General features: G+C 43.0%; 1 protein-coding gene across 1 annotated transcript; it reads right to left on the bottom strand.

The window, feature by feature from the left end:
* Nucleotides 1–59143: 59143 nt before the first annotated feature.
* Nucleotides 59144–125920, bottom strand: PLA2G4A (phospholipase A2 group IVA). Its single transcript, XM_056497955.1, has 19 exons — nt 125843–125920; nt 109701–109803; nt 109403–109541; nt 103446–103527; nt 92460–92608; nt 90250–90363; nt 87809–87846; nt 85523–85661; nt 80299–80435; nt 76612–76834; nt 75685–75799; nt 73107–73244; nt 72681–72773; nt 71196–71267; nt 69245–69523; nt 63827–64011; nt 61704–61899; nt 61401–61558; nt 59144–60596 (listed from the first exon to the last, which is right to left on the bottom strand). Exons 3-19 carry the CDS (start codon nt 109433–109435, stop codon nt 60465–60467), a joined length of 2283 nt encoding a protein of 760 aa, XP_056353930.1. The 5' UTR covers nt 109436–109541; nt 109701–109803; nt 125843–125920; the 3' UTR covers nt 59144–60464.
* Between the last annotated feature and the right edge of the window lie 18259 nt (nt 125921–144179).

The following is a 144179-nucleotide window of genomic DNA, read 5'->3' as shown; positions in this document are numbered from 1 at the left end:
CGTGATGTTGTACAATAGAAGTGGGTTTGCACAAACTAGCACAGTCTTGAAAAATCTGTCTTTTGCAATAGTATATATTGTCAGATTTTTAATGTCTTCTGTTTGAGGAGATGATAAACTGATCTGACAGCTAGAAGGTCTCAGGTTTTTTGAGATAATTTCTGTGGCTTTTGGGGGAAATGGAGCATCATAAATCCCAAGGACTCAATGAAAAGATCATACCCATACCCCAGGATACTGGCACAGGAGGTTCCCACTGATGGAGAGGATGGGGGTTGAGGGCAGAAATCTGCCTGGAATTGTTCAGAGTCACCTCCAGGGCAGCCCTTGTGGAATGGATGAAACAGGTGAGTGTTTCTGTCAGCTCCCACTGAGGATCCCTTCCTTTGTAACTCTGTCAGGAATATCCCAGTGGAATTCCTGTAGAATGATGGGTGGTGTCACTGCAGTTTGGTGCTTTTGCTGGATCCTTTGACTTCCAGACTTTTCCCTTCTGTCTTGCTTTGGCACCAGCCAAACACCAGGCACCCATGACAACCATTCACTTACCAGTTGGGCAGAAGAGAAGGAAACAAAAAATTGATGAAGAGCCATGAGTTAAGGTATTTTAGTAGAACTCTGCTTTTCCTCCTGGCCCATTTGCCAAAAAGAACCAGGCAAAGCAATGTCAGTAGTTCTGCTGGAGCAAAGCAATAGCCCCACTCCTGCAGTTGCAGAGTAGACTCCTAATTATGGCATGAAGACATTTTATAAAAAAGACATAAAAAGTACCATTTTTATTAGGTGTTCACACGCCAGCTGTAATTAATTCTACGCAGGGAAGTTTGCTTTCAGTTCATTTGGACACATCTACTCTTAACCTGGATCACCAAGTAATTTTTTATAAACCAAATCATGGATTAATGTTGAAAAGATGTAGGTGACCTTTTTTTTTCTTCTCTTTTTTTTTTTCTTTTTTTTTTTAACCCTGCAGCCACCTTGTGAATATATTAACTGGGAAGCCATTTCATCAGTGCTGCAAGATTTAAGTACTTACAAGTTGATCCCAGCTGTGTAAAATGCTGAGAACTGCTGTTGAAATGTGAAATATTTATTAATACAATAATATGCTTTATCTTGGATTCAAGCTATGATTTAAACTGTGTATCACAGGGGCTGTAGGGGAATCTCAGCTCCAGGGCCTGGCCCTGGGTGTCTCACATACCTTGAAATTCAAACAATAATTTCATATTATGCCATGAATTATGTGGTTGGGTATTTTCACCTGTACTGTTTACAGGTAGGATTAAAAATTGGACTGCAGCTGAAATTCAAGATATTTTATATGAGCTAGATTTTAGTTATTGAATTTGGAGCTCATGTAAAACAATGTATGTCATTCCATATTTCAGGCCCCAGGGAGGCAAATCCAAGCCAGTACAATTCAGAATTCCTTGATGGAGTATGTTATGGCCACTGCACGAGCCAGAAATGTGCAGTTCTCCTCCTGCAGTGTCATTTTTTTGTCAGTAATTTGGCATTAGCTTTTTCCATCATCACTTGTGAAATGCCCTCAGGAATGACAAATAGTTTTCACTTTCCACTCTTTAAGACTGAGATGGTAATTCTTCACCCAGATGTGGATGTGGCCTCATGGAAAGGATAGAGGAGACCACCTTCTGTCCAGCTTGTTTCCTTTGAGTTTGCTCCATCCCATGTTTTCTGACACTGAGGGGCTGATGGGAGAAGGAAGAGGAGCAGAGTCCTTTTCCAGACATTTCACCTCAAATTTACCCTCCAAACCTGATTTGAACTTCAAGAATTCATGGTCTGTGTGAGCCTCAGATGGATTTCAGCTTGAGTGAAAGGAGCAGCAGCAGCAGCAATGTAGTGATGCTACATGGATTTGTTTTGTTTGTTTGGATTTTTTTTTTTTTTGATAATTTGTTTTTGCACTTTAGTATTTCCCTTTTTAAATGCCCTGCTATTAATTATGCAAGGAGATTGTTGTGTATTGTGGCATGAGTAGGACATTTACAAAATAACAGCTGAATTAAAGTGCTGATTTGGACTGAAATCAGAATTTGATTTTATGTGTCTCCTTTTTTAAAAATAAAAAAAAAACCCAACCCAGGCATGTCTTAACCTTCAGAAATTGTAAGAGCAGCACAGGCTTGGATCAAAACAGAGACTTGAGCTGTTCTTAAATAACAGGCAAGTTCAGCCCTTGTTTACATGCATGAGACTTTTCCTAATGATGAGCTTTAAAGCTTTAGGTGCTACTGGCACAGAATACATAATGAACTGTGGAAAATAACTCAGAGGTACCAGCTTTTAAAAACACAGGCTTGAGACTCGTGCTGGGCTTAAGGAGGGGATTTAAAAACTCCCATGGAAAAGGGCTCTGAAGGGGTGTCTGCTTGGGATATGGCAACCTGGCAGAAAGCTGTTGTTTCATGTCACATGTGAGACATCTCTTTGATATAATTTATAATTTATCACATGGTATATTCTGCATATTCTCCTGGAGCATCTCAGGAGCACACTTTGTCAGTTCCAGCAATGCTGGGATTAAGCAGGAGGAAGTCCTGAGACCTGCCCTTACCCAGGGATCCATCAGCTGGATACTGTGCATCCTGTCCTCCTCCTTGTAACCTGTGAAATGTGCTTTCTTCTCATTTCCAGGAACAGGTTGAAGCCAACTTACTAAAGTCTCAGTGGACTAGAATTGTTGGTTAACGTGGTAAATAGTTTCCTGTAATGGGCGGTTATTAGGAAATGGGATGTTAAGGTCAGCAAATCTCCTAAATTTGCATTTTTTAACATCCTGCACATTTCATTCTTATTAACATTTTATTCTAGAAGCTTCACACACTCTTTGCTGTAGCTGTCCTTTCAAGGCAGCAGTCAGTGTTAAAGACAATGGCCTAGAGATAACCTGCTGGAAATCAGGGTATGTCTTTGTATCTAGGCAGGATGTTCTAACATCCTGCTGTGTCACCTGCACTGCAGTTGAGGTGTCCTCTGTGTTCCACAGAGCACTGCTAAAAACCACCAAGCAAATAATCACAGCAAACAAGATTTCATATGCATGGTGGCATTCAGAATTGGAACAATGCTAACAACCTCTGAGAACCTCCCTGAGTTTTGTTACTTTTCTTTTCCTCTGAGAATTGTGTTTCCTTTTGTTCTGGGTTTATTGTTGGCCAGATTGCCAGTGCACCCACTAGAATGATTTACTCATTTTCTGCTGTGAGATAGGGTTAGGGGGAAGGCAAAACAGGCTCAAACTTTAAAGGGTACAAAGAAAAAAATTATTACTAGAAACTACAAGAAAAACTAATTGTTCTGGACATCTCTTATATAGAGGGTTTGAATTTCCCAGGTTTCCCAATGATGCATAGGCAATTAGGGATCAATGGATTGGCTGGGATCCTTTGTATATATTCAAATCTATCCTGTCATCACTCACTCAGGGATTTGTTTATTTCTAGGCTGGTTGAGTTCAGGGCTGCAGCTTCAGGCTAGCTGCAATGTGACAATGTGTAATAGTGATTCATCCTGAGTTTCCTTTCTCTACAAAGAAAAATTCCTTTCTTAATTGTAACTCTTTGCTGACTGATTCAAACAGTTTCTTATCTATTCTTGTACTCCTGGATTAGATTTCAACTTTACACTCCATCAATGTAGGCTCCCACAATATCATTTTATATTTTGACGTTTGCAAGGTATTAGAGAAGATATGGAATATATTCAAATGAATTCCATCTAATTGCTTTCTGATATGTGCTCGGATATTCATCTCATTCACATCCTTAAGGTGTCTGTGAAGGATATTTGAACTGGGCTATCAATTGTGAATTACCAGACTTGGGAAGATTTTTTTTTCATGGCAGATGGTGGATATTGAAGAGGGGAGAAGTCTCCCAGCACTGTGATTAAACAGAATCCCAGAAAGGTTTGGATTGGAAGGGGCATCAAAGCCCATCCAGTCCCACTCCTGCCTTGGGCAGGGACACCTTCCACTGTCCCAGGTCCCTCCCAGCCCCATCCAGCCTGGCCTGGGACACTGCCAGGGATCCAGGGGCAGCCACAATGAGGTATCCCTGGAGTTTTATCTTCTCCCAGCTGAACAACCTGAATTCCACTACAGATCTTTAATTACAGAAGAAAATAAGCCAAATGTCTCTGGGTTCTGCACTGGGAAGGTTTGTTGATCCTAGATGCTTTATTGAGGAAATTAAATGACCTTTTAAGAAGAACTAAAGAATAAATACAATCCACTTGGCACTAGTGCAATATAAGCACTTTACTACCTACAATTTTAGGCAGCTGAGTTCACTGTCTTGTAGAAATCATAGGACTTAAACCTGTGAAAAAAGTATTTCCACACTTTTATGTGACTTTTAGGACAAATATAGGAAAGAAGGTGAATGTTAGCAGTCATAGCATTAACATGAACTATGGATAAAGAAACCCCTTTCCCATTTGTGCTTTCAGATAGCCCAGAGCTGTGTTCTCCTTTATCTCACTGCCCAAATGAAGATGCCATCAGTCCTAAGCTATGCCTGCAAATCTATTTTAGGGACAAAACTTTATCAGCACTTTTTGAGTGCAAATGTGAAAGTTGACCTGAGGGTTACATAAAGGCTAGATCCAAGCAAGCCCTTTACTTGCCAAGCTGAATGCCAATCAGAATGCATTAAAAAAAATCCAGATTATACAGTAGGTAAACTGAAATTAAAATCTGAAAATGCAAATCTTCTAACAAAACCCATTTCACTTGTTTTAACCTTAATGGTTCAAATTCCAAATTGGTGCAAGCTTTCTTCACCTTCTGCTCTCTCTGTAGCCAGGTAAGTAAATTACCTCTGAGTCTGTCCCACAGAAGTTTGCAAATGGGTATTTTAACAGGTAAACACTGTTTTTAACCTTGAGTTTGTGGAGAAAAAAGGCAATTCCCTTAATCAGCAAAAGAATGGAGCCATCCCTCCCCTCTGCATTTAGTGATGCTTGTCCCCAGGTGTGTGACAAGAGCTGCTCAAGACTTTGTGCTATAAATTGCCCACTTTGGGGGTGAGCTGCAAATATCTCTGATGGTTTTGGATGGGACATTGAGCTCATTAGCTCCTACAGCAGTTATGGGCTGCTATCCTCTCTGTGGGCATCACTCTGGAGCTAGCAAGCAGTTAGGAAAAAGGATGTTTATAATCCTTTGATTCTCCTCCCCCCATGCCCCCCCTTTTAAGGAGATCCTGCTTTTAAATGGTTGATTTGAGAGCTGTTTCCTCCCAAAATCTCATGAGCTGAATTATGGAGCAATTTATATCCTCTCTTAATCCTGGTCAACTCTGGTGTATTCCTACTCCCTGTTTTAACCCCAGAGAATTACACCTTCAGTTTCCAAATCTGGAAATAATTCCAGGCAGTGTAAAATTCCCCCAGTCCAGCTGTTTCTCCAGAGTTGGATTGGATGCTTGGGAGTGCATCACCACTATGTGTCATGCTAAGTCCACATCCTCCTGGACTGGTTTAAACCAGGGCAGAGTGAGGGCTCAGGGTAAGGCAGCACATTGATCCACCCTCACTGGACTTACACCTCTGAGGAAAAGAATATTTGGGGAGCTTTGGGCACTGTGCTGCATAGAGATTTTGGATCACTCCCTTCCTCCACCACAGTTCACTCCTTGCAAGCTCCAGACCCTCATCCTTAAAGTCCTGACTTACAGGGGTAGTAACACCATGCTGGAGAGGTCTCCAAATCCTCTGCTGGCAAGAAATTTTGTTTGTTTGCTTATCTTTAATGAATATTTAATTGGGTGTGCAGACAAGGGGTTGTATCATCGTGGCTTACTCTGTCAAAGCTAATGGTGCTGTATTGATTTATGCAACATAAGAGGCTGGCTTGGAGTTAAAGGAAAGGGCAGAAATCTTCTTCCTAGGAAGGAAATTAGAAAAGGAGGAGTCATGCTGTGATCTGTAGTATGGTAATCACAGTGTGCTGCCTGCAAGGGAAAGGTGACTCCTGTAAAAATGACTGGGAGCTTTTTTTTCCCCTTTCTTTTCTCCTTTTCTTTTTTTTTTTTTTTTTTTAAACAATCTTACTATCATTGTGGAAAGTTTATTGCCAATTAACTTTATGGGAAGGGATGGTAGTGGTGGTAACCAATTAAAGAATATAGTCTCTATTTAAGCAGAGGTGAGCAGAAGTAATAGAACTTAACTTGCTTTTTAAGCTGGGCCATAGCCTTGTCCCTGGATATAAGACTAACTGCTTTTTTTTTTGTTAAAAATCAGAACATATTTTCTTTTATTTATTAGTGCTAGTCATAAAACTCCTATTGAAAATAGCACACAAATGAGCTCCTTATCCATAAAATCACTGAAACATAACATTACATTTATTACCTGTGGTACATAATTAGACTCCCATTCACTTGTATAACCTTTTCTTCCAGCCATTGGTGATTTTGAGACAAGCTCACTTTCTATTAAAAAGTGAAAGCTTAAAATGTCTCTCATTCTCTCTGTGCCCCCCTCCTCAGCAGGTGTAATTTCAGACAAAGTAGGCAAATCTGCAAAAACAACCCCTAATTCTGTTTATGAACTGCATCACAATTATTTAACTTCTCCTCAGTTATTTTCTCTTTCTGTGGTGAAATTATTTATGTAGTGTTTCACTATCACTCTCTAATAGTGATTTTAATTATAAATAAAGTAATTAATCTGCAATTAATGTACAATATTCAAGATGATCAAGATCCGGCACATAAAAGTTATTCTTCACCCTTTCCATTTATAAAATAAAGTCCAGTTTCAAAGTGAGGTTGCAGACTTGCTTTCAAGTTCAGTTATTGAATATAAATATTAATAATTTATTTAAATCATTTTTTATATATAAAGTGTGAATATCTCTAAGATTAGTTTGGTGTTGAGATTTAATCTAATCTCCAATTAATGATTTGTTTTCTTTATCAAATGCTTGCTGCCATCACCTTAAATCCCACTGGGCTCCATGAGGATACCACATGAGGATGTTGTAACTGTCCTGAAGCAGGCTGAGGAAAATCTGATCGTTGCATCAATCCAATGATTTTTTTCCTCTGACTAAAGTGGTCAGGCAGTTCTTACCTAGTGCAACTTCAATTTCAGAAGCCTGAAGATTGGAGGAGCATCTGGATCCAGTCCATCCTCAGAGGGAAGAAGGTGGAATTCTTCATTGGCTTTCAATAGAAGAGAACTGAGGTTTGGTGTCTTCAGGGTGGGTGAATTCATTGCATGAGCAAAATTTTAGCTGACTGTAAATTACAGAGCCATATGAAGGTGCTTTCAGCATTTATTAAGCTGCAAAAACAGCTCTAAAGACAGTTTTAGGAGCATGAGACAAGCTGCTGGAGGCTCAAGGCACAGGTCTGATGAGGAGCAGCTGGAAAGGGGCTCAGCCTGGAGAAAAGGAGGCTCAGGGCTCATTCTGGCTCTGCACAGCTCCCTGACAGCAGGGACAGATGGGGGGTCAGGCTCTGGGAACAGGGAACAGGGACAGGGTGAGAGGAAACAACCTCAAGCTGTGCCAGGGGAGACGTGGATGGAATATTGAGGAAAATCCCCACCCTGGGATTTGAAAACCATGGGTTAGTGGTGGCCTTAGCAGTGCTGGTTGGACTGGATGTTCTTAGAGGTCTTTTCCAATTGAAACAATTCCATGGAAATTTTTAAAATAAATCAAAATTAAGGTGCCCTTCAATTTATCAACAAGGTCTCTTTCTCCGTGTTGATAATGAAGAATTTGGTCTAAGTCATGTTTTACTGACAAAACTTGTTACCCTCTGTGGTAGAAGGATCAAACTCTGCCCTAATTCAGAAAAAAAATAGCTTTTAGTCTTTCAGTTTCATCTGGGTCATGTACATCTCAATAAAACCTTGCCTAGGATGAATTTTGGTGCTCCTGTGTAATTTAATGCCCTGCCACAACTCCCTCCTTCTTGCACCTTTCCTCCCACTTGCTTCAGAAACCATTTGACTTTGGAGTGGATCCAGTCATTGGTGAATTATTCCTGAGCTCTTTCAGGTTTGAGAATTTCAGATGGAGTGGAGGGAAGGTTGTAGGCTGAAACAATTATAACAGGGTTGTTAATTGGACCGAATAAACCACTGTGCTCAACACAACGACCAGGGAAAATCTTAATAATCACCTTCCTTCTTACACGTGCAGGAATTTGATAGCATTTGTAAAATTTTCATGCCAAAAGGGATTTCAGATTAAACAACAATCCCTGTGTGCTTGTTATAGCATTTATGCATTTTATTGTCTGTAAATACCTTTTAAACTGCTTTATGAGCCTTCTCACAGCAGGTGCCTGGTTCAGGAAGCCTGAGCAAATGAGGAGCTGGAATTGCATTTCCAAACATGACAGAAGAGAATATTCCACAAGTGCTTCCATGAATAACAATGCAAATTTAGAAAATCTTAACAGGTTCTTGCCCTCAAATCTCTCCATATCTTTACTAGGGCAAATGCCACTAAAAATGTGGCCTTTCACTTTTTGTCTTCTGAAGTGACTCTCTTCTGCAAATAAAATTTATTTTTGGATGGTCTTCCTTCAAAACTACTTAATGGTTTGAAATATTTTATCTGAGATGTATATTCCAAACTGTTTATTTGTATCTGTCATTAACCATGAAGGACAGCTCCTTAATGTAATCAAGAATAAATGACAGCCCCAAATAGGAAATTAAAGTTAATTTTGCACAAAGCAGAAATGCAGAGGAGACAGTCTGAGTAGGTTATAACTAACATACAAATATTCAATATATTGCTGACCTGTGAAAGGATTTTTATTTTCAATTTTCCCCTGAGTTTTCCACTCACATTCCCAAATTTTTTTATTTTTTTTATTTTTTTTTGGTTTTTTTTTAGGGATTGAGTTTATTTGGAAGGATTGTAGTACCTGTTGATATTGCTGGATGATATGCATGTGCTTAACATGGATTTTCTCCATGCCTGGAGCCAGATGTGCACATACCACTCACCATCCCTACACTGTCCATCCCCTCTTCCATCTGAACTCTTGTGGGAATGGCTACTTAGAAATAACCCAAATCTGCAATTTTCATGTTCTTTTTTTGGTTACACGGCAAAGTCTGAGCTGGCCATCCAACCTCCCTCACTATAAAATCATGAAGAAAACAGTTCAGAAGGTTTTAGTAACTATTAACTTGAGTTTGTAGTCAGAACATTTCAATTCAAGCGTTGCAGAAACCTCTGAAGTGGTTCACTTGTGATATTGACTGTTCTGTGTCTTGTAGGCAAATAATTCAATATACACAGGGATGCAGGAGACCTGGGAGCTGTTCACACGACTCTAAAACTCACTGAAGACTCCAGCAAGCTTGGTAATGCTTCCTTAATTACTGAAACTGGAAATATTTAGGAGCAACCCCATTCTGTGTGATTTGTGGTACCAATTTTGTGGGCTTGCTGCTCTTTGCCTTTCAGTGGGTGAGCTCTGTTCAGTGGAATTGCTGGAGGTTTGGATGAGGTGCTTCATTCAGGCTAAATATGCACCAGAGAGATTTGTGGGGAACTTGTGATTGCAGTAAATGGACCAGATCTTTTAGTGCTACCAGGTAATATAGGAAAGGCAGTAAAGGATGGACACAGACAAAATATAATCACTGGTGGTGCCATGGTAATTTAATTCCTGGTGTGAGATCCTTGTGGAGTCCTTAGGAACTGCAAGGCTTTTCCAGTGCACCAATCCTCTCTAAAATGAAAAAAAGAAAATCTGTTTTGAATGGGCTGTGATTTTTATATGTTTGTTTTAGGTGGCAAAACAGAAATATCACACAGTTGTGTGGTACTTCGTGTCTGCACTGCAGCAGTGTTTTTCACTGACTGCTGCCTTGTTTACAGCCCCTTCCTGTAGTAAATCTCCACTATTGTTTTGTCTTTATTGGCTGTGCCAGAAGGCTATGGAGCTAAAGCACATCACAGCTCTCCTCCAATACTTATGAACCCTTTCCCATTGCTCATCCATCATTTTAACTGGCAGTTATCTTGATGTAAAATATCTGGAAGTCTCCAATCACCTAGAATGCTCAGGATCTGGAAACAGTAGGGGTTTTAGAAGCAACTGTTCATTAATAGAAATTATATAAAATTAGCATAGGAAAAAAGAAAAAGGATTAACTGTCTTGCTTAACTTATTTCAGAACACATTTCCAGTCCAAAATCAAGTAATCTTTCCAAATTCTTAACTCTGGCTGTCTGGTTTTATGAAGCCTGCATCCTTTGTAATGGGAGCTCCTGAAAGGACACATATTTAAACATGCCTTGTTTTCAGGTTATGTCCCACTGAGATAGTTCTATAGGGCTACAGGTTTCTCCCCTTGTCTATCTGTTTATTTAGGGCATATAAACCACATTTCCTGCCATGGGCAAGACACATCTGTGAACTTATATCAAATCTGAGCAGGTGTAATCTTAATACCTCTTCCTCCCACCCCTCCTTTCTCCCTGGGCTCAACTTTACTTCTGAATTCTCTCCCTTGTTCCCCCACAATGGTGTTTGTTTTCCCAAGTGTCTCTCCCTGTATTATTACAGGAATTCTTCACTATTGTAACAGCCAGACTGTTCTAGCTGTCAATACTGTTTGAAGAATTGGCTGCTTGTTCCTAATTAACAAGCTCTGTTCCATTTGGGAACTCCATGATGCCTTTGGTTGTCTTTAGCTGTTCCTAGCAGAGTGCAGTCTTAGAAGTCAAATATCCCAGAGTATTGTCCATCATTAATGGACAATAGGATGGAAAATGGGAACCCCAGCTTTGCCACTGCTTTACACTTCTCAAACTTTAGCTAATGCACTGCAGCAATTTATTTGATTTTAATGACAGAAAGGAGGAAACGTCATTTTTCAGTCATTTCACACATGCCATTAGCAACATAATTTGAAAAGATAATGATTTACAAACCACCTGCTGTCTGGCAGATGCTTAAATATTGGCACGTGCTTGGAATGTGACATGGAAGATATCTGAGGGGTTTAATTGCCCACTAATGCAATAACTTCTGATCTGTGCAGGTTAATGAGGGAGAGTTGCTTTGCTTTTGAAGCACATCTGCCAAGGATCCTGTTTATTTGACAACCACCAAGGATGATCTTCACAGCTCTAGTCACTTGTTTGCCACTGTTTGTATATTAGTTACTTTGAAATGGCAAGAAATGGGGAATAACATCAGGTTTGTAATAAGATGAGACCTTTGGAAAGCATTTTGAGAAGGAAGTTCATGTCATGACCTAGTATGTCAGATGCAGTGATTGATATGTTATCTAAAATGTACTGAGGATGTCTGATCTGCTCAGGAGTGAGTAGATAAAGTCATGCACATAAGAAGCTACTTTTTGGCATCCCAAATCCTGTGCTAAGCTCAAGGTTCCTCCTGGGTGACATTTCCAGCAGCTCAGGCTCACATCTTGCAGTGACTGTTGTTTATTTATGGGTGCACACACTCCTTTAGTGCACTTAACAGCAAGGAGCTAAAGCAAATTAACACCATTTTCCACTCAAATTCAAACCTGTATCAAAATAAAAAGAACCTTTTCCCCACTTGGGTGGGAAAGAAAACCTTTATTGTGAATACCCCCAGGGAAATTTGTATCTTGGTCCAAATTCAGTCCTCAAACAGCATTTGCTTACTCCTATTCCCTTTCAGTGGAAAGTAAGAAAATCCTCATCTCCAAACCCAGAAAATCTCACACATCAATAAGACAAAAATCACAGTCACTGGGACAGCACTGGAATTGCTTAGGGGCTCTTGGATAAGCACCTGATGCAGAAGCAGCCCCCAAATTATTGATTCCACATGTGGACCCTACTCAGGTGGAGATTGGGAACCAATAATGTCACTTTTTTATGGATATTGGGTGACTATAAAATATTGTAACAGCCTTGCAGACAACAGGGTAACAAAGTCACTCCCAATGTATTTGTCAGGTTTGTGCTGAAAATATCAGAGAGTGGGAATTTGTTTTAGCCACTCCAAGGGATGTGATCTCAGGCACCAATCCGAGCCAAACAGAAAAAGCTGGAGCTAGTCAAATGAGAAAATTAAAATCTCCTGGACCAGTATGGACAGAGAGGAGGAAGGAGCAGAACTGGTGCTTAAAGCAACTTGGGGATTTCTGCACAGACAAATCTGGCCAGGCTAGAGATGCCCAAGCTGACTGGAGTCACAGCTTTGGCACAGAATTATCTTTTCCTGTCTCTCAATGCCCTGTACCAGATGAATCAGAAAACTATTCTTTTAATTCCAATGTTTTATTCCAACTTGGATCCAGTGAGACACTGGAAGGAATGACCACCCCTCCAGGTTTTTTCAAGGTCGCTGAAAATTCAGCATCATTTGAAAAACTGGATTTTAAACATTCTTGTATTTACCCAGCTTACATAAGGATTAGAAGCTCTTCTAAATCCATCTAGGTAAAAAATTCAAACAATGGCTTGGAGAAACATCTATAAAAATGGAAGAACTAACAGTCCCCAAATGTTTCCCTTGATGCATGAGTGTTTTACTGAATTGTGGAGCTGCTTCCTTCTCCTGTGACTCTCAACTCTCTTAGCCACAATTCTGAGTGATTAATGATTGAAATGTTTATTAAATCACTGAGCCTTCCTCTATCAGAATTCAAAACTAACTCACTAATGGGGAGAAAACTGAAAAATCTCTTCATTGTTTCTCTCTTCTTTTGAGAAGTGCTAAAATCTTTGCAATTTCTGTTCTCTACTACAAGGACAACATAAAGGGATGTCTCAGAAGGAGTGATAATGTAAACATTTGCCCCTGACAGATAAAGCAGTGAGGAATAAACTGGCTCTGACAGCATTAACAAATTTACAGTGCTGGGTTTGAAGGCATTAGCTGTGCAAAGGTTTGATAGTGTTGTGGCTTTCAAATGATGGTCTCAGCAAAGTGCTTAACAGATTTGTCTACTGTTTCCCATCTGTAAATGACTACATAATTTACACTTTTAATGGGTGTTAGATTACCTGTCTGCCATTAGCCTCTCAGGCTGCAGTGAATGAAAAACAGAAAACACCACTTTCCCAGGACATAAATGATTAGTTACCATCACTGGCACCCATGTATCAACCTCCGTTGTCACAGCACCGTGGCTTTGGAAAATCCAGATAAAATGGATGGTTATACCCAGCCATTAATTATATTTAAGAATTTCTGTCTATTATCCACAGAAAGATGGCTGGGGAAAGGTTGTTTTATAGTCGTGGCAGGTTAGGATGATGTTTAATCAAAACAGTGATGTTGAACATTGATAACCCAGGGAGATAATCTCTGCCATAATAAAGGTGACCTTTAAAAAAAGGTTACTTCATTGAAGCCTCTTTTTTTTTTCCCTCCTGCCTGGCAAAAAAGGAAGTAACAGAAGATTGTGGATCATTTATTATGCCATTAAGCAGCACTTAAAATCCTAAAATAAATATTGGAGTAGGTTGAGTACTTACAGATAAAACATTTGAAAATATTTCAAGGTTTTGCAGACAGGTAGGGGTAAACAGGACTTAGTGACCTAACTTGTTGTTATCTTTTTTTAAAAGATCACTTGAAAAAATCCTAAAAAATGAATGGTTGCACGGGTAATAAACTCTGTAAAAGATAAGCCATTTTCTATGACTTTGATTTTGCCCCCAGATCCCAATTTCAGTCTCAAATTTGGGTGTTTTGGTTCTCCCATGGGCAGGGGGTGGCCTTGGGCCACCAACACCAGGAATGAAGGGTTTCAAAGGAGAGGAGCTGTTTTAAAGGACAGTTTTGGTAGCCAAAACTGGCCTTGGTTTTTGATGGAAAACATTTGCTTTTGTACTGATGGAGTCAGTGTTTCTATCACAGAATTTGCTGGTTCATTTGCTTAAACAAGGCTGGTAAAGATGGGATATTTCCTTAAGTACACCCTGCCAGCTGAATTTTTGTGTCCTTTGTCCATTTTCCCAATATAGAACGGGACCATTTCCCTGATTCCAAGCCGCTGTCTGGGTCTCTATTATCCAAAGGCTTTTTAGCTCAAATGAGATTTTCAGTTTCTAATCTAATTTTGAATGATGATTTACTCCCACATCAAAGGCCTGTAGTTTGTGTCTAATTTACACCAGTATTTGAGGGTCTGATATAATGCTTATTACATCTATTGCCAGTGTGATATGAACAGACCCTGCTGTAAATAAGAATTAAACCATGTAACAAAGCCTACTAAAATAATCTTATTTAATGAGGTTTCATTTCTGTCAGGCATCCTATTTCCCATTGTGTATAATTAAACTCAAAAATAACTGCCCAGCAACTAAAATGTGTAAGAACAAAAAGAAGCTACAGTCTTGAATTTATTAACAATCCATTATTTATTTGCAATGGTAATCTGCTATTTATATGTGAACAATAAAATTAAATTTAATTGTTCATCAAGGTGTATTTTGTTATAGTGACTCCAGCTAGACCTTTTAGGACATTATGACATAAATCCAAATATCACTAAGTAGTTACATCCAAGATATGATCTGTAAAATTAATAAGAATGTGGAAAAATAATTAATATTAAGAAATTGATTGGCAGTCTCAGTGAAAATGCCATCTTGTTTTCATTGCAAGGTTTGTATCCATTGCTAGTTCTCCTTTTTTCCTTTCAATTATATTTTTCTGTAATAATTCTAGATAATCTTTCAATCCAGGTTTTTATGGGTGTCATTATTTCACAGAGGGAGGAAAGAAATACAACAGGGTTCTGGAAATTTAACACTGCATAAAAGTGCCTGTGTGCCACACTGCCAGCCAGGAGGGATGGACTCCCAAACTTCCCTTTATTCCCTTAGAGCCATCACAAGGCTGGGAGAGGCACCAACTCCTCCCAAAGAGAGGCAGAGCCTGTTTTGGGCTGAAATCCTCACTTTTAGGGTGTGAACCAAAACATCTTTGACTTAGGGCACAGCCTGCACTTGGCATTGGAGAGAGGGGCTCGATTCAGGCCACAATTCCAGTATGAACTCCAGAATTTCCAGATGAATCAGAGGCATTTGTAGTCTCTTTGTAAACTTTTTTCTTTGAAACAAGCACTAGATTGGAGCTGGTGTAACTCAGAATTCCTGGCAGTCTCTGTTTCTCAGCCACTTTAAGGATGACATTGCTGACACAGTCAGTAATTATCCTGCTTTACCTCCAAGTGAGTGAACCCTGGTGCACAAGGACTGATATCCATCTCCTTCAGAGTATTTATTGATCTAACTGAGCAAACTTTTGAGCATCACTGGCTTTGCTCTCTGTCGAAGAAGCAGCAGCCCATAAGTGCTGAGGTGCATTAACTCTCAGAAATTACATTGCTCAGGGAGAGTAAATCCTCCCTTTTCTGCTGTTACAGACTATTGTTCTGAAAAACAGGTCAGGTTGCTGCTTGTTCATACAAAAAATAAAAAGTGAACCAGTCCTGCTCCAGCCATTGCACAGGTATCTGCTCTGCTGCCTCTTTGCTGCTGTTGCCCTCTCCTCCTCTGGCTTGAGGTACATATGTCAACTTTGACAGAGTCACATCTCTGTGAAACTCTGTGATATGACCAATTGATTTGGTTTGTTAAAATAACTCCTCATGTAAACATTCCTTTCTTGCTGTCCTTTACTCCCCCTCCTGTATTGACTGTTAACACAGTGTTAAAATCGATTGTGGATGCTCAGGTTTGTCCCCAGATGTGGAAGGCTTGTGGATCTTGCCAGTCACACAGAGCTGGTGACAAGAACTGATGACTCTTTACATGTCTCTTGATGGAACACAGGGAAAATGCAGGGAATTGCTGAGTTTCAAGAGCTGTAGTCACCAGGAGAGATCTCACCAGACAGAGCTGCTCCTTGGCCAAATAATGGTGCATTTTGCTCTCAGCAGCTCCCTGTAATTGTGTGTGTGCTTGTCATTCCCACTCTCCAGCTTCTGCCCTTTACAAAATTGTTTCACTTCCCACACCAGTGTGTGGATTACTCACCTTCCCTCCTGCTGGTGTTCCCTGTTGGTGCTGCTCAGCCCTGCCACCCCCTTCCTGCAGGACTGCCATTCCACACCATTCACTCAATCTGACAAATCATTCCTGGGCACGCCCCAGTTGTGGATAACTTGCCATGGAAATGAAATCTCTACAGCATTTTTTCTGAGGTACCAACTCTTCCCTACACCAGTGCTGGCAAAGCATCCCTGAACATCTGGCTCCCTTTGGAATCCAACAGCTGCTTTTCCTTTAAACCTCACACTTGTCCTTACTCAGGGAGAAAAGGCAAACTCCAAAATAGCCCATGTTTTGAGTTGTTTGTGATGCATTTTCTAAAGGTTATGAGTGAATTAAAAAATCTATTGAACCAAGGCAAAAATAACCTTGCCCGACTGAAGGAAAAAGGCCAGCAGAAATTTCAGGGACATTTAAGAACTTTCATACAACAAACTCCTTCCCAAATGTTCTCAAACACCTTGTCCTCTCCAGGCAGGGCTGGAGAGCAGGCTCACTGCCTGCTGGAATGCTGTGAAGAATGGGAAGGGAGTGACCTGTGCTGATGTCAGGCAGAGCAAAAGGCCCTTGCTGGAGGATTTGAACTGCCTGGGAAGGAAATGTAGAGATGAAGTGTCTGGGCTCAGAGTATTCAGGGTCTTGTACCATGTCTGAGCATCCCAGGAATGCAGGGAAGCAGCTAAGGCAGCATCAGGTGCTCAAGGGATCCTGTCCCACACAACAAGGCAAACACACTGCTCATCCCTGAATAGCACCTTTACAAACAAGGGTAAAAACCCTGAGCAGAAAGCAGCAGCCACCTCCTGCAGCTGTGGGGATGGCTCTGCTCTCCTGGGAATGCTGCTGGCTGGTAAATCCCATGGCAGTGCCAGTGCTGTCCATGGAGCCAGAGTGATGGGAGGGACTTGGATGAGCAGTGGAGCAGGACAGCACCTCCAGGAGTGTGGAAACCCAAATAACACCAAGAAATTATGATTATTACTGGCAAGGAATCTTCTCTGTGAGGGTGGTGAGGCCCTGGCACAGGGTGCCCAGAGAAGCTGTGGCTGCCCTGGATCCCTAAAGTGACCAAGGCCAGGCTGGATGGAGCTTGGAGCAACCTGGGATAAGGGAAGGTGTCCCTGGCAGAGGGTGGGATGGAATAATTTTCAAGGTCCCTTCCACCGAAACAATTCTGTGGTTCTGTGACTGCTTAAAAACATGAGAGTTGGTACTTGAAAGTGGCAGATTTTTTTTATACTAAATGTTCCTTGTAACCTCCTTGTCTGCAAAAATCAGATATTTGGTATGCACTTATCAGCACCAAGGTGCTGATGAAACTTCTGTGTGATTTAAAAAGAAATAAAGTAATTCTGCATTCTGAATTGCTGCTGATAGCAGTCAAATGGCAGATTTTCAAGGGCAGGAGCAGGGATAATCATCTTGGTCAAATTACAGTTTTAATTTAAGGAAAACTTCTTTCCTTACCGAGAATATTACCATGCATATTTTCCTTTTATTAGTTTATGTACATAACCACCAAGTTATTTGCATGATATAGGATTTTATTTTGTACTTAGCAAATGAATGACATCCAAGCAATTTTAGATTTAATTTGATCAATATTTAATGAATTATAATTATCATTACAACTCAGAGTTTTGCACTGCTGTATATTGCTGCATAATGTTTAATCAAGGGGAGAGACTAAAATATAACTGGAAAACAGCTATAAAGTCTATGTTAAAGAAATGTAGTGGGATTATTAACTAAATTATAGTCTAATTTAATAATTTTCCTAGTTACAGCTTTAAGATTGAATTTCAAGAGCATTTCTCTAATTTATATTTTTTAATTGACTGCATTATATATATTTTTAAAATACATACACAAAGACCAAAATTGCTCTGTGGTATCAGAGTTTGAAATCTCTGCATGACTGGAAAAATTCCCAGGTGCTGTACCTGGGGAAATGGGAATACCTGATAAAAAGGATATCAGCTTATATGGACAGAGCAGTCAAAATATTTGGTTTATACATTGGTAAGGGCTATATATATAAATATGGCAGGAATCAGCAAAACCACTTAATGTATCTGAAAACACTGAAATAGGTCAGGAAAATCCATAAAAAAAATGATTTAAAAAAATTTAAAATTTAAACCTCTTTTTCCACAAGTCAAAAATTTCTTTTCCTCAGAAATGCAGGTCAATGTTTAAATTTAGTCATACCAATGTGATTCCTCATAAAGCTTGAGGACTCTGAAGCACTTTCTCTGATGCTGCCAGTGAGATAGAAACGTGTGAAGGCAAAACTCATTAGGAAGTCTGGAAAAAGTCTAAAATTTTCTGGTTTATAGAATCCCAGAATCCAAGAATGGTTTGCATTGGAAAGAAACTTACAGCCCATTCAGTTCCACCCCCTGCCATGGTAAGGACACTGACTCTATCCCAGGCTGACACATTTTCAGGCTTTCAAAATGGAAATGTTTTATTTTTCACAGCTGTGAGTTTTGGGGTTTTTTATTTACATTTATTAAAAAATTATTTAAATTTATTTATTATTTTTTTATTTTTTTACAGTTTTGGTAAGCCCATCTGAAGCAGTTGGACCTGACCAACCTGTAGATTTTCACTTGGATCCAATTCCAAACTCCATACTCAGGGCAGGTCCCAAACTGAAGCTGAGTTTCACCCATTATAAAATTAAAGAGAATGTGCAAAAAAAACCCAAATATCATAATGAGCCATGTGAAAGCTGCATTATTCCATGAGCTTTGATCAAAATTTGGTGAGTCTCAGGGGTGAGATCTCTATAGAAACAACTGAGAGATCTATAGAGTTCTATTTAGGATTTCTCTATGAAATGAAATCAAAGGAAATAAAGAACAATAAATATGCCTGACATATCTATGTACTGTATGTGAGTATTATCCTGTTCCTGGAGTGGTTGGTTTTGGTTCAGTAATTCAGGTTTATTCCTCAGCAGCATGTCCTCAGAAGAAAATCTGTGGTTTGTGTCTGTGCCTGTGCAATTTGCAGAGGATTGTTGTTGTTACACACTTTAATTTTTAGGATTTTTTTTCCTTTATTGTTCCCCTTATTATTCTCACTCTATTCTCAGACCCACAAGCTAAAGAAACATAAACAAACAACACAATTAGGGACAGAAATAGTCTTTAACATCTGTTTTTGCCCAAACAGGAGAATTTATCTAAGACAAAGGTAAAATAAATTATGTTTCTATTTTCTCTTGAGAAAAGGTTTCTTCACTCCCAGTTTCTGCACTTGTTTGGAACTCTCCATATTTGCAAAGTAATCCCTTGCTCTGCATCTCCTTGGAAGTGATTTTTCTCACTCTTTGAAACACTTCCCCTTATATTCTGTTATTTTTTTTAACTCTTATGTTAAAGGCTGTCATGAAATAACATTTTTCAACTTCATCTAATTAATAATTTCATTTAAAATACTGGTTGTTACTGAGCTACAACATAACTTTTACATTGATTTACCTTTCAATACTACTCAAAATTAAATCCCTGGAATTGGAGACAAATGTTATTATCAAAGTTCTCAAGCAGAATAATAACGTGCTACCAATAACCATCTTGTCTACAAAGTGGAAAGAATTTTGTTTTGTAGGAATTTCACATGCACATAAAACCACTTTGGATTAAATGTTGACTGCTTTACAAGTAAAATGAGTTCACTGGGATTGTGGAAAACAAGGCACACACATTAAGCACACACACAGAGCAAAGCACACAAAAAATCAGCTATAGAATTGCTATAGGAGTCCCCAGTCAGTGGAAAGCTGTCCAGACTGGAAAAAACACATAGTCACTTACTCTGTGCTTACACATCTTGGAATCCCAGAAGGATCCTTAAATTCTTCAAGATTTTAGCCCTCCCTGTCTAAAGCAGATTATTTTCAGTAAATGGATCATATTAAAACTGGTGCCTTAGAAATTAGGGTGTTTATGGTGCTTTATGGGCTGTTCTTCATTATCCCCCAACTCCAGCTGTGCTTCCCATAAAACTGACTGGAAATAGCACTGGAGCCTCCCTGAGACATCTCCCAGAAATGATCTGGAGTCACTGCAGAAGAGTTTGATCTCCCCTCAGCCCCTCACATCATCACCAAAATGGCAAATACAGCACCAGGAACTAAGTGAGGAGAGGTTTTACTGCCAGCATTGATGTGGCTCTAAGCACAGCAGGTTTTCCACTGCTTCTCCAGGAGGGAAGTGGCACACAGCCCTGGAGCAATGATGTACAAGATGTCAGCACTGGGGTGGTTGTGGGGCCTGGGTTCATCCTCACTCTGTGACTGCTGAAAATTCTGGGGGGATCAAAATCCCTCCCCACCAAAAAAAAACCACCAACTTTTATTGATTTAAAAAGTACAAAAATGTGTTTCTTGTTCCAGCTTTCCATAGAAAATTCTTTCAAAGTCCAGAACAAAACAGATGGATGGCTTAAGATTGGAAATCATAGAACAACAGAGTGGTTTGGGCTGGAAGGGACCTTACAGCCCATCCAGTGCCATTCCTGCCATGGGCAGGGACACTTCCCACTGTCCCAGGCTGCTCCAAGCCCCATCCAGCCTGGCTTTGGACAATTCCAGGGATCCAGGGGCAGCCACAGCTTCTCTGGGCCTCCCTCCCATCACAGGGAACAATTCCTTCCTAATATCTAATCTAAATTTCCCCTCTTTCAATTTGAAGCCATTATTCCTTGCCCTGTCACTAGAGTTCCTGATGACATTTTGTGGTCAACTGAAAGCTCACTTCAGATTTTTATTGAGCTACCAAAACTCCCTGTTTAGGAACCCCAGGAACCATTTTGCATTCTTTTCCCAGTGAGGAGTAGGTGGTTATTTGGTAGTTATTTGGGTGTTCACTGGAATCATGGAATCATTAAGGTGGGAAAAGACCTTTAAGATCCCCAAATCCAAATCTTTATTCTAGAACCACCCCCATGCTCACCATTAAACCAATTCCCCAAATTCCAAGGCCATTGAACCTGTCCCTATCCCCTGCAGAACGAGTTCAGTTTAATTTTGGAGCTGTATAAGGAATCAAATCAAGTCATGATCATCCCATACAGGTTTCCCCTTTGCCACCACCTTTCCACTTGGAGTATTTCCACACCTAAGGACCACAAAAGAAATTAATGTCTCAATGGCTCCACTGTATAAAACAGCAAGAATTCAACTTTTCACCATCCTTTTATTTAAAAAGAAATCCAGCCCAGGATGCAAAGCAGCACAAAGGACACACTGTCTCACTTCCCCATGAATTTATATGGAATATTAACCAATGGAGAATTTTGATAATTTATGTTCTTGACAAAGGTTGTAACAAGAAAAAGAAATGGGGGGAACTAATTCTTCGTATGGGAAACAGTAAAATGATAATTCACTGTAATCGCTGCCTTAGATTTTAATTTTCTGGTTCCCTTGGGCTCCACAGTGGGAGAAACTGAAGGACCTCGCAGAAGAATTAAAAAGGGATTTATATCAGTGAAAAAATTGACTCATAAATAGTTATAGATTATATTGCAAGTTCTCATCAGACCAGTTAAAACCAAAGCAGTGAGCCTAATTTAGCTTGTCAGGGGTTTTTAATAATGAACCTTTCAATTAAAAATCCAATAAATACATAATGGAAAACTTATATTGTTTTCACTAAACAAAACTGTGGTGAGAGCCAAATCTCTTCTTCCCTCCCATCTGTTTTCTCTCCAGTTTTGCTCAGATTTGAGCTAAAAGGCCCCAATAAAAAAAAAAAAATTAAAAAATCCCACAACTCTTACCCAAAAGCTGCCAGGGCTGTTCAAATCCCTGCAGTTTCCCAGTGGAATGAAGCACCTCAAGCAGCTCTCCTGTCACTTGTTGCCTCTTGAAGAGCATCCAAGGAAATTCAAATTAGACACATCTCACCATGGGGCATTTTCACCCATGGTGGAAACAAACCTACTCAGGAGCCCTGGAGAAAACACAGAAAATTCACAAAGAGAATGAGGATTTTTGGTGGGAAGGCAGATTTTGGATAAAAACATGTATTGCTCTCTCATGCTTGAGCTACTGGGAAAAGAGAAAAAAAAAAAAAAAAATTTAGTTCTGTCTTTTCTAAATTTTCTTTTGTTTTTGCCTGAGGTTCCTGATGGTGCCTCTGCTTTTCCCATGTCTTTTTAATAAACCAGCAGAGTTTGCAAGGTATTTTTGTGTGGATAAAGCCACACTTTTTGAGGTTTCACACAGCTGAACCCATATTTCTGTACCTTATTACACAGCACCTTTCATGTATAAAAAGCATCTTTTCCCCAGTTTTTTCCCAGGAATACCAGGGTAACCCAGAGGGGGTTTGGGCACAGCAGTTCCCTGCAGTTTTCTCTTCTCTCCAAGAAAACACAGAACTCATCTTCCTCTTCCTACCAAAATCTGCAGCAAATCTTAATTTTCAGCCCAACAGCCCAGCTGAAAAAATGTACTTTCTGCAGCACTGTTGTGCTTAAATGATACCAAGAATCAATTGTGATTAAGATAGAAAAAAGAGAAAGCCAGCAATCCAAAGCTGAAAAAGAAAATCTATACATTTTTCCAGAAAACTGAGGTGTGTTTACCTCAATCTAAGCACTGTCCCCAAATGGTCAGTTCTTCACTCAAAAAGTTGTCTACCCCAGTGCACAGTCACTGTAGGCAGTAATATTTAATATTTTAATTTTTATTCAAGACATGATGGTTTGCCTTCAGCTGTGGACTGCTACACCCTTCATCCTAAAGGTTAAATACCAGCACCAAAAAAAAAAAAGAATTAAACTGATACACAAAACTTATAAGAAAGAGCCTGATTAGGCCGTTATTTCTTCAGCATCTGTGTAGACTGGAATTATTTTCTGTAATTCTTAAAAACCCACATCTTTTTTCGTGTTTCAATTTGCACTGATATAAAAATATATTCTTTTTTTTAAGAAAGAAAACCCACCTTATAAGTATTTTCCTATTTCAAACAAATCCTTTTATCTAAGGGTGAGCCCAGGTTGTTACTTGAGATTGTTTGCATAAAATCTCATTAGCCTATTGATTCTCCTTCTAACACCTCAGGTAGTACTTCATTACCATGCAAATAGAGACAGGCTTTTTACATGTACCTTAATGCAGCACTGATTATTCTCCTTTCACAGCCCCAACAACAAAGCACCATAATGAAAGTCATCAATAATTGTTCAACAGGTGAAAGAGATTAGAATCAAAGAGATACTTTCTTATCAGCAAGAGCTTCCTTTTCCCCTCCACAGCACAAATTTGGCTGACTGCCATTCTCAGGGATCTGCAAAGCTCCCAGTTCCATCTTTTCCTCCCACAGACAGGCACAATGCACTGCAGGATGAAATATTTTGGGATTCAGAGTGAAATCCCAGACCCAAAGGAAGCAGTGGTGCTTCCAGTGCTGCCTTCTTCCCCCAAATCCCAGCCCTGTCCTTCCAGCCAGTTCCAGTGATGGCTCTGAACACACCTCAGCTTTTCATGCAAACACTTTGGATGTGGAAGGTCCCTGCTTTAATGTGGCACTTGGCTTGTGGGAAAGAACAACAGGATCAGAAAGTCCTGGAATGGTTTGTGTTGGAAAGGACCTTGAAGATCACCCAGTGCCACCCCCTGCCATGGGCAGGAGCACTTTCCACTGTCCCAGGTTGCTCCAAGCCCCATCCAGCCTGGCCTGGGACACTGCCAGGGATCCAGGGGCAGCCACAGCTAATCTGAGCTGGATGATCTTTGAGGTCTCATCCAGCCCAAAGCATTCTGTGATTCTGGAAAGTCACTTTGGCAACACAGTGGCTACAAATCTACCTGAATTTTAATAAGTGCCCTCCAGGGTGTCAGCAGAGCATCCCTGGGACTGCCCTTGGGACAGGGTCCCTTCCAGGTCTGGAGATCCTGTGATTCCATGAACCAGGAGCAGAGGTCTGCACAGAAGAAATACAGGGATGCAATAAAAATGCTGGAAGCAGCCTGCAGCTCTTTTTCCTTAGCAAGCACAAATGCAGGCACAGAGCAGCAGCAGCACTGGAAATGTGGCTGTGAGAGGCAGTAAAAGACACACCTTTTGGAGCAGAGTGCTAAGAGGGAGGGAAAAAAAAGTAAAATAAAAAACACCTGAGATTTTAAGTGAAGGGAGCACTTCCTACCTGTTTCTCCCAAAGTTAAGGGCAGTGGGGTCTCCCATGTAGGCAGACAGGACTTGGCTGTTAAATTCTCCTGCAAAAAAGAACCTGTGAGAAAGAAATCATCAAGTAACCAGACAAATAAAAGGAAAAAATATTCACTTATATATGCCTATAGTTTATAATGAATTGGGCCCCATTTCTGTAGCAATTGTGAGCTGAAGGCCAGAGCTTTGCTATAATTCAGTTTGATTACTATTGTTGACTTCCTTTTCAATAGTTTTCCCAAGAACCAATAGAAAAAAACAACAATCTATTATCAAGAAGTCCAGCAAGGAGGGGAGAAGGAAGAGGGAATGCATGAAATAACAAAAATTTAGATGTTTTGAGTAGAACCTTCTATTGGAAGGAAAGGGTTTACTCCACATACAAATTTTACTCCATTGCCAAGAAATAAAAAGCAAAGGCAGAAAAAAGAATTATATCAGAAATTCTGTTCTGTTTTGTCAAAAGCAAAATAATTGTAAAATGCAAAAGCAAATCAAAATAATTGTACATGTATACATGTAATACTAAATGATATTATAAAGTTCAAGCAAAACCAGCTAAAGAATCCCACTGCCTCAAAGAGCCTGCTTCAGTTTTCAGCATTCCAGTCACAGCTGCCACAGATTCCACTTGTGCTGTCAGAACACAGAAGGGGCTTAAAAGAAAAGGCAAAAAAACCCTAGAAATGCTTGTATAATATTTACTAATCACAACTAATTCAGCAAGATTTAGGAATTTGTATGCCTTCAGCTGCCAAATACCATCTGAAATGTTTTAATACTCTTCAAGACCCTTATTGCCCTTTCACTTGCAAATTTTAGACAGGATTACATTTTCTTGCTTGGTTTCTTTGCACAGAAACTGTGCTCTATGCAAAGAATCAGCATTATGCAATTAACAGAGACAAGAAACAGCACAAATAAACAGATTAAAATGGGCTGGAGTGATGGGAATGGCTTCTCACAGGGGGTGGCACTGGAGGGGTTTAATGTCCATCCCAAACCATCCCATGGTTCTGTGATTCAATGGATGGTGTTGGTAGCACCCAAACCAATGTAAGATAGGAAAAAAAAAAAGCCATATTCCTGCCACTATTAAGGAAACAATTCAAATACAGTGATACTTATCATCCAAAACCTATCAGTCAGAAAATATCTTTAATGGAAAAGATAACAATGTCTTCATCATGAGCAGGTCTTGACACGGTATCATCCAAATTTGCTATGCCACTAATTCAGAGAGCTGCTGCTAATTGATCCCAGACAGCCTTCTCCATGTTCTTTTCTTTGATGCACCTCAGGAAACAGGAAAAATTGAGTAAGTTGATGAAAAATACAAACTCAGGGCTTACTCCAAAAATCTGTGGGTGTTTGGTTTGCTTGGGGTTTTTTGTTTGGGTTTTTTTTTTTTTTTTTTTTTTTTTTTTGTTGTTGTTGTTGTTGTTGTTGTTGTTGTTGTTGTTGTTGTTGTTGTTTTGTTTTGTTTTGTTTTGTTTTGGTTTTGGTTTTTTTGGGTTTTTTTCCTGTTTTTTAAGAACTGCAGCCCAGATATCCAAGGCTGTGTTTGATTAGCCAGCCCAGCCCAGTGTTCTGTGAACACCCCTTGCAGCAGTGTGTGGTGCTGGTCAGTGCTGCTATTTTCCATCACACAAACACAGGAACAGGCTCACTGCTGGTGGTGAATGAAAGGTGGGAAGGGTCTCTTTGTGGAGTTCCTGTGGGATTTATTGCAGCCACACTTTGAAAAGGTCCAGGGAAAAATGACCAGGAGGGAGGAAGGGTCCAGGGTTAAATATGGGGAAGGAAGGATGGAGAATGGGATCAGATTCCAATGGGAACAGGGGAAAGTGGTGCAGAGGTGGGGTAAGGACCAGGGAAACCAATGGGCAACAGGGGTGGAACACTGCAGGAAAACTGGGGCCAGTGGGGAGCAGGGGAAGGGAGAACATTCCAGGGAAAACCAAATAAGGGTGGGAAGGGCAGTCTGGGCCAATGGGGAACACAGAACTGGGGCACATTAACATGAGATTGCAAGTCCTTGATGCCTCTTCAACTACTCAGGTTCTCTTCTTCCATCCAGCAAGGTTTGTCTCCTGGGAAGAGAGAGCCCAGCAGTTCTGCAAGGCTCTTTACAGGACAGGGTCAGTGTTAATGAACAGAAATGCTGCCTGGTGGACACTGATACCAAGGAGATTCACAAAAATATGCAGAGCTGAGTCTATGGCTAAGTGAGTTGTTTCTATTAGAGTTCACTTTGAAAGCTATTAGATGAAATTGAACCATGGAAAATTGTAAGACAATTTGCATTCCTGCTTAAAAATCTATAGGCTGAGTAAATTGCCCTCAAAGCTTCATCTCTGTTAAACTAAAGTATAAGACTCGGTATTAAAGAGCAAAATTTACCTGTTGACAGCAGTGATGGACTGTCTTTGTTCAAAAGACATTGCTTAATTAAAAACAAATGGGGTTAATGTGAATTAAAGCTGCGAGCTCAAGTGCAATCAACAGTCAAGTCAATCTGAGAGCAGGATGACCTTTAAAGGAGAGTGTTTTCACTCATTAAATACATTGCTGACTTTTGGGAAAGAAAGATAAAGTTTAAAAAGGAAAAAAAGGGGTTGTTAATAGGCTGTGAGAAAAGGATCTGAGGAGAAACAATCTTACATCTTGCTCTTCCGTGGCAAGTGAGACAAGGACCTGTATTTTTAATGAATATTTTCTGTGCACTTTCATTTATCTTCTCCATATTGTTCCCCTTAGTGTCTACAGTTAAATCAAAAGAGACACTCACTAGGGAAAAATAACCAAATGGAGCCTAACAACAACAAAAGTGCTGTTATCCACAGGAATACCACAGCTTCTAAGGAAAAGAGAAAATCAGGGAGCCATTAATTAGAGAATTAGTTCCAACCAAGCTGGCAAGGTTTATTTTCATATGGAAAATGGGAATGTTGCTGTTTATGTCTCTCAGAGGCCTTTAGAGATACCAACTGTGAAGAAAGTTGGAAATGCTCAAAAATAAAGGGATTTTTTTCAACACTTCAAGGCACAATGATAGAAGAACCAACTAATTATATCCCATCTTCTCCACCAGCACATGAACAAGGGGATGGGTTGAAGAGTGGGGTGTGAGACAGCAGCCAGCCAGGGCCACCCCAACCCACTTTTTATCCATAAAGATTCTTGAAAGCTTAGGAGAAGCTTTTTATGAAATTTCAGAGAAATAAGAGTCTTTAGAGGATGCTCTTCTGCCAACAAAGCCCCAGTCCTGCCCACTGGGGAATTTCCACTAGGACAGAAACAGAGACCCATGAGGAAGTTCCCAGGGAATGAATGAGATTATCATTTTATAGCACAGTTACCTCCACAAAACTTATTTAATCTTCACAACTCGCCTGATTGCCTTTCTCATTATTATTGGAAAGTCATTCCAGAACCTCATTTCCTCTATCTGTGAGCAAACTTCTGAAGTCCAGCCGGAATTTATGAGCAGACTATTTGAAACCACTCATTCTTGTGCTAACATTTCCCTAGAACTTTCTCCATTGATTACTTTTCTCTCTGAAGTGCCTCTCCAGACAAAGCCTATCGCCTGTCAACTTTAATTTCACAAGGTATCATCATATAAAATAGGTCTCTATTTCTTTAGTCAGTCTAATCATTTTAGAAAAATATGGGACATTTTGCAAGATGAATGTTGGAGAGCTAGGATTTAACATGAATAATAGGAGTTGGAGTAAGGGAGTGCCTGGATGCAGGAGGGCTTTCTGCCCTCCATCCCTCCTGCTCCTTTCTCAGAAGTGACACCTCCAAAGGGCACTTCAATGAGCCTGAACTGGGCAATAAAACTTCACAAACACACATCACCTACACACAAAACAAACCAGGAGCTGTCCTCTGTAATAAGCAATTTCCAAGGATTGAAGCACTCAATCCTTCCTTTTCTTTCCAAAACAAGGGTATATTCACATCTTTTTCTCACTTAAAATACAATTTAAGACTCTCTGGCAGGGAATAGAAAAGGTTACACAGACTAATTGTGTCACAATTCATTTTCTCAGGAAAGTTCCCAAAATCCCAGGCTGAGGATTGAAAGATCTAGCTCAGGTTGGTCATGCACAGTTCCCAAAGCCAGGAGGAGAACTAGCAGAAGGAATACTTTGTCTGCACACTGCAGGAAGATAGTGAGTCTTCACTTTTTTTTTTCAGGAAAACAATATGCAGAAAGAAGATTCTGCAGAAAGGATTCTGGGAACACCTGCATGTTCATGAACACCAGTTGGTTTTGGGCAAGTCACAGATTTTTTAATGTTCTCCTTCTGTGTCTTTTCTACGTGTGGTTTCCATGGTTTTTTTAGAAAAAGAAAATAAATCAGTTTTCCAGGTGTTTGTGATCTCCTGCCTGTGCTGACTCTACACATGGGATGACACTCAGAGTGAGTGAGGATGGTAAGAAGGGCAATGCCACCCAATCTGATCTGCTCTGGAAAACCACAAACACTTCAGTTAGAGCTGAACCAGCAAAAAACCACATTTAGTGAGTGTTTTGGGGCTGCTGTAAAAGAGAGGAAGACAAAAGATGGGCTCATTTAATGTTTCATGAAAGGTCTCGTGCCCACTGTGACAAAATCCATTTCTTCCCCACCACCAACACGAGGCCATGCTCTCCTTCTCCAGACCAAGGTTATTTGTCTACCTGTGCCCTAATTTGCTGATAGACATCACACACTTCCATTCCTTTTCATTCAAAATTAGATAAAAGTTAGGAAATGCAGCAGCACACCGTGTCCCTGCAGAGAGACACTTGGATATTCAATGTCATCTAAAGTCTCCCTGATGTGAGGAGCCCAGACTAATTTACTGCCTCTCCTAGTCTAGACAAAGCATAAACAACATCATTTACTGTGACCTGCGGTGTGCTGCTTTCTCTTCTGTTTTTCAGACATGTTTAATAAGTTTCAGAAAAGCACAAATGCAGAAGTCAGAGACCAAGTGACAGGAATAATTTAGTGAAACCTGGAGATTCACATCCCTCTTGATTTTAACACAAGTGGCAGCTTTCACTGCCTTTAAAAAGGAGACTGAGGAGCTCGGCACTCTGCACTAGCCAGGTTTAAAAACTCTCTCCAGGCACTTTTATGTCCTCTGAAGCAGCAATGTGAGAAGAAAACTGGAGTCAGGATCTCCACAGTCAGCACCAGGACAGAAGGATTTAACACCAACAGCCAAAAAGGATAAATGAGCCTCCTCCAAAAACCCCTGTCTGGAGACAAAAGAAGGAATTTAACAGAAGCACTTGCTGCCAACAGGAGCCACAAACCTGGCAGGGCAGCTGCTCTGTGCCTGGAGCTCAGGGATATTCAGGGAGCCAGGAAAACCCCAGCCTTTAAAAAAGCCAAGGTGTCCATCTGAGCCACAGTACTCCCCATGGTATTCTGTTATAGTTTAGAAAATTGCATGTTTGGGGAACAAGTTATGGGATATCTTAGAAAGCTTAGAAGCTAGAGGTTAAGAATGTAACCCTTAAGGACATATATCCTAGTGGAAGGATTAGAAGTTGACAAAGTCTGGTTGTACAATATGCAGAACCAGCAGAATACACATATGGAAACATTATATGAAACTGATATACATTAGAAAATATTTAGAGCCAGCCAAGAGAAACCTATCTGTCACAAATTTGGACACTGAAATTAATAAAGACCAGAATGAAGGGATTAACAGGTCAGGTATTCATAGAAAGGCAAAGAGTTTAGAGTGAGGTAGACAATCCTTACTTCATCCCTGGAAGCCTTTTGACTCAATTAGGAGCCCACCAACCCAAAACCAAGGGGATACTACACAGCCCCAATGAGTGTGCAGCTAATTTTAATACTGAGAGGGGAAAGGGCAGTGACAGGTAATACATTTTTTCCAAGGGATGTGATGGAGTCACAGGGCTCCTGCTCCCATCTCCCAGCACATTGCTCCTGCACACCCACAGTGGATATTGAAAAGCCTCAGACTGGAAGAGCAGCCCAGGTTAATTTTGGATAGAGTTGGATAATTAGAGTTATCAGACAGTAGAAACCTTCCTCAGGCATCTTTGACACTCCCTCAAAGGAAAAACAATGTGATATTGTGAATGTATTATCTCTTTGCAAAGATAAAAGCTGGAGTCATGCTGTGGTCGTCATAAAACCCCTCTCTCTTTTGGTTTCTGATGTTTTCCTGCACTTTCTGTAGATCTGGTCTGCTGTTTCTTCCATCTGTATCTGCTTTAGACAAAACAGTCTGAAAATCTGTAGTAGTCTGGCACCAGCTTACTACAGCAAGCTAGATCTGAAAACACTCACATTCCACAAATCCATCCATTAAATGGATGTCAATTTGCATAAAACAACATATAAATTTTAAAACCTGCAGAAAATGCTGAGATATTTGAAGGCCATCACATCTTGCACTAAAACTCTGACATTCTATCAGCTTTGGAATAAATTTGTTTTGGCTGCAATGTCCCAGTGTCCAATTCTCCCTGCATTGCCTGGTGGGAAACATCCTTCCAGGGAAAACTCAAATTAACTCCTGTGTAGAAAGTTGTGCCTATAATCACCTTTTTCTAAGGAGCTGGAAGTTTTGGGAGCATTTTGTGGCCAACAATGAACCCACTTGACAAGGTCAGGTGGTTTGTGAAGAGAAAATTGCTGCCTGTGTAAAAGTAATTAGGTTGCACTGAAGAGAAGCTGCCAAAGTCCCAGCAGCTTCCATTGGGGTAAAGCAGAATAATTAAAGCAGTTTTAATGCCCACTTATACCAGCAAAGTCTGGCTCTAACACTGGTTGACAAAAAAAAAAAGAAAAAAAAAAAGAAAAAAAAAGGAAAAAAAAAAAAAAGCTGAGGTGATGAAATTGCACCATTTCATAGAAAGCTACTACTAAATAGTGAGGTGCTGGAGCTGAAATACCCAGTTATCCACTGGAATATGAACCTCTTTGCCCACAGGTGTCCAGGTGGGAAGCAGAAGTGGGGAATTTGGTGCAGTCAGACATTCTCTGAGCTTTTACCAACACCTAAAGCCTTCAGCTGCTGCCAGCAGAGGAGTCCATTATTTAATCTCAGCTCGTGTTCTGCTCTGCAAAACCCCCCAAAAGGGTCAGCCAAAGCTTTCTGCAGCAAAAATAGCATTGACTGAAAGCCTTTGGAGCAAGGGAGAAGCAGGAAGAGCTTTGAGAGCTTGAGCACCAGTTGGATAATCCAAAACTCAGTTTTCCAGGTGCTGGGATGAGGGTGCCTGACCTCAGCTCAGCTCTCCAATACCCAGACTACAACAGCCTTGGATTTAAACACCATTCCTCCTCCCATATTTCCTGGGGAAGAATTTGCTGTTAAGGTCTAAATTCCATCCACAGGAACCAAAGATAACCTTAACTGGGGAAGAGATAAGACTTAATAATTCCTTAACCATTACTGATGTTTCTATAGCTCCCATATGTTTTTGAGATTTGAGGGGCAGGTGCTGATTTGCTTTTTTGTTTTGTTTTTAATTAAGCAAAGCAGACAGTTTGTACTAACTCTGTAATTTTCACCTCACCCACAGAAGAGCTTTGAACAACAACTTCTTCCAGTTCTTTCCATTTTACCTGCAAGCTCAAAGCCAAGTTTCCTCTGCTGCTGACAAAGTGAACCTGAGCAGTGGGAAGCCAGTAAATCTCAAGCAGCAGTGATGCTTTATGTACCTTAAGTACTGCAAGATTAAAAATGTGGTTTTATCACAGTGTGATGCTGACGTTAATAACTCGTCTGGAGCAGGAATTCAAAGCTTTCACTATTCTATAATTGAAAGTAGCCCAGGTGCACACGGACTCAGGTAGCAACAGAGGAGCTCAGATCATCTTAGCCAGTGTTTCACTCCAACAGGAGCCTGGGCAGGGCAGGGAAGCATCACTCAGTCAGGCATTGCCAGCACTGGGGTTTGCATTAGCAAATGAAGCTACATGCAAGTCACAGTCCCACGCCAGTAGGCTACAAAGCAGGTCAGGCATGCAGAAAAATCCATTCGTGGCACTTGCTGAAAGCAGGGAGAACATTTAAATTTCAGATTTTCAGCCCATCAGCTATAGCCTTACCTGCTGCTACATTTTTCAGTTGTCCCAGCAACAAGCAATTCTTTTTTTTTTTTTTTAATCCAGCCTTTTTATTATCACTTCTCCTTCTCAGGAGGCTTTTTCGAGACAATTATTTCATAAATCTTAGTTACTGTTTCGTTTTGTTTTGACTCGATATAACAAGTGTCACAGAAAGCAGCTGGCCACTCACACAGCAAAATGAGGGAGAAGAGCAGGAGAGACTGGAGGGATTTCAGGGCAGGACAAAGGGTGTCACAGCCTGGGAAGAGTGGGGTGAGGCAAAGGCACCAGAGAGGCCAGTCAGGGCACTCTGGTGGAGCAAGGAAAGCACAGAAACCCTCCCCAAATAATTTGGAGAAGGCTTTACCCTGCCTGGGAGCTCCTGAACATCCCTCCTTGCAGAGAGCTCTCCTAGTAGGGTGGGGAAGATAAACCTTCTCAGCTTGCTAAGCAGAAGGAATATTCAAATTCCAATAACTCCTTTTAAATCTCTTCACCACACAGAGTTCTCTTCAGCAGGAGAAGCCAAACAACCACCAGCAAGAGGAATCTGAAACATTCATCTGGATGGCACTGCTATTTCCCATCTCCTCTTTAGCCATTGCTGGCATCAACCTTAGCACAACCCCCAGAATCTGAAATGGTTTCCAATAAAAGCAGCACTTCCATAGCTGCCCTTAAACTGAGGCCACTTTCAGTGGTGGAGCTGCAGGTTGATTTTATTTCCCTTAATGGATTGCAGCTAGCCATGCTGCTCACCACTCTGTGCCTAAACCCCTTCCTCACCCCAACCCAGGAGAGGGGAGATCCATCCCCCAGGCTTTGCACATGTGGTGCAGTCTGAGACAGGAACACTGCCCTTGTGGAAGCTGTGGGCTCAGGCCATGTCTGGGGTGTTTGGGACACAGAGCAGCTTGTTGCCTCTCAGGACTCACCAGAGCTCAGAGCAGTGGGCTGGGAATAGGATGGGGTTACAGACAAGGTGCTAATGCTTAGGGAATGCTGAATCACAGAATATCCTGAGCTGACAGGCACCACCAGGAGCCATCCACTCCAACCCTGTCCCTGCACTGACACCCCAGCAATCCCACCCTGGGCATCCCTGGGAGCTTTGTCCAAACTCTCCTGGAGCTCTGGCAGCCTTGACCACTGCCCTGATCTGCTTGTGTCTAATAAAAGTGTCAGAATGTCATTTGAACTGATTTTGGTTACAATTTCACCCCCTTCTCTCCTAGGGCACACGTTGCACCTGACTTAAAATCATAAAAATGTCAAGGATGCAAAAATCCTCTGTGTGTGCCCACAGCTTTGGACAGAGCTAAATCAGCTCTGCACTTACATCTCTAAAACCAACAAAACTCTCTGGGCACAAACTGTCACCATTTCATTTCCCAAATCAGCTTAAACAGAACCTAAAACACAGGGCTCAGTGCTGCCTGTAAGCCTGCAAATGGCTCTCAGTGCATATACACTGCTCATTTCCCACCTGGATTTCCTGCTAGTCCATCTCATTTGTGCAAAGCTCCTGTTTCTGTTCCAGACCAGGCTGCAGAGGAGCAGGAGGCAGCAAGGGGAGCTTCAGCACACAGGGAAAGAAAAACCAATTCACCCCTCCCTCATAAATCATATAGAAACTAGGTAGGTAGAGCACAAACTCAGGGAAATTCCTGCATTTGTGATGAAAGAAACCTAAAGGTAGCAATCAGAAACTTGCCAGTAATTAAAAAAAAAAAAATCAACTTATGCAGACATTTATACATTTTTCAAAAGAAAGAATATTTAAATGAAGTGGGTGAATGTCCTAAGGTGGAATTGAAGGAGTTTTAGTCAGCCATAATTTAATTTGAAAAGCCTAATATCACCCCTGGATTTAAATTCATCATTTTGCTTTTGTTTTGCAGTTGTTGAAAATGCCATCACAAGAAAACAATGTGCACCATTTCCAGTAGTGCATATTTATAGTTTTTGGCTTCTTAATCCCAAAAAATTGCCACATACATAAGGAAAATCAATCTTTTTAATTTCTAAACTGTTTTAGAATTTATGTTCATTTTCTATTATAAGCATTTGACCTGGTCTATGAGAAGTCAGATGGAAAAGTTTATACCCTTTGCAGTCAGGAAAAATATGTTCATGAGTATTTTTGACTCTGCAATGTTCAAGTCTTAAAACCTGAGATATCCCTTCATATTTCCTGATGCTCAATATCTTTTCTGTTGCCCATTTGTGATAACAATTCCTTTGGGACATAATAAGGGAAAGCCAAAGTTTGTTCCACTGATAGGGACAGAGATGCTGAGGCAGTTTATGTGCACTGGAAAAAAAAAAAAACAACCCACAAAAAACTAAGATGAAGCTGTAGAAGCATTTTTTGTTATATTTATTATCAGATGTTCTTCCCTGTCAAAAATGCAACTATTAATTAAAACCCAGAGTGGAAGCAATAACCAAATTTTTGGAAAATGGCTCATCATTTTTTATTCCATGTAGCTGGTGACCAGTCTGGGGATTACATTCCTGCTGAAAGGAAGGCACCAGAAGATCTTGAAAGTGTTGGGTTTTCCCTCTTTTCAAATAAAAATAAGTGGAACAACCATGTCTGAGGAGATGCTGACACTGCTTGGAAACCAAAATGATGGGGAAAAAAACAAGGTTGGGAAGTCACCTCATGTGGTTTAAACCAAACTTGGTTTAAACTTAAACTTTTCCAAAGTAATCCAGGGTGAAACTCAACAATGCAAGGCACAACTTTTGAATGGTCTGCTGGGGACTGCCCACACAGGCAGGAAGGATTCCCCCCAAAATCCCAAAATGGATAAAAGGATATGGAGGAACTGTTTTCCATAAAAGATTTCCCTGTTTTTCCTATCAGCACTGAAGCTCTGCACCAGTTCCTGGTCATCATAAGAACAAGGCAGAAAAATCTGGAACCTCAGTGCAGGGTATGAGAGGTGAGGAGCATTTCCCCAGGATTCTATTTTGCTTAGATTTTCGTGTGCTCTGGTGAAATCAAGAAGTAAAACGTGAGTGTGGAGTGGCATTGTGAGAGAATGAAGCACCTCTGTGTGATGGGAATAGCTCAGGGAGGGGACAGGGAGAAGTGGCACAGCCAGCACCTGGTGCCAGCACTTCCTCCTCTGGGATTTGGCAGCAGAATTCTTGGAGGACACAGGAAAAATTCAAATCCACAGTGAATTTGAGAGGCTGCACTCTCTAACAGGGGACAGTGTTCTCCAGTATTATGGGGGAATTTTGCCTTTTGGAAATGTGGACCTTAGCAGGATTCCCAAAACTGTGTCACATCTCAGGGATGAAGTGAGCCAAATCTAAGCTAATATAAATCAAGGTAAACATGCAAATCTGGTTGGGCAGAAAGAGTTTGTCTCTATCTTACTTACACATTTCTGGTACTTGCTGTGCAGTTTCAATCACTTGTATTTTTTAAATGAAAAGAGAGGCCAGTCTCAGGAATTGCAATGTAATTGTGGAACTTAAAGGTTACCATCCAAGAGTATTTTCATTTATCCTCTTTAGCTCTGAAATATCCCACCAAGCTGCTAATATCTAATAATCCATTTAAAGAAGCTGAATGTTATCTGTAAAAATTAAATTGTTTACATTCACCGTGGCTTACCATAAATAAAAATGCTCATTCATTATTTAAAATGCAGCACAGCATGGTGAATTTTATGTTTTCCTTGCTCAGTTTTGGCTCTAACCAACTCCATAAATACATTAGCACCATCTTTTGGCTAAATTGGGTCCTGACCTATATTTGTATTTTTTTCTGACAAGTGGGGTGTTTGCATTCCCCTGGAATTTCCAACCTTTTGAACATGAGGAAGAGCCAAACAGGGAAGTGAAGCTCAGGCTATGGCTGACAATCCAACCAAAACAACATTTTCAAATCTACACTGAGATGCCTTTATGTTGTTGCAGCCCTAAAACTGATTTTTATAAGTATTCTCCTTCTCTTAGGATTGTGTAAAGATGATTTTTTTTTTTTTTTGGTACAAATGCAAATCACCTCCACTAATTATTAATCAGATGCTTGTTTGCATCATATCTTTTTAATAAAGCATGGAATGTGGGCCTAGTCTGGGAATTTGCTGCTACTTGTACTTTATGTTACCCAATACAAAAGGCTCTAAAATCAGACTTAAAGTGGTTTGTAAAAAGTATTTTCCCCTCTTTATTTGACTTTACTTTTTTAATGTGCTCATTGAAATTAGTTGAAAAGTGGGATGAAAATGCAGCTTCTACTTAGGCAAAATTCTCCCCTCCCTTGTGTATTCCCATTATCCTTCTGACATCCCATCAGGAAATCCCTCTTACATCCTTGCTCTGCTAATGGTGCCTCAACAGGATCACATCAGAGCAAGGATGGAGGGAATGAATGGCAAATATGTCGAATTCAGGACTTCTGGACATTGTACAAATTGGACTGCTGGATTTCAAAAGTAACAGGTTGGGGTTTTGGTGGGTTGGGTTTTTTTTGTTTGTTTGGTAGGTTGGTTGGTTTTTTGTTTGTTTGGGGAGTTGTTTGTTTTGGTTTTTGTCGTTGTTTTGGTTTTTATTTGGCTTTTTTTTTTTTTTTTTTTTCCTTGGGATTCTGGATAGAGATTTCAAATATGAGCACCTGTGGAGCAGAAAGGACCTTGGAGAAAGTGGAATTGTCTGGCTGTTACAGACACAGAGGATCCTCCCAGTCCAGTTTCAGCCTCACCCCAGTGGTGTCCCAGTCTGCTTCCATTTCCATGGAGCTCTCTGGAGTCTGGCCAGACTCCTGTGGGATTTCCTGGAGCTGCAAGGAAAGGGTGATGAGGATCCTCAGCTGCTTAGTCTGACCTGGAGAGAGCAAACACAACTCAAGGTCACCCAGGGGATTTCCATGCCATGAAATCACACAGTGGGATGCAGAAGAAGAGGCATTTCAGGGCAGGACAACAGCCAACTGCAAAGATGGGTGATTTCAGACAGAAAGGACAGAGTTTGGCACAGCCTTCTGTCGAGTTTGCATCATCCACAGACCTGTTAATCCCATCAGAATCCCCTCCACCTCATTTGCATAAATTTCCCAAGGCAAACCAGCATGAAGTATTGTGTATTTTCAGTGATATTGCCTATATTGCAGCCTGGGAATGGGATCATTTGCACACTGGGCTCTGAAAAGCTCTCACCATTCATCACACCCTGATCCAGGAGTGCAGGTACATCAGGATTTGCCCCTGGCACTGAGTGCTGCAGCTTTGGTAGTCTAGAGCAGAAAAATAATTTACTGCATGAGAGCAGCAGACCCCAGAGCAGAACCTCACATGAGAGGGAAGCAATGAGAAATATGTGCCATGTATATTTATATATTTAATATGGGCATTTAGAAATACATCCTTGCCAGTAACAGCTGCTGGAGTAGGGTCAGTGAAAGAAAGTCAAAGAAACTTCCCTAAAATTGGTTGTAGCTGTCCAAACAGAAGGCACTTATCCTTTCTTCCTGTTCTTCCTTTGGATTTGTTTACCTGCAATGAGAAAAAATGGTCATAATTGGCTGCATTATTACCTATGGGTAAAGCCATGCAGTTCAAAAATCTCCTGTGTAATATAATATCTATCTATATAATTTTTACCTATATAACCCACATATCCACATTAAAACATATTATTTTATCCCTACTGATGTCATTTCAGTCCTCAGGACCAAGAAGTCTGGCAACATTGCTGGGACTGGATGGTCTGAGAAGTTCCTCACCTCAAGGATTTTATTATTCTGTGATTCTAACAGAACATGTGTGTGAACAGGGGTGTTTTAAGGCCACGTGGAACAACAGCTGGAAATAGGAGGCAGATAAAAATGGCTTTAAAGGATATTGACATATATCTGAAGAAAATGATGCTAAGATGGGAAGAAAAGCAAGGATGTACTTGTCTCATTCTAGCTGGCAACAATCACATCAACCAGGAGATTTACAGGATGAAAAAACCCATAACTTGAAATTTTGGGAAGGTAGGGGAGGGATTTTTCTATTATTTACCAAATGAGGGAGAAAAGATATTCCAGGGCTACATTGCCTATATGATTATCCCCCACATATCTTTTCAGGCAGGGAAAATTTTCAGGGAGCTGGTGGGATTCTGTTCCCATCTGAAGAGGCAGATTATCATAACTTTGCATCACTGACTGAAAGCAGAGTTCAGGAAATTATTCTTGAGGGACCCAGCCTGGCTCCATCTCCTTCCAGCTCCTCCCAACCACATCCAGTGGAAAAGCTGCCCTGATAACACACACCAGTGACAAAATCTATGCCAGCAAAATTTCATACAGGAAAAGAGAAGGGCAAAGAAGAGAAAGGAAGGAAAACTTTTATCATTATATTTGCAATGCAGAGGCAAAAACTGAAATCACCTGAAGCAAGGTAAAACTGCTTGAACTGAAAAATTAGAAATACAAGTTTCTCTTTTAATTTTGAAAGGCTAAAAAAGTCTCATCACGTACTTATTTGCATAAGGAAGTTCAAGGAGATGTTTTGGATAAATAAAAAAAGAGTAAAACCTGTTTCTTTAAAGGTACTACCCCAGCTTGTTGCAATTAGTTTAAATCAATTCAGAAATTGTTTGAAACACACCAAAAATACTTTCTAAATAGAAATATGCTGAATATGGGGGAGGGAAGGGTTTGAACTTGCAGGAAGGGTTTTTCTCCTTGCGCTGGATTTGCTGGTCATTTCTTAAAGCATCTCAAAGGCTTTAGATCTATAGTTCACCCATGTTAATTTTCACACTTTTGTTAATTAAAAGCGTGAAAGCTTTGAAATTTCAACCAACAAAACATACCATTGTTATTTTTTTCACCCTCCCAGTTCCTATTTGATAGTGGGCTATGAAACCACTTATTTGGAGAGAGCCCAGCCAGTCCCAAGGCTTTGGGGACCTGCATTAAAAGCAGTTCTCTTCTGCTCTTTACAAATGGCACTTTCCCCAAGCCAACTCCATTATTTGGAGTCCTCTGGCACAGTGTGTGCTGTACCATTGTCATGGGAAGTGTTTTGTTTATTGAAAACCCTCTAAGCCAAGTAGAATTCTGTATTTAACAGCACTCTGCACCTTGGGCCCTGAGAAAGGAGTGCTGCAGTCATGTATTCAAACACTTTATTGCCAACAGCAGAAAATCAGCTCTGCCAGACACCTAAATATTCTCTTTTTAAATCACCTGGGAACATCTTATGGAGATTTGGTGTCACTGTTGGAGGCACCCATGGCTCTGCACACAGGAGGGGGCAGATGGGGGGTTTGGGCTCTGCTCTCCAGGAGGAGAGGGAACAGAAAAAGAGCCTGTCCTGGGGTGTCCAGCTTCCAAAGGATCCAGAGCTGGTCTGGCTGAGATGGACACAGACCCTGGATCCTTCTGAGACCCACCAGGTTTTTCTTGTGGATTGAGGGAGAGCTGGGAAAAGAGGACAGCTGGTTTTATCTCTCTACTATATTGTCTATATTGCCCTCCCTAAAAATAAAAAATAATAGCTAAAGAAAAAAACCAATCAGGAACCACACTGTAGTACCTTATAAAAAATCCCAAACAGCAATCCACACATCATCTTGGATGATCCATTTTCTTCCACAAAGATAAACTTGAGCACTGCTTCTCTTTTGGCAGGAAAGGATCCTTTTAGACAGCCCTGACAGACACCTGTCACTGCTCAACAGTTGGATTTTCCTACCATATAAAACCATCCTACCAAATACCAAGCAGGCCAAGTGTTCCCTGGTTCTTAAAAATCAGCCTCAACATGAAAAAATATCAAACTTCTCACCAGCACTAAATCAGCACTCCACAGCCTAAACCATAAATGTATTCAACCAAGTCAGCCTCAGAAACTTTTTGTTTAGTTCTATTAAGATAACACTAGATCAGCATTTTCATTAAAAAGAAATGTCATGGCTCATTCCTTTCTGTGATTGAAGAGGAAGCAGCAGCATCTTCCAAAACTCAGGAGAGAAACATATGCTGCAATAAAAAATAAATAAAACTGTGATTGTAGTTCCATTAAATATTTCAGCCTATGATTGTAATTACATCCTGATTGGGAAGAATTCTCATGTTAAAAGCCCCATGCAATGACAGCTCAAGTAGATTAAAAAAAAACAATGGCAGAACTCATAGGATGAGCCAGGTACAAGATGCAGGGACAGAAACTTTACTGGTCTTCATTTGTTCTGGTTTTATTCTAATTGTGCAGCTGAAGAATATTTCACCCCCACCACCTCTCTCTTACCTGTCCAACATCTTTAATTCAGAACAGAATACCTAAAGCTACAGCAGATTTTGGTTGTGGCTCCTACGACACAGACCAAGGAGTAAACACAGGGCAGAGCAAATGGGAGGGGTTTGGCAAAACATCTCCCTTCCCTGCAGATCATTTGAGGTCAGAACTTTTCACTGGAGGAGGGGTGAGTTTCAAGGAAGGATTTGTACAGAAGTCTGTCTTCAGGATGGGATAACTGGAAGGGCTGATGGAGAAAATGAGGGAGCAGGAAGGAGAGAGCCTCAAGAAACAGGAGCTGAACTTCCCAACATTATGGCTGGCATATTTGTTCAACCATAACCCAAAACTGTATGAAATCTGTGATCTGAAAAGCAGGAGGTGCAGCAAAGGTGCCCACAGGCAGCACACAGCCATCCCCAGGGCCATGGCAGGGGACATCAGTGGGATGGAGCCAAGCCCAGGCACACTGAGCATCCCCTCAGGAGTGCAACACCTTGGTGCATTTCCATTGCTCCCCTCCCTGCAAACCCCTCTGCTAAAGCCTGGTGTTGCCCAGGATGGGAGCTGTACTTGAATCCCAGAAAGGTTTGGGTTGGAAGGGGCTGTACAGATCATCCCATTCCACCCCCTTCCCCTGTCCCAGGTTGCTCCAAGCCCCGTCCAACCAGTCCTCAGATGGGTCAGCCACAGCTGCTCTGGGCACCCTGTGAGCTGCTGGGTATCCAGGTGGGAGCAAATCCTCCAAATTCCTCTGTTTGAGTCAGTAAAATAGACTCTGATAACTGGAGAGGAAGTGATGAGGAAGTTTCTAATGTTCAGACATTTTTCCTTTTTGCTGAAGGTTTCATGTTGAACCAGTGTGTAAATCCACCAGAAAACAGCACTAATCTTTCTGCAAGAATCCAAGCCCAAATTTGCAAAGCAATGTGAAGACCTGAAAGAGTCTTTTTGTTGTTTACACAGCACTGTCCTCCAGCTCTTTAGTACCACAATGTAGAACACTAGTAATTCAACATAAATACATAACTGTACATAAGGAGCATTCACAGAGTCACTCACAAACAGCATCCCCAAAACCCACAGACAAGGAGCTGGGAACCTTTGCTGTTGATCATCACTACTTTCTTTGTGTTAACTTTAAAATAGTAATGATTTTCTTTTATCTTAAATACACGAACAATGAAGTAAAACAATGTCAAGTCAGATGAGAGAACCCTAAGTCACTTCAAACCATCAAGATCTGACGCTTACTGTAAGTAGAGTTCTGCTTTCAACAGATTAAAGTACTCTCAGATCTATTTTTTGTTCTAGTCAAAGGCAGACACGTTGCATAAAACATCAGGGGACTTTCTTTGATCAGATGCATAACTTTACATTTCTTGTTAAACAGTTATAAAAATAAAAAGACCTTATAAGAGGTAAACTGGGAGGATATTTATACTTTCCCAATGACAGCTCAATCGGGGTCTTAAGTTTAGCACCACTTTCAAGATGTAAAAATAATTATTTGCAGAGTAAGTTTTCAAGTTACTCTCTAGAGGAGATAGAGGAATGATCCACAGCTCTGTGCAAAACAAGTCCCACTTGGAGAGGGTTGTTACCTTCATTGAAATAAACCTCTGCTTAATATCACTGGATTAGAATAGAGAGACTTTCTGAGCATTAATGGGGCCTTTTTGTGCCACTCTGCAAGTTCACAGGAATGATAAAACTGTCTTAATTAAGTCTAAAGATTTTCTCAGCATAAGAGATTATCCCTGGGAGAGGCTGCCAGAGCAGTTCTTTGTCTTCAGCAATTAGATCAGATCTGAGGCACAAATGGCAAAGCCCAGAACAGGAGCCTCTAAAAATAAAGCATGGCAAGGACAGGCTGGTGCTCAGCCCCAACCTATAGCCTTGTTCACTGAGGGGTTTAAGGCTTTTCCAAAAATAAAAATGGATTTGAGCTATCAAGTTTTTATATTGATTTTTTGCTCATAAAAAAAAAAAAAAAAAAAAAAAAAAAAAAAAAAAAAAAAAAAAGGAAGGTTAATCAACTGCTGAGGAATTGGAAGGAGATTAACCATAGGAAAGAACTTGTAATACAAAGGAAAATGGGGTTGTTAAGACCCTCATACTTAGGGTGAGATAAAAACCATGCTGGACTGAAGGTTGATTTCTCCAAGTTTTTTTATCTTGCAGCTCTGCAGATTTTAACACCCAGCAAAATAAATCCAACCACACAGCCAACAGCTGCTTTTCCAAGGAGCACTTTTTTTTTTGTTGGATCCCCAAGTGAGCACCAGGGATGCACAGAACAGTTTGGGTTTCTGTGTTTCCCAGGCAACTTAGTTTTAGCAGTCAGAGAGAGGAGAGAAGGAATTCTTCTGAACACATCAAAAAATCAAATAACTTGCTGGCAGATTAGAGTTATATCCTTGTTTATCTAAACTCCTTGTCAGCATCCTTAAAGTGACAGGGATGTAGGTCACTCTGCTGTCCTTTCTTGAGTCACATCTGAAACCACAACAGAGTTCAACCACTTGGAGCAGCACCAGCTCTGTGTGTGCTGCCAGTCCCACCCCTCCCCTCTGCAATGTTAACTTTCATCCTCTGTGTTTTAAAAGTGGATTTTTTTTCCTTGCCACAGTGATATGGCATCATTTCTAAAGTCTTGGTCTCTCCACAAAAAATTCTTACTGGTTGTGTAAATAAAGGCCAGCTCAATGCTTTGGGCTGAGTTAACTGACACAGAGTTAGGAATTCATACACACAACTTTTCCTGACTGTAGGAAGCAATTTCACTCTGATTTGCAAGACAGCAGCTCAGGATCATCAAAACTGGAAAAGACCTCCAAGATCACATAACTGCATCCTTTAGTGGCCTGTTTCACAGTATGTGCAGAGTTGTGATGGAAAAACACTTAAATTCCAGCTCCACACTCATTAAAATTACATACAGGTACCTGTGTTGTGTATCTGCCCATGCATTATTTATTCTCTGTCTCAAAACTGGGGTAGATTGTGCAGTTTTCCTGGAGGAGGTGCACAGGAAGCCAGGAGCACAGCCCAGAGAGCTGACCCACAGCTCCCAGGGGATATTCCATACCATGGAATGCCATGCCCAGTGCAGAAACTGGGGGAGCTGGGAGGGAGCAATCACTGCTGGGGCACTTGGATGTTGGGCATCACTCATTGTTCTCCTCTGCATCTCTCCCTTTCACTTCAATTATTATCATCTTTTATTTTGCTTCAGTTATGACACTGCTACTTTCTTCCCAATCCTCCTCCCACCTTGGGAGGAGAGGTTGAACCTCAGCAGACAGAAGGATATTTTTGTCTGCAGCTTTGTTATTCTCAGACAAGTCTTTTGGCCAGTCCATGCCATCCCTGGGAGAATTTTTTTCACATCAACCAGGAGAGGAACCAAGAAATCCACTAAGGCTTTCAATCCCTCTTTCAGCTGGATATCAAGCATTTAAGGATAAATATCCACCTGATGAACAAGGAGCTTTGGTAACACAGCTTGGGAAAAAGAGCTCTATTGCAAATTTCAATATCAGACACTGTCTCCTGTCCACCTTTGTGCAAAATCATTTGCAGAGAGCAGATACCACGAGATGGGGCATGTGACAAGGAAAATTCCTTCCTTCCTTCCTTCCTTCCTTCCTTCCTTCCTTCCTTCCTTCCTTCCTTCCTTCCTGTTCTTTACCAGCTGGATCTGTGCTAAAATACTAATGAATCCATTTGCATAATCCCTTCTGAGTAATAAATAACAAGAATAATAAAAAACAAGCAAGAATCACAGAGTGAATTCTGTGTCTACACCAGCTGGTGTCAGCTCACACTCTCCTTTGCTGCTTTCAGGGCATTTTTGTTTCACTTTCCTGTGAGACTAAAAGCAATATTCTGCTTTTATTTCAAAGTTTACATTCCTATGATTGATCTTTCTTTGTACTGAGCTCCTCTGTGGGTGTTGCTCCACTCAGAGCTCAGAAAACATCTCTCCACTCCCCATGATTTGGTTTTTATGGTGGTTTAGACAGTTCCAGGCAGGCTGGATGGGGCTTGGGACAGTGGAATGTTCCAGCCCAAACCAGTCAGTGATTCTGTGATTTTTTTTTTTTAAACCCTTTTCTTAAAGCTACAAGTTAAACTAAATGGTAAGACTATTTCTTCATACACTTTTTATTTTTAAATGAAACATGTTATGCTATGTCTCAGGTTAGGAAGAATTGTTGGCATAAAGTGACTTCTAAAAAACCCACAAGGTTCAGAAACTTTCCATTATTGACCCATTATGGTCAACTTTGAGTAAATATTTTCTGCCATGGGGTGAACCTTGCTTTAAGAAATTCCAATCTTCCATACCAAAATGTGGCATAGCTAAAATCTGATGTTTGGAAATGCACAATCAGTACCATGTAAAATAAACTCCAGCAAGGCACAAGATTGATGTTTCCTTTGCTTCAGAAATTTTACCATTCTACAACATTAGAAAAACACAAGACTAATAATTATCCTCAAACTTAATTCTTGAGGAGGAAACACCAAACTGACCAAGACCATCAAAATACTCTGTTTCTAAATACCAGAGCCAAGGGCTGCTGAAGTTTCCAGTCAAAACTTTTAAATCAGGATTATCCTAGGCAAAAGAACCAGGAAAGATCAGCAGGCTCATTTCAGGTGCAAATTGAGCTGTTCCCAAAGGATGGGCAAAAAAAGAGTTAACAAAGCCTTGGCTGGCACTCAGCTTGAACCCTGGTTGCATCACATGTGCAGACATTGTGTTCCAGGGAAAATAAAAGGTACTGCTGACATCAATGCATCAGAGCCAAAGCTGCACAAGTCCCAGAGCTGAAGGGCTGCTTGATATCACCCAAATGGGGAAGCAGGAATTACAAATGGCCAACACCTGCTGCATTACTGATCTGGATTCTCTTCTTCTGAGCCTGTGGGCATCATTTGAAATTTCTGTTCCATTTGCACTAGACCAAAGATTTCTGTCAAGGCACCATCTGTAGCAATGAAATCCCCATCCAATTCCAGTTCCTGACACAAACCAAACCCAACCAAATGGAAATTAAACCTGCAAAGCACCTACATGAAAGCACACCCCTCCAAACTATCAAAGTCCTCACCCATCAGGCTGTATTTACACCCTGTGTAAAATCACTTCTGGGATCACTTGGAGCAGCCATAGCCAGGAAAAGCCTCAGTAAAAGCAAAAGCACAACAATCTGAAAAATGCTGACAGCCCCAAGGCACTCTCCAAAATGGTTCATTTTATTCTTCTGGGAATAACTGGGGTGTTTGGGACAGTCCAGCAGCTGCAGGTGCTGGTCCCAGAGTGTGCAGGGACCATGTGCACACTGCAATCAGCAGAAAAGAGAATTGTTTCTGATATAAAAACCACCCCTGAACTGCTCTGGTTTCTTTCTTTCATGATCTGCTGAAGGAAGTAAATGATTGGGGATGGGATGAGATCCAGTACTTTTGCATAGTTGGTTTTGTTTTGGTTTTTTTCCCCAGGAGCACTTGGATTCTCAGCCAGGCAGCAAAAATAGAAATTAGCATCTTACAAGGAGAGAAGAATGAAGGGTTTTCAACACTTTGCACATTTTAAGCTGGAAAGGGGCACACAACCAAGTGTTGTGCAAACACAACATGTAAGAAGAGAAATTTGTCCACATTTCTGTTTTGCTGAGCTGTGAGAGAGGAGGGGAAGGTCTTGGAGCACACTACTGCAGGGAGGAGCTCTGTGCAGGTGGGTCATGCTCTGCACCTCCCTCACCTCAGCAAACTTTAATTCTCTGGGGCTGGAGACCCAGCAGAAGGGTTTGGCATGGGAATTCCTCTGTGCTTTTGAAAGGAATTTAAGAGGTGGGATGCCTTTGACACCTCAGGGGTGGGGACCACCAGCTCATACTCATACTGAGGTCACCCCAGACACTTAAAATTTATGAAGGGCTTCATATAAACTAGATTATATATAAACATTTTAAAATGCTTCAAGCAGAAGTAACTGGAATAACTCAGGGCTGAAGCCACGAGGATCTGTTTTGAAAAAGTTGCATTTTTCCTCTGAAAGCTTTTACATGTGGCCAGAGGTTTTACACCACAGTGGTCAGGCAAAAACACAGCAGAAGAGACACAAAGACACACAAATTCTCTGTAAAAATACATTTTCCTAAGTCCTAATGTAACAGACCAACAACAGGTGAAAACATGAGAGCCCAAAATTAAAATGAATGGCAAACTTCACAACACATCCCTTTAATCCCTGAACTAATAACAGAGAGTGCAAAGCTCATTAGAAATTCCTCTCAGGAACTGGGGAAGAGTTTAAATGGGCAGCCTTTACTATTTGCAGTTTTCCTCTCCAAAGTGTTGCCTTGCACTGGGTGCATTTAATGTGCTGAGAAAAAGGGCGAGAGGGGTCCCTGCAACCAGAAGATTTCCAGGGAAATTGTCACTTTCTCCTCTTAAGTGACAATTTTGTAAATTCTCGATGTGACAGGAACAATCGAGAAAGAGAATTAGGGGAGGGGAGGGAGGCTGCTGGTGCTGGGTTTGGCACAGAAAACTCCACATCGGGGCTTTGCTCGGGAATTTCGGCTCCTGCAGAGCACGAGGAGCATCTAGAGGATGTGGGGAGAACTTCAGAGCAGGGAAAGCTCAGGCAAAGGGAACAGATTAAGGGAGAAAATAAGGCTGTGCCCTTGCCCCCTCCCCATTAGAGCTGCTTGAACAGCCCCAGTCAAATCCCACTTTGCCAGTTTTAAACGGGATGTTATGACTTTCTGCTGATAAAATAGGTAAATTAATAACACACACAATACCCCACAAATCCCACAGCAGGTGGGGAAAGATGACAGACTGCAGATGTAGTCAGTGGAAGGTGTCCCCACAGTGGCAGGGGTGGAACAAAGTGAGTTTTAAGGCACCTCCCAACCCAAACCAGTCTGGAATTCTGTGATTAGCAGGTGAATTCTATTTCTTCTTTCTGTTGGAATGAACAGCCAGCAATGGCAGAGGGCTGGTCAGCTGGCTCAGCCACCTGAAGCCTCATCTCTGATGAGAAGGGATGCAAAAACATCAGCTCTTTTAACAAAACATCTGACAACTGCAATCCAAACCAGGAGACTAAATTGAGAGCTAGATATTAGGAGATATTTTTCAAAAAAGCCTCTTTCCTTTTCCTTTCAGAAGTGTGTTTTACAGCACCATCAGTTTTCACTAAAACTCACCAATGGGCTTGGCTGTACAATCCAACCTGTGCTTTTCTGAGCAGGAAGGATCATTTCCTTCTGCCTCAAAGCTAAAACAGCCTTAGCTGGGTTTGCATCCTTGTCTGAATGTGCCTGTGCTAGAACACAAGCTTTGGAAGGGCATCTTCTCCTCCTTTCCTATTTCATTGCATATTTACTAAAATCAGAGCTCGTTCTCCCCCTGACTGTAAAAAAGGTTACCTGGAGAGAAAGGCCCCGGGAAGAGGCTGCACATGCTCCTGATTCCCACAGGAAAATACAAATTGCATGCTACAGTGTGCTAAGCAAGCAAATTGGAAGTAAATCTATTCCTGCAGAGCTCCTCCACCAGCCCATCCCCTGGGAAAGCAGGGAAGTTTTATAGCATCACCTCGGGTAGTTCGTGCAGATCGGGATAATGCAGCCTCAAAAGCAAATTCCCCAGCACTTCATTTCAGGGCCCTCTGACTTCATTTCCAGGCTCTCCAGATGAAGTGCTTGCAGCCCTGAGGGACAGCAGTGTCACATTCTGCTCCTCTACCTTTAGAGACAGATATGATCTCGAGAAGAGGAGAAATTCTCTACAGCTCCAAGACCAATTTAGCGCCATAAATGAGCAGTGAGAATTTATCCCACAGCATTCAGGGAAGGCTTGCTGGACCCACAGTGACACATCAGCACAGTTTCCAGCTCTATTTCTCTGATTCCCTCCCCTCAAAGAAACTGGAAAATGAACAAGGTGTTAAAAAGCAACACTAACCACAAAAAAAAAACAGATTTAAGACTAATTTGGTCTTGGACTATTTAGTCTCTCTCAATGCTAATCTATCTTCTCTCATTTACTGCTTGCATTAAACAATAACCCAGGGCCAAAGCTGAGGGTGAGATTACAAAGGGGAATTCATTGCATTTTCAGAGTGTTTCCCATGTACAAACACACATTCACCTCTCAGGGTATTCCCTTCCAAATCCAGCTCTGTAAGGTCGGATCAAAGCTGAAAAAGCACCAATCACTCCAATTGTCCTTGGAGCCATTTGCAGATTTCCTGGCCCCTCATAGGAATAAAAGAGTAGAAGATGATTTCGGTCTCTTTTTAGCCCTGAACATGCACCCACACTTCCCAAAATCCCACATTACCAAAATGATTTCCTCACTCTGTGCCTTGACTCCCATTTGCTTGACATACAGAATCCCAGAATGGTTTGGGTTGGAAGGAACCTCAGAGTCCATCCAGTGCCACCCCTGCCATGGGCAGGGACACTTCCCCCTATCCCAGGTTGCTCCAAGCCCCATCCAACCTGGCCTTGGACACTTCCATGTCCCATATTTGCCAAATTGATCTGAAATTTCTATTTCAAATGAAGTAGTTTTAATTATTCATTAATAATCCAGATTAAACTGTTAGAATTAGAGATTTTACTCCAGCTTGTTTCCAGGCTCCTACCAAATGAGAAAAAATAGGAACCACTTCTTTTATTTTTTCCTTTTCTTTCCCTTGCCTTTTGCTCCAGACATGGCAAAACCTGGTCATATTCTAGGCAAAGAAAAAAAACCAAGGAGATTTGCTGCAATAATTCCAGTTTTACTGCTCAGCACACAGGAGCCAGAAGAGGATAAACCCAAATACTCAGAAATATAGTGCAGTGTTAGAAGCTTTGTGAGTATCTGGGTGGCCTGATCGATGTCCCTGAGCCTCCCAGCTTTGCTGGACCAGCCAGCCAAGGAGAACACCAGCCCCTGGGATGCCATATGGAAAATGGGCAATGACACACATCCTGAGGGTGGCCTGTGGGGTAAACAAGGTGAGTAATGATCCCTGAGAGCTCCTTTCTGGCGCTGGAAATAAGTCTGCAATTCCCATCTCAGTGTTCAGCTCCAAGCATTCACAACAATTTCAGATTCATGGAACCAAGCTGGGCCCTTGAATTAAGGCTAGGACAGCAGAAAGTAATAGAAGGAAATTTTATGGAGCTGATAGTCATATTATGCACTTACAGTCATAGAATCATTCAGGTTGGAAAGGACCTGTAAGAGCATTGAGTCAAAATCCTGTGTTTGAGTGGGGAGGAAATGATGGGGGGGATGACACACAGACCACACACAGACCACATTTTCATTTAAGAAAAAAATAAAATTTAAAAAAATTAAAATAAACCCTGGCACTATGATCTCCAGTGTTTTGCTCCTGCCCTGCTGGGGTTGCTGTCCTAGTTAATCCAATAATGACAGCAAACAATTGTCCACTCAGACCTGTACTCATTTCCAGTTCCTTTCTTTCCTAATGATCACTTTGACTCCAGGTGGAAAATTCTCTTCTGAAACTGGGAAAAAAGAAAGCCACAAAAAGCAAAAGCTTCTCTGAGCAACCTGCACAGGACCACACCACCCTCACAGTAAAAAACTTCTTCCTTGTGTTGAAGGGGGGAACATTTACACCAGATTTTCACTGGTGGAGCTTGATCTTGTTACTTTCTGCTTTGTCTTCACCACCTGCACTTTCTAGTCTGCTCTTTAAATACTCATGGACCTCCCTCCATTCCTTCAAAACTTTTTATTGCTTCTTGTTAAATCTTGTTATTCCTTAATAGCTGTTTAAGGTGGGCTGAAATGAAGGAATATCCTTGTGGTTTTCCAAGCCATCCCCATCTTTAGGGGGTCTGGCAGACCACCCCTAAACCCCTCCAGCAGGCACCATCCCTGGAAATCTGCCTTCCCATGAGCAACAGAGGATCCAAAAGGCATTGTCTTAATCAGTTACTGAAACTGAGTCAGCTGTGCAACAGCCTGGAGGGATGGATGGAAATGCAGAGGAGAAATGCACCTGTGCTTCTGTGAGTTAATCAACAAAACACTGAACCCCATCCTGTGGTGTTTCCACTTCACTGCTCCCAATGGGATATAGTGGGTTTCTCTGGAAGATCTGGAGTGGGACACTCATGGGGACTAAAAACCCCCACAAAAACAATTATAAGAAGTAAAACAGCAACAAAACCCAACCAGACAAACCTGATCTGAGCCAAAACATTAAAATCCTTTTCAGCTCACAACTGTGTCCTTCACAAGGGCAGGTTTGGAACTGGTTTCAGAGATGCAGGTATTTCTCATTTCCTTAGCTGGTGGTACTAAACTTCCAGCTGCTGCTTTAGGGATGTGTCAGATGAGCTGCTGCCCCTCACACCCATGGTTTTCCTTGCTAAAGAATAGAAATCCGGGCACAGCCCATCCCTTAGCCCCACCTTCAGCTCCAAACTGAGGAGCTGTCCCAGCACCAAGAGGTGGCGCCCAGAAACCAGGAGACATGACCTACACTCAATAAACATCTGTGTGTAGAAATCTTCTTCCTCCTTCTTTCTTCCTTCTTCTTCTTCTTCTTCTTCTTCTTCTTCTTCTTCTTCTTCTTCTTCTTCTTCTTCTTCTTCTTCTTCTTCTTTCTTCTTCATCTTTCTTCTTTCTTCTTCATCTTTCTTCTTTCTTCTTTCTTCTTTCTTCTTTCTTCTTTCTTCTTTCTTCTTTCTTCTTTCTTCTTTCTTCTTTCGTTCTTCTTTCTTCTTCTTGTTTCTTCTTGTTTCTTCTTTCTCTTCTTTTTTCTTCTTCTTTCTTCTTCTTCTTCCCACTTCTCCCGAGCGGAGTCTTTTCCTACAGGACCCACGGTCCAGCTGTCAATTCCTCACATGGTGGGCACTATTTGATGATGAGGGAAATGAAGAGAGAAAATCTTCATTATTTGCATGAATTAAGCCATTTATTAACACACAAAGCAGAGTTTATATACCTCTTGAGCTACAGCAAAAAAAAAAAAACCACACCAATAATATTCATACAACAAGGTAATATTGCCCCCCGTGCTCTGTATTTATTTACACCATTTCTTCTAAATGCCACACAGAGAAACCACAAATTTCTTTGAAGTACTCTTCAAAAAATGACATTTGAATTTAAACACTTCACCTGCTTAAACAAAAATCTGTTCAGTGCCTGGAATGACATATTTCCCCCCGTGCTGCTGGATCTGCCTATAACCATGGTCATTCTGGTTTAGAGAAAATGTGCAGGGGACAGCTGAACACTTTTGGAGGGTCACCTGAACAGAGCTTCGAGTAAACATTTTGTTTGGGAGACAAGGAACAAAATAGGAACATTCCTGCAAACACAGGATCTAACTGGACTTAGGGGAAAATAGGGAAAAAATTTTGGACATCTGGGCCACTCCATCACTGAAACCACCCCATTTCCACAGTGCCACTAACCAGAGTTTGCTTACTGCTGGAAGAAACTGTCATGGAAAATTTACATTCATGTCCATTTCAGAGTAGCAACAAAACATTCTCCAGGGTCTTTTTTGTCTTCTCACATCAAAGAAACATATCCTGGATTAATTCTAAACCAAGGAAGTGTTATATTAATTGTTAGCATTTCTCACTGTTACAAATTCATGACTTTCAAAGATATTTCTTGTAGTTTTTATGCAATTCTGAAAGTTTCCATGATTTTCAAAGAGATATCTAGTAGTTTTACACAATTCTGAAAAGTTCTTTGAGTTCCTAAAAACAATTCTCATTGTGGAGTTATTTGATTAATTCCAAAGCAAATTTAGCCACTAATTGAAGATAAGTTGTTCTGGATAAAAATAGAGATCCTGCACAACTGTCCTTGATCAGAATCCCAATGGATCTGAGCCACAGTTTGATGCAGTATTTGAGCATCTTCCAGCCTCAGGATTCTGTGATTCATTGTCAGCAAGACAAAATAAAAGCAGGTAACGATTGCTAACTAACCCTTGAAATAATCCAGCCTCATTTGTGCAGGTAAATATTAACTGAGAATGAATGAAAAGTTTGTTTAGTTCAGGGTTGGAGGCTTAAAACAATGCTGTGCACACCAGGGAAAAACCTGATGGCTCATTAGTGCTCCTGTTTGGAAGGGTTGGGGAGCTTGGCAGCGCTGCCAGCCAGAGGCTGCAGAAAAATGACTTCCTCTGGTGTTCTGATGGATGTCAGGCTGTCAGGGATGTCCAGTGTGGGGGAGAGATGATGAAATTTCTTCTCTTCCCTTGGTGCCTCCATTCCTCCTGCTCTTCATAGAATCCCAGACTGGTTTGGGTTGGAAGGGATCCTAGAGCTCATCCCATTCCAGCCTTCCACTGTCCCAGGTTGCTCCAAGCCCCTCCAGCCTGGCCTGGGACACTTCCAGGGATCCAGAGACAGCCACAGTTTCTGTGTGAGTCCTCTCACTAAGGAATTCTGGCACAGAAAATATTTAATCTGAGATTTTCCCTTGCTGTTTACAAAATGCAGGAAGTGCCAGAGGCCATTCTGTGGTGGGATGTGTGACCCTCAGGACCTTCACAGGACCTGAAGAAGGGGAAATAAAGATAGGAAAGAAGAGTAAACAAGTTTAGGAAATAGTGGCAGGTATTTTTGGTCCAAGAAAAAAAAAAAAAAAAGGTTGAGACCAAATATCCCATCATAATACTATCAGCACAGGTAAATGATCTACACTGCATGTGTGTCCTCTTCTTAAAACAGTAAACTAACAGATTTTTTCCACTGGAAGGTGTCCCTGCCCATGGCAGAGAGTTGGAACAAGATGAGCCTAAATGTCCCTCCCACCCAAACCATTCTGGGATTTTTATGGATAGTGGTATGGAATGTCAACCACAGCAGATGAAGTACTGCAGTAGAGCACACCCAGAAAACATTACACAACTAAACCCTACAAAAAAACAGGGATTCTTCCAAAATTTGCTATCAAATCTGACACATCTTGAATGTTATGTTGGCTCTGTTGTTTCTAAAAAACACCTGCTATAAATAAATGCATGTGTTTATCTGCATCTAAAAGTCTTATCAATTAAAATTAAGCCCAAGTAAAGAGTTCCATTTTCTTTCTTGCCTTCTCAGGGTGATACACAATAATTTATGAACCACTTATGTGTTAGGTCTTTACAGCTGAAAATACATAAAGGCAAGAAAGCCAATAAAGCACAGAGCAAAATATGAGAGGCGGGTGAGGATCTCACACTGCAATTCCCAGCCTCAGTGCCAAGGTCTCTCCTGGGCACTGACTGACTTCTGCAATTCCTGCTGCATAAGAGAAAGGGCCAGCAGCTCTCCCCTGGTTTGTCAGCACCCCAAAATCATGGGAAATCTCGATTTTCCTACTTTCAGATGCAGATGTTTCTTTTCTTATTATTTTTACACGCGTTGTCCTTGTTCCTAACGTGAGCTGTGGGCTGGCAAGGTTTTAGCAGCCACAGCCCCTACAAAGTGGGTGGATTGATATGTAAATCACTTGGCAATTATCCCTGAGTTAACTAACTAAACTTAGAGCCCTGAACAGCACTCACAGTGGAGGGGGCTGGGTTAAACTCGGGAGCTCAGTGCGCAGAGGCACTGAGTGCCTTTTCCAAGTTTTCCTTACACTTACCTAGAGAATACAAAAAACATAAAGCTGCTCATCTATTCAGTCATAAATATCTTGTATCAAAAAAAGCTGGATCTTCACGTTATTTTTTTTTTTTTTTTTTTTTTTTTTTTTTTTTTTTTGTCCCTAAACACCCTGTGTTTATTTAGATGGCAAAATACCATTGCTTGGCTATTACCTCAGGATTCATAACACCAAGTTCTCTGTTCTGCAAGAGCTTTTCTCCATGTCCCATCACACAGGGAACTGGGAAAATACGAGCAAGGGCTGTTTTCCACTGCAAGGATTTGCCATCAGAGAACTGTGATTCAGTGGCATCCCTTAAGCCAACAAATATTTGTTAAGTGCATCTTACAACACCACAGGCAATTATAAAAAACCATTTCAATGGAGTTGAATTTGTCAACCTGACATTTATTACATTACACAACAGGGCAGAAGAATTGGCTTTGGTCACACTGCAGAACATGAATTTTGGAATTTTACATTGGAGTGAAATGCTCAAAGTTCACCAGACTGCTCAGAGGTGTAGCTGCAGGCTCGTTCTGGTTTGAAAGGAACCCAAATTTCAAGCAGCAAATTCCCTTCAGATCCATATGCCAGGCTCAAGGGAACAGCTTTCCTGTGCACAGCTCCCAGGGCACATTTGTCCATCTTGGCCCCTGCTGTATTTTTGCAGGAGGAGCTCTGTGGCTCTTTCCAGCCACACACATAGAAGGGGCTGCTGGGTTTGGACCTTGCCCTTTTGGGCATCCCTTCCTTTCTGCTAACTTCTGTTTAGGGAATCAAGCAGGGTCTGTTTGGTTTATTTCATTTCAATCAGCTCTACCAACACTAGAATAGATATTGGGAAGGAATTGTTCCCTGTGAGGGTGGGGATGCCCTGGCACAGATGCCTAGAGGTGCTGTGGCTGTCCCTGGATCCCTGAAGTGTCCAAGGCCAGGCTGGATGGAGTTTGGAGCAACCTGGGCTAGTGGAAGGTGTCCCTGTCTATGGAACTGGATGAAATTTAAGGTCCCTTCCAAACCAAAACCATCTGTGATTCTATAACATTTGCTGACCTGTTTTCTGCTTTCTACATCAGCCATGCCATTGGTCCAGTTCAGATCTCTCTTGCTAAATCCTTTTAAATCAGTGCACCAAAAGCAAGTTCTAAAACAAAACATTAAATAAAAAGGGAAAACACTGGTTAAATAAGATTAAAGACCACTTGTGTCTCAGGTTACCAGAGGTCAGAACTGCCTTGGCTGGGCAGAGGGAGAACTCACAGCAGAAGGATGGTTGGGTTTAGTGCAAAACTCCATGTTAGACTAAACTCTGTGCCTTCAAATTTCACTCAAATTGATAGGAATTTGGCTGATATTGTGGGCAGTCATCACTGCCTGGAAGGAAAACATCTACATTAAAGTGTGTGCTGTACAAAACACCTGGGGCTGCAGCCTCCAGGACAGACTGAGGCTTTCTGACTCTGGGAGCAGTAAAGCCACAGTGGGCAGCTCAGTGTGCCTCAGTATTCACCTGCTTTTCACATCCTCACCATTTTTAGAAATTTTATTAGATTTAGGTCACTCTCATCACATTTTACTGCTTGCACAACTCACCCTTCTCACCACTGGTACTAAATCATTTACAAGCACCAAAACCAACCCAAACACAGCTGCCCCTTCCTGACACAGGGACCAAACAGCAGGACAAAGATCTTTGAGATTTTGAATATTTCCTTTAGCTGGAAATGTGCACCGTGAGAAGAAAAGTGGGGTGGGTTTGGTCTGAGCAATGACAGTTCATAAGCTGAACATAAATTTTAAATACACATATTTAACTGTATAAACACCTGTGCTCTTCAACTAGAAGATTGTATTTCCTGTGTTTCAAACAATTTACACCAAAACACTGCTCACTCACACCTGCTGCTGGATCTTGCAGCTATCCCAGCTCACAGCCATGTCACACAGCACTGGTCACCATTCCTGGAGGTGTTCAAAAACCATGCTGAAGTGGCACCTGGGGACAAGCTGTAGTGCTGAACCTAGTGGTGATGCTGGACTGATGGCTGCACTTGATGATCTGTTAGGTCTTTCCCAACCTTAATGATTCTGTGATCCCAAGATTCCAAAATAAAAGAAAAGGAAGTGAGCAATAAAGACACATGGATTTCAGATGTCAAATTATTTTCTCATTTATTTTCTGGCAGCCCTTGAAAAAAGAGAGAGAAAAGACGCAGAGGCAATAACAGGAAAAGGCCTGTGGTTTGGTGGGGTATTGAAACCTACTCTGTATGCCTTGGAATACATTTATTTACCTAAAAATGGGTTTAAAATGTGGTTTTAACAAGGTGCTAAAAGAGGCACACGTTTGGATGCAAACCTCCCTCCTTTCAGCCTCTGCTCCCATCCCTCATCCCACCCCACCATCCACAGCCAACAGGGAGACCCCGCGGAGGAGCAGAGGGACCTTCAGTCTCACAAAAATGCCCTCAGGCAAATAAATCCCTGGGGTTTGGTAAAACCCGAGCAGAGGATTTGCACTGAATCCACAGCTGCAAAGCATCAGTGTCTCTGCTTCCCAAACGCGCTGGTGAAACACTTCCCTCACTCTCTTCTCAAGCCGTGGCGTTAATTCCGGTTTGTGTTTTCCAGCACACGCCCTAAACAAGCTGTGAGAAGACGTCTGGAAGGTGTTAAGCACCAGTGGGATGCAGAGGGTGTCTCTTATGTTCTCCTCATCCCAGAATTTACAAACTGCCTGGCACAACTCTAGTGTCCCATGCTGTCAGTGCTGGCCCAGCCATCCATCCCCCCAGGCCATCCAAAAAAGTTGGGTGAGGAGCAGAAATGCAGCTAAATTACGAAATGATACCAAACAAATGATAAAACTTTAAAATCATAAAATCATGGAGGAGTTTGGGTTGGAGGAAACCTTCAAGCCCATCCAGTGTCACTCCCTGCCATGGGCAGGGACACCTTCCACTATCCTGGGTTGCTCCAAGCCCCATCCAGCCTGGCCTTGGACACTGCCAGGGATGGCAGGTGTAGCTTTACCAGTGTAGTTTATTCTTCAATGGCAGATATTACAGTTTCACACCCAAATAAGCCCAGAGCTGCCTATTTTCCCCTGCTCTGCTTTGACTTGCCTAAAACAATATACCTAGGTGAGGATTTGAGAGAGGCACAAAGGCCAAAACCTCCTCAAAGTTCTCAGGTTTCTGTGGCCAGTTTGGCACAACCTTTGAGGAGGACACACTGGAAGAGCACTGTACTGATTAAAGACAAAATATTTAAGTATGAAGGTGGTTTGGTGTTAAATTCCCTGAGGTTTTTCTGGCAGGATGGCTCCAGGTGAAGGTGGAACAGCAGGGAAGCCCCAGGTGCTGCAGAGCAGCTCCCTCTGCAGACATCAGACCCAGCCCCAGTGACCCCATCCCAGCTGGGGCTCCCCTTTCAGTGCCCCGTTTGCCTGCAAGCGTTTCTCAGACCTGGCTGTGTTCCTGGCAGCCCTGAGACCCAGCTCCGTCCTACCACACGGGTCTCTCCAAGCTCACAGCATCCTGCTTTGGCAGTTCTGTTCCCAAACCTCTCCTGACAAAACCTAACGAAAACCAGGAGTCTTTAGGCTTGGCTTGGTTCTCTAAGAGGTTTGTGGGGCTTGGCACACACGGGTTACACAGCCAGGTAAGAATTCTGCTCCTGCTGGAGCCAGTGCTGTGGGTTTGGCTCGTCTGCAGGTTAAGGAGTTGCCGTGTCCTGCTCTGCCCCGGTGGCTGCTCCTCACGCACAGCAGGGCAGTGTTTGTGTTGCCATGGGGAGCTCTGGGAGCCCTGACAGCAGCTCCTGGGTGAGTCACACCCCTGCACTGGCCAGCCCAGGTGCCAGCAGCCAGCCAGGGCTGAATTTACAGCTCTAGGAAACGTCTGCTTGGCTCTGCTTCCACTGAGCACCAGAGCAAACCTGTTCTGTCAACACGAGCACTTGCACAACCTGGCGCTGGATCCCACATCCACTCCTTGCACAAGCAATTCTCACACCAGCTCTGGCTGCTCTGTCTGCAGGTGATCACCCAGGCTTCATCCCAAAAACATGCCCAGGGGAATGGGAAAGGGCAGTGGCTGCAGCCCCATTCCCTGCCAAAAGGGATTTTCTTCTCACCAGCACAAACATGCTGAGGTCACAGCTCCAGAGCTCCAATACCCCCCAGCTCAGTGGGATTTACTCTGAGCGCTCCCTTCTGCTGCTAAGGGAAAAGGCAGGCAGAGATTTCCAGTGCCCATCCAGGCACTGCAGCCTGCCCCAAGGTCCCAGAGAAGAGAAGCTCCATGCTGAGTGCCAGGAGTCCCAGGGCCCACCAGAGCTGGTTTCCAGACCATACCAGAGCTGTTTTCCAGGAACTGAGCTCACCCCAAGGCTCCACCACCTTCAGGAATACAGGCTGGCACTTCCATGTCCTTCAGGCATGAAGGATCTTCGATGTGCTGCCTGCCCCTACAGTAATGTTTGAACCTTAAATAATTAATTCTCTAACTCCACCTTTTTCTGCCTCCTAGGGACCGCATGCTGGGTTGGAAAAAAATACTGTGCACATGAAGCAGAAGAACCTGGATTAAAGGGAGGGAAAATGAGAAACAAAGGATTGCATTTCTAGGTATGGGAAAACTCTGTGTGGTTGGTGTCACATTGTGTGTCAAAAGAGGGTTTTTCCTGCATTATTATTCTCCTTCCACATTATTTTAATAATGTCTAAGGAACTTCCCTGCTTTAAAGGAATCCAAGATTAAAGGCAGCAAAGACTCATCCTGTGTACTGTCAGTCTTGTGAGCTGCCCCACACCATCGAGCTGCTCCACATCTCTTCACAAAAAACCTGAAAATAGCCTACAAATTATCAAAATAAAACTGTCTGAAAACAGCAGGTGACAAATATAGTTTTATTTTTCATCATCTGGTAACACTGTGATAATATAAACTGTATAAAGCATGATAAAACTCTTCCATGAAACAGAGGAGGTACATAAAATAAAAAATACAAATATTACATTACCAAAAGGAAAAAAAAAACATTTAAAAGAAAGTATTACAATAATATAATGGTACCAGTTCCTTTCTGTATTCCAGAATTTATGGAAAATGTTTAAATTATGCAGCACTAAGATAAGTTACTTTTATTTTCTCTCTTGATTTTAAACATGCACTAACTCAAACAGAAATAAAGCCTATTGATCAATACAGGAAATGTTATTTAACCACAGAACTTTGCACATAGACTTGGACCAACCTAGGCTAGTGGGAGGTGCCCTGCCCATGGCAGGGGGTGGTGTGAGATCAACTTTAAGGTCCTTCCACCCCCAACCTTTCCATGATTCTTTTGGTGCAGTGGCTGTTAAAAGAAATGCACTGTAGTTACTTCCCTTCCCAGGGATTTACTGGTTTTAGCAATTAAAGTTTTCAGAGGTGCAGCTGCACTTTCTGTGCACTTGCAGAGTTACAGCAATACTGGTTGAGATGGTACTAAAATAATCTCTGTCTTTGCATCGTTTTTCATTATGCAAAGTATCAAGAATATATTTTTAAAATAGCCCTTAAGGCTTCACATTCTTACCTGGGCATGTTTTACCAATTCCCAGTAAACATTGCCACTGTCCCTTTGCAGAAATGTGTTGTTTTAATCATGCTCAAATTCAAAATCACTGTCAATTTACAAAGAAACATTCAGGTTAGAAATACACAAACTGACAATAATTTAACACATGGTTTCCAGCAGCTCAAGAGTTTAAGCAATGCAATTTTAAGGATTAAATGAGAAAAAGAAAGTATCAGAGGTTTAATTTTTGGCTGAGTGGTACAGACATTCTCATATCTTAGTGAAGTGGATTTCAATTTTTTAATTCTAATTCCATCTTACCGTTCAAGCTATGCCCAATTTACATCAATTAAAAATCAATTACCCCTCCCAAAAGAAACCAGTGTTTACAATTTTGTAAGAAAACAAAAAGACACTTGAACCCAGCTATCTCCAACTAATTCCACAGTTTTAAAAATGAGGATCTCAGCCTAGTGAAATGTTTCAGTTCTTTAAAAAGCAGTACAAAATGCTACCGGGAGGTGAGCATTCACAAGAAGATGTGTTGAGGAGCGTTGCTCAGCCCTGTGAGGAGCAGGGATGCTCCACTCTAGTCCTGACTGCAGTTCCAAAGGCAGGAGCAGTTCCTGGGCAGGGCCAGGCACAGCCCCTACGTGTGGTTGTTGTTGAGGCTGCTCTTGTTGAAGAACCTCCTGGCCTCCACGCTGCTGAGCGACACCGAGCAGCGCGAGGGGTTCTGCTTCCTGTACTCGATGCTTTCCACCATGGCCTCCCTGATCACCTGCAGGGACAGCAAAGTCACATCTGAGCCACTGGGAAATGGGCAGCAGCAGCCCCTGCTCCCAGTAACAGCTGCTGCTCCCACTGTCAGCTCTGCTCCATCACCGAGCAAAGGGATCGATGAGCTTTAGTACAAACAGGATTTCCTGAGTGTATAATACACTGATCTTACTGCAGTTAGTAAAAATATGGGGGAGGCCACTAACACCAAAAAAGTCACACAAAATACACAATACTTAAAAAGCCCCAGTAAAACTCACAAGGGTAAATCCAAACAGAGAAAATCTAAATTTCAAGGATGTTGAAAGCAATTATTATGTTGAGAAAGATTAAATCTTCACTTTTATTTATTTTGTGCTAATGTAACAAGTTTTCTTCACTTTATTGATTAAAATCCCCATATCTTTATCTGGGATGATCATTACACTTGTCACTCCACAGATGTTGGGATCATGACGTCATGTTTTGCCAACTATCAGTTACAAATAATTTTTACTGAGCTAGCTAATAAAGAAATTTCCTTCAGAAAAAACTTCCAGTGTCCTTTTTGTCCAATTAGACCAAAAAAAAAAAAAAAAGTATAAAATCCTGCACATCATATTTACATCTTTAACAGTCCCCTTTGCTCAGTTATCCTGAATGGCTTGGGATGGTAAAATGACAAAAGCAAGGCAAGAACCAAATGAGAAAATCAGGCAAACACTGAAGCAAAGCCCTGTACCTTCTGTAGGGCAGATTTAGGGCTTTACTCACATCACCCACTTCCCCTTGTAACAACCCAGCCCCTTTAACCCCCCATACTTACATCCATGTTATTGAGGGTGTTGAACTCCATGAGGTCATGGAGCCTCTTGAAAGCCTCATTAGGATACTGGAAGTTGAAGGTAGAGAAAGGTGTATCTGGATCATCAAAAATATCAAAGTCTGCAAAATCCTTCTCTTCTTGTGTTTCTCTGGGAACGCCTGCACAGGACAAATACAAAAATTCCATCCAAATGTTAGGGCTGAGAATTTATTACCTTATTTTTTACCTTTGAATTAATCCCCTACATAACCACCAAGCAATTCCAGAAAAAGGAGGATTCAGTATCAGGAATTGTGAGCTCACCTGGAGCTTTGTACTTCCTAAAGTCGATGTTGGCCAGCACAAAGTGGATGATGGTGGGACAGTCCTTCTCTGAGGAGGGGTCCTTTGGTTTGAAAACATAACACTCCTTCATGCCCTCCCTGTCAAACACGTTGGGGTCTATCTTGGGGAAAGGAAGCTTGTTCATTTTGGCCCATTTTTCAGCCAGCAGGATTTCCTGGAAAGAGAAAAAAGACTCAGGTGCATAAAAGCTTCCACTGCAAAGTCAGGAGGTTTGCAGAGACAGGGATCATGTGGGGTGGTTAATGTCATCCATAAATTATTAAGTCTCCAACACAGGAAGGGTGTGGAGAGAGTCCAGAGGAGGCAACAGGATGAGCAGAGGGATGGAGCAGCTCTGCTGGGAGGAAAGGCTGGGAGAACTGGGATTGTGCACCTGGAGAGGAGGAGTTTTGGGGTGACCTCACTGTGACCTTGTAGTGCCTGAAGGAGCTGACAGGAAACACGGAGAGAAACTGTTGGCAAGGGATGGAGGGACAGGGGAAGGGGGAATGGCTTTCCACTGGCAGAGTAGGGTCAGATGGGATACTGGGAAGAAATTCTTTCCTGTGAGGGTGCTGAGGCCCTGGCACAGGGTGCCCAGAGAAGCTGTGGCTGTCCCTGGATGCCTGGAAGTGTCCAAGGCCAGGATGGATGGGGCTTGGAGCAACCTGGGACAGTGGAAGGTGTCCCTGCCCATGGCAGGGGTGGGATGAGGTTAATGTCCCTTCCAGCCCAAACCAGCCTGTGGCTCTCAGGACTAATCAAGTCCATCTCAGCACAGATGACCCAGCAGGACCAATTGAGCACCTCACCCTGCTCTGGCTCCACCACCTGCCACATGAGTCACAGGAAGGAATGTGGTCTGCCCCAGAAACCTGGGGGTGAATTTACAGAGCTGACAGCGAGGGAAAAGCCATCCATAATTTTACTTTGCAAAGCAGTACCAGTGCTGTGGCAACCACTGAGAGCTCCTAAACACTGAGCCATGCATTGTTGTACTCATGCCTCTCAAAGCACACCAAGTGAAGGGCTCTGGAAAACAGGCTTCTTTTTCCTCATGACAACCCAGTAAACAAGATAATTTGTAAATAATGACTCAAAAGCATGTAATGAGGCTGTGTGAGAGGGAGGAGAGGGAAGGTCAAACATCTTTGATCTTGGTTTTCAATGAAATAGGACCCTTCTTTGGACAACTGTTTTGGATACGCAAGAGATTTACAGATAGTGGGTGTAAAATGGTAAACTAAGGCTCGAGTCATTGAGCAAAATATTAGAGTGCTACCATAGATACAGGCCCACTTCTGAAGTGGCACTTGCTCTTTGCAATGCACCAGTGGGACAGAACTGGGTCCTGCTCCTGTCCTCTGTCTCAGGAATACACCTGTGTCTGCCTCAGCACATACCTGCTTGTGCTTCAGAAACAATGGACCCTTCTCTTCAATAGAGACTTCTGGAAAACCTGAGGCATCATCTAATATCCCCTTGGGATCACAGCTGGAGCTATGTGGACATGCAGGCTGGACAGACTGACAGCTGTGCTTTCCACACCTGCTGCAGAAAACAGCCATGGCACTTACTCCCCGTTTTCCTCTTGCTGTTTTGCTCTGATCTGGATGGATTTAAGAGTCCCACTTAAATCAGTTCTGGGATTATCCCAGTGAGAGCCCTGATTCCAAAAGGTTATTTATTTAGCAATCCTGAGATGATGCATTTCTGCAAGATGATGACATGAAACCATCCATTTACATCACAGCACACAGAGCAGAGCAGCTGGGCAGAGGGAGAGTATGGCAGGGAAAATGACTTAATTGTTTAATTCTGACAGAAAATAAAACTCTGCAATCCGTGCCAAAGCAAAATTTCCATAAAAACAACCAAGCTCCTGCTTCAAAGGAATTTCATTATCCCTCTTTGTGCCAGTTGTCTCATGGAAGGCATGTAAACAGGAACTGAGGCACAGGGCAGTATTCTGCCTTGACGTGGAAAGGAATATTCCAAAGCTGTAGATGCAACAGCACCAAGGCTTTTCTGGGATCATGTGGAATAGAACTGAGTCACCTCAAACTCCTGACCCCAGGAAAGGAAGAGCCAGTGTCACTTACTTTGAAAGGAGGGCTGGAATCACTTGGCCTGGCTGAGAAGTCAAAGGAGATGATGAGATCCACACCTCTTTGGGGCCTTAGGATGAGTGGGTAGGGCAGGTTAAAGGTCAGCCCACTGTCTACAATGTGGATCTTCTTGCTCTTCACATCCAGGGGCTCATAGATCCTCTCAAACTCGTCAGGATCTGCGTGGAACACGGGAAAACCAAACCAAGCAGGGACACCTGAGTTAAGAACTGAGCTTCTGATGAGCTTTCCAGTGTCTCCCTAAGTTCTGGAGAGAGCATGGAATTTGAACTGCACAGGGTATCCCAGGAAAACACACCATGAATTCAAGTGTAACTAAAACTCTTAAAAACTGAAGAATGGGGTGAGAAGCCAGAACTGTAAGGGCCCTCAGGAGGCCAAGTTCACCAGGCAGACCCAGAGGTGGCTCAAGATGAACCACAGGGAACAAACGCCCAGGTTTGATCCCAGCCCTCCCACCTTCATTCCATCATCCCAAACAATCCAAACACAAAGGAAAAGGTTTATGGAATATTAAGAGATATTCCATAGGGTGTCAGGGGATGGTCCCAGACTCTGTTCAGTGGTGCCAGTGACAGGACAAGCAACAATAGCCATAAACTAAAACACAAGTTCCACCTCAACACAAGGAAGAACTTCTTTCCTTGGAGGGTGCAGAGCCCTGGAACAGCTGCCTGGGGAGCACATGGAGTCTCCCTCTCTGGAGACATCCTAAAGCCCCTGGATGTGTCCCTGTGTCACCTGCTCTGGATGATCTCCAGAGGTCTTCCAACCCTAATATTCTGTGATCCCCTCAGTGTCCCACAACCCCTGCCCAAACCTATTCCCCTAGGTTCTCTCCCAACCCCATATCATTCCTAGCTCTCCCAAATTTACCCAAAAATTCTCAGTGTGGCTCTGCCCTCGTGTGGCACTTTGCTTGTATCTGCTTCTGCTCATTCAATTGGGACTGTCAGGTCTTGTTTTTCAACCTGCACCAGACCTGCTGACCTCACACTCACCACTCCACCAGGAACAAAGAGAAATAGTGACCCATACCTATATCTATATCTATATCTATATCTATATCTATATCTATATCTATATCTATATCTATATCTATATCTATATCTATATCTATATCTATATCTATATCTATATCTATATCTATATCTATATCATCTATATCTATATCTATATCTATATCTATATCTATATCTATATCTTATATCTTTATATCTATATCCATAATTTAGGCCCTGCACAGAATTCCCTGTCAGCCACTTGCTGCTGGTGCTGTCCTAGTGTGGTATCCACCACTCTTTTCTCTAAGCCCAACCTGATGATGTTTCTCTCTAACCCCAACTTTCCCTTGGGTGGAGCCCAGGGAAAACCAATCCATTTTCCCTGGTTATCTTCATACTTACTGGGTCTCTGGACACTAGAAAATGAAACTCTCTGGACACTAGTAAACTATCCCTGCTATACTTAAATTTTTTCTCCTGACAATCTTTTCTTGTTCCAGACCTTACAAATATTTCCAGAGCATGGTTTTGCCTTTTAACAAAAATTTAATGCTCATATCTGTAGAGGGCAGTGTAATGTAAGGAATGCTGGATAGAAAAATAAAATTATTTCTGCCATAATTTAATTTCCTGGCACCTACCTATTGACAATGATAGTCATCCAGGGAAAAAAAAAAGTATTTTTGAAGCAAAGAAAAACCATCAATGAAAAATTATTCTAACTCTTTTCCCTGTCATTTCAGGAGCAGCATGTTGCAAGCACCAAACCAAATTTTAAAACAGATTATTTCGTTTTCTATTTCTGTTATTTATAAGAGGACTCTTTTCCTAGTAATGAGGCACCATTTTCCCACTATTTGCCTGAATTTCTAAAGAAGAGAACATTTTAAAATCATTGCCTATTGCTAAAGGGCTAGGTGTATTTATAAACCTATTTCAGAACCACATATATTTCATAATCATCAATTTGCATAAATGAATGAAAATTTATCAGTATTTATCAAATTCATCACAATTTTAAAAAACAGTAAAAAACCCACACAGACTACAGCTCCTTTTAGCACAAGTAGACAAATTTGGTTTTCCTCTTCTTGTTTAAAGACAACATGTCAAGCACAATTTAACCATTGTTCTCACTAGAACTTCTAAAGAACTGCAAAATATTTTTGTTCAAGTTTCATCTTTTCTTATGTTAAAAAAATTGAATATGAAAGATCCTTTAATCTAGAACAGCATCAGCTATAACAGTGGTTGTGATGGAAGTGTTATCAGTGTTTGTGATGGGAGTGTTATTACTGCCACACAAACTTCCTCCCAGCATTGAAGAACAATTGCTTACAGCCCTCATGACCCTAAAATCAAATTTATCAAAATAATCTTACTATATTTTAAAGGAGAAAACATCTTAATGTCGTTGATAAATTTATAAAAGCCATAAAAATGGGTTTCAGTTTTTCATCACAGTCTTCATAGAATCCCAGAGCTTGGACATTAATTTTCAGCCTTTTAGGGAAGATGCATTCCTATTACCAGTACTTTCCAGTCCATCAAAGAGCAAACTGGGAGAAATTGGGAAGATGTGGTACTTGGGGACAGGGTTTAGTGGCAGTGCTGGGTTGATGGTTGAACTCGATGATCTTAAATGTTTTTTCCAGCCTAAACAACTCTGTGGGTCTGTGTTTACCAGCCCAGCTCCATGTTTAGCCAGCTCAGTCCTGCCAACTTCCCAGCAATGAGATACACAGACTGATATTTGTTAGGAAATTATAAAGAGGGCAGGTCCTAGAGACCAGATCTGCCACAGATGGCAGCTCCAGTGGAAGGAGGGGGATGAGAAGGGCACTTGCTACTGACGTCCATCTACTACAACTGTTTCTATAAATACTGAAATAAGGAAGCAGAGATTAGGGGTTATTTGTCCCCATTGTTATGCACTTGGCATTTTCTCAAATTGTTCTGGTGTGTTGTAACATCAAGAAAAGAAACAGAACAACTCAGAGTTCACAATGAAACAATTCCTGATGAAATAAGAAAACACTTAGCATTATGTCCACAAATAGAATCTGTGGAAAAGCAAAGCCAAGGGTTTTGCTCCCCAACCAAGCAGCTGGGATCTCTGCAGGCACTGCAGACACTAAATTCAATCCCCAGTAATGACTGTTAGATTGCCTTAGGTGAGCCACAGTTCATCCTCTGCAGAGGGTTTGGGACAACTGGAGATGGGAAGTATTATTGATATCCTTTTTGATTCACTTATTTCTCCTTTGCAGTGTCTGGCAATAAAAGAGAATAAGACTTAAAGCAATACAGCCTTCTCTCTGCACTCAAGCTGACAGGTAAACTGCCAGTGCTAGGAATAAATATGCACAGCTTAAATGTATCCAGTGCCATGGTAATATAAGGATTTAAATTTTATACCACAGTCTCCTTTCTATCTGTGCCTCTGGGCTCCTCAGCTCTTCCATATATTAGGAAAATTCACAGCATTAAAATATGGATACACTCATCACACTACTGAATTATTACATTTTATATTAACTACTGACACTTCAAGGGGTTTTTAACTATTCTTGACTGTAATATTGCAACCACTCACAGCTGTCAGATCTGAGTTGTTACTGCAGGTTTATGAATGCGGGCTTTGGCTAACAGCAAAAATCTGCAGTCATGTCAAACTTTTCCCATTTTAACCCACAGAAGTTTCAGGCACTCCAAAGTAATTGTGTCAGAGGTGTGGAGTTCTGTCAAACCAGCATTTTATTTCCATCAAAATCAAATCCCAGGAAGCTGATAGTTGATTCTGAAGACTATCCACGTGTCTTAATTATGCAAAATTCTCATCAACTGTCATTTTTTCCAACCATAAATTTCCTACCCACTTTCCTGCCTCTTTTCCAAGTACTATAAATATTAAGACTACCCAGTTTGTAAACACCTCTGAGATGATAGAAATATTTAGAAAGCGGAGTCCAGATGGAAATTACTCTTCAAGCCCTGCAAGGGATTTGTTACATTAACAAATACACATTAGAGCATGGCTGCTACTTAAGCTTTTAAATGACATCTGGTATTTACTGTTGCTTAATGAGTGGCTTGGACAATCTCCTTCCTCTGAATAGGAAATGAGGGCTGAGGAGAATGTTGCTGTCACCAAGGATGGTTGGTAGGGCTGTGCTGGGAGGAACAGCCTGGAAGGAACACCCCCTTCAGAGAGGTGCAATTGTTCTTTACTGGATGGATCACAGAATCATAGGATGGGTGGTTGGAAATGACCTTGAAGATCTCTCAGTGCCACCCCCTGCTATGGGCAGTGACACCTTCCACTAGCCCAGGTTGCTCCAAGCCCTGTCCAGCCTGGGCTGGACACTTCCAGTGCTAGAAGAACAAGAAATTAACTGCTTTTCACTGAACAGATTGCTGTGAACACTAAGGCAAAAGGTCCAAAATCCAAATTTTCTTCACAGCTACTGTCCCATACACCACATCCCTCATGGAATGGGGGAAGATTTAGAACATCTTTTGCAAATTTATATTTTTCTGAAATTCTTATCCTTTATCCACATTCTTGCTTAAGCAAACATGAAATGTGGATGCACCTGCACATCAGGGACCCTGGAATGGGAGTGGTTTGTCAAGTGGATTCACACTGGGAAGACCATGGTGTCAGCAAATGTAAGAATCTATCCACTGTATCAGGGCAGGGTCAGTCTGGAGCTCAGGGAAAAGGTTCTTCCTCCAAAGGGTGCTGGGAACTGACCAGGCTCCCCTGGGAATGGGCCCCAAGGCTGCTGGAGCTCCAGGAGCTTTTGGACAATGCTCTCAGAGAGGCACAGGATGGGATTGTTGGGGTGTCTGGGCAGGGCTGGTGTTAGACTCCATTATCCTGGTGGGTCCCTTCCAAAACGCACTGATTCTGTGATCCTACGTGTGAAGAAGTGTGCTGCCTCCAGGGGTTTTTCAAAAGATGAAGACAGCAGATGAGCTACAAAGTCCTGCAGAAGACCAAGGGAATGTTTCATTTCCTGCAGGAGACCAAGGAAATGTTTCATTTCTACCAGCAGGCTTAGCATCAGTAAGAGCCAAGGAACAACCTGGATACCCTTTAGAGAAGGCCAAGAAAAGTGGATGTCACAAAGGGCACCCTACACAATAGCAGTTTGGTCCCCTTCTGCCAAACAAAGAGCCACCATCCCTCCAGTGGCTGTTCCACTGCCAAGAGACTGGGCAGGGAGCAGACAGAAGTGACTGTGTGCCCTTTGAGCCTGCCAGTCTCTGCTCTGGACAATCCCCAGGGTGCTCTCCTGACCTCCTGGTGTGACGTTACCGCGCCGGGAACGCGCTGCCTCCGGCTGCGCTCATTTCCACACACAGCACAGCGTGAACTGACCTGCAACTGCTGCCGGCTCCTCCTCTTCCAGGGACTCCTGGGTGAGCAGCTCAGCCAGCGGGGACAGGGGGTAGCAGCTGTTGAGGTTCAGCCCCAGCATGAAGTTGTGCACCTTGCCAGCGCGGCCCTCGCGCGTGTTGAACAGGGCGCTGTCCCCCACCAGCGCCATCAGCATGCGCTGCACCCAGCTCTCCTGGCTGCTCTCCTGGCTGCTCTCCTGCCTGCTCTCCTGCCTGCTCTCCTGCAGCCTCTCCCGCCTCGCCTCAGCGCCCTCGGTGCCTGCACACAAAAATGGAAACACACAGAGCGGCATTTAAACACAGAAAGTGTAACCCCACCATTGCAGCACCTACCAAAAAAAAATCTTTCAGTGAGCCAGGGGCTGGATGATGGAGCTTTGCCACAATGACTTCAGAGGAGTGCAGAGAATCCATTCTTTCAGCTTCACAGCCCAGTGAAACCTTTCATCTGCACCACAACAGCGTGGAGGTGTCCATCAGGAAAATTAAGTCTGAGCAAGACTTAATTAATCTGAAGGCTTTCTCTGGGTTCAGGGATAGACCTGAGCTGCTAAGATCCATACCTGATGTAGACATAGATTTATCTGAACGTGCATTGACAGCCTTCTCCATCTTTCCTGCCTGTGAAAAATCCAGCTTTCCTCAAGAAAGCAGAGTTATTCTGCATAAAGGATAATGCTATAGCCTGGGAATTTTAAAATACATGAAATCATCATTACAGTAAATTGTAAACTACAATTAGTATCTGGCTTTAATTAACTGAGGAGTACAGTGAAAGATCCAGACTTAGATGTCTGCAGTTGGAGCTCACAGTACAATGACCTGGACTGGCACCACTCTGCATTCATTCACCTATCACAACCTGACCTTTTGGGATGTTTTGGTTAAGAAAATAATTCAGGCTCAAGCTTGATCCTTTAAATCCAGCTTTTAAACTTCTCTCTTTAACCAAAGCTCTAAAGGAGCTGAGTTTTATAGAAGTAGAGAGAAAACAAGTATCAGAGAAATCCAACATCCGTCCAATAAAATTCTATGGAGTAAGAAGGATTTCCAAGTGTTTACAATCCCAGATTTGTTGGTTGTTCACTATGGCTACAAACTAGGAGAGAAATGTGTTTGGTGCTGGCTGTAGTGTTTAAACAGGAAATCCACAAATAAACACAAAACCTGGTACTACCTATGGTTTTTACACATAAGGGGAGTTGAAGAAGCAATCACTGAGCTGAGCTAATGACATGATTCTCTGTGTCACCATACAGGATTTTCTTTTCTTCTGTAGATCCTGAAATCACAAACAGCTGCATTCCCATCTTTGCTCCACTTTTTAAAAATAAAACCAGATTTTTGCAGATGAAAATCACCCCAAAAATATCATCAAACACAGAAAGCTAAGACATCAGAAATCTCCAGGTGCTTTAGATACTTAGACATAATTGTCAATAGAGTAATTTCTTCCCACTGCCCAACATTCCCTTTGTGGTTGTGCCTCTTCTGGGCACCTGGATTTGGGCATTGTTACAAACACTATGCCATGTAAGAAGAATTTCCTGTATCAGATGTCATTTGTAAAGGTGCTAGAAGACACCTGTGAATGCTGGAAACACATATTAAACCACTCTCAGGTAAATATTTGATCAGGAAACCCTTGAAAACAATGGATAGTGTTGGTTTAGGGGGCTGGCAGCAATTCCAAGGTGCCTCTGAGCTCAGTAGCTTGCAGACTTCTGGAGAGCTCTGGCCCAGCAAATCACATTTTTGGGTGAATGTGAAATTCCAGACATGTGTGAGAGAATCCCCTGATGATGAGCTTGAGCAGGAGACATGAAGTGAAGCCCAGAACCTCCTGGGGTCTCTTGTTCTCTATTTTGTTGAGCCACACAAAAACTGATGGAAAAAGGAAATGATGAAATGAAGTCTGAGCATTTCCTTACCTTTTGGATGTTGTGATTCATCTTCACTGTCTGAACTGTCGTTGCTCACAAGGTGCTTTAGCCTAATATTTTCTGTTGAAAGAAATATAAATTTCTTTAAACTGGTGGGGCTTAAGTGGCAGAACAGTTAAGAATTTCAAAACAATCTGAGTCATAAAATTCTCATAGTCTTTGTAATAGAAAATACAGCTAAAGAGACTGAGTCTGCTGTGGACATTAGAATGTAAGCAACAGGTATTGGATTTTTCCTGCAATTTTTGGGCTGGAAAAGAAAACGCAACTTCAGCAGTACTTCCCACTCCCCTCTGCACTACATACCTGGCACTTTATTTACCTCCATTAAAATGTAGACATTTAGCTTCTGTCCTCTCAGTAGCTCTTACTGACCTAGGAAAATGTTTCTGTGATAACTGCAACATTTATCTAATGTTACAGTCCCAGTTATCTAATGATAACTGTCCCAGGCACTGGAGCATCTCCAGCTCTGCTCCAGACTGTGGTTCAAATCACATTAATATTTTCATATCTGATCCTACTTCAAAGAATATTTTTTAAATGATGTGTGAAATGAGTCACAGATGGCAGATAACATTCTGTGTCTTACTATCTTTCAAAAGCAGACTTTTCTGTGATCACATTTATTTACACGACTCGTCCATGAGGAGGTGTTAACATCCATGAGTTGTCTCAGGAATAGGAACCTGGAGGTCTCCTTCTCATCCACAAAGAAGAGATTATCAAGCAGCTGAATTCCATCCATTAGGAGGCAGACAGAGCTTATTATTTAAAAACTATCTCAATCTACATTTTCTCTTCATGCTCTTCAGCAAGAGCTGGCTGTCTAGGACAACTTTTTTATTGGTCAGATCTTCCCCTCTAATGCTGCCTTCTCAATAGGAAACAAAAGTGTTAAAAACCATTCATCATTAACTACATTCTCAGATAAAACTCTATAAAGTCCATCCAAACCAAGCCACAACTCTTTCTTTACAGCCATCTTGCCATTTGTGTGCCAGGAGTGATACCAAAAACCATTCAATTTGTGAGCAGATACCAACAGGTTGTGGTTAGAATGGAGCAATTTAACAACCCAGCAATGAGAAAGTTTAGGTGCATTTTGCTAATCCCTTTAACAATACAGCCCAGTGTTAAGGGGCTACACAAGTAACTATCAAATATATCAAATACTTGCCAGCTTCTGCTGCCCAAAAATCACACAGCAACATAAAAAGAGGATTCTATTAACTACCAGAAAAGAGCTGGATAGACACATGTGACTTTCAGCAGCTCTGACTGAACAGAAACTAAAGGGAAAGAAAAAACATTCCTAATGCTCTTTCCCCACCTCAGCAGCATCCAGCAGTGCCAGCAACTAAAGGTAATTAATTCCACATTCTTAAATGACCACCAGCAGTGCCATCCTTCCACAGAGGGAGAATCTTGCCAGTAATTGCTCTGCATAGTGAAATTATTTACTAATAGTACCTAATTCTTCTTCCATGGTGGGTCCTTTATTCTGAGAATTGGAGACACCAAGGACTCTGTTAAATAATATTGAAAATGCACTGCCCCAGACACCTGAAAGAGAAAAAATAAACAATGAATAGTGCTTGGCAGAAGGAAAATAAACTCCACATACCTTAAAAAGTGCTATTTAAGCAGTTGGTTGCTCTCTGAACACACCTCTGAGATTGGAGCAGGCCAAGTCATAGGCTCAGATGTCCAAATCAGAAAAAAAATCCATGGAAACAAGAAACAAATAAACAATGCCAATCCATATCTGTGAAATCTTTCAAATTAATGCCTTCCAACAGAGAGCTCCACTTCCTGTCTCACACTTTGTGTGACTCCATTTAAAAGTCCATGAACTACTGAAATTGCTTTTATTTTTGAACTTTGTCACATACTCACCCATCAGGAAATGCAAGGGATTTTCAGTGTATTTCTTCACCACTGTCCCCATAAAAAACTTGCTTCCAAACAAATCAGGAGACATGAAAGTGCCATACTTGGCCATTCCAATTTCGTAGGGACTGAACTCCACCCAGTCTGCAAAGTCAGAAATAAAACTCTGCTCAGTCAGAAATCTCAGCCTGAATAGAAACAGAGGAGGAAAACACAGAAATGAAGCAAGCAGAGAAATTTTAGTGAAATGGGAAGCCAAATAACCATTTGGAATATCAAATCAAGGTCAGTGATGTCTCAGCAGGGAAAGAATCCTCATTCTCTCTGATCACAATAAACTTGGGTGAAAAGAAAGTTGGAAAGAAGTTGGAAAACCAGAGGTATAAAAGGAGAGATCACAAATGAGGAACACACAGTGACATCTTTTCTTCATCCCTTGCTTCAGCATAATTCCCTGCCTCATGTGGGTCTCAGCTCCAAGCTGCTTTTCCTTCACTGCAATTCCACTAAAAACACGGAGAGCAATGACAGAGGTGGCAGAAAACCAGGCATGGAATATCCCAGGGATTGAGAAATATTCTAGCAGAGGCATTTGGATTCTACCCCAGCCTAAAGTTTTGCAGGAAATCCAATATCAAAAGACAAAGCTGAGAAGCAGCTGATAAACTTCACAATTCAAACATTGCCAAAGATATCTTTAAAAGTCCATTTTATTGAACAGAGAGCTCAAGAAAAAACATGGAATAAAATGTTCAAATGCATTTTCTGATCTTAGCAGAAAATACCAAAAGTGATTTGCATTCTATTGATGTAGGCCTTTGGAAATGGATCTTAGCTGACTTGGAAACACTTTTTTTTTTTTTTTTTTTTTTTTTTTTTAATATCAGTGGAGTTGCTTCCATCAGAGAATTCAGTTCAAAAAGGGAGGCAATAACAAATTTCTCTTTTTACCATTTCACCCATTCTTCTATTTGACTTTCCCTATTTTTAGCAGGGATTAATTTGACTGGGAATAAATCAGAAGTAATTCTCAAAAAGAAAGGCAAAAGAGACAGCTTTGAAATATCCCCACATGTCAAGGAATGCCATCCACCCTCAGGATATTCCTGCTGACGTGTGGAGCAGAAGGTGAACACTTGTCCTGAAAAGGAAAGATTTAATCATGATTGCTGGGAGTTACAGGGTAATGCTTATCTGAGCTAAGTCAAATACAACATCCTATTTTCCAAATAAATCACCCACAAATCTTCATATTCACTGGAGTAGAAGGAAATTCCTTTGAAGACCCAGTCCAGGAACTTCATATTTCCTTTTAGGTGTATAAACATGATTTGGCAGATATGTATTCAGAACCAGGGTGACAGCAAAGCTGAACTGAGAATTAGAATTAATTAGTGTTAGTTCACCTCCAGCTTGCATTTGCACTGAAGAAGATTTCTGAAATCACAAAGCCTGCTCAGGGAAATAAAATTTCTGCCTTAAAATCAATATAAATTAGGAAGTGCAAATATTTCTGTTCAGAATTTACTGAAGCTCTCACATCAGGAACAGCTAAAAGGAGGAACAGAGTTTAAAATAAGAACAAATCAAGATCTAGCTAGCACTCTCTATAATGACAGAGATGTCAGCTTCAAAAGGCAAACTCAAGATCCACTGGCACAGGGAATATCTTTTTTTAGAGCAAAAGTAAAGCCTACAGGTGCTTCTGATCTTGCTTAGAGAAAGACATAATAAAAAAGGATCATTTTGGTTTTAAAACAGTAATCCAAATAAAATTTACTGAAAAACAGAAGTTCATCTAAAACACAAAATACTCCTATTTCCAAACAAAAAGGTATCAGTTTCCAAAGTGGCAAAGTTAAAGATATATTTTCCCATTAAATATTTAGCCTAATTTACAATTCCTCATTTTCGTTTCCAATCAAAGCTTTGACAGCAACTTCTCCAAATGACTATTTTAGGAAATACAATGAACACAATGAATACAATAAACCTGAGGCAAATCACCTGGCACTTCCCTTTCCATTTCTTGGATATAACTATATATAGATGCATACATCCTTATCTTAGTGTAGCATCTTCCACAACTGGACCCACTCTCAACTGAAGTTACCAGAGGGGATTAACACCTATGGAATAAATACAAGCAAAAGAGGGGGGGTTTGTGTGTTACCAAGAGCATTTCACACTGGGCAAGAAGTGAAAAAGAAGCATTATACCTAATTTGTCCAATTTTAATCACAGAATCATTAAAGTTGGTAAGGACTTCTGAGATCATCAAGTCTAACTGTTGATTTCACCCTTCTCTGAAACAGAAGGTGACTGAGGACATTTTCCTTTCCCTGTTTGATAAACTACTTTAAACATCTTTTCCCTGTTGGAGTCACCAGGCTTCTCTCTGGCTTGGCACTCCTACCTGAATATGTAATCACCTATCCCTGAGTAACTTCTTATCACTGTCAGATTCCCAGAAGTCAGATGCAGGTATGTTAAAAAAAAAAAAAAAAAAAAAAAAAAGTTTTTTTTAACCAGCCACACACCTCTCTTCTTACTACAAGTGACTCAACACAGACTGGGAACACACCTGCAAACATCAGCTCTGAGACATCTGGTTTGACATGTAGACAGGTGAAGAGTGGCAGAGCACACTGGGCATTATTGACCTTCTCTTTCATATTGCTCAGAGTGGTGTCCATCCTCTGCAGGGAAAGAAAGACATCTGTGTCATATATTCATATATATATATATATATATATATATATATATATATAACATACAATATTTATAGTTATCTTTTATAATTTAAAATAAAAAATTATATTATATATATATTTATGTGACTTTATATTCATATATGATTTTTAAAAAATTAAAATAAATATCATGTTTTTATTTTATATAAAGATTTGGGACACTCCTCCTGTTGATGAAATTTGGTAAGAAAAGTTTTTCACTGATGTGTCAGGTTGTGATTTAAATTAAATGTCTATGCATTTTTTTATCATCCCTTGGTAAACAGGGACTTCTAACCAATCTCACACAATCATTAACAGCCCTTCAGCATCAGAATTCTATACATCTATCACTAAAAGATGTGTTGCTTCTTTTTCAGTGTTTGATATTGTTTAAAACCCACTATCAGTGTACACTCATGAGGGATAGAAGTGTACTAAACACATCTGCAAATCTATTGACACATTTCAATCTTGCCACAAGACCGAATCCAGCTGCTGCTTACCTGACTCATTTGAAATTCAAGTCTTTGTGCCTGATTCAGCCAATTAGGAATTTTCAATTATAGAACACAACAGTGTGAAGCTCTCCTGTTGTCTTCTTTTTAAAAAAAACCAAGAGGATCTTTCACACTGACATTAGAATGTTTTTAAGAAAATGCTGTTTCTTATAGCAAAATGTGCACACTTTATTAAATGCACTGAGGTAATTTCAAAGAAAATAGTGACAGTGGGAATGAAATGAGTTTGCCAGCTTTAAGAGCATCAGAAGCACTCACATCATGGATGAGTGTTTCCCCTATGAGCATCCCAAAGATGTCTGTGAAGGTGACAGGCTGCCCTGAGCTCTTCTTGTTCCACAGAGCCTCGATGTAGCGCTTGACCTTCTGAGGGGTGAGCAGCAGCAGCGGGTTGTGGCTCACAGAGTGCATCAGCTCCTCATTGATCTCCTTTGGGCCCTTGGCTGGGAAATCCGGGTGGGAATACAGAGTTGACATGTACCTGCAATGGCAAATACCTCATAAATGAGTTGGTAGGGTTACTGATTAAATCAGGTTAATTAACTCTCCATTTATACAGGAAATTGTCAATTCCTTTTTCTCAAAGCACAGAAAGCTGAGCAACTTGTTCTAAATACAAGCATAGGATCAGACACTCAACATGCATTTTCCATAATGTGTAAGAAGTAAATGATTAAAGAGTCCTCATTTTTCTATTTAAGGGATAACAGACAGAATGTCCAAAGCTGAAAATAGCTCCTCCAGTTAGCACAGCCAGAGGTCCTAGAAGGACACATGGAGCTCTCTCCCTGCAAAAAGCATCTCTCTGCCCTCCAGCTCATTATCACTACTGAAAAATTCCTAAAATATCTCAGCATATCACAGAATCCCAGAATGGTTTGGGCCAGAAAGGACCTTAAAGCCCCTCTAGAGTCACACCTTCCACTATCCCAGGGTGCTCCAAGCCCTGTCCAACCTGACCTTTGGACACTTAGAGGGATGGGGCAAACACAGCTTCTCTGGGCATCCTGTGCCAGGGCCTTATCAATCTCACAGGAAGGATTTTTTCTCAATATCCCATCTAAACCTACTCTCTGTCAGTGGGAAGCCATTCCCCCTTGTCTTGTCCCTCCATCCCTTGTAAGCTTTGTCATCTCCTTCAGGCACTGCAAGGCCACAGTGAGGTCACCCCCAAGCTCCTCCAGGTGCACAATCCCAGTTCTCCCAGCCTTTCCTCCCAGCAGAGCTGCTCCATCCCTCTGCTCATCCTGGTGCCCCTCTGGGCTCTCTGCAGCAGCTCCAGCTCCTTGCTGTGCTGGGGCAGGGCTGGAGCAGCTCTGCAGGTGCTCAGGGTCTCACCTGAGCAGGGCAGAGGGACACAATCCCAATCCCTGTCCTGCTGCCCATGCTGGGGCTCTGGCCTGGATATGGCCCCACTTTCCAGGATATGATGCTTCCATAATAAACTGAAGTACAGTAACTACAACCTATTGAGAGAGTTAGTTGACTCTGAGGACGTGGAAGAGGCAAATCATGAGTTTGTTCCTGAGAAACAAGTTTAGTTTTACTGCAAACAAAGCCCAGACACGTGTGCAGGCAGCCCTGGCTTCCACTTGCTTGGGTTAGGCCACTCCAAGACTCAAGACAGGCCCTTCTAATCTATGAGAGGCTCATTTACTATTATTTACCCAGTGATCTGGCTCAGGCACACATCCCTTACTCCAGGCACAGCTGACACAGGGGGTCAGGCTGGCCCTGAGGTCATGCCCAGCCATTTCTGTTACAGCACAACCAACCCTGTCCCACGTGGGCTGCCAGGACTGGATCCACAGGCTCCATGTCAGCTCCTTGGTGCAGGGAAAGGGGAATGCAGCTGGAGAAGTCACAAGCTGAAGCACAAAGTTGAAGCAAGATGGCAGAAAAGCATTGCTCCAAGGTTAGGCATGCAGCTGAGGGGACAAGCAAAAACTTGCCTCTCCCGCCAGGAAAGGAATTTTCCACCCTTCAGGAAAAAAAGAAAAGAGAATTATTCCCAAGTGACAGACTGCATGGAAAAGAAAGGGAGTGCCAAAGTGTCAGTTTATTTATTCGTCAAGCAAGGAAAGACTGAAGGGTGACATCAGAGAGCAAAAGCAAATTTATTCAAACACAATTGTGTCCAATCTGGAACAGTTCAGATAATCTCGCTATTTTAACTCAGGTTTTATAGGTTTGCATTAGATCAACTACATATTCACCTCTGGGTTTTCCCCAAAACAGACCTCATAGCCAACAGAGTGACCTCTGTCCTGAGCAGGGATTGCAAACCCTTCCCTAGAATCACAGGGAATGTTTTAACACCACGTGGCACTATTCCACTGCTCTTCATCCACCTTCTGCTTTTCACAGCTGTGACAGAAGTCCATCCATCTCTCTCAATGGACAGTGATAAACCTGCCCCCAACACCAGTGATAGAAAACACGGGTTCCAATCTTTTATAATCCAACCTAAATGAGAAATTTACTCTAGTTCACAGACACTTCTGGCATTTCAAACCCTCCCGGCATTCTGAAAGCTTCCCTCTAGTCTGGGAAGCAAGTTTCACATAATGAAAAATAATTGATGAAAAAAACCATACAAGGAGTAGAACTGATCATTATCTCCTTCAAGAGTCAGCTTTGGAGTTAGAGTGTGGAATTAAAATTCATGTGCTTCCTTAGAGCTAAACCAGGTGATAAAATTCATCCCAGGCAGATTCCCTGCTCGTTTATATTACAAATCTTTTTCTCTCTAAGAATTGAGACATTTGTATAATCTCATCCCTGAGTCTGAAAGGACCCTCGAGGTCTCTGCTCCAGTCTCCTGCTCAATGCAGAGCCAGATGAGGCTGCTCAGGGCTGTGCTCAGTCAAGTTCAGCTTTCACATGAGCACTTCCTGAGTCAGACTGAGAGGATGACATTATCCCCAGCCTACTCAGGTAAGAATGGCTCAACACATTCCCGTGCTTGGCCACTCTCACTGCAACACAGTTTCTCTGAGAGTTAATCCAATTACTCCTTGTCCTTTCTCTGGGCATCTCCAAAAAGAATCCCTTTTCTTCACAGCTACTTATCAGGAACTGAAGATAACAGGGAGATCTCCCCCATCAATACCTGTGCCTGCTCCTCAAGGCCAAATGAACTATTTAAAACCTGATGTATTGTCTAAATTAAAGAGTGCCAGTGGGACTGAGACAGTGGGTAATCCACAGTGGGATGCCCTGCAGGGTGGCAGCCAGACCCTAGACATTCCCAGTAAATCCACCAGCATTTTACACCGGGTGTAAAATGGAGCAAGAGATCTTTCACAAGAATCACAAGGTTGGAAGAGACCTCCAAGAACATCAAGTCCAACCAAGCCCAATACTTCAACTAGACCATGGCACTGAGTGTCACATCCAGTCTTTTTTTAAGCGCATCCAGGAATGGTGACTTCACCACTTCCCTGGGCAAACCATTCCAATATTTTATCACCCTTTCTGTAAAAACTTTTTCCTAATATCCAACCTATATTTCCCTAGATGCAGCTTAAGACTGTGTCCTCTGGTTCTGCCAGTTGTTGCCTGGCAATCTTTCTGTGATTTTGAGGAGCTCTGAAAGCCTTCTCAAAGCATACAACACATTTTGGGTTGATTGAGTTATCAGCTTCAAACCACAAGGGATTTTTTTGGTTTTTCACATTTCATCAGGAAAATAAAACAACACGCATTAGGTGTTGATAAAGAAATATGGATTCATATGTGTGGCACCTCTTTCCACCCATTCCTCCTCTCAAAGCTCCTGTAAGAGCACCTGGAGCCTGAGATGTTCTTGCCCTTCAGAGCATCCAAAACACCTCCACCAGCAGACTTGGATGTGTAAAATGTGAATTGTAGCCACAGAAATAAGTCAGCTCTCGTGACAATTCCATCAGAACATGCTGCAGGGAAGCAAGGGAAAGGCCTTACCAGGTGGATCCAGAGAGGCCAGCAATGTAAGTGGCACAGTCCAGGACTCCTGACTCATAGAGTGCTTTCATGACTCCAGCAAAGCCCACCATGGCCCGGAACCCCCCTCCCGAGCCCAGCACGGCGATCACCGGCACCTGCAGGGATGAGAGCAACACAACCCACATCAGTGACAAGGGACACACCTGCGAGCACCCTGTCCAGCCCCTGGACACCCCAAGAAGGATTAGAATTTATTTGAAGAAGTCATCACTTGCAGCAAGATTTCTAAACAAAAATATTCTCAGAATTTCTTTAGAATGTCTGTCCTTCTTAACCACAATCCGAAATAGAGGAGATATTAAATTCAGTTATTAAATGAACTATTGAGTTACAAGACCACAGAGATTTTTAAAGCAACCCAAACACCAGCTTTAATCCAATTCATATCATTGTGACAGAGCCAAAGGCAGTAAAATGTACTAATGAGAAACAGAACAGAGACAAATAATATTTTGACTGGGAGTTTAAAAACAAGTTTTATAACAAAAACATTCAGTATTACTACATAGCATGAAGACAATCTCAACATGAAGACAACCACTTTGCAAAAACTGCCAGAGAGGTAATGGGAATTCATGGGGATCTGGACAACTACTCAGCCACCAAGAGAGGAGTGAGCAGAACCAGACATGTTTATTGTGGCAGTAGGTTAAAACTGTGTCCACAGGGGTTTATTTTACACTTTTCTCCTTCTTACTGCCCAGCCCGAACATGCAGGTCATTCCCCTCAACTGCAGAGCTTCCCCAGGTATCTAAAAAGAAGACAAAATGAAATAAAAATTCATTTGCTCCCACCACCATATGTTTTGGCCTAAGCAAAGGGCTCATCTGGTTCCCAGTTTCCAAAACCCAGGAGAATTTTCCATTGTTCAGTAGGGACAAAGGATCCACCTCTTGGTTGCTACTGAGTATAAAAAGAATCACACAGCTGTGCAGAAAGCCCCTATCTGATCAAACTGCTAACCTGACAAAAATCTCCCTGAAAGGCAATTTCAGCTGCCAATAGATGGGATTAGTGACTAGAAAAGGATCCATATGATGACAGAGTCCTGCTCTTTCTGCAGACTCCATGCTCCAAGCCATGAAACTACCCTGAGGACAGACTGTCACAAGGAGATGCCCATGAACAATGACCAAGGCACTCAAGATGTTTCTTTGAGGCTTCCACTCCCCAAAACTGCTTGTTCTTGATGCAGTGGGATTATTTTGTTACCTCCTTCGTAAGTGTTCAGCTTTAGTAATAGAAACCACAAGTATTCCCCAGCCCCACATTCATGCTGCAGCTCCAGAGATAAGGATCTATCCCAAAAATGACACAGCCCAGGAAGGGTTTGGGATATGTTTTGTTAAGCCAACACCCCAATAACGGAGCAGCTGCTTTGAAGGAAGAGCCATGTCAGTAATCACTCCTGTAATAACATGGGGAGGCTTTGAAAGCACTGCCCACTCAGCCTGAGCAGACACATCCCAGCAGGATGGAGGTGTCACCTGCAGGTGCAAGCCTGGGGAAGGCATGTGAGAACACTTCCAGAGCACCACTGCTCCACTCATCAGTGCACTGGCACCAGGGAACATGGGAGTGTCCCTCAGGAGGCAGAGGAATCCTCTACGGAGACAGGCTGGCAGTGTCCAGGAGAGTCACCAACATCCTGACTGCAAATGCTTCCTGGATCCACAGGCACTCTGGGCATCCCAGATTCCTGCACTGTGAAGGGTGGATACAGCAAGGGGAAGGTGGATGATGGAATCACAAAATCGTTCAGGTTGGAAAAGACCTCCAAGATCATCAAGTCCAACCATCAGCCCAGCACCACCACTGTCTCCACCACTAAACCTTGTCCCAGGTGCCACAAGCACACATTTTTTAAACATCTCCAGGGATGATGATTCCACCACTGCCCTGGGCAGCCCCTTCCAATGCTTTACCCTTCCCATGAAGACACTTTCCCTAATATCCAACCTGACCCTTTCCTGGCACAGCTCAAGGCTGTTCCCTCTCATCCTGTCCATGTTCCCTGGAGAAGAGCCTGCCCCCTCCTCAGAGAGTTACAGAGAACCAGAGGGTCCCCCACTTGAGCCTCCTTTTCTCCAGGATGAACTTCCCCAGCACCCATGGACATTGCACAGTAAATAAAGAAAACTTTAATATGATGATAAAAAATAACTGAAGAGAAGCACCTACTGCACATTTCCACTCATTTATTTCAATAGAAGTTGAGCTGCAGCATAAATCAAATGAGGCAGATTCAGAGTCCTCTCCTGCTCTGCAGAGGAAGCAGGCAGGTTTGTTAAAGCAGCTTTTTACCTCCAATTCAGTCTCTGATGTGTTTAAGGGCACAAAACACTAAAAATTGAAATGAAATGCACCCATCCTGCAAGTTGCCCTAGGGGATAAATACAGCAGAGGCAGGGAGGGGGGAAGGAGCAGCACCCAGAGCACCCAGAGCCAAGAACCAAGAAACCATGTCCTGATGAAGAACAGAGGAAAGAGGATACCAAGGGCTGCACACTCCTGAACCCCAAATCCTTTGTACAGAACAACCAGCACATGAGTTCACTCAAACCAAAACCATATCTTCCAGTAATCAGGCAAGAAAAAGCTAAACCATATTAAATCTTGTTTTGGGAATGAGTAGTGCAGATGTCTTTATCCAAATGCCCTGGAAACACAGTGCACAAAATCTGAATACCTGTGGTGGAAAAAGAATGCCATAGGGCACACAAATGATTATTAAAAAATTGTTCTGCAAATCCAGTCACAGAGAACTATATGCTTTCTTTAGAAGATTATGGTATTTTTAGAAAATTGCTTGAAGCAGCAAAAATTTAAAAAAATAAACTGAGCAATAACAGAAGTACGAGAAATCTCTACCTCTGTGTTTCCAGAACGTGCCTCAGGATTAAGTTAGGAAATTTGAAACTACTCACTTCCCCATCCAGACACGTACAATGAATTCAGAGGTATTAAAATCTCTCAGCATCCCTGCAAAGCACAAGCTACTCATAGATGAAGCAGCTTGGGTGAACTTTGAGCATGTGACCTGTCCAAGATTAAACAAAGCCCACGGACAGCTAAAACTACTCAATGTCTCCTAACTTCATGTTAAGACTGCAAACATCCCATAAATCTTCCTGCTATCTTCCATCTGCAGCAATAAAAGTAAAACTAGAGTTTAATTTGAACAAAAAGGTTTTCTTCATTGCTAAGAAACAGATAAAAATTCTGAGAAGTCCGCTTAGAGATACACATTTGGCATATGAAAAATGGGAGGATACCTACAGTTACTGTCTGGGAAGATGCAGTTCAACTGATAAAATTTCAGCATTGGAGACAGTGAGGGATACCAAGGGAAGATGATGACACAAAGAATAAGAGATCTTAGCTAATAATTGTAATAATTCATGCACAGATACCACCTGCATGGAACTGAGACCTGAGGCACTGAGCTTCAACTGGAGCTTGGCAGAATATCCAGATCCTTTCTGAGGAAGATCCTATTCTGCTCTAGGTCACACAATGCCACTCTGACAGATTCCTACTCTGATAAGAACTGCATGTGTCAAAATTAAAATAACTGAACTGAAAATTAGGAAACCTTGAAAATGTTCCTTCACAATACACACAATTTATCTCAGTCCAATTAAAATATGTACAATACTTGTTAAATTCTTTCATGTTCCTCAGAAAGTTCACAGAAGGACATTCACAAAACAAGACAGAGCTTAAAAGTACACAATAAAGTATTTACCACCTGCTCAAAACTTCATGGAAATGTAAAAGATATTCTTTAGTGCTGGTTGCAAAACAGTCACATTCTCCTTATACTAAAAATGCACAAAATGAATCAATGCCAATGAAGGAATCAACCCAGATTAATTCAAGGACTCTGTTCATTGCTTAACACCCCCACAGGCACAAAGTGTTCCTGTCACAATTCTGGAAGCAGCACAGGAGAGGGAATGGGAAGGAAAGGAAGAGGATGGAAAAGCTACAACAAAGTAAGGAGATCTGTCCCAAGTGGATTCTTAATTAACCCTAAATAATGCAGTGTTTTGTGAAATCACTGAAGAGCTCAGTAGGATCTGGGCCCCTTCTTCACTATGGTATGAGGTCCTGGCACAGGGTGCCCAGAGAAGCTGTGGCTGCCCCTGGATCCCTGGCAGTGTCCAAGGCCAGGCTGGACAGGGCTGGGAGCAACCTGGGATAGTGGAAGGTGTCCCTGCCCATGGCAGGGGGTGGCACTGGATGATCCTTACAGGCCCTTGCCACCCAAACCATTCCCTGATTCTGTGATTTAACCCAAGCCACCATCAGCCCACTGAGATCTACTGGTTTCCCTTCTTGGCTTGGTTCAAAGCAAGTCAAGGAAAGCTGCAGTTCCTCATGTTTCAAGGAAATAAAACTTCATAACCCTAATCCAAGGAAATCCAAGGCTCAAGGAAAAGAAGGAAGGAAAGAAATAAACTAATTTCCAAGCTGACTCTAAATTTAAACCAGCTCATTTCCTGCCTAGTCTTTCAGAGATGAGGCTCACAAAGCATGGGATGGGTACTGGGCATGCAGGGGCACATTCTGTGCTGGGTGAGTGCCCAGAGCCACTGCAGGATTCAGCAGGTATTTCATACACCCTGAGGCACTTTTCAGATGGCAATCTCCCCTCAGAGCCAACACCTTAACAAAGCCTGGGATTCAAACAGGAAAAATTGGAGCAGTTTGTTTAAGGGGCCAATGAATCACAGACTCCCAGAATTATTTGGTTGGAAGGGACATTAAAGCTCATCCATTGCCATCCTAGGGACACCTTCCAGTATCCCAGGCTGCTCCAAGCCCCATCCAACCTGGCCTTGGATACATCCAGGGATCCAGGGGCAGCCACAGCTTCTCTGGGCACCCTGTGCCAGGACCTCACCACCCTCACAGGGAAGAATTTCTTCCTAATACCTAATCTAAATCTCTCCTTTTATAGCTTCCTCTAGCCATAAACTTTAATTTATAAATTTAGAGCCAAGAAAAATTACTCTCCAGGCTAAATACTGTATGTTCATAGAGGAAAAGAATTTTTATGAACAACACTCTTTCTCCATTGAACCCTTCCACCTCTCACACCTCGTTCTCTCCTCTCCCAGGCAAAGGAAGGATTCCGAAGGGGATGCTAGTGCTGGGGGAGCTGTCCCAACTTACATCACGGGCAGAGGTGAGGCTGTGGCTGCTGTCCCCCAGGAATGCCTTGATGCTGTGCGCGATGCGGTCCCTGCGCTGCTGCCGGAACCTCTTCTCCTCATCGCACAGGGCCATGCTGAACCGCAGGTCTGTCGAGGAGCTGTGGGCAAGGGGACAGGCTGTCACAGCTTGGCAGCTCCAGCACCCCCATGGCAATGGAGCACACACACAGTGTGCCTCACACGCTCAGACAAAATGAAATTAAATAGTGTTTCCCATGTGACACCATCCACCAGCGCTGAAGTCATGGAGGCAAATACAACGTGCCTTTAAGACATGAATTTTATATAGAACTCATTGAAAGTGAGAGGAATGAAGGATTTGTCTTGACAAATAAGCTGTGGGTCTGCTTAGCACTGAGAGATAAAAGAAACAATGGGATGGATTCCACTGACTGATGGATGGAAAAAGATACTTGCCTTTACAAACAAACTGTAGGTTTGCAGATAAATGAAACTGGATATTGGAAGATGAAAGAAGCAATGAGGAATAACCATGAATTCTATAAGAATTAAAAATTAACAGGGAGGGTTGTACATTAGAGGGAAAATCTCAAATAACTCAGCCAATGGGGAAAGAGAGAGGGGAATGTGGCTGGGAAATTAGGATAAAAGGAGGCTGTGTCCTCCAAAAATTTGAGAGATCCCAGAGGATGCCCTATGGCCTCTCCCTTTATTCCAATAAAGAAAAAGGACTCCTCTGTCTCCTTCTTTAACATAAACCTCTGGTGTTTGTGGATTAATTTTCCTGACAAAAGCAAATAATTAAATACAGCAAGTGAGCTCTCCACTCACATACAATTATAAATCTACACCACAGATCATACTGGCACACCACAGGAAAAACTAAGCCCTTTTCTCTGTATTTTTCCCCATGTTGTGGGATAAAAAATGTGCACAAGGCTGTGTAAGGCTCTCAGTGCTGTACTTAAATAAAGGTACAACTTCAGCTGCCACTTCCCATGGACAGCAGAGAGCAGGAGTGGACAATCCACCCTGGTACCCCCTGAAAAGCACTCAATGGTGAAATGGATCCATTGAGGCTCAGATAATAATTGTCCAGATTTTTTAAACAACCTATTATGTAATAAAATAATAGGATTAAGAAAAGGAGGGAAAAGCAATGTTCCATGAAGATATCCACAATTTGCATGGATATCAGGGAATAGCAGCAGAACTTGATAAGATCCTTTACATTTCAAAGCCTAAGAAGAAGACACAGCCAAGCATCTTCTGTTTATTTAATGTCAGAGATATGAAAAGCTTGTAATGTACAAAGTCTGACTGGTTTAGAGTGTCTCAAGGACCACCCACAAATGCATTTTCCTAGTACAACATGATGAGCAGAAATTATCCCTGGGGGATGTTTGTCAGTCTCCGGAGTAATCAGGAAATAATTTGACTTTTACAGTGCTCCTATTTATAGTTACAGACAAAAAATGACTCCTTAAATTCCTTGCTCTCAGAAAATAATTCTTAGACTTGAAATGTGTTGCTCTGATTATGCCTCATTGTGATTTTTGGTCTTTCCCAGGATAGGTGAAGAAAGAGGGAGAAAGATAGCTGGGGGGGGGGAAAAGGGACAATAAAGGTAGGCATCTGTTTAGCTTTTACATGGAGAACTCCTGGCCCTAAATCTTCACCTGAATCTTCACTGTGTGGTATTTACATTTAAATACATTTAAATTTTAGGGCCAGCTTCTGTAACAGCAGCTGAAAATTCATGTGAGGGGCCAAGTTCCCAGAGAAGGTAAAACAGTGAGGATGAAGCTGCACCTGAGTGAGATCTGTGGTTTTTTCAGAAACAAAACCCTTGAGAAGGAAAGGCCTTCACATAAACCAGGCTGAGAAATCTACATGGGATGGCCTCACTCCTGCAAACATTTGGCAGGGTCATACCTCTCAGTCTAGTAAGGGTGTTTAGTCAATAACAGAATTACAATGTGAAAATAAACCAAAGGTGTAAGATTTCCTCATTTTTACAAACTGGTATTTCTGTGCTACAACAAGGAATTTTTGCACTCTACCTCACATATTTTTAAGACAATCCCAACAGGGTGGGACTCCTGGGGTGTCCTGTGCAGGGCCAGGAGTTGGACTTTGGTGATCCTTGTGAGTCCCTTCCAATTCAGGATATCTTGTGATTCCACGAAAATTTTAATTAAAAGTTTTAAATAAAAAAAAAATTTCTTTGTTGCTGGCATGATTTTCACCCTCAAAAAAAAAAAAAAAAAAAAGAGATACTCACCATACTTCCAGAGACAATTCCAAAGTCATTTCTGTGACCTAAACAAGAAATATTTAAATATGGTTACAGCACTTAGAGAGGGAAAACCCACAAAAACATCTGGAACATCAACTACTACTGTCAGAACTTCTTTCTCTCTTTTCTTTTTCTTTCTTTTCTTTATTTCCTCTTCACTTTTTTTTAAAAAAAAAGCAACATACTTTTGGCACATATGAATGAGATTCTTCTCGATGGATTTTTTAAAAATCACACAGTATGATTCCAAAATACACCACTAGCACTGGAATACAGTGGAAAATGTTGGTAAGTGCTGACTTTCATTCCTCAGATCCCACTGTCTTGCCTTTCTTGCACTGCTAATCCTTTCCTGACAGTGCAACTCATCTCTGCCCTGAGGGGATCTGATTCTCTTCACCCACTCATGGCTGACAGGAGAACCAAGGATCACATCTAAGTGCCACCTGTGCGAGGGAATCACTGCTCTGTGTTCCACACAAGCCACCAAGTGTCTCTTCACAGCTAAACATGCCTTAATTAGCAATCAGGAAGGGTGATTGCTTACAACTTGCTGGAAAATCCAATAAATGTCACTGCACAACAGCTTCACTTGCCAACCACACTGAACTCCCTGGCCACGAGCTACAGGTTCTGCCTTTCACAGAAAGGGCTGCCTGCAGGCAAGAAGTTAAAAATTATGATAAAGCACCAATTCTGGCACAATCCAGGAGTACTGGCTGTGGAACTAAGACAGAAAGGAGAGGTATTTTCCCTCTCTCTGTGTGCAATGGCCTCACTGGTGCAGCCCTGGAGGAGTGACAGACTCAGATTGTCCTCTATGTAAAACCAGACTCTCCTCCTCACTTGGGGCATGTGAGCACCAGGGATGGAGCCACAACACCACCAGCCTGAATGTCTGCTTGACCCTCAGACAGCAATGAAGGATCTGGGATGCAAAGCTGCCTCTGACTCCTGCATGCAGACCCAATTCTGAAATGGGAACTGCAAATGAGGCAGGGCATGAGCAAGGTAGGGGGAGAAAGAACAGGCAGAGAAACAACAAAGGGAGGAACATGAACAAACAGGGTGAAGAGTCACTGACAAAGCACTTCAAAGGCAGGGAAGCAATTACATTATTCCCCACCTGATATTACTAATTTAGAAAGCACTCCTGAAACCATGCAGTGATCCAGTGCTTATAAAAATGTATGCACATGAAATAAATCCTTGGAGGGAAGCATTCCAACAGGGAGGTATCATGGCATTTCTTATACAAGCTGCCTCAGCTATTTCAGGAATACATGCTATGTATACATTGTCTACATCAGACTCAACCTATCTCCCTTTAACTATTATTTGCTTATAAATTTCGGAGTGTATTTGCCTTTTTTGCACTGTTTTTTCCCCCTATGACTCCCTACCAAGTTTTGCTGAACACTGATGAGAAGTTCAAGCAAGGCAAGACCTTGTATTAATTGAAATAGCTTTGTGACCTGTGTTTGCAAAATGTATTCATCAGTTCTTTCTCACTGCCCCACCTCATGCCTGGCAGAACCAGGACCTGCTCTCAGCCCGTGCTCTGGAAGCCCAAGAGTTACTGAAACACTTAAACAAATATGCAGAAACTTTAAAAAATGCTGTTATTTTAAAAAGGAAAATAATGGAGGGTATCAAATTTCCAATTGCCCTAGGGGCATGCCAAATTAAATTCTAAACCTCATATATGAAACTTTCTGGTTTCCAATAAATAGGCCTTTAACCAGTTATTTGCTGTAAGTATGCTTTTAAAGCTGTATCACATGGAAAACAGCAGTGGTGACAAATCAAGATCTCTGCTCACACAATAAACTACAGCCCAAACCAGAAACACAGATGGCATTTATAGATTTTAATATGTACAGAACAAGCTCAATTCCACCCAGATTTAACAACAGTTTCCAGGCATTACAGACAAGCCCTGTTCAAGTGATTCCAGCTGGTTTGCAGACATGCTTGAAGGGAATAATCCAATTACTGCATCATTGCATGTTAACTAGGTCTGTGTTACAACAAGCCACTTACAGAAAGTGAAACATGTAATAACAAAAGAATTCCTTCAGCTCTCTAGAAGCCACAGGCAGCAGCAGGAGAGGCAGTGAATGCACTGACCAGCAAACTCTGAGTAACCTCACACTAACTCAGGCCATGAAACTAAACTGCATCGAGTGCAGAAGAAACTGCTTTAGGCAGAGAAAGTTCCAAACTAGACTTTTAAAGAGGATTCTTCCAGCAGGGACACCAAGGCATTCAGTGGCACTGCTTTGCTTAATTCTCCTCTCAGCAGGGCTGTAAGAAGATAAACAGTTAAGGCTCAAAAGTGTCTTTAGGCTCTGTGTTTATCTGTGGGCAAGAGTGAATGCTCAGAAAACTTCTGACCAGAACAAAGTCATGAATGTCCAACTTACATCATTGAAAGTTAACTGGACTTCCTTCTTCTCTCCCAGTTTCAGAGAAGAGATGGGAAATGTGGATGTACCAAGAGTCTCGTCCATAACATAGTTGGCATCCATGAGAGTTACCTGGAAGAGATATCTGAATATTCAATCCTGCTGCAAGAAATCCCTTTTTAATTCCATAAAGCCTACGCCTGAATTAAAAAAAAAAAAAAAAAAAAAAAAATTATGGAAAAAGAATGGGCCTGACTCAACCCAGTCAATGCCCAGTGCCAACTGACATTTCTTTTAAACCAGGATAAGCAAATGGACAATGGAGGTGGCAAATAGAGGAACTGAACTGCAGGAGTACACCAGGATTATTCACAATGGGATTTTCATCCCAGCATCTTTCTGGCAGCAAATCTCACCATCTTTCTAATACCTTCAAATTCTACATATAAAGCACAGTATCTTCAGATTTCCAGTCAGTAAAATTTCCCTATGGAGAAACTTGCATCGTTCCAACTGTGATAGGCCAGAAAACCATCCAGCAACTTTTGAGAGAAGATGGAATCCACATACCCCAGCTTTGACTCTTACAGACCAAGGCTGTTACAGCAGTGATTTGGCAAAGTGTGCAGCATTCCAATTTACACAAAGCTGCTCTCTGTATCCAGCCAGACCTTCAAGTCTCTTCTCATACCCTCCATGTTGGAGCAGAGACCTTTCCAAAATGTGGTAATATCCAAACATGGATGTGGATATGTCAGAACACCATTCTATGCTTTTGCTCTAATCCATGTTGATCTATGTTTAGCAGACTTTTTTTTTCCCAGTGGCTGCTTTCCAAGTAAGATATTCAGAAGGAATTTCAAATTATCATTTACACAATTTTTATTAAATGAGATCTCCAGACTCATTTGACTTACAGGGTTTTTTTCCACTTTGTGGCATTATATCTTCTAAAATATCACATGTTCGTGGCTTGGACTGTATCTTTTGCAGGAAACAAAAGGAATCAAGATACAATCACTTGAATAATCAGTTGCTACATCTGGGATCAGCCTATCCTCAGCTATAAAGAATCTTTTTCATCCTGTGCCACAAGCAATGCATTGCAATTATGAATTCTCTTTATTTTAGAACAGAGTCATTATTTTAATGGTATTTACATTTTTCTGTTTTCTTGCAGAACTTTATGCTCATTCCTGCAATCTGTGAGCATTGTCTCTTAAAACCAAAAGCAAAAACTTTTTAGTGGGATTTTGAAGAGCTGCTTACACTTCAGAGGGAAAACTGCACTCTGGATAGAGTTAAAATTGCAGATTAAAACAACCCAAGGAGTCACAAGGATTGTGGAGTCTGAGCTTCAGAATTCACAGAAGATTTGGGTGGGGAGGTGATTTTACATATTTCTGACACTGCACTTCACTGCAGAATCCAAAGGCTCTTGCCTACACTACGAGGTCAACAATTAACCATTATTAAATGTTATCATCTACTCTTTGCAGGCAATTTTCAGGGAATTTTATTGTACTATCTCAGAACCAGCAACAGCCTTTAGTTATTGCAAAGACACATTTCTACCTGCAATCCACCTTGCTGTGTTTGTGACTGCAGTAATTTTTATCCTTTTCAGACTGAACTGTATAACCTTGGGTCAGAAGAGAGCAGGTGGCAGGGCCATCCTCTACGAAGAACAAAGCTCACAAAGGACCAGAGCTAACCTTAAACCTTTGCCATGCCCACTCAGAAAACACATCTAACATTCAGCTCTTGTGCACAGCCTGGAGAAGTTTAACACACTGAGACTGAACAGTGGCTTGGCCAACAAGGCTGCACACAGAGGGGTCCCCAGAGGATTCCTGGCTGGAGGACACAGCAGAATCAGCCTTTTGCTTTGTCTCCATGGGCAGACACTTGACTTAAGCCCTACTATTCCCTGTCTGTAAGAGCTGAATCAGGGAGGAAGCAGGGAGTACTCCACAGCTGATGTAAGGAATAACAAACTACTATCCCTCAGGAGCTGTCCAAGAGATGACTCACAGGCATATCTTGTAATGACTCTTCAGGCTACTCCTTTAAGAATTCAATTTATCCAACACCTCTTGCCTAGCACCACAGCTAAGCCCAGGTTTAACATTTTAAACAAAGGGGTGATCTTGAGACATCAGATGCCACACACACGTAAGCCACTGTTATTTTACCCTTCATCTCCCCAGCCCAGCCATGGGATTTACCTCCAGAACATTCTCCAGGTTGGGGTCCAGAATGAACTCGAAAGTCTCGTTCCACACAGGGTTGATGTCATTGTTGAAATGCTTGGTTCTTTTCCTGCAGTCAGGGGCAGTGGGGATGAACAGCTCCACGTAGGGATCTGGAGTGTCAACTGTGGAGCAGAACACAGGTCAGGCAAGGGAAAACTCCAGCTTGGGCAGGAATAATTGATAAAATAGTGTGAAACCACTGATCTGCTCAGAGTCAAGGCCAGAAAGATACGCAACTCTGTAAGTTACATAAAATCAATGGCAGAAATGATACAATGGTACCAACAATCTCCCCAAAAGAAACATTAGGCTTTTAGGAGGGGTGGGGAAAAGCCCTGAGCAAACAATGGCACAGGGACTGAGTCAAGTTTATTGGGAATATGCAAACATCTGCCAGGCAGTGGTGAACGTTTTCAAAAGCTTTTACTTCCTCCTCTCTTTCTAGCCTTTAATGGCTTTGGCTGGTGTCACAGCAGCAAGTATCCCACAAAACAAGGAAAACAAGCAGTTTGCTGTGGGTTTTGGATCCTCTTTCACCTTTGCTGGTTTGGGAGTGGTGGAGGGAATCAGTCACAGCACTGCAGTGCTGCACACAGCGTAAGAAGCACTCAGCTCTGACACACTGCCACCATCACAGCTCTGGGGAGTCACCACAGGATCAGGACCTTATTTACACAGCAGAAGCCCAACTGGAAACAGAGATATGGCAACTGCAGCTGACAGGAATTACCAGGGGGAGAAAAGGAAACATTGGCAAATCCCATCGGATGTGTCTAAAAATAGCCATTCCTGAGAGCACAGAATGCAGCCCAAAAAATGTACTTTCTAATAAGTTAAAGCATGCAGGGATTTTCTGTACAACAAGGGGGGGAGAGTTTTGTATCAAATGGAGTCAGGGCTCAGGCACTTCCCAGGAGAGTAGGGGAAGTTATTTCTGTGGTTGTGGTGGGTCATGAAAAGCCTCCTGCTCTGCTGTGGTAAAACACCCACGTCTTTCCAACACTGAAACATGGAATCACAGAATATCCTGAGCTGGAAGGGACCCACATGGATGACCAATCCAACCCTGTCCCTGCACAGACACCCCAACAATCCCACCCTGTGCATCCCTGGCAGTGCTGTCCAAACTCTCCTGGAGCTCTGCAGCCTCGGGGCTGTGCCCATTCCCTGGGGAGCCTGGGCAGTTCCAAACACCCTCTGGGGAAGAGCCTTTCCCTGATGTCCAGCCTGACCCTGCCCTGCACAGCTGCAGCCATTCCCTGGGTCCTGTCCCTGGGCACAGAGCAGAGACCAGAGGTGTCCCTCAGGACAAGCTGAATTCTCTCCTCCAAGTTCGTCCTCTAGTGAAACGTTATCAAGCAAACCAATACTCACCACAAACAATTCCTTAAAGGCCTGTTTTGGAAAGAGATTAAATCCTATCATCAAGAAAAATAAGTCCAAACATTCCTCCTTGTACACATTTGAAGTCTAAAGATACCTTTTTTTCAATAAAGGCAAATTTTAGAAACTCTGGGAGTTTAATAAACCTTATCCATGAGATTCACTTCTCCCTCCTGCTGGGAGAGGAAGGAAAAGAGGAAAACAAAGAAGTTGGATAGTTTCAAATCAAATGTCTTTTGGGGATAAAAACCTGACCAAACAACCCAAAGAAAAAAAAAAAAAAAAGGCTTTTGGAGGCTGGAGAACTCAGGAGGTTCTGAATGTGTCCCCAGGCAAATCCTATTCAGTGTTATCCTAATCCAACTTCTCAAGGAGTTTAGACTGTGCTCCATACCTGTGGGGCTCAGCTAATTGCTACAATGAGGTGGTCTCAGTACTCCTTGAGTAATGAACAAGCAGCTATTTAAAGCTGGGGATCAGCGTGGAAAGCCTTTAAATAGCAACCCTTATTAGCTCCTGAGGAATTATGTCTGATCTTGTCTCTTTGTTATGGGCAGGGCAACTGGGGGATCAAGCCCCAAGTCTTTCCTCACCAGCAGATGTTCCAACTTGACAACTTTTCCTTTCAACTACTACACAAAGCTCTGCCACAAAGACAAGGATTAAGAGGAACAAGGCTGTTTGAAATAAAAATCCATGAAGTGACAAGGTCTCATTTGCTAAGTCTTGATACCCAGCACACTTTGGCAACAAACACCTGGGTTTGCTCTGCCAAGAGACTGACGTTGCCTACAAAAACCTGGATTTTAGACAAAATCTGGATGGCTGAGCAGACTTGTGGGCAAAACATCAATGCCTCCCTCTCCATTCAGATCATGCTGTGATCGGTCCCAACTCTGTTACAAAAATCTAGTTTTTCTTATCAACACAAACAACAAATGGCTTCCTATCCATATTAAAAGCCCAAAGCACATAGAAACCCCAGAACTCTGACATGCAGATCCATTACTAACTTCCCATCAGGCAAACTCTGGTAAGTGTTGAAACAGAAACTAAACCCAAGGCATGGATCAACTAAATCTGGAAAAATCAGTCTTGGTAGTTCAGTATTGCCAAGTCACCTCACTCCATCTCTTTATGAGCTTTTTAACCCACGGCAAAGATTTAATCACCTGCCCTTTCATGTTCAAAAGTTTATCTGGAGCTATTTTCAGTTAAGAAAATTAAAATCTATTGTTCTTTAACTTCCTTCTTTAGATGAAGAGAAAATATATGGGAAGACTGCTTAGTCTGCTTAAGATATTGCTATAAGCTATACTAAATACTTCTTTAAGATATATTAATCAAAATCTCACTCCTTGGATGGGGACCAAAAGCTACCAGCAACCTGGCAAATAACATGGAGGTATTTACTTAATGTTTTCAAAACACTAAAGTTACCAAATGTACATTAAACAGCCAGCATGCACTCTCAGCATGGGTGTTTTTACTCCTGCCTGGGCTTCTGCTAATTGATTTTCCAGGTAATGTTTAAAAAACTAAGCTGGAAACTCAACTAAAAATAGCTTGATCACCACTGTTACCACAGCACTCCAGAATGGTTTGGTTTGGAAGGGACCTTAAAGCCCATCCAGTGCCACCCCCTGCCATGGGCAGGGACACCTTCCACTAGCCCAGGTTGTTCCAAGCCCCATCCAACCTGGCCTTGGACACTGCCAGGGATCCAGGGGCAGCCACATCTTCTCTGGGCACCCTGTGCCAGGGCCTCACCACCCTCACAATAAAGGATTTCTCCCCAATATCCCATCTAACCCTGCCCTCTGGCAGTGGGAAGCTATTCCCCATTGTCCCTCCAGGCCCTTGTCACAAGTCACTCTCCAGCTCTCCTGCTTCTTTAGGCACTGGAAGGCTGCCATCTACATTTTGATTTTAAAAGGAAGAATTGTTATGGTGTATGGCTCAAAAGCTGGTGTTCAGTCATGACAAGAGAATTACCTCTGTCTGGACCTGATGACCCTGAAGGTCTTTTTCAGCCTTAAGGATTTTGTGTAGGGGCAGCACTGCTGGGGAGCTGGTCTTTTGCTGCAGCAGCTGCCTGAGATACCAAGCACAGTGTCCTCAGCAGCATCACCTGGGGGAATTTGCACTTGTTGCCAGGAGGTTTCTGAGGAAAGCAGAGTTTCTGCAGCTCAGCCCTGCTGGGGCTGCTCCTTCCGCAAGCGCTGCCGCTCCATCACCATTTCTCAGAAACAAGGAGGCTGAACAACAATTAAACACAAGTACCTCAAACCCCACCTGCACACTGAAAAACACAATTAAGGCTTTCAGCACTGATGCCAACGAGGGTCCTGCAATTAGCAGCTTGGAGGCAGATGAAGTCTTGGGTAATTAACAAAATGTTGGTGATAACTCAGATTTACAGCCCCTCCATCCAAAGCTCCAGGGGCTGAAGACACACATCCAAAAACAAGAGCAGAGTCAGCATCTCCACTGCTGTTTTTAAACTGATGCCTTAGGAATGGCTGAGAAGTAGAAAGTAAGGATTTGCTGACTTTTCCTCATTTGATTTATCTCCTGGTTAAGTCATGGCTATAGGATTCTCCCTTTAAATTACATTATGAATCACCAAATGAAACACACAGTGGACAGTAATTAGGGTCAAACATTTTCACAGTGAAAAATGAGTAATGATTTAAGCAATCTGGCTATTAGGGAAACCTGTAAAATTTTCTGCAATGACTGGAAACCATTTGATCTTATGATATTAGTCTGGTGAGATGACTGTCATCAAGCCTCAATATTAATATGATTAGTATTTCAGATACAGAATTTATATTTCAGTCATTCCAATTTTAATTATTTCAACAGCATTATAACCATAAAGAAACTATACAAAGTATAATACTAAGATGGATACATATCTATCTCAAAACAAAAAGTGGTAATAACCCTTAATTTTTCCACCATTAAATGCAATCCAATTGATAAAAACTTGCTAGGTCCCAAATGACCATCTTTGTGTATTTCCCACCATTTTTTGGCTTGCTGCACCACAGTACAACTTGTTTAGCACATGCAGCTGAGCAGCCTGGTAGAGGTCAAGCCAATAATGGGAATTGCTGGATGATCTCTCTTTCCCCAAAGGGGAAGGAAGCCAAATAACAACAGCATATCTATTCAAATTGTGAATTTTATGGGGCTTTAGAGTGGCATGGAAATATGACTTGGTATCTCTGCCATGGTCAGGAGAAAAAGTAGTGAATTTTAAATTCATGGGTTTTCCCAGTTTCATGTGATTTTTCAGTTTTTAAAAAAGTGAATTCTTTCAAATGGTACTTATCAATAACTGTCCCTCCAACCACGGAACAGATATTTGAGATGCTCCAGACAAATCATAGCCTAGCAGTAATGCAGATGCCAGGAGACCTGCCAGAAGGCCACAGGAACCAAAAAACCTCAGGAGTTCTCACTGCTGCTTGTGTTTAAGGCAGCACAGGGAATGTCAGGGCTGGTGGCTTTGGAGATTTTGCAAAGGGGTGATGCAGTGCCAGATTCTGTGAGCAGAAGGTGACTCCAAGGGAAGCAAGGCAGCTCTGAAGCAGCAGCTGTGCTTTGAGAAATCCTGGGATTAGGTAACACCTTCATTAACAATTATTTGTGCCTTTTATGACAGTGCTTTTCATCTCTGGTGTTACTTCAGCGGGGGGAAGAACCAGCTCCCAGCACAGGCACTGCACTGTCACCCAGTTCACTGCTGCAGGACACCATTGCTTCCACTGATCCAGCCTTGAAAGGGGAAAAAAAAAACCCGAAACAAGTCAGCTTTTGGTCAAACCACATTTGTAGAAATGCCAGTAGCAAAGAAACACTGCCTTCTCTATGTTATCTGTACAAGCCCCTTTGCAGACACACACTGAAAAGTGACTAAAGCATTAAGCAAAACAGCATTTTTCTAGTAGTGTGTCAGAGTCCAAGGGGTTAAGGATTTTTTCATTAATTTAAATACCTAGTTCTCACTGTTAAACCAGTGAAATATCTCACTCCATGCATTGGTTTTGCACAACTTGTTTTTTGGTAGTGGGGGACCACAGAGGTGGCTTCTGTGAGAAGCTGCTGGAAGCTTCCACCATGTCTGGCAGAGCCAATCGCTGATGGCTCTGGAGATGGACATGCTGGGGCCAAGGCTGGGGCAATGAGAGAGGCTGGTAATGCCTCTGTGATAACAGATTTAAGAAGAAAATCAAAACAAAGTAGAACACAGCTTTGATGGATCCCAGGCCTGAGCCAGCACTGCTCCATGTCACCATCATGGCATAACAGAGTCATGGCAGAGCTTTCTTTAGGATGGGAATGAGTTTAACTAACCTCTCACATAAACAGGTCCCCCCTCAGTAATTCCATGGCAAGCACTCATGGACAGAATTTCTCATCAGCTGAGAGCAGCAGCATTATCTGGATCAGTTTCACTGTGGAACACACAAGACTGTTTCCAACATGACTTCCACCTCCCAGCACTGGATATCCCTACAAAAGGGAAAGGACACTGGATGTGCCAAGGCAACTGAGATCTAGAATTTGGTTGCCTCAGTGTTAGACTGAGGTCTGCAGCAGACAACTTGAGCAGTTGTTAGCAGCACTGTTCATTTAATTTTTTTTTTTCTTTTATCCATCTTTTATGGATCCATATTTCACCCACAAGAAGGTTTGCACATGCAGCTTGTAGGATGTGGAGGATTGGCCAACTCTGACCTACTTTTCCCAGGCTGTTAGGCTGGAGAGGGGGAGCAGTTTAGCTTGTTTTCCCCTTGCAAAAATCAGGATCTGCTCCAGGGCCTTGCAGGAAGAGCCTTATCTGATGGCAGTCTGACAGGTAAGTGCACTGTAGCTAATTCAGAGTGCAGGACTGGCCAGCTGTAGTCCAGAGAACAGCTGGATGAGTCCTGAATGAGCTGCAGTAACACAAGCCATAATACAAGCAGGCAAATCTCCAGTTCCTTCCTTTCAGCTAGGCCAGGTTTAAAACCCTGCTCACAGCTGCTGTGACTTGGGTTTAACCAACTCCAGGAGCTCTGGCTCATGGGGAACAGCCCCAGGGCAGAGGGTGTGAGGGACAAACAGTGCATGATGGACATCTCTTCCTCATTCCCAGACCCCAGAGCAGGGCCAGACAGGCAAAGGTGTGCTCCCATCTCAGTTTCCTTTGGAGATGCAGGAAGCAATGAGGGAGGGCATGTCCTGAACGTGGGGGGATGCCCACAGCTGGCTGCAGTGACATGGGCTGACCATGCCAAGAGCCACCCAGGAGCTGCTTCCCAGCTCTGTTTGGGCAAGTTTTGCAACCAGAGTTGAGCTCTGGTGACTGCACTGCTCCCAGCACTTGTTTATCTGAGCAGCTGAGCTGCAGGGAAATGCATCCTTGATTCCAACAGGGTGGACAGCAACTGGGAGAGAAGCTGAGTACCAGTGCTGCAACCTATCAAACTTTAAACATTTTTAAAAAGGGAATGTTTTCCTAAAAATACCCACAATGACACTGTTCACTACCACAGCATCAAAGAAGATGAAGCAAGGAAAATCTGCAAATTAATCCCAAACAGGATTAAGCAAGATGAGTGATCATTAAGATCAGAGTCACACAACTGGTTTCCTCAGTAGATGCCACCATTTGTTGTGAAAGCCAGAACACTTGAATCCATGTTTAAAGATAAAAGACAAATTTTACAATGCTTCCTCTGACCCAGTTTTCCACCAAGATGCCTGAAAGTCCAGAAGGGGAGAGATGCTATGGAAAGGAGACCCAGTTTGCAAGCACTTCTCTTTCACAATCCTGCAGTTTGGGACTCTGGTATTTTTTCTTACAAGTTCTTGTACTGTCATGGAAGTAAGGAAAGGCTCTACAGTTCAGGTGGCATCTGAGAAGAATCAAAACTACACATCTACTATATAAGAACTCACTGGGCCAGAGGCAAGGTCTTTTTCAAGAGGTCCAGTCAGAGAAGTGGTTATACAAGGTCTGCAATGAGCAGCAATCTATGCAATTAAGATAATGAAATCCTCACCAAAGCCATATAGATTTTCTGAATTTTCACCTGGTAATAGCTTTATGTAGCAGGTATTGGACAGCAGGGACATAGAATCCTAGAGTGGTTAGGGCTGAAAGGGACTATAAAGCTCTCCCTGCCACAGACAGGGACACCTTCCCCTATCCCAGGTTGTTCCAAGCTCTGTTCAACCTGGCCCTGGACACTTCCAGGGATCCAGGGGCAGCCACAGCTTCTCTGGGCACCCTGTGCCAGGGCCCCACCACCCTCACAGGGAACAATTTCTTCCTAATAATTTTTTTTGTCTTCTTTTTCATTGAACTGTGTTTCTGCCAATTCAGCAGGGTCCACTGGCTGATTCCAATCCCATCAATAGCTGGTAGAGAGGGATGCAGACAGAAAAAGGGGAAGGTGTACAGCAGGAGGCAGGTTTAGCTTTATTTCTGACTATCCTACTCTGCTACAATTAAGTGACAATAAATTACAGTCATTTCCTCAAAGTGAGCCTGTTTCCCTATGTGGGTAACAGGTGAGAGCTGTTCCTGTCCTCATGCTGACCCTTTGGACATGTTCTCTCCCTGCCCTGTTGACAGAGGGAGTGACAGCATGGCCAGCCAAGGTCACCCAGCACCCATCTGCTGCACTTACTCAGCTCATAAATCTTCCAGCCTGGAAAGGAGCTGAGCACACCCACCAGAGCAGCAGCCTCTAAACAAACCATGATTTAAACCTTTGTAAACCTACAGCTGCATCACCTGGATGTTGACAGAACAGTATCCAGAGTGTGGGAGTCACTCATACAGGGACACTAAAACTGAAACAAGTGACACCAATAAAGGAAGGACTTCTATAGAGGCTACAGTAAATGCCCAGGCACCTGAAATAAGAGGTACTTGAATGAGCTGCTGGGAAAGAAAGGGTCTGCCCTCAAACTTCTTTTTCCCCATCCCACCATTCTGTGTGGTGACTTCTTACAGGAAATCTCATTTATCACCCCCACACACAAATTCACAGAATGATGAAATGGCCTGAGGATGACACAACCATTTACACTGCCCATTCATGAAGAGCTCAAGAAACCTTGGAAAACTTTCTAGAAATACTGGTTATCTGCCCAGCCTGGGCTTTAGGAGACAGAGGTGTGGATGGCCATGCCAGAGGAGTCAGTGCCTCCATGCCACCCACTGTGGGGCACCACACACACACCAGACCTGCCAGCTAAAACTCCTTGAGCACAGGTAGAGTTCAGATCAGCCTCCAGATGAAAAATATCACACAAAGCACTTCAGTGTATTTCATAAACTTAGATTTGCACAGATCTCTCAGAGCTGTTCCAAAAGTCTTGAAAAGGCTGATACAGAAAAACAATCAACAACACAAACAAAATCCCTCATGTTCCCCCAGGCCTCCATCACCCCACAATGTAAAATTAACTCTCTTGTTCCCAGAGCACCTGTGGCTCATAATCTGGAGCAACAGCATCAAAAAAAAATTAAGGGCAATCCCCCAGAAGAGTCAACAGCTTGGGAGTGTCCATGAGGGAAGTGGAATTCAGGTACCCACCCCAAACAGAGCTCACATATGGTCTGTCACAGACATCTTCCTGTCTTTGAGACAAAAATCCTGAAGGAAAAGTTCAGCAATTCCCTTACTAAGTTCCATTTTTGGCAAATCAGATCCAATAAATATATATAAATATACATCTATCTATCTATATATAAATACATATATATATATAAATATTTATAGATAGATAGATAGATAGGCACAATCAACGGTAAAGGCCCTTCCCCACTCACAACTTCAAGCACCTCCCCACAGTAATTAACACAATTATTAATTTGATAGAATAGCTGCCAGATTCCCACTACAGGGAATAAAAACACTTTTAACTTTTTCAAAATAGAAAAAAAAAAAACAGAAGCAATGATGTGTTTTTCTCACTTAGGGGGATTCACCAGGACCCCAAGGACCAGCCCTGGATCCTTGGAAGCTCACCCAGAGATGCCCCAGACTGGGGTGCCTCAGGCTACTGAGCTGGCAGTTGCCTTAGACAAGAAGCCAAGCAGCTTTCAGTGACCCTACAGCATAACTCTGGCAGGTTTTATCAAAATAAAATGTTCTTCCTGAGCAGCTTCTTGATTTTGATGACTTGCTAAGATAAGATTTTTTTTTCAAGAAAAAAAATACAATTACAATTACATTAATGGATAATATTTTAAGTTTATACTGTTGATCACCCATATTTGCTCTGGTGCACAAAGTTGCTATGACCTTCTGGCTTGTGTCACCCTTTCCATACTCCCTTTAATATCATATCATGGGGTCCCCAATTCAGCCTCCCTTTTTTCCCTGCCCATGTTGCCCAAACTGTCTCACAACAGATGCCTGTATCCAAGAACCTGTGTAGAACCTGTGTCTTTCCATTTAACTCATCTTCTTACACACACAAACTCATGGGCTCCTTGTTCCACCCTTCCAGCACTTTTCCTGAGGTCTTCTTATCTAAAGACCACCATATATGAAATTATATATATCTGTATACACACACAAACACCACTGCATCTTGTCTGTGTGCTCCTTCCCCTTACCCCTCAGGGAGACAATTCCTTCTTTCTCCCTTTGCCAGGGCTCCCCTCTCTTCCCTTGTGCTTGTGGCTGTTGAATATCCCCCCCCCGTCTCAAGTAACCCTCCTGCAATTTCAGCATCAGCAGTAGACTTCAAAATCCTCTGAAGCAAAGCTGTGGGTCAGAGCAGCTGCTGTAGTTTGACCCAAAAGCAGTTTCCAGGAGTTGGGAAACACTTGTATGTCCAGTCAGCTGGATGGGAGAGCAGGAGACAACAGTGACACTCATCCTGCCCCAGCTTGCAGGACTTGGGAAGCACAGGGAAAAGGGAGGGATGGCCTGGCACCAAAGCAGACAGACCCAAGGAAGCAGGAATATTCTTTTTGCAGATTTGGCCAATATATTCTCTCTCTTCCCTCCTTAAGATCAGAGCAGAGTTGTTCTTCCTAGTGGCTTCCTGTTCAGCTGCAAAGTCCGGAGGCTCAGCAGCCTCCCAGAAAGAGGAAGAAGTGTTGGTGTCATCCATCTCCCCACCACAATATCTGCTGACCCATTTGAGTGGGTTTTTTTTAAATGCCTTACATTTTTTCTGCTTTCTGCACTGACTCAGCAGAGCTCTGGGCTTTTTTTCCCCCCACCAAACCACAGGCCTGTGAGGTGGCAGCAATTTCCAGTTTCAGTGCACTCACACAGCACTTCTGACTGAGCCAAAAAGCTAATTGTAGGTGTTGCTGGCTTGTAAGCAAATCGTTTACAACTCTCTCAGCCCTTGGATCAATGGAAAGCAGCGGCAGATCTGCTCTCTGAGTGAGAGTGAGCAGTGACATGGGGACACTGCCCCTGCTTTAGCAAGACACACAGAAACCCACCACCAGCCCACTAACAACCATTTAATGAGTCACCATCTCCCCCTGCCCACGGCAACAGGCTCACAGAAGGAAGGCAAAACAGAAAGAGAGATACTCACGCATGTCACCAATGGCTCCTTTGGTGACATTTGTGGCTTTCCTTACTGTCACAGTGAATATGTGTGAGTACTGGTGCTCCACCTGGAAGTCAGAGAGTGAGAGGTGATTAAACTCCAGAACCAAAAAAACCCCATCTATCAAAATAAAGTTTCATTTTGTCCAAAAACAGAGAGAGAAATCACCCAGTCAAAATGTAAGGGAAACTCATACTGGATAGAGCATCCTAAAGCTGAACTGCACCCTGGAGCTTTACCAAGAGGCACTTGCACTGGGGCTGCTGGATTTTCCTGCAGCCACACCTGCTAATCTCAACCAACAACACTCCCCCTCACCACAGAACCTGCTCTGAGGCATTTAGTCAGGCAGGAACCACTGGGTACGGCAAGGGAAAAATAAAACCAGTCTCTTTTACAGCTTGTCTTAGTAATTGCCTTCCCCTGCTAAAAAGAATGGCAGGAATTACTTCAAAGTCTGTGTTCTGGAGCAGATAAATGCACACTGCACACACAAGGGGTAGAGTTAGTGCTCTGCCTTCTAGTACACATCAATATTCAGCGTGGAAGCAGCCTCAAGACAATGTAAGGAAGGTGCAAAGCAAGCTGTTAAAACAGCCACCAGCACATTTCATGAACATTCTGGAGGTTCCCTTTCCTGCAAAGCCCAAACACACAGCAGGAGCTGCCTGCCTAGGAGCAGGCAACAAACTCAACAAACCAGGGCAGTAGGAAAAGATGTGAAATTAAGAAACAAAAAGTAAAAGCCTTAATAAAAAGAGGGTATTGACTCAGCTGTAGATATGTTGTTTTATCTACATAGCCCTGAGTTTGACCAACCTGCTGGACACCACTGAGAATCACCAGTGCCAACTGCAGGGCAGCCAATACTGGCTTTACAGGGACACAAAGATTGGGAGGAAGTATGAGGTATTAAAGCCAGGATCAGGTCTCACACAACTGTATATTTTCTATCTTTTCCTAACCACCCACCAACCTTGTGAAGTACATTAAAATAAACACAGCCTATCAGTCTCTGGGACCACAACAATTAGGGAGAAGGTCACCATCAGGAAATTCACTGAAATTAATTTAAAATCATAGACAATACCCTTGCTATGGGACATGCTTATTCAGGCTTTGCCTGGTGCTTTCCTGCTATTTTTTCATCTGGATACTTTCTATTTTTTTTTTTTTTTTAGCCAAGCCTCCCTATTTTGTGTCTACAGCTCACACCCAGAGACCTGAACTAAACTCTATCCCTCTCATACGAATAAAGAAAAAACTTAATATCTTAGAGGTTACACAGCATTTTCTCAAAAAAAAAAAAAAAAAAAAAAAAAAAAGGAAAGTCAAAACTAATCTTCCAAAGACAGCAAAGTGACTTGTGAGTGCTTAAGTGGCATTTGAGTCAGGACTCATTAAGAAGCACCTCCAGCAGTACCAAGACAGCTCCTGCAGAAGCCTGGGGTGTGCAAAGGCACGGCCACATCCCCACGGCAAAGGCAGCAGGAGAAAACGCCCACAGCAGCACAGGGGTGACTTCACTGCAGCCACTGCCTGACCCAGACACCGAGTTTATCAGCTCTGCAATCACCCCCACGCTGTGGCAGCTGCTGGAGCTCTGGCCAGGACTCTCTGCCTGGCTCTGGAATTTTCCCCTGGCAGCCATAGGAACTATCTGGATCCAAGACCAGGCGAGCACGTGGGGGAAACTGTGGCAATGCCAGCTATGCTGCACTGAAACCGTCGTGGCACAGTACGTGGTTCAGCAAGCACAGGAGAAGGGGAATTCAGACTCTTCCCAATACTCCCAGCGGGATGTTGCTCACCTCAAAGGCGTCAGACCCAGCAGAGAGGGTTCAGCTGTGGGAACCCAGAGTTCCTAAGAAGCAACACCTATTTAACAGCCCTCCATGGGCTGACACGAAGACATCCCAATGACTGAGTGACATCCATCACCTTCTGCACCGCAGATTCCAAATGGATAAACAGGAAGGAAGATGTGACATATCCCTGAATAAATTTCTGCTTCTGCCACAGGGCAAAAAGAAATCCAGTCTTCCTCCACAGTGGGGTAAATGGGGATTTTAGTGGGTAACTGGGAAGCTATGTGAAGTCACCCCAGCTCTGTCATTTACCCTGCCCCAAGAACTTTTACAAGCTGTGACTCTCCAGCAATCACCAGCCCTCGCTGCCCCCTATTTTCAGTTTGCTGTCTGAAAATGCTCAAAGCTGCTTTATTATCTCCCTACTATATTATCTCCCAAGTATGCCAGATTGGTGAAGTTGGTTTCACAACTGGCCTCAGTTTCTTCACACAGACTGAAGCATTTCCTTTGTCATATCCAACCTTGTAATTAAAAGAAACAGCCCAAAGTACAAACACACCACCCTCCTCCTTTTTCTCAGCTGTCAAGAAAGAGCTTGTCCTCGCTGGAGACCACAAATCAGAGATCACTGAGCATTTAACAGTGAAGAGGAGTTATAATTAAGTGACAAGGATGGGACATGGGCGTGCTGGGTTTAGTTCTCAGCTGATAGGTGAAATTCATGTGCAATTGTGATGTCCCACAGTTCTGACTGGAAAAGGAAGATACTACATGATACTCCCTTACAACCAGCACTCTGTAAAGTAATTTGCTTGCATCATATGCCTAAATTCATATGCCTACCATCAAAGCAAGGCCAAGCCACCACTTACCAGTTTGCTCTCTTCCCAGCAGCACAGAGATCACCACTATTTCTATTATAAGTTGATAACTGTTTTACTAATGCCTTCACAAAAATTGCTTTTTATTGACTTAAGCAGCAAATCACATCATTCCAGCTGTTGTACTGCCAGGAAAATTAAGTCTGGTTTAAGACTGGGATCCTCTGAAAGGCATGTGAGAACACAGAGGCCTGGTAAAAGAAAAGCAGTGTCTTCTTCCCTGTGCCTCACCCAAAACAACACACTGAGGATTACAATAATACACAGTTATTAATATCTGGCCATAGTCATACACTTGGAGGAAATTTGCCACTACTGAAATAAACAATCTCCCTCTTAGTAAAAATAAATAAATACACAGATACACACAGGAATTTCAAAAGTCTAGATCTCTTCTTACACCAAAATAAATGTTTTTTGTACAAATTAAGGGCAGGCGGAAATTAGGGCAATTTTCCACTTAGGGTCCAGTTTCTCAGGAGATCAAAAGGCCTAAATGTCCATATTTCATTTTTAAAATTAGTTTTTCATGAATTCTGAAGAAGGCTCCTGAAAACACCATGAGAAATGTATTGATTCTGAATGCCTTTACAAATCCAGCCCTTGCTAGTTTAGATGACTAAGCTGCATTTTCTCAAGTGACTTATGTTCACCTTACGTCTTGATAAAAATCTGTACAAATTCCTCAAGTACTTCTGAAAAACAGATGATGGTAAATAAATCACTTAAACGTTGCAACACTGAGAGGAGCAACATCTACATTCCTTTAAAAATCTAGGACAGGTTACAAATTTCAAAAGCTCACAATTAACTCCAGTGCAAGGTGTCCCTGCTCATGGCAGTGAAGTGGGATGGGCTTTAAGGTCCCATCCAACTCAATCCATTGTGGGACTCTATGGATTTAAAAAACTAAAATGCACTGTCCACTCACTTTACACATGTTTCATTTCACTTCCTCTTTCTCCATAAATTTAGAGAGGAAAGGAGAAAAACCAAAAAGTTTTTACCATGCCCTGTCTGAACACGGGTTTTCTGAGTTATGGATATATTCCAGAATGCTGAGTCACAGAGCAGAGCTCCACCAGGACACTGCCACTCTGAGTGCCAGGCAGCAACGTGTGCCGATCAGGAAGCTCTGGCACAGGCAGACTGCACAGGAATTAAATGGGTTTACTTCCTTCATGTTAAGGACACTAGAGCCAACAATGGGGCTGGACAAAAGAAAATATTTGCCTGTTTACTTAAGTAATTGATTTTCATGGAGTCCATGCTCTTCTTTCACAGAGTATTATAATTAAGACAAACTTTTTTTGCCCACACACAAGTGCTCTTTTCCCTTGTTATAATATTTATCCCCCATATCAAAGTAAATGAAGCTGTATTACACACTTTAATTCTTTGCATTTTTTGAATAGTAAGTTCTGTCTGCACCTATGGCAGCTTTCTGAACATCTTAATTTATACCTCAGAGTCTTCCATAAAATGAGAAGAAAAAAAAAAAGATCAGAAAACACACAACCGTCAGCACAAGGACTTCTGAAATATGCAGAATCCTTTTGAGTAATTTAATGCCAAATATCATTTAAATCCAAGATTTTTGCATTGATGCAAGCCTGCTGGCCATGACTGTTCAACATTTCAGTAAAACTTTCCACAGAATTTCAGTTTTCAGATTAGAAAACTTCAAAGACTTCCATTCACTTTCCAAGCAATTAAAGGATCAGCTCTTGCACAGTGTTGATTCTGGAATTAGCAACATTCCCACAGCAACAGTTCAGCTTTCCCATGGAGCTCTAACAACGATTACTATACACACTTTTTTATTCATTATATATCAGTAGGACAGCTCCATTTTGTTGAATATTGGTATCAGAAAGTCCTTTTAAGTAAGTGATTTAATAAAATGTAACTGAGTGCCTCAGAGACCTCTCCCATAAAGGTACAGATCATTCCAAGCAATCCATCCAGAAGAGGGCACCGATGCTGAAAGGAATTAAGTCAGTATTGCTTTAACACAGACATCACCCTGAGGTTTGTCATCCCTCCCAGCAGCTCACAGGACTGGAGAGGGAGTAAAAGCCAGTTTGACATCTGCTGGCTGTACACTGGTGTGGAGGATGTGAGTGCATGGGGCACAAACCACAGGGTTGATAAGAGATCGCTTCTAGGAAGCACAGGGAGTATTTTTAGCCATGTAAAAGTAAAACACTGTGGCAAGAGTGTGGCAACTATCTCTGGGGACACCTCACTGCTGCTGCTGTCAGCCTGGTGCTGTTACAAGAAGCCCCTGATAGGAACACGCCCAGTGTGGCTCCAGATTTGGCTTGGGCAGGAATTGCCATTCCAGTGTTTGCTTTGGAAACTCCCTTCCAGCACAGCTGCATTCAGCGGCTGCTGAGCCACAGGCTCACCCCACAAAGGGCAGTTCTGCTCCCATCTCCCTCCTCCTTCCCTTTTCCTACCTCTGCACTTCCATGGGCTGAGCTCAGCCTCCCCTTGGGCCAGCTCCAACAGCACAGGATGCATTTTCTAACCCTTCCATGGAATCTCAGAATGGTTTGGGTTGGAAGGGACCTTAAAGCCCATTCAGTGCCAGCCCCAGCCATGGGCAGGAACACCTTCCACTAGCCCAGGTTGCTCCAAGCCCTTTCCAGCCCAGCCATGGATACTTTCAGAGATCCAGGGGCAGCTACAGCTTTTCTGGGCACACTGTACCAGGGCCTCCCCACCCTGACAGGGAATGATTTCTCCCTAAGACATTTTTGTCCCTTTTTTGTATTGAACCATTTTTCTCTCATTCAGCAGGATTGACTGGCTCACTGCCATCCCAAGGGTTTGCTAGCTGGGACCAGGATGCAGCAGAACACTGGAATAAAGCAGGAGGAAGGCAGCAGGGGTACAGCGTGCTGCTGAGTGGCACAGATCATCTTACTCAGAGTTTGCATGATGTATTTTGAGGATTCTCTTTGAACCAACATTAGTGATATACACCAGTTTCAGACCTAAATATCCCAAATTGTCAACTTATCCCTTCATTCATACTAATGGAAAGGAAAAGAGTACAACCCCCCCTCCCCTCCAAAACTGCACTGTAAAGAAGAAAGCTAGACACATCTACCATTTCTTGAAGGAAATAATAACAACTCCAATGTTATGTGCTTATTTAGAGTAACTTCCAGCAGGGAAGTCATTATACAAGACAGTGTATATCAGAGAAGATGATACATATATAAGATTCAGTGCTACTTACCACAATGTGTTGATAAGGATCTATGATAGACATTTTTGCCTTAGTTTATTCTAGGCAACTGCCAAGTATCTATTTCAATCCCACACAGGAGAGGCTTCCCCTTTTCTCAGAGCAGAGTTCCGTATGAAAGGTCCTTTAACTAACAAATAAAAAAATAAGATATAATTAAAATTAATCTGTTCCTTTTAAATTGTATTTTACAGAGCAAATAAGATCCTACTCATTAGGAAGGTTTCCACAATTCATTTTTTTACCAAGAACTTAATTTCACATGAGCAATGGAGATACAGGTATTTACCTGCTTGAGCTGGAGAAATTTCTTGTGCTTATTTCCTCTACCTCAGGGTAAGAGCAGGAATCAAGTATCTTAAATTCCAGTCATCCCAGTGCTTCCAGCAGCTCTACAGACAAACAAATGAAGAGAGGTATTATATTTATCCCTTAAATATATTGTAGTGTTTATGCTTCCATGCATTGCAATCCTAATGACTGCAAGCTCTGCAGGAGCAGCAATACTGCCCTCTGTAAATCCAGGGAGGGAATTCCAGCTGCTGGAGCTGTATGTGACCTCCCAGCCAACCCTGGCTGTCTGGAGATGCTCCAGAGGCTTGGAGGGGCAAACTGCAAACCAGGACTTTCTTGGCTCTCCATAGGCCACTCCTTTCTGAGCACTCTGTGAAGATCAGGCCATCAGAGGCCTTCAAAGTCACAACTGTTTTCAACCATCAAAATAACAGAGGTTATTCCTTTCTGCATCTCTAAAAAACCCTGGGAGCTGCTGGACAGGATCAGTTCTCAGATCCAGCTGGACCATAGTCAGACCTGAACCATCAGCAGAAATTTTGAAGTGAAAAGAAGTGAAGCACCACGTGGGGTTTGGTCTCAAAGGAATGATTCCTAATGCTAAATTCTGAAATAGCAGGATAAGCCCTAAACAATGATTTATGTCACTGCTAAACCTTTGCTCTTGAGCAACTACATGAAAGCATGACAATAAAAAAATAGTTTAATTATCACTACTAGAACATTACGATGTCCTTTCTTTAATCACCAAATCATTAAGGCTAGATAAACCCTCCAAGATCATCAAGTCCAACCAATAATCCAGCACTGCCAGGTCCATCACTGAACATGTCCCAAAGCACCATATCCTACATGTTTTCTTTCCCAACAACAGTGATTCCATCACTTCCCTGGTCATGCCTGACCACCCTTTCCTGTCAGCCCTAACAATAGTTTGAGGTTAGGAATCACCCTGGGTTTATTTATTCACTTTTATCTGAGGAAGTATGAATAAAAAAGACTTCAGCATTGGAGAACCATGGTAAACCTGCCCAGTTATATCATTTCTGGAGCAACTGCTGCCATCTTAGAAGGCATTCCAGGAAAGGGAAGAGCACGAGCTACCCAGTCATGTAACAGAGAGGAAATTTGTAAAACCAGAAAATACTCATTTCCCCTAAGTGCACAGCCAGCTAGCACGCTCACTTTGAGAGGACACACAAAACCAAGCCAAGGATACTGCTCTGTCTGGGGAAATAAGAGAACAGGTTAGACCCAGGACAAACAGCCTGATTCAAGTTAATGTCCTGCATCCGAAAGGCAGAGCGCCAGCTCCCCAGATGATCCCTTACAATTTCAGACATGAGATCATCTCTCTCTCCTCTATAACCCCCACCTCATTTCAACATCTGCAGGAAGCACGCTCGTGGCGCTGCAGACAACAGTCTCTTTGACTACAGGGCCAGGATAAGTCCCCAAGCACCATCTGCCCTCCATGCTGGATGAGGCAAGGATGGTGCAGATGGACAAAAATGCAACCACGTCATCAGCAACTGCATCCCAACAGGCGCGCAGGGCGCGGGCAGGGCTCTGGCGGGGACAGGCAGCAGGGAGACACACACAGAGCCTGGCATCCCGGGCTCCCACACGGCTCCAAGCCAGCCCTGCCCACGCCATGCTACTCCAAATGGAGCTCCTGCCTTGCTGTGTTAGCCAGAGTGTCTCAGGATGTGATAAACACAGGCAGGTACCCAAGCACAGGTCCCATTTCAGGGCTGGCAGAGGGACGGCTATCCATGCTCTTCCCAGAGCCAGCAAGACATCTCAAGAGAAAGACATTTAAGTGACTTGAATACTTAATGGATTTAATTCAAATCAGTTAATTACACCACACTCTCTGGAATCTCACACTACATTACCCATGGAGTTTGTGTAAATAACACAAAGAGATTTCTAGATCTAAAAATTGTAATGAAGTGGAGGAGCCAAATACAGCATTACCAGGAAATCCTGATTACACTCATCAAGAGCCATGAAGAAAGTCTTGAAGAATGTTTACTGCCAACATCTGCAGCAAGTAGAGCTGTGATCCCAAAATTATCTTGCTCAACACTTCCCCAACACACAGTCCATCCTACACAGCCTAATGGAAAAGTCTTCATGGAATCACAGAATGTCCTGAGTGGGAAGGAACCCCAAAGGACCATCCAGTCTGATCCCTGCACCTGCACAGACACCCCAACAATCCCACCCTGTGCATCCCTGGGAGTGCTGTACAAATGCTCCTGGAGCTCTGCAGCCTTGGGGCAGTGCCCATTCCCTGGGGAGCCTGGGCAGTTCCAAACACCCTCTGGGAGAAGAAGCTTTTCCTGGTATCCTGTCCCTGGTCAGAGATTGGAGCTGGTCCTTGGGAGGAGCTGCAGTCCCCGGTGAGCTCTGCCCTCAGCCTCCTCTTCCCCAGGCTGATCACAACTAACTCAGGGCTGTATCACAAGCATATACAAAGTCCTGCTCTTCAGCTGGAGTTGGTGAACCCCACCCTTGGCAGATGCAGGGAAGCAGTGCCTCTAAGCACATCTTCAAGGACACTGATATCACCAACACAGATTGTTTTGTTTCCCTGGTGTTATCACACCATCTGTGACTGTGCAATTGCTGGGGCTGACAGCATTCCCTCCTAAAGGAAAAGCAGCTCACAGGCAGCACCACTAACATTCACTAAGCTGGCCAGACTGTTTAACTGTATATCATAGGCAATCAAAGAAGACATTAAGTTAACTGGGGAACAGAGGGTTATGTGGAGACCTTCCAGCAGCCTTTCAGGATGTGAAAGGGCCTGAAGGGAAGCCAGAGGGGGACTCTGCATCAGGAATTGTAGTGACACAACAAGGGGGAATGGCTTCAAACTGACCGAGGGAAAATTTAGGTTCGACATACAGAAGATATTCTTCCCTGTGAGGGTGGTGGGACCCTGGCACAGGTGCCCAGAGAAGCTGTGGCTGCCCCTGGATCCCTGGAAGTGTCCAAGGCCAGGATGGACAGGGCTTGGAGCAACCTGGGAAAGTATCCCTGTCCAGGGCAGAGGGTGGCACTGGATAGGCATTAAGGTCCCTTCCAACCCAAATCATTCCATGATCCTCTGATTCTCATTGTTTTATTGGTCAATGTCTAAGTTACAAATTACTCAGCAAACAGGCCACAGTTTAGCCTGGCCCTGTCATAGAGAGCCAGCCTCTCCCTAAGTGCCTAAATCTCACTTTCACCCAAAAGTGAACTTTACTTCTGTCAGGACAAGGGTGTCATTGCTAGGTGTCAGTTTCAGACACCATCAGTACCAAGCTATCAGTGGATAGCTGGGTCACTCCTTGAGTCAAGAGTCTTCTGTGATCTCAGCTCATACTCACTTGAGGTGACAGACTTAAGTAGAGAAGGGATTTGGAAGACAAATTATAACAGAGTAACTCACAAAAAGAAGCTACACACACATATACACAGACAGAGAATATTACTGGAACATTTTCATTATCAGAACATTCCTACAGATAACTTAGTTGTACAGGATATGCCAAAAGATAAGAAGAATAATGAGATTTTTCCCATGATGAGCACAAGCTTACTCTGGAGTTAGTCTCACTGAGTGGAAAAGCTCTGAAAATGAGTAAACACAGCACAATATAAATATCATCACCAGAATACGTCCTCATGAGTGTAAGAAAAATCATTAGAGGGAGTTGTTTATATTAAGCTGTCCAATTCTTTTTCAAAAATTAAAGACACAAACAGTTTTAAAATAAAAAGTGTGACTCACTAGCACAGTCATTAACTTTCAATCTATTAGGAGAATAGTAAGGGGCAGAGAATAAGCTAAGTAATGACTCAAGCTTTTTGTATGAATGTCACCCTCCATTTCTATCAAATCAGATTACAGCATTTTATTTGGTTAGATTGATCCTGTGATTGTATAACAGAAATAACAAATACTCTGTTTCTACATGACTTTGCCTAGCATCCTGGAAAATCACTGTAATGTTATTTCTTAATTTAGGGCTTCCCACACAAGGAGGAAGGATTACCCCTGACTCCATGTAGAGCACCCATCACTCCACTTCCACCACAAATGGAAAAGTAGATGGCCTGCTGATGTGCCAAGTAGACCCATGGGCCACAGCCAAAGGGAGGAGGGTCAACAAGGACAAGTGCTGAGTCCTGGCCTTGGGTCACCCCAGCCCCCTGCAGCTCCAGGCTGAGGGAAGAGTGGCTGGAAAGCTGGAAGAGGCCTTGAGGGTGTTGGGGCAGAGCTTAAAAATGAGTCCAGGTGTGCCCAGGTGGACCAGAGGCCAATGGCCCCTGGGCTGTCCCAGCCCTGGTGTGGCCAGCAGAGCACCTTGAGTGCCGAGTCCAGTTCTGGGCCCTCATGGCCAGAGAGACCTTGAGGGGTAGAGAGTGTCCAGGGAAGGGAATGGAGCTGGGGAAGGGGCTGGAGCACCAGGAGCAGCTGAGGGAGCTGGAGGGGCTCAGACTGGAGAAAAGGAGGCTCAGGGGGGACCTTCTGGCTCTGCACAACTCCCTGACAGGAGGGGGCAGCTGGGAGGGCTGGGCACTGCTCCCAATAACAGGGACAGGATGAGAGGGAATGGCCTCAACCTGTGAGGCTGGACATCAGGAGGAACTTCTTCATGGAAAAGCTTGTCAGACATTGGAACAGACTGCCCACAGGCGAATCCTATGCCTGGAGGTGTCCAAGGAACTGCTCTGGGCTGGTGACAAGGAGGAGATTGGACACAGGCCTTTTCCAACCCCAATGATTCTGTAGTTCTATGACTGCTCTCCCCATGCTTGCTAAGGAAGCATGGGTGGGAGGAAGTATCCTGAGCAGAAGGGCAAAAAGTTCAACCTTTATGCCACATTTTTGGAGGACACTGTGGGGTGAAGCTCGTCAAGGAAGCTGACACAGCATATCTAGAGAGGAGATTTTTAGATTTGACTTCCTGCTATAAGGGAGGTAATAGACAAAAAGATAGTGCATCTTTTTTTAAAGATGACTTGTTGGCCTACAAGCAATTACTGAAAGTATAGGTGACACAGCAACAGTGGAGGAGGGCTGTAAACACTCTAGCAGGGCTGAAACTCTGGAGAAGTCCCAACAATCACCACCAGTGCAAAGTTTCACCTTTTCTAGTGCTGAAGGCTACTTTAAGAGGCCAAAAGTGAGGAAGACAGGAGTTACAAAATTATCAGGCCATGAGCACACTCCATGTTACAGGAGGCAAGGCTTGGTGAGTCAGGGGCATCAGACATGGTCCTTTAACAAACTTGAATTGGGCTGGATTAGAAATGCATGGCTTCCCCAGCAGGAATAGTCAAGAGGCTGGGAGAATCTCTGCCTGAATACCCACACCTGTGTCACACTGGCTGAAAACCAGTTCCCTGGACTGAAAACCCAGACAAGTGCTGCAGTTTCCCCATAGACAGCATCTGCAGGCCTGAGGAAGAGGCAACTGATTCAGGGCACAATGGTTTATGTTACAATTATCCTGCTTACGCAAAGGAGGCTTAACAAGAACCACTCACTTCAACAGCCTGTGAGGTTATGAGAAAAACCCATGTCACCATATGTGAACTCACTGTATGGCTAGCTCACAGGAAGATTTCAAAGTGGAACTGAGTAAATTCAAAGTAAGGAGTTCATTTATCCAAGGAATGAAAGACCTCCTTGAGTTAATACCTTTAAATAACTGTTCTTCAACATCACATTTCACTTCAATTGAAATTGCACTGAAAATAAGAAACAGCCTTGAGAGGAAACAACAAACTCAGCTGAGAGATGCCAAGAGTACTTTTTAAAAATGGCAACAATGACTATCCCTTGCTACAGAAATCAAAGCCACGAGGCAGAGAGTTTAGATGGCAGAGTCTCAAAACTGGTCAAAAAACCTCAGGCAGCTGACCAGTAATCCCCACTGCGTGGGTCAGGCTTTTGTGGGAAGCAGCTCACTTGTTTTCCAGCAAGAAAGCCAAGAAACAAAGAGGAATGTGAAAAATCTGATGGAAGTTTCATGAAAAAGAATTATTAGGATACAGATCTAAAACAATTAGAATGCACTACTCAAGTCCACCTATTATTTGTGTCATTTCAAGATCATCTCTGCAGGTAATTTACTATGGCCACAGTGCAATTAGGAAAACCAGATGGAAAGATGCCTAACTTCTAATTTCTATACTATAGTAATTTGGAACCTAGTTATTCCACAAGTAAACTTTCCATCATACAGTCCTGGAATGATGTGGGTTGGAAGGGACCTTGAAGCTCATCCAGTGCCACCACCTGCCATGGACAGGGACACCTCCTACTATCCCAGGTTGCTCCAAGCCCCATTCAACCTGGCCTTGGACACTTCCAGGGATGTTTGACAGTATTTGTTTAAGGGTATTTTCACTTTTGGAAGTCCACCTTAAGGCTCACTTTTGAATTTTGAGATATCTGGTGCCCCAAGTACCCAGAGCCAGGCTCTCTGAAATGGAAATCTCATTGCCAGTGGCAGCTTCCAAAGTCTTGCCAGGAATGCAAACACTTATGCAAGAACTCCTAAAATTAAATGATAGACATCTCAACTGCAACACCTGACTGAGCAGAGCTTTTTGTTGACTATATTCTTTTAAAGCTCATGTGAAGGGGGGAAAGGAAGGGAAAAAACCTCCCCTGCATTTTTTTCTTACCTGGAGCATTGGCAAAACTTTCCACTTGCTCTGCTGCGCTGTGGTCAAGAGCTGCTTCCTGCCAAAACCTCAGGATCCCCCTTCCAGAAGCCTCACTGGCACCGTGGAAAAAACTTTTGCTGCATGATTTAGAGCTCTAGAATCAGCCTCCAAAAATCTCATTCCAAATCCATCCCTGTCCCCTGGGGACAGCACCGAGCTCAGCCAACTCCTAAGTATTTCTGGGCCAACGCCTTTTAAAGATTCTATTAAAATCACGAGGGTTGGGTTTGTACATATCTTTCACTTATCCACACCTTCATTCCCCTTCTTTTGCTTCCCTGCTGTAAAGCAGGAATGGTTAAAAAACAAAACCTCTAGAGAAAACATTAGAATAAGCTTTTATTTAAGTGTTTATGGGTTTTGGGGGAAGAATCCCACATGCAAAGGTGTCTGATGCACTCAGGCTTCAACTGCAGCTGACAGTCCTGCACTACAGTTACACAGTGGCTTCACACAAAAACCCAACAAAAACAGCTAAAAATGGAATGAGCTGGTAAAATTTAACAGCTAGCTTCTGGTTAGATAATGCATGTAAAACAAATTTAGCTGAACTAAGGTCAGTGTTTCCTTTCAGTATCTTTTTTGTTCCTTTTTAGTTGAATTGGTATCAGTTCTGGGGATTTCCTGGCATTTTGGCACAGGCTGCTGGCACTGCCAGGCTGGAGGAAGGGCTGCACGCACAAGGTGTGTTTTGTCATCTCCCACTCGTCATGTCTGCACAACGTGACTCAACTTTCTGGTTTTGGGCTCCTCACTCCAAACACGAGCTCTGGTCACCGTCTGCAGCCAAGGGGACAATTGTGCAGCACTTCCTTTGGTCTCTATGGTCATAGCACTTAAAGCATGACAAAGTTGGAGTGACTCAAGGAAATCTGTCTGGACTTTCTAGTAAAAGTAGTCATGAACAAACTTCTGACGCTGACATTTTTCAGCCTCTTTAAATGCTGAGAGTAAAATTTATATGGAAATATTTCATGGGTATTGACAAGCTGGAGTCTGAGTAAGTAACATAAATATATGTTTTACACACAGACACAAAGTCAAACATAGACATGCCCAACACATATTATATTTTTGAGAGGAGAGATTAAGTACTTCCATAACAGTGATCTTTGTCTTGTATCCAACCCTTGGCTGCTGAGCAAAGCCAGACCTGGAGCAAATCCCACCTGGCTCCACATTGCCAAGCCTCTGGCCAAGCAGACCTTCAGCCCTGGATCTGAGCTGTTAAACACAATGTCAGACTGGTCTGGGTTGGGATGGGCTTTAAAGGGGGGAAATTATGCCTTGGGTTTTAGCTTTTATATTTTTCAGATTCTCTGCTGCTTGGTGTGTAACGCTGAAAATTCATGTTAGGCATTAGTAAGTTCTCTTCACAGGGTAGTTAGACAAAACAATCCCTTCCCAGCTTGAGAATCAAGGACAACCTGTGCCCAAAAAGCATAAACAACAGCAAAGGGAAGGAGCAAGCCAGGGGCTGAGACTTCATGGCCTGAGGCTGTGGTTGGACAATTGACCCCAATATGTAGATGAACAAAAACTTATAAAAGTGTAAAAACTCGTGACCAGGATCCAACTTGGATTTGATTTTGGTGTAGCCCCAGCCAGGCTCTTGCACTGCCCAAGCTGTATCCTTTCAATAAATACCTATTTTATTCCTTTTGCTCTGCCTAGTCTCTGTTCCAGGTCAGCCTTTCCAGGCATCACCATCTCAGTCCACCCACAGGGAAGCCACTTGCTATCCCAGGATGCTCCAAGCCCTGTCCATTTCCAGGGATGGGGCAGCCACATCCTCTCAGGGTCAAGCAGCTCCTGAGCTGCCAGCTTTGTGTTTGAAGGCAATCTAATTTGGCAAACTGTATGCACAGGGGGTTTGATTTTCTCCACAAGACTTGGCTGAGCTCTCCTGACCCTCCTGTCCTGTTGGAGAGGGCAAGCAGTGGCACCTTCCTGCTCAGAGACCACACTGGGAGCAGTGCCTCACTGCCCCTGCCTGAGTCCTTCCTCTTCCTGTGCTGTGGCTCTCACAACTTCCCCAAGGACTCTGTTCCCAGCCCTGCCCTGCCAACAAGGTCCTGCTCCTGCTCTTTTCCAATGGCTTCAGTTTTCTGCCCCACAATTTCAGATGGATTCAGAGTGCCAACAGCGAAAACACCAAGCCCTGGCATGAGCTACAGTGCCACCCCTGCTGATTTAGGATGAAAGCTTTGAAGGATGAAGGGAAGGACTGAAGCAACTACAAATGAATGCCCAACATTCCCAACTAAGGCTTTGGACATAGATTAAAACTGAAAATAAGATTTTTATACGACTCTTGGAAAATCTCCCCCATCATAAGAAAAAAAGCAAGAAAATAAGAAAACAAGAACATTTCTCTTTACTGTTATGTGATTCTACCAATACCAGGAAGTTAATTCCCTCAGTGGTTACACAAAGCAGAAAAAATCCACAGAAGTAACAAAACCCATAAAAATACAGCAACTTAAACATGGCCTTCAGGAGTGTGACACAATAATTTCAGTCACTAAGGAGCCACAAACACTGACTTCAAAAGTAAAAGGACAGCAATCAAAGGGAGGAAGAAACCCCAAATTTACATATCCCCTTGTTAAAAGAGCTTTGCAAAATCTGGGACACAAGGGGGACTTTCATACTTTTCTCTGAGACACAGAGGATTGGTTCAGGAAACTTAAATGAACTATGACTACTCTCTTACCAAACAACCTAAACTTCTAATTTAACTATTTCTTAAGACACTGAGGGCTTACTACATCCCTTGCCAACTCAAACTCTCTCTCAGCATATTAAACACCCATGGATGTGGTGAAAGGGAAATGACTGACACATTAGAGGGCAGAGATTACATAGTGCAGGTGTTCGAGCACCTTTCAAGACTTTTTATAAAGAAAATGTCTATTTGTCAAAGCACAAAGCTGTCAGAAGAGAACTACATCAGTTTAAACAAAACTTTCTGGGGGAGAGTTTAACCCCATTTATACTCAAAACAGCACTTAAATGAAAACAGCCAGTGAGTGGCCAGGAAAGGTCACTCTTAGCTGGGGGAGAACAATCTTGCCCTGCCCACACCATTCCTTTCAGATGGTGATTTTGATTCAGATTTGACTTAATGCCTCAGAAGATTTTCATTTCACAGAATCATAGAAGGTTTGAAGTGACCTTAAAGCCCTGTGCCATGGGCAGGGGTATCTTCCACTATCCCAGGTGGCTCCAAGCTCTGTTCAAGCTGGCCTTGGACACTGCCAGGGATGGGGCAGCCACAGCTTTCCTGGGCACCCTGTGCCTGGGCCTTCCCACCCTCACAGGGAAGGATTTCTTCCTAATATAATTTTCTCTATATCAAAAACACCCTTAAAAATTTAACCTGCATTCTCCAGGCCACAGGGGAGCTGAAGAGCTTATTGAATAGCACACTGCATGAATGAATTTGGGGTTCTTGGAAAAAGGAATTTAAGTTTAGAGAGAAAAATAACACTTGGAAGCATGTCCCAGCTGAATGTAATCACTCACCAAGAAAGCCTGTGTGGACATGTGCTATTCCAAATGGAAAATGCCAGAGAAATGCAAGATGTTGGCAGGCTTTGCTATTAGCAAAGAACTGGTTCTCATTACCATCAGCACAGGCTTCACAGCAGCTCCCTACAGCAACCTTACAGTGCCTGGGGAAAGCAGGGAGTCCGAGAAACAAACACTCACAAAAATACTCTGGATTTAGGGAAAGCCAGGACCTGCTTCCCAGCACCCTCCTCTTCCCATTTGTGTCAAGTTTTTCACCAGCACTGTCCTTACATCACAGCTGTAGGGCTTTAGTTACATGGGGAAAACTATTTTTTCTTCACAATACAACAGTCCAAAAACACCAGGTTTGTGAAAATTACAGAGTCTTGCCTCTATCAGGCAAAAAAAGGAGTGTTACAATCAGTGCTATGGTTAGAAACTCATCATCCATTTGGCTTGGATTAAGGAGGAAAAGGATTCAAACAGAACAGCAGCACATGAATGGTTAGTTCTGTATTTTATAGAAACTGCCCAGGACAAGAGATGGCCACTATTGCAATGTTCAGTTAAACACACACCCATATTGATCAAATTAAACAGATATGCCTCAAAAGTCTTTTAAAATTCTCCATTATAAGCTAGTTTTGAAAAACAAAACAAAAGAGGATCCAACCAGAAAGTTTCTATTTAGTCACATTCCACAGGTCTACAACCATCTTCTCCCCAAAATGTAGTTTTTTGTTGTTTCTTCCAGGACTGCCAGATCAGGCAGCAGCTGCTGGCTTTGCATAGAGCTCCAGTTTTGCATGTGAGGTCCAAAGGCAGAGTTTTTGGGATGGAGCATGCAAAGTGATGGTGCATGCCACAGCCAGCACTGCTCCCTGTTCAGTGCAATCATCCACAGGTGCTGTTTGCTTTCCCCTGAGATGGGGCAGAATGAAACCTCTGATTGAGGGCATTTACTTTTAGCATCCACTTGACAGTGCAGTAAGTTAAATGCATGAGAAACACAGTTTTAGGAATTAAATCCTATTTATAATCTCTACCCTTGAGAAACAGACATGGTAATGGTGGGGAGGGGAAGCACCACCAAATCAAAAGAAACTTCACACCAAACCTGTAAAGCCAAACCTTTCCATTTAATGGTCTGGCCAAGGCCATGGAGCAGATGGGAGGAGACAGCTTGAACATGTGCATCCAATTCTTACTCCATCAGCTCCATCTATTCCAACATTCCATTTATCAGTCCTGTCCTTCATGCATGTCTAATAAAATGCAATCCCTTGGGAGCTGGGACTGCCACTTACTGCAAGAAATACACATTTGTACAGATTATTATCTCTGTGTGTGCATAAATGAGGACCTTTATAATCCCAGTAAAGCTAAAAGGATAATTTATTATAGAAGTGCACATTCCTACACATCTTGGCAAAGGATATGAGCACTGATAATACTAATAGAAAAAGAAATTAGAGTCTTACTGATTTATGCTGAAATCATTCTAAGGAAAATACCAGATGAGTATCAAAGATGAGTCAGTTCAACAGCTTTACTATCAGATAACCACAAAAAAACACAGATGTGACTGATACAACTCAAATAGTTGAGAACTTGTGTATGTGGAAGCTTTTGACCCTGTATTTTGTGTCCCTTCCTAAACTTGCATATTTAAGATGGAAAGATGGAAAGACAAGGATTTTTGTTTGCAGACTTAGCTGTATTTTGAAAAATACACTTTCAGCACCCTAAGCTGAAGTAATGCTGTTATCAGGAGCAAAAGCAGCTCTGTGTCCTTCTCTACAAATTACCCAGTGCTACCACTCATCTGGAAGCAGATAAAAGATCACAATTAAAGAGAGCTTGCCAGCAGAGCTGTGCAGCCTGGACAGCAGCCCAATGCTCAGAGACACCACAGGCACTCCAGCTCTGACACCAACCCCAGAGACTCTGCCCCTTGCACAGAGCAAAGGGCACTCCCAGCACACCATCTTTGTGCTCTGAGGGATATCTGCTTGGAATCACATGGACTCTATCATGGAAGCACCAGTTTTTTCTCCAGGGGTCACTTAAAGAGGCTGGGACACTCCCACACTGACTCCTACTCTGGCTGTTTGTCAGTCCAGATCCCAAAAACATCCTTCCCTACACGTGCTGAGAGTCTTGGAATCAGCAGCACGCAGCAAAAGTGTGAGCTGAGATGGAAGTGTCATCCCCACAACCCACTCTCTGGGAAAGGAAAACATTCTGGGGGAAAAGCTGCAGAGTATGCATCCCCTGGCTAGGCTGTCAGCCAAGCCAGCACCAGCACAGGCTGAGGAAGCACCACTGCTGGCAGCCCATAATGAACCTGTGAGAAAACAAATCAAATCTGTACATCTATCAATATATGGCTGATGCTTTCCCCTCACCAACACTGTGGGCTTATTTTTTACAGGAACTGTGTCATTCTGTATAATACCACAGAAGCCCAGAGTGATTTGGGTTGGAAGGGACCTTAAATTCCATCCAGTTCCACCCTTGCCATGCATAGGGACACCTTCCACCAGCCCAGGCTGCTCCAAGTCCCTTCCAACCTGGCCTTGGACACCTCCACAGTGTGTTCAAGCTGGAGACAATGTCAATTTAGAAACTGACATTTCTAAAAAAAGTCCATGAATTCTCACTTGCAGTATCGCCACAATATTTTTCACTGGAGTAAAATTTAAATGTTCGTGAGTTTCTTTTGCTTTCCCCATAATCTATTTAAAAAATAAAAGAAAGTATTGGAAGCTTTTGATGCTTGGTTTGGTTCTGCTTTGGGGACCACTTTCCCCTGTCCTAAAGCCCACCTCCCATCCCTGCCTCATAGACTGAGTAACTCTGCCCCAGACGTTGACACACAGGCTACTGGAAATCGGTACAGTCAGGAAATTTGGGTCATCTCTCTGAGGTAAACAGCAAATGAAAACCCTCAGGAAAGTCTGAATACCAAGGTGGTGAGGGGCTGATTTTTTCTTTTTTTTAAAAAAAGGAAGAATTCTTTTGAAAGTATTCTGTTACTACATCACGTTATTATAACCTAGGGCAGGGATGAGGTAATTTCCATTACCAAGGCAGGTTCTGGGATTTGTTTTTCAGACTACTGAGAAAGACACAGTTATATCACAGTGCCACAGCAAACCCAGACAAGAGTTCATCACCTCACAGCAAGATCCTGCTGCCCCTGCTCATCAAATCAAAGACAAATTCTTCCACAAATTATGTGGAGCTTCTGTTTAGAAAGAGAAGAATGAAATAAAGCCAGACCAGTTGCATACTCAGTTTATAAGTGTGTCTCATGAGTGGCCCCCAGGCTTTAACTGGAAGCTGAATCCCTAGCTGAACCAGAGCTGTAGGGAAGGACCTGCTTTTACTGCTTAAATCACTTCCAGACTGTAAGACACCAATATTTTTGACATGCACTTGCCCATCAATGTCAACTAAACAATTAGTTAAGAATTGAGTTCTGCTCCCTCAAGGAAGGCCACTCCCCTTCCTCAGATACAGAGGATACCTGCCCTGACTGATAGGGAGACTCTGCTCCACAGCAGTGTTGTGTGTCAAGTAAAAATAAATTGGAATTTAATCTCTCAACTTCACATACACCACAGGCCATACCATACTCTGAGCTTTTACCTCTTGAGCTAGAAATTTTCCATGGAAAACTAAGTTTTTCTCATATTTTGTAGTCAGTTTTTATTTACTTGAACACCTCCTTCTCTGGATGCTACTTGCTTATTTTTCATCCCAAGCCATTTAATTAACTTCATGTGAATTGAATTCACAGTTCCCAAGTCTCCAGTTCCACTGCCAACACTGTCCTGTTCCAACCTACAAGGAAGTCTCCGAATTGCCACATCCCTGAACATTGCACATCAATTCAAACACTCCAACAGAGCCATTCCCATTATTGCTGCAGCAATGTGAACCCAGAAGGTCATTTCTGCATTGCACTGGGTTCAGCCCTTGGCATTGTCAGGAAGAACTGAGGTTATCCAAAGTGTCAGTGAAGTTTGCTCAATGGTTTTGCAGTAATACCTCTGAGGGAAATACTCAGTGTTCACCCCATGCTCGTGATTTTTCCCCTTTGTAGGACAAACATTCATGAGCTGAAGGGAAAAACCATGGCAAAACCTGAAATATTTCCCACTCTAGCTGGTTTAGGCCAACTGGCAAAAGTAACCTATTCAAAGTGCCATGAAAATTATACTCACTATGTTCAGTGAAACATATTCAAGTTAAGATGAAATCAAGTATGCAACCCCAGTGACGCAGCAGCATTGGATAACTGTTCTTTCTTCCTCTTTTTTTTTTTTTTGGGCTTTTTTTCTAATTTTTTTTAAGAAAAACAAGTCATAAACAGTGCTTGGTGCCAAGAGTCAAACTGGTGTTTTTCCAGTGCAGATTGACTGGCCATGCAAGAAGAGATTAATTTATATGATTCAAGCATAAATCAATAATCAAGTCTCCTTTGTTATGGATCCCTGCCATAGGGGAAGAAGAGAGTGCAGAAAGGTGGGCAAGGCCAATGTGAAGATTTGGGGAGACAACAGTGCTAGAAGAGCATTTATCTCTACACCGTACATTGAAAACCTCTCACTAACAGAAAGAAAATAAAATAAGCACACCAGTTTTAGATTCTTGCTTTCTGTCTTGAATCTTGTTCAGCAGGCTGAACAACTCTTGGTAACCACAAAGCAGTTCATCCAATGCATCAGTAGCTTCACGTGCCTCTCACCCTACCCAAGTGCAGAACAGCATCTTCTGCCAGGAACATCCACTGCAGTTACAGATCCTGCTCACGCCACTGCTCCTCCCTTGGGGCTGGAGCTTTCGCCGGGAGTTTGCATCCATGGGAAATTCCACACTCAGCAGTTCAGGCAGCCGAAGGGATTTTCCCCAAAGCAAAGGCACAAGGTGCCTGTGGACAAGCTCCGGGCAGGGGTCACACAGCCCCAGAAGCTCCAGCTCACAGCAGCTCCCCAGGGAAGGGGACAAGCCCCAGTGCAAAGCCCGGAGCTGCTGGGGGGAGCATGACCACCAGCACAGGAGCTGGTCCCACCACTGCGGCAGCAGCTTCTGCACTGGTGCAGCAGGACAGAGCAAATTACAATGCACCTGTAAGCGTGGGAGCCTCGTCCCAAAGAAACCCAGGGAATCCCATTAAAACCAGGGTGTTCACGGCCAGGCTGGACGGGGCTTGGAGCAACCTGGGATAGTGGAATTGTCTCTGCCCAGGACAGAGAGTGGGATAGATGGGCTTTAGAGTCTTTTCCAGCCCAAACCATTCCGTGATTTTGGTCCGTGATCACGCCAATATAAGTGAACCAAAACCTGCTAAAGGCCGTGACCAGGAACTCTTACAGGTATTTCTCTCACATCAGACCCAAGAGAAAAGCTGCTCTCGCAGGCATTTTGCGAAATGTTCCCTCTGCAGCCGCCCTGCCGCACTTCCCCACAGCTCGCACGGCCGCCGGTGCCCGTGCCAGTGCCGGTGTCAGTGCCAGTGCCAGTGCAGGTGCCGGTGCCGTGCCGGTGCCGTGCCGGTGCCGTGCCGTGCCCGTGCCCGTGCCAGCCGCCGGACAGGGGCCAGGCACGCACCCCGCCCGGCCGGGATGGAGCTGCGGGACCTGTGCGGACACCCCGCGGTCCCGGTCCCGCTCCCGGTCCCGCCCCGCTCCCCCCGCGCTGCCGCCCCCGTACCTCTCGGACCCTCGCGGGCGCACCGCGGGTGTCCGCGCAGGGACCGCTCCCCGCGGGGGCTCCGGGCTGGACCGTCCTGTCCCGCCGCGGGGGCGGCTCCGCACCGCCCCGGCCCCGCTCCCCGCCCGGCCCCGGTGACCCCCGCTCCCACCCCGCGCTTACGGCTCCGTGCTCCGCCGGGCGCTCCCGCTCCCGCTCCCGCTCCCGCTCCCGCTCCCGCCGCGGGCCGCGCCGCGCTCCGGGCGGGGAGGGGCCCGCACCGCCACCGCCTCTTAAGGAGGATCCGGGCGCCGGCCGGGGCTGTGAGGGACAGTAGATGTGAGGGGGACAGGGGGTGTGAGGGGACAGCGGCTGTGTGAGGGGACAGGAGACATGACAGAGACAGCGGCTGTGCCCAGCTACAGGGGACGTGATGGAGACAGCGGCTGTGTGAGGGGACAGGAGACATGACAGAGACAGCGGCTGTGCCCAGCTACAGGGGACGTGATGAAGACAGCGGCTGTGTCAGGGGACAGAGACATGATGGAGACAGCGGCTGTGTCCAGGGACAGGGGACATGATGGGGACAGCGGCTGTGAGGGGGGACAGGGGACATGAGGGAGACACCGGCTGTGTGAGGGGACAGGGACATGACGGGGACAGCGGCTGTGTCCAGCTACAGGGGACGTGATGGAGACAGCGGCTGTGTGAGGGGACAGGAGACATGACAGAGACAGCGGCTGTGTCCAGCTACAGGGGACGTGATGGAGACAGCGGCTGTGTGAGGGGACAGAGACATGATGGAGACAGCGGCTGTGTCCAGGGACAGGGGACATGATGGGGACAGCGGCTGTGAGGGGGGACAGCGGCTGTGTGAGGGGACAGGGGACATGAGGGAGACACCGGCTGTGTGAGGGGACAGGGGACATGATGGAGACAGCGGCTGTGTGAGGGGACAGGGACATGACGGGGACAGCGGCTGTGTCCAGCGACAGGGGACGTGATGGGGACAGCGGCTGTGTGAGGAGACAGGGACATGAGTGGGACAGGGGCTGTGTGAGGGCACAGGGGACATGATGGAGACACCGGCTGTGTGAGGGGACAGGGACACGATGGAGACACCGGCTGTGTGAGGGGAACAGGGACATGACGGGGACAGCGGCTGTGTGAGGGGGACAGGGGACATGAGGGAGACACCGGCTGTGTGAGGGGAACAGGGACATGATGGAGACAGCGGCTGTGAGGGGGGACAGGGGACACGATGGAGACACCGGCTGTGTGCAGGGACAGGGACATGACGGGGACAGCGGCTGTGTGCAGGGACAGGGGCTGCGGCTCCGTGGCTCTGGGCGCTGCGGTGACCGGGCTGAGGGGACGGAGGAGCCCCGGGCGCTGCCGTGGGAACAGGGGCTGGCGGGCAGCGCTTGCCCGACTGGTGTGACAGAAAATACTAATCAAATAAATGGAATTTGCATTAAAATATCCCTTGCTTTAAAAATGCCTTACTGTCGCGGCGGCTCTGTGCCTTTCTCAAGGTGTTTAACTCAGCAGGTGTGACCACAAAACACTTTCGTTCTCTGCAAGTACCTCGTGAACATTTGCAGGTGTAACACTTTGACTTAGGGACACTTGGTTTTGAAAGGATGGGTGTTGAAACAGCGGTGACTGTGCCCTGTGAACCTCAGCCACGTCCACCAAAGTGTTGATTGATCACTCAGTCCCCTTTGGTCCACTTTACACTTCCATCTAAAAAGTGGAATTTTAATTCATGATTAATTCTATCACTTTTGCCCTTTGTGATGATTAAAGGAGACCTTAGAATTCCCTTCCATTCATTTGCACTTTTTTTGTTTTGCTTTAATAGATTTGAAATTGAAGTGTTTTGAAATATACTGAAATTGGAAAATTTATCTCTAAATTGTATTGTATTATTTGCTGCATTGTTTCCTGCTAAACAGGGAGTGGCCTTAAGAAGGAGGGCAGATTTAGATTAAGAAAAAATTGTTCCCTGTGAGTGTGGTGAGGTCCTGGCACATGGTGCTCAGAGAAGCTGTGGCTGCCACTGGATCCCTGGAATTGTCCAAAGTTGGGTTGGATGGGGCTTGGAGCAACCTGGGATAGTGGAAGGTGTCCCTGCTCATGGCAGGGGTGGGACTGGATGGATTTCAGGGTCCCTTCCAACCCAAACTATTCCATCTATGATCCTTTGATTAACATCCAAAAAAGTATTTCCCACTCGGGCTTTTGGAGTTCACAGTGAGTCAGTGGGAGAGTCTGACAGGCTCAAACCTCAGCTGCTTCTTGCCCATAACCTGCACGCTTAATATGGCACGTCTCAAAGATGCCAGTTGTTCTCCAGACACACCAAAAGACAACACCGAATTTCACTTCAACATTGACGTCAAGCTCTTTCCAAAGACCCATTTTTATGCCGGGGCTCTGCACAAACTCAGTGCCTAAATTGGAACTCACTCCTTTGAAAAATGCGGTCATAAAAAAGCAAAGATAAAAGGTGGAGGAAAAGGCTTAAATGACTCAGCCGAGACCTCCTCAAAGTGCAGCAAACCAAAGGATACTGTTCTACAAACAGGGGGGCACAGAGGTGGCATTCACATTGTATTAACAAAGTTAAGTGTCTGGCAAAGCAGTAGCCACAATTAGAGGACAGCAAGCCATTCCTTCACCCAAAGCAAGGCAGAAACCTCATTTTCTCCATTATCTTACTGGTCCCCTGCTGTGATACAGTGGGGCTGAACCTCTCTGGCCACCACTGATGACTTAGTGGTCTGTCTCATTTGTGAGGGGAAAAAGCAGGGTAGGGAAGAGCTGCCCTCTAAGCGCTGTCTCAAAGAAGGGCAAGTGTATGTTTAGAAAGCCAGCCTAGGACTGCCAGCTCAGAAAGCGCCTGTTTGATGTGGCAGCCTCCTCCTCCACATCCTCAATGTGCCATTTGAGGGAACATTAACCAGAAAAATGCAGCGAATCCACGATGGTGCCATTATTTGGGTTCTTTTGTTTTCCACGTCAACCACTGTCTGAAGACCACCTCGTCTCTTGGTAGGAAAGGACTCTGAAATGTGTCAGACGAGCTCAGTATTGGAGACATGCAGAGATGACAAAAGCATGAATAGAATTGTTCTCATTGAGTTAGTTACCCTTTCCCCTTTGACTGGGGATTGACCACCAAGGCTGAGGGTCTGACCCCCCTGTCTGTGCTCTAAATCCTCCAAATGTACCTATCTGAAATACCCAAGGGATGCCCTGCTGAGCATGAGAAGCAGAGTTCCCAGCTCCCAGAGGTGACCATGAGTGCCCTGGGCAGGTGTGAGCCACATCCCTGAGGGTCATCCTGCTCCACCTTCTCCCTGGCACAGCCTTGTGTGGAGCTACATGCTGCTGCCAGGCCTGAGCAGCTGCCCCTGAACTCTGCCAAGGAGGGGGCATCTGCAAACCCAGCCTTTATCTCTGACTCTCTTGCTCAGCATTTTAAATCTCTCCAAAGCAAGATTCCCAGGGGAGGACTCTGGTTATAGTTTTTGTGGTTTTACAGATAGCAAATGCCGGAATAAACACAACCCCCAGCAAACAGGGGAACTCCAGGATTTCCATTAGAACTCCCAGAGTTTGTTCTGATTATCAAAACCCTGATTTCTCCCTGGTCAAGGAAACAACTCAGACTCCTAAGGAGCTGATAAGGAGCTGAGTAACTAAATGTCAAAAATTCCTCTTCCCTTCTTGTTGACGCAAGGAGAAATAAAAAGCTTTTTTTATACATTGTGACCGTTCTTGTTACTTTATGAATTATTTTCGCTCTTAATCCTGTTTCTTCAAGAAAATTATGGGACGGATTTCACGATTTATTTTTCTTCCCTGTGACAAAGAAAGTTTAGCAGCTGCAGATCCTGTGTTGTGGGGCGCCTCACCAACTAAGAATGGGTTAAGAAACCTCTTTCCCTCGCCTTTTGTGTGAGGTTCATTTTTCTGGTTTCAGGCTATTTCAGCCCACTAAGAGCTGCCTGCTGCAGTGTCCCTCACCCCACCTGCCGTGTGTCCAGAGCTGCCAGAGCCCCCAGACTCTGCGCTGCCTCCTTGGCTTCCCTCCCTTCCTGCGGCTGCTCCGCAGTGGAAACGAGCCCTGCACTGCGGCGAGGCAATGACAGGGTGTGCAAAAGGGCCTTGAGACACACCGGGCACACAGAGATCTCTCCTGAAGCTGAACTTTAAGGAAAACCATGCCAAATTACAGGGGGCCTCTCAGTGTGTCCTCCAGGACATGGCTTCAGGCAAACCATGGAAAAGGGAGAGTGGGGATGGCAGGACAAACACGCTCTTAAGTAAACAAAAAGGGGTGTTTTGTCAGATACTTCACACAAACCCACTATTTTCTTCCAGACATTTCACCATGTATCAGAGAAAAATCACTCTTTGATCGGGCTCACAAACATGAGGTGTTCCATGGAAGGCTGACCTTTGCTCTTGGCAAGATAAAATATCTCTCCTTCTGTGGTGAAAATGATTATCTATAGCACCGTGGGGGGCGGGGGGGATGGGACTGTAAACTTACTATTAAGATTTCTCCTAGTGCAAAATAGCCATTTGCTTACCCATTGCATATCCTGACATGGTTTAGCTGGGGCTCTGCCTAAAGCAGATTTTCAAGCTGATGCCTCCTGCCATTGACATCTGGCAGAGTAAATGTATTCCTCTTTTCCACTTTACTCCTTAAGACCATTTATCACATACATCAGGGCTGCAGAAAAATGGCTTTTCCTCCCAGCCAATTTGCCTCTGCCCTTACCTACCCCATTCCCACATGAAAATATTTCCCCTATGACATAAAAAATTAGTAATAATTCTGGAGGGCTTTTCATTGTGAACAAGAAAACTTTGTACCAGAAGAGACTTCTGAAGGGAGTTCTCAATCAGGTGTCTGATTCTTTGATGTTCCTCTCTTCTTTCTCTCTTTACTTCCACCTACAATGTGGTTTTCTGGGGCTATGGCTGAGTCACCCATGGCACTTATGGAAACAAACATAAAGGGCTAAAATAACAGCAGGTTTCAGTCACAGTCCTGTGATCTTGAAATATCCCCCAAGTGCTTGAAGTGCAGCATGTTGGGGGAAACCTTCATATTAAGGGAGAAGTCAGTCCCTGTAATTGCCTGCTATTGTATTTATGGTGTCTGGCCTCATAAAATGATAGGATCACAGAAGAAGTGGCTGGAAGGGACCTCAGGAGGCTCCTATCCAACCTCCAGCTCAAAGCAGAGGCAGCTCTGGGGTCCGACCATGTTGCCCAGGGCCTGATATTTCCAGCTTTCCTAGACAGGAAACTGGATTTTCAAGTGACTTTGACTTGTGATTTTTCAACAAATTAGAATAATTTTATAGCGAGACCGATCCTATTTATACTGGGACATTTTAAGTGAGATGAGTATAGGATCAAATATTTTATTAAACTATATCAGGAGTACCACTTACATTATGGATGTAAATAAAGTTGCCTCAGCCTAAACAAAAAACACTCACTAAAAGAGGCAATAGACCAAAAACCCCAAATATTTTAAGAGCATGAATGGCATGAAGCTCATTATTCTGAAGATCTGTTATTGTCACTGTCATTTCCCACCAGCCTTTGTGCCCAGCACCTTGTTGACAACTCTGCCCAGCAGTTTCCAATTCATTTCCCCTTGAAAAAATCATGTGGCTATCACATATTTACAGATATAATTTAATGTTCTCTGGGAAGAAGTGAGGACTCACAGGTCCAGAAGTCTCAGGTGTGTCCTATAACCATTATTAGAGGAAAAGTCAGTGCAAACAAAAAGCTACAAGAAATAGAATTCAATTTGAAATTTAAACTAAAAATCAGTAACTAATGAAGACCTTGTGATCAACAGAAATTAAGTCAACCCCACTCCTAAGAAGTGCAAAGAACTCCCCCACGTATCACAAGAAAACTGAGACGAACCCAGAAATTATATTGGATTATATCTTTTGAGAAGATATATTTTCATTAAATAGCTTGAAGGTGTTTGGACAACCTTGCTTGCCCCTTTTGAGAGTAATGGCACCATCAACATTCACTTCACACTGTTATTAGCATCATGGGTCGTTGGTTTTATGGTTCATTCAAGGCTCTTCAAAGACAACACTTAAAGGGTAACTTGCCCATTTCCTCTCTCAATGAGGCCATTTCTGTTCTAATGCCTTCTTTTTCTTTCCATGCAGCCATTACTCTTCTGCTTCTCTATTGGCTAAAATCAATGTGAGCTCTGCTGTGACCATGAGAGACTCGGTTCCACGTCAGAAATTATAATGGAAATCCATTATAATGGAGCAACTCCAGGTGTGACCCACCAACAAGAAGCTCTGGAGAAATGTCTTTGCTGAGTTTTGCATCTTCTGTTGACAAACACTGCCTTAACCTCTTTGGGTTATTTTGTCCTCACTCTCCTGACTGTTACTTTGTTTGTCTCACACCCATAAACTACATGAAAACCCCACATCAAAGACTGATATGAGACATTACACCAGGCAGAGGCTGGGTTTATTTTAAATATGCCCTAATATTCAGGAAACTTCCTAGTTACCATCAAAGTTTTTGGCTATCAGGAAATCTTATTCCCTAATGCCCTAAACCTATTATACTGTTATGACAAAGGCAAAGCACATAAAAACATTCCCTTACCACAAAGAAACACTCTGTAAAACCAGTTAAACTCAAACAGGACAATTTTTTAACCTGTAGGAGTTATGGACCCTCAGTCCTGTTCCATCATAGGAAAAAAAGGTATTTTTGTGTGCTGAGGCTGAATTTGAATTTTCAAAATACTTCTAGAGCAGCAGAACCTCAATGTACTGGTTCAGTCTGGTACCAGGCATCAAATAATCAAAAATAAGTCTTACATGGAACAATCTCCCAACCTGCTGTTTCTGGAAGAACTGAGTCCAAATTTGCAGAATACACAGAAAAGTGAACAATTTTTACATCTGCGGAATGAAGAAATTGCATTTTTTTCTAGCTTGGTTTTTGTTTGATGCTGAGGAATAGATCAGCTGGAGGTTAAACATGTTTGCCTTAATATACAAATAAAAATAAGGAAATTAGGAGCCAGCTGTTTCTCAGGTATTGTACAGACTTGCTCATCTCTCCCTGAGTAACTATGAAATATTTTCTCTATCTTATAAATAGTCAAAGGCACTCTGGATTAAGAGCAAAAAGATTTCTCACTGACAGCTGAACTTGTGAGTTGCTGTTCCTTATCAGATTGATTCCTGGCAGTCAACTCTACCCAGTGATGAATATTTCCATTATTTATTTCTGAAGTGGAGGATTCTTGTGATTAAAGACATCTGCTCCCAGAAATAGCTGGAAAACATTAGGATGAAGCAAACATCACCCACACCACCATGCCCAGCAGGAAGCCATTACTCTCCCCAGAATGGCAAACTGAGAGATTATTTTGCAAGTAGAGGTTAATATAAATAAAATATAAGGAAATATAAGGAAAACCTGGAAATATCCAAAGCCACCACCACATACAGATGTGGATCAACACAGATCAACACAGAACAGCTGATATGGTGCATGCAGAAGGATTTTTTTAACAATTCCACAGACAAACCTGGGCATTCCAATACAGCAAGAAAAAAAAGTGCATTTCACGTCTCAGGACCTGAGTATTCCAATTAGTTTTTTTGCACAATGTTGAGTTACAGTAATACTCTGGTAATTTTCCTGTATCTTCCCTCATTCTCTTAAACTTTGGGGTCTGCTGGCCCCAGCCTGGCATCCCTGATGTTTCTGCTTTAGGCAGTTTGAGGCAAGAAATCACAGCCCTGTGATCCCTGTTCTGCAGCTCCATGGACTCATGCTCTGTGCTGGGACAGAGGGGTCTGGGGGGAGGAGAGGGTGGCCTAAAGCAACAATATTCCTAAAGAATTAAAATCTCTGTGGTGGATGATTCCTAAACATGAGCTGTGCCTTGGGATTTTTACTTGTTACCTCTGACAGTAATGAACTGGACCCTCCCAGGATAAGGCAATTTTTTGTTACATAAGAAAATTGAAGAGATCCCTATGATTCTGTGAAAAAGAGGACTTCCCCACAAGCAGTGTCTCTTCTGGGAGGGCCTCTCTCCACAGTCCTGCCTTTAAACACCATCTCTGTCTCACTTACCCACTGCCCTGGAGAGAGCCAAAGATCAGAGTGCAGAACGCCAGAACAGAAGGGTCAGGCTGGACATCAGGGAAAGGCTCTTCCCCAGAGGGTGTTTGGAACTGCCCAGGCTCCCCAGGGAATGGGCACAGCCCCGAGGCTGCAGAGCTCCAGGAGAGTTTGGAGAACGCACCCAGGGATGCACAGGGTGGGATTGTTGGGGTGTCAGTGCAGTGACACGGGCTGGACTCCATGATCCCTGTGGGCCCACTCAGGATATTCTCTGACCCAATGATTCATGCCTTATCTACTCACCCCTTACAAATATCACTATCTACTGGAAAAGAATACACAGGAATTTGCCAAAAAACACAAACTTTATTCAGGAATTAGTAGAGGATGTTATTATTTGATAGAGCATAATTATTTTTATTAATGGCTAAATGGGTGCAACAGCTTAGTCCTCAATGATTATGCTTCTTTACATTCCTGGATTATAAATTCCTGGATAAATTCTGTGAAGGGACATAACTCTGTATTTACCATGAGTCCAACAGGGCTTACTCCTGTGGAGGTGCCAAGTAAAACAGCAGAAGAAAAAATACCCACAGATTGAAGCATAAACTATATTTGTGTCACTATGTGACATGGGAATGTTTCAGTATGACAAACCAGCCTGCTACTGGCAGAAGGACACAGTCCTGTGCCACTTGCAGGAGCAAAGAAGTGAATGAAACACATGAGAAAAACAGTTCACAAATAATACTGGTAATTTCATAAAGACCCTGTTGAAGAATCATCATGGTAACAAGATACTCAGGTATAATTGTTAGAAATAGTCAGGATGCAGAAACTAAGGAGGACAAAGCAGTTCTTTTGCTTGAGACATTTGCAGAATTTCTCTTTTCTTTGTTCCACCTTTTCTTTGGGGGAATTCCACCCAGCTGCCCTGGTGGAACAGTGCTGACTGCAGAGCAGGGCCCTCACCTGCAGCTGCACCCTCCACTCCTGAGCCTGCAGACCCCAACCCTTCTCCTTTTGCTCTGCTTGCCTTTTTTTTTTTTTTTTTCTCAACACAGAAGTATCATAAACTATTACCAGCATTCATCAATAGTTGTCAATACCCAGACCTCAGCAGGCACAGCAAACCAGCCCTGAGAGCAGGTCCAGCACAGTTTACATCAGCAGTCCCTCTCACTTGATGCCAAGCACACTGAGCTTATTCCAGCACTTTGCTTATCAGAACAAACCCTTGTTTCCTTGCTGGCCACCTCCTCCCTTTTCATGTGGGAGGATGGCATCTCGTTCAAGGAATGTAAAAATATTCCCTGCTGCCTTTTCCCTAATGAGCCCTCTCCCTGTACACCCCCAAACAAAGCTTCCTGGGGAGACAAATTTTGATAAAGCTGCATAAAATCTTGCCATTGATCCTACAGCCAGCTCTGGTTCTGAATATGACTTGGCACTACATTTTTATTCTATTGTGCACACATTTGCCAGTGGGATTGAAGATCATATAAAAATGCATGGAGGCTTTAAGGATGTCTGTTTCAGTCTAGGTTTAAATCAGCAGCACTATGAGGTGATGGAAGCTTCTCTAGTTAAGACATCACTTAAGCCCTGTTGAAGTCCCATTGACGTCAAAGAAATAGAAATATCTCCTTAATTTTAATTGTATGCTTAAAGGCTGGTCTGAAATGGGTCACAAATGGCCACCTTCTCTATTTGTTCTGATCCTATGGGATCATTTCCATCAGGGAAATTAATTCTCATTAACACATTCATTTTTCCAAGACCAAATCCTTTCTGCATTCTCTATGTGTAAACCATCCTAAACTTAAACAGGAAAAAATCCTAAAGCATGAATAGCTGACAATAAAAAACTACTTTTCTTATAATAAACTGTTGAAGACAAACCATTACTGTGCTTAATGATTAATTTGGTTTCAACTTTGCCTAAGCCTGCAGGCTGTTCTTCCAGGACATTACTTGCTAATGTCCAATTTCCTATGTGCTTCCTTGGGATTTATTATAACACCACTGAGGGGTAAAGGTCACCAAACAAGTCCTTCTGCCAGAAGCCTTTTCCACCCATATTCCACCTCTCCAGTGTGGTTCTCAAGGCCTCCAATTTCTGTTGTTCCTTTGGGAATATCACCCACTGTCTTGGCTTGAAAGACAGGTGTCTGCTAAGGAAGGCAGGAGCTTCCCTTGGAATGGAAAAATATAATCACCTTCCCTCTGAATTACTGTAATTTTGAAATTAAGGGAGCTCTCAGGTAAAGATAAAAGAAGAGAAATAACAAGTATAACAAGGCAAACAAAACAACAGCAACAGTGGAATTAATAACAAGCAGAACCAGGGACCAGTAACACTCCTCTTGGCCACAGGCACCAGATAAGAGAAGCACAACCAGATGCCCTCCTCCCTTGGCCACTTCTGTTTTTCCTAAGTAAGTAGTCGTTACTGTTTCCTAGTAATTTACCAGACAAAATTCCCCAAGTAAAAAGAAACAAAAGGAAAGAACCTAACCCCCAGCACCCCCAGTAAAGAATAAACATGGAATGTTATCATGTATGGAATATACAGAATAATGGAATTTTTTGGGTTAGAAGGGATCTAAAAGTTCATCCAGTTCTGCCCCCATGCCATGGACAGGGACACCTTCCATTATCCCAGGTTGTTCCAAGCCCTGTCCAGCCTGGCCTTGGACACTTCCAGGGATCCAGGGGCAGCCACAGCTTCTCTGGGCATCCTGTGGCAGGACCTCACCACCCTCACAGGAACAATTCCTTCCCAATATCCCACCTAACCCTGCCCTCTGGCAGTGGGAAGCCTCTTGTCCTGTCCCTCCATCCCTTGGCCCAAGTCCCTCTCCAGCTCTCCTGGAGCCCCTTTTGGGGGATGGAAGGGGCTCTGGGGAGACCTCAGAGCCTTCTCTTCTCCAGGTGAACACCCCCAGCTCTCCCAGGTGGCTCCTGTCAGGGCATGACTCCAGTTAATTGGTGTTAATTGGTGCCACTGTAGGCAATGGACATTCCTTGCTCTGGCGCCCCTGGAGGGACATTTCTCACTCTGCTCCCAGGCCAGCCCTCAACTCAAGCTCTCATATCACAGCTCTCTGCTACCAGCCACATGAGAAAGGCAATTAAAGTGCGTCCTGCTACCTAAAATCCCACTGTCATTGGGATGGAATGTGTGTTCCAGGCAGGGCTGGAGGGATTCTCAGGCGCTGAGATAAAACCCTCGGAGCAGCTGTGCTTGGAGAGGCTCTGGCACATGGAACAGCCCCAGCTGCTCGGCAGGATGCTGTCCTCCAGCAGCCACTCCCAGCACAGCGCTGGGGGAGGAGAGAACAGGACAGGCTTTTCTCCCTCTCTCCTGCCTCTCACAAAGCAGTTTGTGCCTGCTACCAGGCCGCCTTCTCCCCATTCCTCACGTGCTGCCTAGCACCTTCCAATGTTTCCATCACTTCTCAGAGAGAGAATGGGATGATCTGCAAGACGTTATTTTCTAAGGATTCCCTCCCCTGTATCCAGATGAATATTTCCTCCATTACTTCGTCTGCTATTTTTAAAGACACCTGAAACTCCTCTTTCCCCAACCAGTGTGTCCATAGAAGGTGAACTGTCATGTTGCCAAGTTGTGCTGTATATTTACCTACTTTATTATCCTCTCAGAACTCCAGCCTTCCAGGCACTTACCTGGTTTATTTCTGGGTCTGAACTTCTTCCAGCTCTTCTCTACTCAGAAGGGAATGACAGGCTCTAGGTGGAATTGCACTAAAAACCATTACAATCCCACTCTGATATGGGATGGGACCAACCTCAAAATCATACTGGCTTAACTTCCTAATAACTGGGAAGTTACTTCTGTAAGGAAACAATAATTATTAAACATCTTTGACTTACTGCTGATCAGCCTGCTGGAAATTTCAAGGAGTTTTGCACTTGAGATGGCAGAATTTCATTTTTCTCCCTTTTGACAATGCTTCACTCAAACTCTGTTTTGTACTAAGCTGTCATCCCTTCAGCCAGTAGTTGTGTAAAACTCCTAGGAATGGATGTTGGAATTTTGAAAGGGTGCATTACTATTTCTGGGTCTACAGAGTCATTTTTAGCCCAAGCTTGAACAAAACACCTGAAGTTTTGAAAGTTTGATTCACTTGTGAAGTCCTAAAAATGTATCTTGGATCCAGACCTTTTATTTTTCAAATGTTTGTCCTTCAGTGTAAAACATCCAGATGCTTTATAGTTTCTAAGAACTGAGCAGCAATTCTAACATTCTTGAAGGTCCCAGTGCTTGCAATTCTAACTGAGCTTAGGTCATAAATCCAGGTTAACAGTGCTCAGAAAATCCCAAGTAGTCCAGCAGACACAGAAGGCCATTAGCAAGGAAAGATTAGGTAGAAAAAACTAACTGCTCTTCCCTGGTGGAAATTATTTCCAGTTTAAACCCAGCACAGTACTAAAAGCTCCACAAAACTGAAAGGATCCCAGGGAGGGGATCCCTGCACTGAGGCTGACTTGAGAACTGTTTGTTCTAGCAAAGGACTCTGCTCCTACTCTATGCCAACCCTGACAGTGCCAGAACAGCTCTGTGATTTTACTGCAGTTATGCAATCTCTAGGATTGTGCCTGGCACACAAATAGTCTTCAACTCCTTTCCCAAATTAGATAAATATCCCAGTCTTTTCCCCATCCACAGCCTCAAGTAATTGGATGGGAATGCAGGAGCAAAGGGTAAGAAGGAAGACCAGGAATTCCATCTGCCATTGTTAATTTTATCTTCTTTGTGTGCAACAGGCCCCTGGTGCAAACAGGGTGCATGGTGAAATTCTGAACCCATCAGCACCACACAAAGCCTCTGCATTCATGTCATTCACTTGGGTTAGGGGCTTGAAACAGCCCACCCTAAATCAACTTGACTGCAAGTTCCTATAGTGATTAAGTAAGATTTTATCTACATTTTATCTAAAACTTTACCTACAGCCAGACCTCTCTAAACACAATGCTATAGATTTCTCAGCCAGATTGGAATTAAGTCTAGAGCTTCAGACACACCAAATAAATTGTTCACAGTGGGCTCTCAGAAAACCCTGTCAGGAAAGGTTTATGTGGTTGGATGTGCCACATACACAAACATTGTGACATAGGCTCCCACTGCCCCTGCACCCCAGTATGGTGAATTCAGTAAGAATTCCAAAGTGGGTCCCTGCTCAGGGGACAAGGCAGAGGTGAAAACCAGTCCTGTTCCTCTGCTCTTACACTTGGGGTTTGGCACAGGAACCCGAACAGTTCTCACCAGGCTGCCCGTGAAGCTAATGGCAAAAACCTAATTTTAATCTCAAAGTCACCATTCCTCTTCTAGCTCTGGAAGAACTAATTTACTTGCTTACTTCTCCAGGGATATCATGCATAAAGCTTAAGGTGATAACATAGTGCCTCGCATAAATGGAAATTTGTATGAACTAGAAACATGCAAAACAAATAATTATTCACTTCCTAATATTATGCTTTCTTTTAAACAAAACCCTACATTTCCCCCATGTTCTGTCAGAAGAAATGAGAAAATTGGTCACAAATATAGAAGCTTTGAGACTGGGATTAGGTGAAGATTTGAGAACATTCATATGATCGATAATGCCATTAATAGCAAAGACAGCAATGGGTTTGCTCTTAAGAATACATTTCTCCTTAAGTAATTATCTTTGAGCATAAGGGAGAACATACATATCTATGGTTGGTGTCTGGAAATACAGTGGGTCCTCACCCTTCTCTGAACGAGGTGGGTCACCTGTTGGAAGAGCAGCAGAAGCATCACAGGAAAATCTGTAACACAGTGCACACACCTGAATAATCTGTTCTGGGGCTTGTGTCAGCAGCTTAAACCTCCCAATCAATTCTCTCCAGGTTCAGCTATTCCTAAAGCTTTTCCAGTAGGGTCCCACTTGTATTAATTCCTATTTTTTCATCCTTACAGAGATGCGTGGCTCTTTAGAGCTGAGTACATCAGAGTCCACTTTTCCTCATCATAATTCTGTGCATTAAAGGATGGGCACAAGGTTGTGCCACTTGCAATGAAGATATTCACCAGACAGGATTAAATCAAAATCCTTTGTAAGGCCTTATTTTGGCTCCACCTTTTCCATTTTTAAAGTTGTAAGGAGACAGCCCAAAAAGAGTCACTGTTTCAACAGACGTGTGGATAAATTTTGTGTTCTCTCCCCAAAATGTTGATCTGTTTAATATTTTTTTTCTTATTTACAATTTCCTGTTTAAATGAATTTTATTATGCCTTACACATGTTTATCTAGTAAAGTTCATACAACATAAATACTGGAAACCTGGCCAGGAGAATGGCTGAGGTCAGAGTCAGGGAGAGGAGACAGAACAGGACACGTAATGTACATCACTATCCATGGCTTGCACACTCTTACCATCAGGAAAAGGTTGTGGACTCCCCATCCCTGGAAGTGTCCAAGGCCATGTTGAATGAGGCTTGGAAAAACCTGGGATAGTAAGAAGCAGCAGAGGTAGGCTAGTCCTTAAGGTCCTTCCCAGCCTAAACCATTCTGGGATTCTGGGGTTCTAAAACTAGACTGAATCATATGTGTGTCCACACCCAGCTGAGAGCAACTTGCTGGGAATTTTCAGTTGATAAACTGTTTGAAAACCAACATTTTCCCTTCTTGATAACAAAGTGGGAAGACAATGGGTGTGAGAACCTAAAGACAGATGATTATTTTTGCTCTTGCTACATTTTCACCTTTATTCTCTGTTCAAACATAAGAACAACAGGAAGCCAAAACTGATCACCTAGCCATGCCCATTATTCCTTAAATCCAGTCTCTGTGCTGAACACACACAGTGACACAGGGGTAGGCTGGTGTTCCAGAGCTTGCAGCTCCTCATCATCCCCCATAAACTTTTCAGGAGGTTTCAGGGTTTCTGACAGGGAGCTGAACATCTCCTGTAACAGGAAGGCAAACAAGGCTCACACAGCTCCCAGCCCACGTTACGTCACATGGATAAAAGGAGGAGGTGTGACCTCAAAGGGCAGCAGTGGCTATCACTCCTGCAAAATTTGTATGGGTTATTTTAGGATGCACGTCAATTCAAATTTGTCATCTCATTTGCCTAATGGTACTTTATTCAGTAACTAAACAAACTATTTCTTTTAGCATTAGTTACCTTCATGTTAATTATTACCTTTGAGTTTTGAGTGCAGCAAAATAAAGGTTTTTTTCCTTTTTTTTTTTTTTTTTTTTTCCTCCAGAGGTTTTATATGCTTCTCCCACTAGCCACAGTACCCAGCAGGTTTACTAACTCAAAATTGTGGGTGGGCAGGCACTGGCAGGGGCTTCCCAGTCCCCATCCCTGGAAGTGTTCAAGGAATGACTGGATGTGGCACTCAGGGCTCTGGTCTGGATGACAAGGCCTTGTTGGGCTGAGTGCTCTGGTCTAGCTCTGGTGATCGGTCACAGATTGGTCTGGATGATCCTGGAGGTGTTTTCCAACCTCAATGATTCTGTGATTCTAAAACCTCTCTAGGAAGCCACACTTCTAATCCACCCCAGGTGCATGGAAAGGGCAGAGCAGTGAGTCCCTTTACCAGTCTGGACTAAAATAATTTCAGCTCTTGTCAAAACAAAGCACTTTGCATATCCTCAAGAAAAAACATTGTATTTTAAAGAAAAACTCTGCAAATGTGGAACACATTGTTTGCCACAAGCTTCAAATATACTATTCCACAGCTGGAAATGGATATGGATATGCCCAGGGTGACTGTATTTAAAGACATTCTCAAGAAGAGCTCCTGTTCATGAATGCCTGATCCCAAGACAACAGGCATTAGAGCTCAGGGATGAGCACTCCATCCCAAAATCAGGGCTGATCCCAGATATTGGTAATTTGAAAAGGTTAAAAACGGCTATGTCAAATGTGAAATTCAAAGTGAGAGGAAAAGATTCACCTTAAGATAAGGACTGAGCTATATCAGGTGGAAAAGCAGTTTTTAATGCACAGGAGGTGAAGATTTTATTAATATTTTGATTAAGCATCAGAGCAAAATGGAACAGCTGAGAAAGAGTAAAATTAAAATCACCCTCCTAATTAAGTTGGAATCAGAACACCTGGGAAGGGGATGTTTTGAAATGTTCACCTGGATGAAATCCAAACAGCCTTAGGGTATGGAATAAAACACATTACCTCAATCAACACAATTTTTGATGACTGCAAGCCTGAAGTTGTCTAGGGTTTTTTGCATAGGAAGTGGTTCCAAGTTAGATAAGTGTTATCCAGCAGCGTATGAAACCACTGGACCTGAGGAGTTCTGCAAACAGGCTTGTCTCACTCCTGTTCACCACAAACATTTTAACTGCCCAGATTCTGATGCTGTGCATAAGTTCTTCATTTCATACTGATCTTGCACTACCTTGTGCTGAGGAGGACTTCCAGGTAATTGGCAATCACTAAAATATTCCAGCCCAATGATAAGTAGAGCATCCAAATCATTGCAATGTAAATCTCCATGGGCCTGCAGAGACTTGTTTTGGAGCAGGTAACAAATCACCTGGTATGAAAATATTGCATGCCCAGTGGGTGCAGCACACAGAAAAGGATGTAACGTGGTTACCTGGTGATTCCTGCTCTACTTTGCATTTGTTGGGGGCTTTCCCCCCATTCAGCATTGCTCACAGTCCTGCCTTTATTCATTTACATTCATTAGTGCTGCAGAGCGGGGAGAAAGGAGCCTTGGGTAAGGGGCCCAGCATTCCTATTGCTCAAGTATAACAGAAATATACTTGAAATATACTTATACACATAAATATTTCCCCTCTTTCCTACCCTCTAGAAAGTCTATCAACATTTAAAATCCCCAGGAGCCAAGCTGCAACGCTTCAGAATTATTCTGTGTGGAACAATCCACATTTAATGGATCTGGGCAGGAGCTGCAGCCATTCACACAAGTTCAGTGAGTAGAAGTTCAGGAGGTCTCTCTTGCCACATCCACACTTCTATTCCCAGCCACCCCCATGTGGGCCCAACCTGGGTGATCCCAGTTCATGGAGTCCAGGAGAGAGGGTAGAGGAGTGTGTTTGTGGTGAGAGGAGCCACGGGGAGCAGTTTGCATGGCAGCCCTGGTCCTTCCCACAGAAATCTATTCAAGAGGAAACCCAGGCGCTGCAGACAGTCAGGTGTTCTTTCCCCAGGAAGAACTGCAGGCATAGAAAAGCTCACTGAAAAAGGGAATTGTGATTCCCACCAGCCCTGCCACCAGCTGCTGGCCTGGGCTCCAGTGATGGCCTGTCCCAAGGCTGTGACAGCCTTTGTGATGGCTGGAACAAGTCATACGCAGGAACTGCCGATGCCTCAAAGAAGCACCAGCCCAAAATTAGCTGCCCAGACAGAGCTCTTTGCTGGTGACATAAACCCTGCTATTTCCACCTAAACCTAGCCTCCAGCCCACTGGCCCTAGGTTGCTGACAACTCTCTCCAAAACAAAATCCCTGGAAGAATGCCATCTGAAACCGAAACACACATCACCAGAACGCTGCAAAGCCCTCATTTACTTAATGAACTCCCTGCAAGCAGCACACAGAGAGGCAACCAGCACAGAGTTTCCACAGCTCCTGCAAACCACTGAACCAGACAAGCTGATTGTTTTCTTGTATGATTTATCTTCTCTACACTGGGGGTCAGGATGAGAAATAAATCCCAAAGTAACAGTCAGGACTGCCTCTGGATAAATAGAAAAATAGTGGAAGAGAGACATGTCAATAAGAAACCAAATTTACTGCTCCACAAAGAAACACCATCAAAATTCATTATATTGGATGAGTTGTGTGAAGGACAATAATAAATTCCCACACTTTACTTGTAAAAAAAGTAATTCATCTAGATATGAGTTAGTCCCTAACCTGGGCACTTCAGTTCCTGGAACACTCTTGTATGAGAACACATTCCCTTGGGAATCATGGTTGAAGTTGATGGTCTCCAAGGTCTTTTCCAGCCTTAAGGATCCTGTGATCCCCAGTTCTGCTCTTTGCAAAGAGCTGTTTCTGCAGGCACATGGGGCACCTGGCTGGTTTCAGGTTCCCAAGACATCCAAATAGCAATGATAAACAGATGATGCTCCTGAAGAGGGATGACTGACACAGCTCCAACACCAAAAAGAGACATGGGATGTTTTTCCTGGCAGATATAAACTCTCTGGGCAGTGAGTCTGAGCTCTTACAGCCGCTGCAGGGCTTGTAGATCCTTAATTATTTTCTATTTCTGTAACTTTGATCATTATACATTTTCCCTAATGGCATATCCTAGGGAGAGGAGTCAAAGCCAGCGAGGCTTTATCTCC

This window comes from Oenanthe melanoleuca, chromosome 8, assembly GCF_029582105.1.
Source record: "Oenanthe melanoleuca isolate GR-GAL-2019-014 chromosome 8, OMel1.0, whole genome shotgun sequence".
NCBI lineage: Eukaryota > Metazoa > Chordata > Aves > Passeriformes > Muscicapidae > Oenanthe > Oenanthe melanoleuca.
This window is presented reverse-complemented; position numbering and strand designations above follow the sequence as displayed.

Excerpts from the sequence above, each read along its gene's own strand:
- PLA2G4A (XM_056497955.1), bottom strand. The coding sequence starts at position 109,435 with ATGTCTATCATAGATCCTTATCAACACATTGTG. Across the intron at positions 103,528-109,402 it reads ATCCTTATCAACACATTGTG|GTGGAGCACCAGTACTCACA; the intron begins GTAAGTAGCACT and ends TCTGACTTCCAG. Across the intron at positions 76,835-80,298 it reads GGCCTCTCTGGATCCACCTG|GTACATGTCAACTCTGTATT; the intron begins GTAAGGCCTTTC and ends TTGCCATTGCAG.